Source organism: Microtus oregoni, unplaced genomic scaffold, assembly GCF_018167655.1.
Source record: "Microtus oregoni isolate MIOR12 unplaced genomic scaffold, Mior012 000000F_ref0000247, whole genome shotgun sequence".
In the NCBI taxonomy this organism is placed as follows: domain Eukaryota; kingdom Metazoa; phylum Chordata; class Mammalia; order Rodentia; family Cricetidae; genus Microtus; species Microtus oregoni.
In genome coordinates this window covers 5,708,122-5,852,300 of record NW_024543059.1, presented here as the reverse complement: position 1 = coordinate 5,852,300, position 144,179 = coordinate 5,708,122, and the positions used below count along the sequence as shown (strand labels likewise).

The 144,179-nt window shown below is 37.0% G+C and overlaps 1 protein-coding gene and 1 pseudogene across 1 annotated transcript; one reads left to right on the top strand and one right to left on the bottom strand.

Annotated features, from left to right (window-relative positions):
• Positions 1-42,078: 42,078 nt before the first annotated feature.
• On the bottom strand, positions 42,079-88,226 carry LOC121453308 (annotated as a pseudogene).
• A 1,456-nt stretch (positions 88,227-89,682) lies between these two features.
• LOC121453294 (keratin, type I cytoskeletal 18-like) lies at positions 89,683-141,266 on the top strand. Its single transcript, XM_041659951.1, is given in 6 exon segments — positions 89,683-89,946; positions 103,975-104,113; positions 112,817-112,961; positions 122,079-122,229; positions 139,810-140,688; positions 140,780-141,266. Coding segments are annotated over 6 exon segments (2,049 nt in total). The 3' UTR covers positions 141,251-141,266.
• The last annotated feature ends 2,913 nt before the right edge of the window (positions 141,267-144,179 follow it).

The following is a 144,179-nucleotide window of genomic DNA, read 5'->3' as shown; positions in this document are numbered from 1 at the left end:
TGGATCCTGTTTTTGTATCCAATCTCTTAGCCTGTGCCTTTTTATAGGTGAGTTGAGTCCATTGACATTAAGTGATATTAATGACCAGTGGTTGTTAACTCCGGTCACTTTTTTAGTAGTAGAGTTTGTCTGTTTCCCTTCTTTGAGTTGTGCTGGTGAAGGGTCTCTAGATGTTTGAATTCTTGTGGTCATTGTTGGACTCCTTGGTTTGTGATTTTCCTTCTATTACTTTCTGTAAGGCTGGATTTGTGGCTACGTATTGTTTAATATAGAAGTACATACCTTTGGGTGAACATAGGTTGTCACGGGAGGACAAACAGGGCCCAGACCTTTTCTAGGTATGCTGGGGAGATGGAGGAGGAGTGTGTAAAAATATATTCTCACTCACTCTTTCTCCTTTTCTCTTTAATCAGAACTAAATGTAAATCTAACGTCAATCAATTTTTAGAAAACAACAGAGAGCAGAAACTCAAATGTTCTCTGTGGATGGGTACAAAACTAATGTTTACACATGTTCAGTCTAAAAAAAAGAAACTAAGTCCAGTGTTCAATGTGCCTAGTTAGAACGTATCTGTCTACCCTTTATGAAGGGAGGTTTTGCCACTTGGTCTCTTTTAATTAAATGCTAAGAAAAAAAATACTTTAAGTATTTTATTTTTGGAGAATTTCATGCACGTGTTCTGTATTTACATCTTTCTGCCTATTCAGATTACATACTAAAATACAAAACCATAATTAAAAGGACTTCTGTCCTTCTTATCTTCTGAGGCCTGGGTTACCTCATTTAGTATAATGTTTTCCATTTCCATCATACTCCTGAAAATGTCACGTCATTTTTTTTTTTTTGGTAATAGTAATAGCAATGATTGTGGTCTACCTTTTCTACCACACCTCATGCCTCATGCTATCATGTTATTTTTTTCTGTTTACCTGTACCACACAAACTTCCTTTACTCTCAGGTATGTTCAGTTTGTGGGTCATTGACTGTATGTATCCTCGACTAACTAGGAGTCAGGGATCAATACATTTGTAGAAAAGTTGCATCTCAACATCGAAAAGGTCAGACACCCCCTTCTTAGTGATAAGAGACACGTTTGCTCAGTCTTAGCTGAAGGGTGAGAAGTAGCCAGCCAGAATATGGGCAGATAAAAAGACACTTGTGGCAGTGTTAATGAGTGCAAAGGCACAACAGTAAACACTAATTTGGCGCGTCCGGAGCTGGAACGCATTGCTGGAGCTGTACAGGGCAGCGAGATGAAGTCGGGCACGAGAGGAAGCTGCAGATGGAGGCATCATCTAAATTGAAAACATTTAGCATGTCATAAGCAGATTTTTAAACTTCGACCTATAGATTTCATCTTAGTGTATTGAAAATGAGTCTGACAGCCTCATGCATGAGAATTGGCTTTCAACTCTATCCTTTTTTTTTATTTAAATTTATTTATTTATTAAGGATTTCTGCCTCGTCCCCGCAACCACTTCCCATTTCCCTCCCCCTCCCCCATCAAGTCCCCCTCCCTCATCTGCTCGAAGAGCAATCAGGGTTCCCTGACCTGTGGGAAGCCCAAGGACTGCCCACCTCTATCCTTTAGTGTATAGGTAGGAAGATCTCAGGGAAGGACAGCTTAGCCAATCCCTCTGAGTCTGAGAGTTTCATGGACGATAGCAATTTCAATCTCTTTCAAAACCTTTCTTCTGAAAGGAGAAATATACAAGGATTTCAGAAAGGTCTATTTTGGTATTGCAGAGGCAATTCCAGGTTATTTTACTTATATGTTAAGTTGTGCGTGAATCCCAATAAAACTTCTTTGCATTCTTATCTGAATCAACGTGAAAGCAGTTGGTGCCTGATGACGAGCTGTCGGTGAACATCCTTTCTAAATGGTTTCAGTTAATTTTGGATTACATGCTTTTCAAAATGCTTCCACTTTATGTAATTTCTTTAATTTACGGACTCACCACTGCATGCTTATTTTATCAAAACGAAAAAAAATTCTCATTACATCAAAGTAGAAAAAAGACTCAGATTGGATATTTATGTGATCTAAATATAACATATAATCTAATATATATGTATATGTATATACATTTTAGTAATAAATACTCATAAAATTCTATCAATAATACATCATGTGCAAATTAGTGTCTGAATTAATGTAGTGTGGTTGCTCCTAGAAAAAAGAAACATACTTTATTGGACAATAAAATGTTTTTAATTGTTGGAGTGGAACAGCTTTATTACATTCCATTCCTTTGGGAAATAGAAAACTTTTCATTGATCAAACAATGTTAGCAGTCATACAAGACTGAAAAGAAAATAAAGAGTAGGACCCTTGAAAGGGAGAGAGAAAGCAAAATAAAGAAACAGTATAGCTTTAAAAGCAAAATGGAATATCATTAAGAAACAGGTTTAAAGAAGAGCTTAAATAAACTCAGCTTTTTGAAGTCAGTTGTTTGAAGAGCTTTGAAGTCTTAGCTTGCACTTATATCTGAACTCAAAAAATTAAAAAACTGTTAAATTAAATATTAATGAAGTCTGTTTTCTTGGTGTTTTAATTAAAGACACTTTTGATGGTTTGTATATCATGTTTTCAATTTATCAAAAGCAATGCTACATTTATTAGTAGAAAGAAAAGCATTACTGTTAATGTATCAGTCATTTTGAAATTATACATATACCAATTGTAAATTAATATACTTTTCTATGAAGCATAAGTGCTGCTATTTATATGGAATGAATAATAATAATTATTGTTACTATAGTACTTTCTAATAATAATTATTACTCAAATAATTGTTTACATGGAACTTTGTAGGTATAAAATTGAGAATTAGATGAGAAGATGGCTTGGCTAACATAATCTATACTTAGCAAACAGAAGGAGCTGAGTTTGGGTCTCCGGCACCTACATAAAAGTCCACTTACTCCAGCGCTGGCATAGGAAGATGGAGGTAGGAACAGGTAGATAACAGGGGCTTAAAAGACAGCCAGCCTGACACACAACAAACTCTAGGTTCAATGAGAAACCTTGTTTCAATAATTAATGCGTAGGAAAGATATCTGAAGTCTAGTTCTAGCCCTCACATGAACACTTGCTCTCACACAAAATGATTTTCCAAAAATCATGTCATCTGTGGGGGTTGAATGAGAATGGACCCCATAGGCTCTTATTGTTGAATGCTTGCTCCCCATTTGATGGAACTGTTTGAGAAGGATTGGGAGGTGTGTCACTGGGGATGATATTTGATATTTGAAAAGCCCAGGCCAGACCCTCATACTTATGTCTCTCTGCCTCATACCTATATCTCAAGATGTGAAATTTCAGCTTCTGCTCTATTCTGGTGCCTATCTGTCAGGATTGGCAAGGACTCTAACCCTCTGAAATGATAAGCCAATTAAGTGCTTTCTTTCATGAGTTACCTTGGTCATGGTGTGTTAGCAGAGCAATAGAAAATAACTAAGACACTATTTTTAAATTCTGTGATTAATTAAGCTGAGTGTAAGCATTCATTATCTTTTTTAAAATGTCATGCTTTATTCATTGAATGTCTAATACTTGTCAGGTGCCAGGCTCATAAAAGACTTAATCTTTGTTGTTGTGGGATAAATACTCTGATAAGAATCTTGCTGCGAGTAGCCAAATACATGCTTTATTGAATTCAATTTTTCTCTCTCTCTTTTACATTTATAAAATGAGATATCTTTGTTTTTTTTCTCCATGTTTTATTTTAAAACAATCTCTTCTCATTTTACACATCAATCCCAGTTTCCTCTCCCAATCCCCTCATCTTTCCTCCATACCACCCCCATTTTCTCCTCAGAGAGGGTAAGGCTTCCCATTGGGAGTCAACAAAATCTCACATATCACTTTGGCACAGGACCACGGCCCTCCTGTCTATCTCTAGGCTGAACAGGTATCTCTCCAAGAAGAACGGGTTCCAAAATATCAATTCAAGTACTAGGGATAAGTCCTGGTCCCACTGCTAGTGTCTCCACAGACTGCACCAGCCACACAAATATCACCCCCATTCAGAACGCCTACTTTAGTTTTATGCCAGTTCCTCAGCTGTCACTTTGGAGTTCAGTGAGCCCCCACTAGGTCGGGTCAGGGTTTCCTGTGGGTATCCCCATTATGCTCTTAACCCCTTCACTCATATTATTGCTCCTACCTCTTTTTGACTGGACTCTGGGAGCTTGTCCCAATGCTTAGCTGTGGATCTCTGCATCTGCTTCCAACAGTTGCTGGATGAAAATTCTGTGATGACAATTAAGGTGGCCATCAATCTGATTACAGGAGAAGGCCAGTTCAGGTACCTTCTCCAGGACTGCTGAAAGTCTTAGCTGGGGTCATTCTTGTGGATTCCTGCAATTTTCCTAGCATCAGGGTTCTTGACAGTCCCAGAATGGCTCCCTCAATCAAGGTATCTCTTTCCTTGCTCTCCCTCTGTGTCCTTCCCCAATTTTGGCCCTCCTGTTCCCTCATATTTTCCTTTCCCTCTCCTCCTCCCCTCCCCCTTTTCCCTATTTTTTCCACACATATGCTCACAATTTTTCTCAGGAGATCTTGTCTATTTCCCCTTCCCAGGAGAATCCATGTATGTCTCTCTTATAAATTTCAAGATCCTGTTTTCCTTTTTATCACTAAGTAGTACTCAATTTTGTAAATGCACCACATTTTCTTTATCCATTCTTCAGGTGAAGGGCATCTGGGTTGTTTCCAGGTTCTGGCTATTGGGAATAATGCTTCTATGGGCATAGTCCTTGTACTATGGTTGAACATCCTTTGTGTATATGCCTAAGAGTGGTATTGCTGGGTCTTGAGGTAGATTGATTCCCAGTTTTCTAAGAAACTGCCATACTGATTTCAAAAGTGCCCATATGAGTTTGTAATCCAACCAGCAATGGAAGAATGTTCCCCCTACTCCACATTCTCTTCAGCATAAACTATCATTGGTTTCTTTGATCTTAGCCATTGTGACTGGTATAAGATGGTATCTCAGAGTTGTTTTGACTTGCATTTACCTGATGGCTACGGATGTTGAACATATCCTTAAGTGTCTTTCAGGCATTTGAGATTCTCCTGCTGAGAATTCTCTGCTTAGATCTGTACTACGTTTTTTACGAATTGTGCTACACTTTATGAAATGTGCCACAGTTTATAAATTTTTATGAAATTTTATTAATTTTTATGAAATTTCATAAAATGAAATGTACTACAATTTATGAATTTTAAGAATTTTTATGAATTATTTGATATTTTGATTTCTAGTTTCTTGAGTTCTTCATTTATTTTGGAGATCAGCCCTCTGTCTTCTGTGGGGTTGGTGAAGCTGGAGAGTGAGGAGGAACAAAACCAACCTAGTCAGTTGTTGACAAATGGGTAGTAAGTGTATGAGACAGGTCAGAAACGAAACAATATTCTGAGGTCAGAAAGATGAATAAAATCTATTTTGTTACTTACGTTTTAGCAAGAAATAAAGTGAAATATCTAAAGAGTTTATAAATAAGAAAATTAGTTTAACCTTACTATCAGAAACATAAAGGTAATTTATATAATATTTCCAGTCATGTGAATCATGCAGAGGTAGTAGAAGACACATCAACAGGAGACAGCCCTTCCTTTGAGACATGGTTGTTGTTGTTCCTAATTTCTGTTTGGCTTTCTTGTCCACGGGTTAGAGGGTAAAGACGTTACATGGGGAAGAAAACACAGACATGCGGAGGTCCCACATGGGTGCACTTTTAATGGGGGAGGGGTAATAGCGGGCAGGTACAGGTGTGCGAACACAACAGGAGAGGCGGGAAAAGGGGGGAAAAGGGGGGAGGGTTGTAGCGACCCTCGCCTTTTAACGAGGAATGCAAAGGCTTCTGGGAAATGTGTCTGTAATCCAGGGGAACGCTGGGAGGTGTAGCTCCACAAAGGAACAACAGTTGTGTTTTCTCGTTCAGATTCCTTATACTTTTCAGAAGCTTTCGAATGGTGTATTATTACAGTAAAGTAGCCTTTTAATTTATTCACATTGTAGATGTATATTTGATCATAATTTTGTTTTTATTTCAGTTACATTTATAGAATTATTTGATTTTGTTAAGTGACTTATCAAACCTCATATTTTCCTAGTGATATCTTAGCTTCACTGCTTACCTTTGTGTTTAGCCTGATTCCCACCATGTCTCTCTGTCTCAGCTTTCTCCCATTAACATGGATTTTATGCTCTTATCTTTGTCTTTCATATAGATTGTTTTGATGACCAAGTGTGACACAAATAGAATAAAAAGTTTTGAATTTATTTAAAAAGCTAGAGTACCACAAAATTTTATTTTTCTTCCACTAGTTGGAAAGCTGCATTCCGTGGCTCAGTAGTCACTCACTATCCTACGAAAGTTAAGATTTTGCTCACTAAAACTAAAATTAAAAGAACAACAACAACAGCAGCAAAAACAAATAATTCTGCCCTTACTGGAGATGAAGAGATAGCAGGAGATGTCTAAATATGTCATTTTGTAAAGCAAAAGGCACATGGTGGTACTGGACAGTGTCTGCTCATTTCAAAATGCCAAGTTAAATCCTTTTCTTGGCAGTGATCAGAATGACGTGTTACTCTGATGGTGACAGAACCCAGAGAATTTTTCCAATGGTGGATCACGTCTTAGAATAATCACATGCAGCCATTAATGGGGTGCTGTGCCCCCACTCTGCCTGAGACAGAAGCTGCACACCAGCTGGAATTCAGAGCAAGGCAGAGCATCCAGCAGGTGTTTCCACCGTATCACATAGCCATAGAACAGCATGTCTCTTCTCGATAGCAGATGATACAAAAGCATTCTTCCTCCTGGGGGAAGAGCTAGATAGAAATCAACTCTGACAAAGAAAGGCAGATCCCTTCAAAGATAGCTCATCCAAGCCTAAATGTGCCTGGATTGCTTCCACCACAAATAAAAATGTTTATCTTCGTGATGCTCAAATCACCAGAGATTTACCTTTGTTTCCTTAGACAAAATCTGTTTTGTGTAACTTCAGTCTTTGGCAACAGTGGCTGTGGGGATTCGGTGGCAATGTCAGTATTTTTTAAACTTCTGTTTGAAGAAGAGATACGCATGACTGTGGCTTTTATTTGCTATATACAATGCTACATGATCAGACATTTGAGACTCAGTCAAAACACATAAGAATCTATTGTTAGTTTTTTTCTTCAGCTAAAGGGCTAGCTATCTGCATCATTCACCTGTTTCTTTTTGCTCTCAGATCTCTCATTCAAAAGAATGCTATGAGTCCCTCCAGCCTGTCTGGCCTTTTTTAAAGGTTACAAATAATTCTGTTAGTCTAAAATAAAAATACTTTAAATATATGTTTTTAAGTACAGAAACCATAGAAAACTAGATTTAAGTCAAAGGTTAGGTAAATATATGTTTTACTTTTGGTCTTTATAACTCTATGTATCATCTGGATTACTCTCCTTAATTCTCTTTAGGTTCCATTTCCTCATTGGTTAATTGAGATGATGATGATGATGCATTTATAAAGGATGGTGAGATGAAATTTAATTTGGTATGTGTGGTGGTTTGAATAAGAAGGCTTCCGTAGGCCATTTCAGTGCTTAGTCATCTGGGAGTGGCTCTACTTGAGAAGAATTAAGCATTGTGACTTTGAAGGAGTAGGTGTGGCCTCGTTGGAGGAAGTGTGTCTCTGCAGGTGGGCTTTGAGATTTCAAAAGCCAAAGTCAGGCCCAGTGTCACTCTCTTCCAGCTGCCGGTGGCTTTGCCTGTAGAATTCTCAGCTACTTCTACAGCATGGATGCGAGGGGCTGACATGATGCTTCCACCCAAACAAATATATTTATACATTACCCCTTACCATTTTTCCCTTCCAAACCTATATACACATCCCTGCTTTCCTCTTTTTCACTAATTGTTATTGGATGTATATATGTATATGCATACATATTCCTAAATTTAGTGTGTTCAGTATGTATGATGTTACTTATGTGTATATTCTCAGGGTTGGCTGTCTGGAGCTGACAGTTCAGTGAATATTGCAGATGATGGGTAGAAAGGAGTTCAAGAACTGGATGATCATGGGATTTTCTGTGAGATTGTCTCCTAGCAATATTGGAAACATGCATAGCCTTTTGTTTCTTCTTGGAATCTCTGACCATTTATCTCGACTTCATTATCAAAATAAAAAGTTGACTTCTTTCCTTTATTTTTTTCTGGAGCATGTCTTCACTGCTGATCTTTACATGGGAAGTGCATGTTAACTGGACATAGTTCACATTACATTGTCACTAGTTTTGCAGTTTTCAACACACATCTATTTCCTCAAGGAAAATTTCATAACCTGTGTCAGAATTTTTTCAATATCTACCATAACACATGCCTAGTAAATGTTTATTGAAACAGAGCATTCTCAAGCTTGGTTCTGCCAATGGTAAAAAAGATTATTGAGGCAAAAGTTCTTTAAGTAATGTTCAGCGGAAGAGCAGGATTGCTGTAGAATCTAATGAATTATTTGACACTAAGACAATTCTCTCCTTGAGAATAAAATTATCTTAGATGTCTAGAATTTGATTAACAATCAGGAATCAGTTGTAGAGAATTGAAATTAAAAAGTGGGGCATAAACCATCTGCGCATTTATCCTGGGAGTATAAATGAAATGATTTTAAGGTGTTTTGGGGACTTACACTCAGTTTCAGGATGCAGTTTAGACAACTACAGTAAGATATAGGTATGAGTGAGTATGTATAAGAGCCAAGGGAACTATGCTGCAGGGACCCGTGAGAGGACATGACTTGGAGGTAGAAATACGAGGCGGTGTGCCTTGTGTTTGTGGAGGCAGTTTGTCACACCAGGAATCCACATGGCCAACCTAAGCCCTTGGCAGGGAAGAAGGGGCAGTGGTCCATCTCTGTTGACAGCACTTTCTTTCCAAGCCTGTTCAGTCACACATTTGAGAGCTACTGGTCACTTCCACAGTATCAGAGTTTCACAAGCCAAACCTGGACCAAGTCTGTCATTATTCTTCTTCTCCTGGGAAAATTTAATTAGGAAAATTAAAACAGGCCAGTTCTTGACTGTGACATATCCCTATAATTCATTCAGGGATCTCCAGTTTTTTACTTGTACTTCCACTTTGCTAAATAGCTCAGAAAAACTGTATGGTTTTCCACAAGTATTCCTTGAATATAAATAACAAATCTACACACATTTTACAATAGTTTTTACAATAACATTTCTAAAATTGTGTATATTTTATTTATTCATCCACAAAACATTCATTAAGAACTCAATAAATTTTATGGCTAGGAAGTTAAGAACTTGAAGGTAATTCTAAGTTTTATAGTCTCTTCCCTTTTCAACATCCAAGTGTCCAAAAGTAATATCAGTTCTCTCTTGTAAAGGTCTGTTCCACTGTTTTTCTGCCATAAAGTCTAATTTATAAAGTTTTTAAAAATTATATTCTGTTTGAGAGAAGCAGTGTCTTAAAGGCTCTGATAGTTACTTTCTGGTCCCTAAAGAACATGCCTCAAAACCTCCAGGCGTCTCATACTGGTATATGACAACACAACTCCCCTGACCATGCACTTTACTGATTCTTTAAACTTTCCTTCTTTGGGCATTGTTCCTATCCCTTCCTTCCTAGATTTTTCTTTATTTCTATGCTCCACAATATTGCCAATAGAGCAGGGGCTCTCAGCCTTCCTAATGCCACTATCCATTCATATAGATCCTCCTGTTGTAGTGACCACAGCCATAGGATTATTTCATTGCTACTTCAGTACTGTAATTTTGCTACTGTTATGAACCCTCACATAAATATCTGAGATGCAGCATGTCTGATACATGACCCCCAAAGAGGCTTCGACCCACAGGTTTGGAATCACTGCCACAGAGTCAAACCCAGATCCTTCTTTTCCCCATTCTCTTTTTTTTTTTTTTTTTTTTTTTTTTTTTTTTTTTTTTTTTTGGTTTTTCGAGACAGGGTTTCTCTGTGGCTTTGGAGCCTGTCCTGGAACTAGCTCTGTAGACCAGGCTGGTCTCGAACTCACAGAGATCCGCCTACCTCTGCCTCCCCATTCTCAAGAACTCCAACTACTTAGCTTATTGCCAATTCTACACCACATTATTTTACTATTTTATAGATGAGATACTTACATTTTCTAGTGAATGAATTCTTTAATTTAGTCACAAAACCCCTATTTAGGATGTTCTGTCCACTTTGATCAGTGATAGGAACACAGTGTTGACAAACAGATTTGTCCCAGCTATTGAGAGCTTGTGTCCTATTTCCTGGAAAGACAGTTGCTTTCCTATTCTAGGTAGGATCTCAGGAGTTCAGGAAACAAGAGCATTTGCATGTGTTCCTGCTACTCTCTGTTTCTTTATGTGTTTCCAGAGACATCTAACGTGTTCCATGAAAGGAATAAGAATACTATGTATTTGCCTGAATTCACCTCTCTAATAAGGTTCGGGCATTTCAGCTGTAACCTGTTAGCCTTGTCCTTGCTTGTTCTAAGCGAATTTCATTTTTTGTCCTTGTTTGATAAGCTGGTTCTAGTCTTCTCATAATCGTGCATTGTAGTTAGAGACTTAAAATTGATGCTTGGGCAGAAGTGTACAAGTCAGAGGGTCTTTCACTCACTTTTAAAAAAGATGTTTTGCACTGTAGTTCAGTATTTCCTTAAAACTGAGTTGTCTTCAGATTCTTGGGGCAAATAGTTTACCACTATGGCACAGTCTGGGATTCTGTGCAGACTTATGGACTATGTACAACCTTACTTGTGAGAGAGACCCTATTTTGCTTAACTCTCGCTTCTTGCGCAGGTAGAAAGCATTCAGAATGCAGACATTTCCAATATTTCATTGCTATGGGCAGTGTAATGTATTAGAAGTATGGAGGACAGACATTCTACCCTTCTCACTGCCCTTTCTGTTATTAATAATCACCATGACTTTTCAAAGTCTCCCCCTTCTCTCTCCGTCCGCCTCTCCCTGGAAGTGTCCTGTCTCCTGTCTAATTAATGACCATAGTTTACAGATGGTGCAGCTGTCTACACATACGGTTCATTACCCTTAAGACAGAAAACGATGTAAGAGTTGAAGGTTTCTTTCTCAGGGTTCTTCGGGCAGCTATGAAGGATGAAATCATTACTGTGACTTTTAACTGAAAATGGGCTTTGTGGTCTTGCATCATCTTGCAGTTCTAGCACACACATGTGAGGCCGTTTGGCTTTTTAATCAGGGTTTATTAGCTCATGCTTATAGACAAATGCTGGCGCCACAGAGAACTCCAACAACAACACTAAAACACTTCACATTTTACTTGAGTTTTTTCAATGTCTCACATTTGGGGTGAACTAGCAACAATAAAATGGATTAATTGCAAAGGAAATTGCAATTCTTTTCTAGGAAGACTGTTGGTCAGTGATTACAGCAGTTGGTTAGAAGGCAGTCTGTTTTAGAAAGGTGTGTTATTTAAAGGCATATATAGGGCATTATCCAAGGCTTCCTGGAGTTTCTTTTAATGATTCATGTGACACATATTCATTGACACTCTGTCAGACTCTCTTCTAGGTAGCAGGCACTGGTTCTAGTGAGGGAGAAATATCCCTTGCCCTGAAGACGAAATTTCTTTTCTGTTTGAGTTCTAAAGTAAGAAGATTATTCGGCGCCTGAGGAGGTGGCTCTGTGGGTAAAGCACCCGCTACAGATGCACAAGGATCTGGGTTTTGATCTGTAACACACATACACATATACACACACATACACACACACACACACACACACACACACACACACACACACACACAAATTGGGAGTGGCCACATGCTTCCATCCCTCCAGAAAAGTGGGACAAGTACACATGAATTCATGGAGCACATTGTCTAGCCAGACTAGCTGAAATGGTAGCAGGTATCTTGAATTTACTTCTTCCCTCTCTGTATACCAGTTTATGAATATTGCATATTATACTAATTAGTTTTCTATATACACCACCTGAATCTATTGATTTACTTTCATGCCTTCCACTGCTACTACTGCTTTATTTATAATATATCCCTTTGAGATTCTCAACTGTTTTATTTCTCAATAAATTTTTTCTTTATTTTTGAGAATGTATCCAATGAAATATGATCATAAACCCATGTTTCTTTCTCCAATTTTCTCGAGTTACTTTCAATATGTTTCACAGTGTTGTGTCTTTTTGTTGTTGTTGTTGTTGATAGCCCGCTGAGTCCAGTAACTGCTGCCCATGTGTGCCCATGTGTGGGGCCATTCATTTGAGTGTGGGTGGGCCTACCAGAGGCCACATCCTCCAAAAATGAATGATTCTCCTATGCCCAGAAACTATTCATTGCCAATAAATCCTTATTAAAGGGCTGGACCTGGAGAAAATATATCCTATTTATGTTGGGATTTTGGTGGTTTGGTTCATGCAGGGTCTTGTACAGGTAGCTGTAGCTGCTGTGAGTTCATTATTATCATAACCGTGTCCTATCCAGAATACAAAATTTCACAACACTATTCTTTGCTTTCTGGCTCTAACAATCTTTCTGCTTCCTCCTCAGTGGTGTACCCAGAAGCTTAGCTGGGCTGAGAAGTTAATGGAGATGCTTATTTAGGAGTGAACAGTGAGTGTCTTGTTCTTAGTGCTTTAACCAGTATGTGTCTCCAATAATTGTTGTCCACATAGAAAGAAGATTTTCTACCCAGGGTGGAAAACAACCCATGTCTATGGGTATAAGTACAAACATTTAGAATCTAATTTGACAGGATGGTTATTTAGCAAATTAGCAATAGTATATCCTACCCTAGGGTCTATGATCTTCCCAGCCTTAAGGCTTTTTTCAGAGTTACAGTACCAGGAATGAAATTCCCTCCTGTGAGACAGGCTTCACAATCAGAAAGACAATTAGTTATCACAGTCAAGATATTGTACCAGTAGGTACATCTTGCCTGGCAGTTCTACGTTGCAGCATGCAGGGTCCAGGACTGGATAATCGTGTTGATGTCTTTGCTTCCTCAAATCCTCCATTGTGCTGTTGTAGCACTATGGAAGAACATTCCTGGTAAGTTGTGTTAGCATGGCCAAGGGCAATGGCAGTAACCTCTGCTGTTTTGGAGACTTCTAGGGGTACGTCCATAAATAATAATAACTCATTGGCAGGTATCTCATGCTCATGCCTCATATAATAATTTCCATTTACTTACCCATGTCTTCTGCAAACAGCATTGTCCAGACATGTAGAATAATTCTATTTGAATTATTGTCTTTTAAGCTGTATTTTGAAGTCAACTTTATCACTGGTAAATTTCCTTAAAACTTTTTAAAAAAAATTCTTCGTTTTGGTGAACCCAATCCACCACTCCCCTTTCTTCCTCACTCGCCTGTCTCATTCTGCTTAGTTTTCTATCCTTTACAACTTACCCAACGTCTTCAATTTCATGTGTGTTCTACTTCTCTTCCTCCTACATTTTATTAAACTTGGTTATGAGATAGATTTCCATAAGGCTTTTAATACCCATTCCCCAGGTTTAGCCTTCCCATTCCCCCCCTGATTTTCACTATAATCCATACCCCTCCCTACTTAAGCACTTTATACACACCTCACTATTTTTATTTTACATATAATCAACTATCTCCCCTCCCTTAACACAGTCCCTCTCCAAAGGAAAGTTGACTGGCTTTCGCTTGTGTTCTAAGTTAAACACACAAAATAAAAGTTTTGGAGTTAGGCTAGGATCTGTATATGAGTGACAATGTACAATATTTGTCTTTCTGGGTATGAAAACACAACAGCGTCTAAGGGGCCCACTACAGATGGCCCTAAGAGGAAGGTTTATAGCACTATGTACCTACATGTAATATTTTGAAATATCTCAAATTAATAATTAATGATGTACTTGCAAGCCTTCGAAAGAGAAGAGAAAATAAGATCTCAATATAGTATACCAGGAGAAATAATCAAAATCAGGGCTAAAAATTAAAAAAACAGAAGCAAATTAAAATCAATTAAAAATCTGATTATTTGCAAAAATTAGTCAAGTTGTCAATCTTACTAAGGTCTTAGCCAAACTAGCAACAAGATAGAGAAGACTGAAATTACAGAGACATTACAGCAGATTTCAAAGAAATTCAGAAAATCAAAGGGCACACTTTATAAACCTTTATTCCATGACTTTGCCATGTCTTCAATTTCACTTGTGTTCCACTGCCTTTCCACCTACATTTTATTAAACTTGGTTATGAGATAGATTTCCATAACCTAAAAGAAATGGGTGAATGCTTAGTTGCATACAACGTCCCAAAGTTAAACTAAGATGAAATAATTAAATTTAACAGACTCATAATCAGCACCACTATTGAATAAATAGTTAAGTCTCCCAGTGAATAAACAGGACCAGATGGATTGCAGTATAATTCTAGCATAACCTTCAAGAAGAATATCCCAAACCATCCTAATCATATATAAAAGGAAAGAAAATGGAAGGAAAGTTCAGCACACTTTCATTTCTATCTGATAGTTTCCAATTTGTCTTCTATATAGGGATCAGATACATGGTCTAAAATGCAAGTGTAGAATAACAATCTTTATTTAAATTGTTTTTAAGCCCATGTGTCTTTCAGAACAAGAGAAAGTGAAAGTATCATTAGCCCAGTCAATACTGCATCACATAATCTGCTTCCTGCTTACCTTTCCCAGCAATCTCAGTTACTTTTCTTGTGCGCTGAGGACTTCAGGGTCCTAACACTTCCTCTGCCCTTGCAGCACAGTGCTGTCCCTTCTCCCTTGACTCTGTCTCAAGCCAAACCATGCGACATTCTTTAGATAGGAGCTCATGTGGCATAGGCAGTACTTTAAGAAGTAGTGCTTAGATTTTTGACCTGGCTTTTTAAGAATTCTTTTTATGTTTCTGACACCATGAGAAGGATGTGTCTAATTTTTCCTTCTGGTTTTGGAAGGAAGATGACCAAGTGATGAACAGTGCCTCCAGCCAAATGCTACTTAGAGCACAGCCCCAGCAAATGAGTAAACCAGTCTTGAGGCTATATCAGAGCACCACAGCCTGCTGATGTGTACCTCCGAGGGAGAGCATATTCTATCACATAGCAAAATCACACCAACATATGTCTGCAAAGCTTCTTGTCCTACCTATCTATACTAAACTGTTCAGAGCCTCTCGTGGTGAGAACTCTCAGCCTCTAGTCTTAACCTTCTTTGATTTTCTTCAATTATGCTTTGTAAATGTTTAAACATTGAGGACCATCAAAGCGTTTCTTGCTGAGGAAACTTTCTGTGGCTGTGTCAAGGCTACCATTTACTCCTGTGTGCCCTGTATAGCTCTTTCTACACAGACTCCAACTATGTCATATAATATCTTTTCCCCCATAGGTCTGAACATCAAAAGGGCCTGGTTGTCTACTAGTTAACTCTTAGAAAAGATCAAGAAAGTCTTCATGGAGGAAGAAGACAAGCTCTTAGTTTTGTCATAGAATAAATGATGAACAGGTAGTTAGGATGTAGATGGGTAACTTCTGAGTATCTAGGGGCCTGTGTAAATAGAAAGAGTAAGCGAATAATCAAATTTTTCCTCGATGGCCCCCTGATTTGCAGGTGTAATGAATCCTACTGATCGGCAGAACACACAAAACTCTTCCAAGCGCACAGTGCTGGATGTATCTCCATGCCCTGCAGTTTTCTTCCCTCTGGCAGTGAAAGCATGTGCTGCCTGGTTAACACCTGCTTGGCTCTGGGCACTCTGTCCAACTGTCTAGTCTGAGAGACAGTGACATTTACAACAGTTACAAGGCTATAGTTCTGGCTGCCTTCCACAGTACATCCCATGTCCAAGCGTCTACCATCTGGCAGGGCATCTGTTTGGCCAATAGGAAAGCTTTGGATGCAGCCACATGCTCATGGAGAGGACATTCCACTCTGCCCTTTTCGGGAGGAGAACTCAATGCACTTCTGTCCACACAAAGGAGTCCCAGTGAGAGTGGTACAGAGCGGGGCATTCCTTGATGGCAGGGATGTTTCATGGCTTTTCAGGTTTGTGGCTCCTGACAATATGTTCCAGTGTGCTTGTTGGGAACATAGCCTTTGAGCCCAGACCAACTGCTTTGCACTTCTGGCTGTATCCTTTTACTATTTGACTTTGAGGCAACTCACTTACTTTTCTAGCCCCCATGCCATAATCATTCAATGTTAGCTCCAACCTCACTCTGCATGGCATGTCTGTCTGTCTGTCTGTCTGTCTGTCTGTCTGTCTGTCTGTCTATCTATCTATCTATCTATCTATCTATCTATCTATCTATCTATCTATCTGTTTCTGTCTCTCACCCACCACCTGGGTCCCTGCTTAGGATCCTCTGGCCCTCATGGCCCACAAGCCACTCAGGGAACCACAGCGTTTTATTTTTACCATAACATTTGGTGCTTGTGACTCAGACAGGCTCTCTCCACATTCCCTCCAGTTTGCAGGTGGGCCAGCTGAGGACACGTGGAACTCTGAGCTCCAGAATCAGGTTTCTTTACAAGAGCTCTACGTTCTTTCTGCCTGAATGCCAGCCTCTATACACACCAGTGGCTTTGGTGATAAGTTTCCTTGTTCTAGCCCCCAACCACAGTCTTCACAGCTATGCTTGAGCCCTTCCCTGACATTCATCTCTGGTTGCTTCCCATAGCTAAAAACATGATTGGACTAACCAGGTTAGTCCTCCTGTGCTAGCACTGCACAGACTGTGTGGTGCATTAGATTTGGGGCCAGGGGGTCCCTCAGATTTTTATTTCTCCTGTTTTTTTTTCTTTTCTTTTGGACCACTCATAAATGGTTCCCACTGTGAGGGACTGCTTGGAATAGCCTCTAACCTCTGGTTTCCGAGTCATCTGGATGTGGATGTAGATGTGGATGTGGATGTACATCTGGATGTACATCCTTCTCTGCCTGTAGAGAGGAGATGATTTCCTATAGTCTTTATGGTGTCACTGTTTCATTAACACCCCATCTGTAGAGAGATGTCCTCCTATAGGTCCTGTGGTGTTTTCACATCTTCAGCTATGGTATAAACCGTCAAACTATCAGCCACCCACCTGCAAACACTCTGCCAATATCCTGCTGGCTCTGCTTTTCCTCAAACTACCCCTGCCACCACTACCACTGGTCCTGTGGAAACAGACAAGATTAGTCAGATCTGCAAGGCAGCTGTTATCAGTTTCTGCCTTTGCTCCCTGCTGTTGCTTATGGCACAGCAGCTCATCAACAGGGTAGATCATGCCTCTAGGGTTCTTGTTATTATGCTTAAAACTTCCGCAGCTCAAAAACCATGGCTTCTCCATGCAATATGGACTGCCACAATTTTGACTGAGGTCAGGTGACCTTACTGCCATCTTAACTGAGGTCAGGTGACTTCACTGCCATTTTAACTGAGAGCCAGGTCAGGTGACCATGTCCTGCCATCTTTATTGAGGTATTCCTAGTTCTCCCGTGCTGACTCTCTTGCATGTGTGTTTTGTGCACTGGCATGCCTTTGGGTAGGGCTCACCAAAGCATCCACTTTACTTAATTCCTGTTCACTGTGTGTGTGTGTGTGCATATATGTAACTTAAATACATATATATTTACCATTAAATGTTAAATTATAATTGTCTATTCATTTTATCTCATTCCAAACTACAAAGCAATAAATCTTACATTTTAAATTGGTATATACTTTTAAGTCTCTTAATCTGACACTGCTTTGCTGGTTAAGTTGACAGCCAATACAGTCAAGCTTGAACTCAGCTCTCCAGGCAGATTCTATAATATATAATTATAACTTACCTATACCCAGTAAACAGCCCTCAGCTGCTCAGAAATTTAAGGAATGTGTCATTTAAATATTTAATTATTAAAAAAACTTGTCATAACAAAAAAGATTGGCTCCTAGCAGCAGCACTCTATTTCCTCCATAGAAGAAAGAAGACAAATGGACACAGAACAACGTCCATCTACAATTTGTTTCAACTGCCAAGTATTGACCACTGGGAAAAAATATCTTTCATCTAAACTGAAACTCTCTAGTTAGTGGGTAGAATCGCTGGAATCGACAGCCTAGCTGCTCAGGTCAAGGTAGGTTTGTCTTTCTAAAGATTGCATAGCCCACAGGATCTTCTGGAACCTGGCAGGCCCTGTGCTAAACAGAAAAAAAAATGCAACCTTCAGTGACCATGGAGGACTCTGAGGAGTAGCTCAAACCAAGTAAGTTCTCTGTCACTTTTTAATCAATAACTCAAGTAAAATTTTATCCTTCTCATATCATATCATAGATCTCATATCATAGATCTCTGATACAATTTGACAACTGAGAGGTTTTGGCAGTTTAAAAGGACAACCTCACCAAACAAAATTTAGCAAAACACAAACACAAGTTATTAAGGTGTGTACCTGCAATTTATAAAGGTGTGAGGACAAATACAAGTTAATTAAATTTCTCTCTCATGCTGTCTTCCATAGTCTTAAAAATACTTTTCCTTATGCAAAAACATCTGTCACAGTCATTCTGACATAAATATGCTGTTTGTACAATACATATGTATAAAATTTATGTTTTCACAAACTCAAAGTATTCTTGTAGTAGGAGGCACGGGCCGCATCCCGCCACCCAGCTAACTTAGTCCCCTAAATAACCACACAGAAAACTGTATTAATTAAAACACTGCCTGGTCCATTATCTCCAGCCCCTTATTGGCTAACTCTCACATCTTGATTCAACCCCATAATAATCATGTGTTAGTTTATTTGACAAACATTTCTTTCCTGTATAATGTGTACCAAACTCTAATTTATTGAAATAGTTGATCAAAAACTGAATACTACATTCTAGGACTTCTCGATTTGTTAAAGAGATATATTAACTAGAAAATAAACACAAAAATGGGCACAACATACGGTATACACATGTGAAGAAAGAATGCCAGGCATGATACAGATCTCTTCTATGCACTGTACCACTTACTTTGTGGTAGATGGGCATATTATTTCTATTTCATATGTGAATGCAAAGAAGTTATTATTGGGCCAGGCTTAGTCTTAGGTTCTTCCTCATTTCTGCAATTATTTGAAGCCAAAATTTATACTAAGACATAACTTAAAACCTACAGCCAATCCTAGAAACACCAATTACATTGCTCCAGGAAAATATTCCTGGAATGAGTGTGAAATGTCCTTGGTCCTAGTCTGGCGCAGTGTTTTGTACTGGTTTTTAAGAGTGTGCATGTTTTACCCTTTAGGGAGAGCTCTAGTGTGTGGTTTGTGGATTAGTCCTAGTAACCTCCTTTTTGTTCTGTGGGGTGATAATAATCTTTCAAACAGGAGCGCTCTTGGTAAGCTTACTTGTTTGCATGCTGCGCTCCTGATCTAAAACTTAGAGAATCCTCCCTCTAGCCCTGACCTTAATGCCCAATACAGCCTGGAATGAAAACATAAAGATACCAGGATTGGAACAACCAGGATCCAAGTGAAAAATGTTATTTGAAATCCCAGCTTAGTTTGGAACTCAGAATCAGTACATAAAAGAGTCACAAGCAAATAGTCAGGTATTGTTAAATCAAAAGGAATAAACCCAGAGAAATCATAAAAACTATGTTTCAATCCAAAAATCATTTCTGGATTTATCATGTGGTTCTAATTAATTAATTAATTAATTAACTAATTAACCTATTTTCTTTTTTCCTTTATTTTACATTCTAACCACAGTTCTCCCTCCCACCTCTCCTCCTGCCCCCTCTCTCCTTCTTTTCCCCCATCCGTTCCTTCCAACAGGTAAGGACTCCTGTGGGGAGTCAACAGTCTGTCACATTAAGCTGGGGCAGGTCAAGCCCCTCCCCTTATGCATTAAGGCTGAGAATGGCATCCTACCATAGCGAATGGACTCCAACAATGTAGCTCATGCATCAGGGTTAGATCCTGGTCCTACTGGTCCGTTATTTAACCCATGTCAACGTGGGAAGACCTTTTTCATTTTTTTTTTTTTTAATTTTCTAGACAGGTTTTCTCCGTAGCTTTTTGGTTCCTGTCCTGGAACTAGCTTTGGTAGACCAGGCTGGCCTCGAACTCACAGAGATCCACCTGCCTCTGCCTCCTGAGTGCTGGGATTAAAGGCCTTGCACCACCACTGCCCGGCCCTTTTTCATTTTTAACACACATTATTAGTAGCAATACTGATAATACCACTAATTAATATTATGATTTTTGCATCATTTCTGTTGGGTACTTAATTATATACTGGTCATATATATTTAATCTTCTAAAAACATTTGAAACACTATGTGACTTCTAAGAGCTGTAATCTAGCAGAGAATAATTGTTTTTTTTTTTTTTTTTTTTTTTTTTACACTCATGGCTGCGAAGAAATGCAGAACTATGTCGTAGATGTGTCCCGAGTAGTTCTGTTACTTTACCAAGTTACACTGTAGTTATAAAACAGTGGATGACCTTATGGAGTTCAGATACATTATCCGAACAATCTGAAAGCAGTAAAACATTATATATAACAATAAACTAGTACTCTATGCAATATGTAGCTGAGATATTTGTGTGATTATTTTTCAAGTATGTTTGTCTGCCCTGCTGGGTCTAACCCATACTCTCTGGGTCTGGCCTTCAATGACTGGCAACACCACAGCTCCTTATGATCTAGGGCAAGTGAGGGGTTGGATAATGGGTGAAAAAAATCTGATTAATACAATCCCGTAACAGCTATGGCTAGCTACCAGAAAAGCCTAGCAATGCATTAGTATCTTGATGCTATTTATCAACAAATTTATTAAAGAATGCTATGAAATTGATGCTGTAAGTTGGTTTCCATATTGTTTCTATTCTTTGTTTTGTTGCTTTTGCAGACAGGACATTCATTTCATGATTACTTTGTTGGTATTTGTCGGTGATAAATAGAGCAGCCTCTAGATCTATGGATTTCAACCTTCCTAATGCAGAGACCATTTAATACAGTTAGTGGTGACTGCTAAACCGTAAAATTATTATCACTGCTTCCACATAATTGTAATTTTCTGCTGTTATGAATTGTAATGTAAATATCTGTGTTTTATTTTTCCAGTGGTCTTAGAGAACCCCAAAGGGGTTGTGACCTACTGGTTGAAAACTCCTGCTTTAGATACTGATCCATGAAACTGCAGTTTCTTATGTTCAGTTCATATATTCAGTTTGTAAGAATGGAAGCAAATTGTGTTTCCTTGTGTGGGGGGAATGCTAACCATAAGCAGCCTCTATTCTATCCCCGGACATCTTAGCAATCATAAAACTATTCTTTTCTCTGAGAATATAATAGAATTTCAACGCTTCTCCCTTCCCTCTCTTCTCCTGAAAGCATGTTACATACCTCTTCCCCCTTTGCTTCAAATTCATGGCTTCTTTATTCACTAACTGTTATAAATACATAATATTCCTAAATATAGCCTGTTTGGTCAGGACAATGTAACTGTATGCAAATATGAAACTTAAAAAATCCCTTTTGGGGTTAAAAGTATAGGTGAATGAGTGATTTGTATGTCTGAAAGGATATGTTGGACCTAATAAATATAATGCCTTTTCTCCATTTCTGAGAACTCAGGCTATCCTCTCTAGAAATAACAGAGTTGAGGTAAATGGGTGACTACCTATCCATCTACTCATTACATTGCTATCATTTTTCTACTTATCACATATTTCTGAGAGAACCATTGTCTTATATCAAGGATACTAACTAGCAAGAAAAGATATAATTAATTTCTTTGATTAAATTTTAGGATGTCTGTCTGCCTCATCTGCTTATAAGCCTAATTTTTTATAATTATTATCTTAAATATATATGTATATATATATATGGGATAAAAGAACTGATATGTAATGATCAAATCAATATAACCAGAATTTCCTTTTCTTTAAATATACAAACATTTGATTTATTTAATTTATAATAATTATGAGTATTATGAGGTACAGTGTAAATTTTTATAATACCTAGAAAAAAAGTACCTTCTTATATTATCAGTGGAAATCTCTTCAGAGCACTAAAGTTTCAAGGAACACAGTCAGTCAATATAGAAGCACATATACTTATCAGATATTAAATTCTCTGTTATCCTTTTTTTTAATTAATTAATTTATTAAAGATTTCTGCCTCCTCCCCGCCACCACTTCCCATTTCCCTCCCCCTCCCCCGATCAAGTCCCCCTTCCTTGTCAGCCCAAAGAGCAATCAGGGTTCCCTGACATGTGGGAAGTCCAAGGACCACCCACCTCCATCCAGGTCTAGTAAGGTGAGCATCCAAACTGCCTAGGCTCCCACAAAGCCAGTACGTGCAATAGGATCAAAAACCCATTGCCATTGTTCTTGCGTTCTCAGTAGTCCTCATTGTCCGCATATTGGATCTTTAACCAGGTTTAAGAAAGACCATAAAACACAGTAAAACAGACACACATTTGTGCTTCAGGGTAGGAATTGGAAGCAGCTTCTTGTTTCGTTGTTAGTTACTCAGGGAAGACAGAGCTTTTCCTCATAGTATCAGAAAGTACAGCATGAAGCTTTATTACTGTAAGATTCAGAAACTCAAATGTACCCAACTTCAATTCAGGCAAGTGCAGCCCATAGCATGTTGGGCAGTTTGTCTGCTATGTATTGTTATAATAATCCCACATGGGAAAACTACCAAATTCAGCATCGCAACTACTTTTTGTATGCCCACAAGTCTGTAGAGCAACAATTCAGGGGATTAAATCTGGGAAGACCTAACTTTCCCTTAATACTCTCGGGTGCCTGGTGGCCACCTGGATGCTAACTTGGGAAAGTGCAGAAATTAACCACAGTGCTGTCTCTACTACAGTCACCTATCCCAGATACATATTACAAGTTCCAACATGCAAGCATTTTGCAAGACTAAAACTTAACGACTAAACCAGGTCTCAAAGCATATCAGACTGGTGAAGATTTATAAGCTTCTATGACAGAGTATTGTTACAGTGAAAAATCTGGGTAAATTTGTGTGTGTGTGTGTGTATACCTGTGTGTGTTGTCTGTGTTCATGTATATGAACTTGTGTGTATATGCCTGTGTAAGAGTGTGTGTACATGTGTATATGTTTGCCTGTGTGAGTTTATGTGAGTGTGTGTGCTTCTGTGATTGCACATGTGAGTGTTTCTGTCTGTGTGCATGTGTATGTGTCTATGTGTGTGGCTGTGTGAGTGTGCCTGTGTGTGTTTTTGTGTCTCTGTGTGTCTCTTTGATTGCATGTGTGACTGTGTTTGTGTGTCTCTGTGTATGTATATGTGTATGTGTTTGCGCGAGAGTGTTTGTGTGTGTGTGTGTGTCTGGGTATTTGCATGTGTATGTGTGGTGCCTGTGTGTATATGTGTGTACAAGTGTGTGTTTATGCCTGTGTGATGTTGTTTGTGCATGTGTATGCGTATCTATCTGCCCGTGTGAGTGCATATGTATGTGTCTATGTGTGTGTGTTTGTGTGAGTGTATATGTCCAGGTGAGTGTGCATGTGTGTCTGTGTGTGCTGCTGTGATTACATGTGTGAGTGTGTTTGTGTACCTATATGTATGTACATGTGTATGTGCTTATGTGTATGCTTGTGTGAGTGTGTGTGTTTATGTGTATGTGTTTATGTGTGTGCTTAGTGTGTGAGTATGAGTATGTGTGTGTGTGCATGTGGACCATGGTGTACATCTGGAGTTTTCAAGACAGTCTGAGAGAGCTGTGGTTCTTCTTCTCTAGGTCTATTCTGGGGATCCACGGTATAGGTGGGCTCTGGTCCCATAGTTGGTGACAAGTGCTTCAGTCATGAGCTGTCCTGCTGGAACCTGTCCCCCTCACTTTTCCTTTCATATGTATCACGGAAGTGTGTTCAGTTGCTTTCATTGTTGTGTCAAAAAGATCTGCAGAACAATATAATCAAGTCCCCCTTTTTATTTGTTTGTTTGCTTTAATTTAGCTCATGTACCTAGTGGAATTTTTCCATATGGTTGTGAGGGCCGAATGGAAGAGAGCTATTTAAGTTATGATGTCTAGGAAAAGCAAAGCAGATGAAACCTGAATAAGGGGTGGCTTTTAAAAAATGCCCTCAGTGACCTGCTTCCTCCAACTGTGTCTCATCCCCCACAGTTCCAGCTCCAATAAAGAGTCTACTAGAATTCTGAACCCATCAGTTAATTAAATTGTTACTAAGGCCTGGGACTTCTTGACCTAATGATTTCTGGAAAGGACTTAAAGAGACTCCCACAAGGGTTATTACTGGTCTCTTGGATATTTCTCAAGCAAATGAAATGTTAAAATAAAGGATCATCCAGTACATGTAAATAATAGCTCTAAGTAGGTGGTTTATTGGATATGTGCTTTACCATATTTTGCCTGCATCAATTAAGTATGGCTTTCTTTTTCTTATTGAGAGCTTCTGATAAAAACAAAATTTAATAAGTCCAAATTAGTACTAATTTTCTTTTGTGGACAGTATTGTTTAATCTAAGAAATTTAGCCTACTTCCAAATCAGAATGCTTTCCACCTTTGGTTCCCTGCATCACTTTAAAATCTTGTATATGTACATACAATTTGAAACAACTCAACTAGGTCTGTGTGGCAATGTGATACCCGTTACAGGAAAAAGAGATAGAAACATGACTTGCTGTGTTCCAAGTCCTTGTTTTCAGCAGAGGTTTGGGGACACACTATCAGTTGCCAGGTTTTATTAACTCTCTTCTCTAAGCTTCCAAACTCCCTTCTCTAATCACCCTCTGTTTACACATCGTATAATGATGCTGATAGTTTATTTGGAATTTAGTTGGTAATATTGTTTCCGTCAGATTCAACACAGAATATCTTATCTAGTCTAAGATACCCCAAATTTTGCAAACTCTCATTTTGAGATGTTTTCTTAGGAATTTAACTTTGATATTTCTTTTTATAATTAAAAATTTATGCATAAGGGTGCTTTGTCTGCAAGTATGTCTTTATACCACATGTATGCCTGGTGCTCTTAGAGGCTCAAAGACTTTTAGATCTCTTGTAACGGTAGTTACAGGCAGTTGTTAGCTGCTCTCTTATGGGTGTGTCGTATGGGAATTGAACCTGTATCCTCCGGAAGAGCAACCAGTGCACTTAACTATTGAGCCATTTTTCCATTCTCTGATTTCTTTTATATCTTTAGATGGCATGTTTAATCCCATTCACATAGCATAGACTTCTTACTTCAAGACTGTCAGAAGATATTCATGTTGTTTTTATATCTGAGTACTTAATTTTCTCAATACATTTTAATTCTCAGGGCATAGACACAGTGGCCTATTACTGCCTGTGAACATGGGGTTAAATATGAAAGAGAAAGTGATTTGACTGGGTGGGAGAAGAGGGTTACTTTTCTCTTGATGTGGCCAAACATCCCCAAAGAAGTAAATTAAGGAGAAAGGGTTTATTTATGCTTTTAATTTGAGGGGACAGCATTCTTTCTGGCAGAGAAGGGGTGACATCAAAAGAATGAGGAGATATGAGTAGCCACATTGTGTCTGTAGTCAGGAAACAGAGAGGACTGATGTCACTGGGCTCACAAATTTATTTCCTTTGATCTGGTCTCAGGATCTCAACCCATGGAATAGCATGATCCACACTCAGTACCGTTTTTCTCTTTTCAATGAAACATTTCGGAAAATTTTCCCGTTTTCATGCCTTCAGGTATCTTTCCATGATGATCCTCAATCCATTGAAGTCAGAAATAAAGATTAGTATTTAAAAACACTATTGTGAGAGCGGATCCAGACTCAGGGATTCCATTTGGTGCAAACTATGAAAGTATGGAAATTCTAATTCAGTGGCCATGGCACAGGTGTGGGCCAGCTCATCACTAGATCATGATTAGATAGAGGTGAAACCCATGCGGGGCCATAGGCATTGATAGTTGGAATGATAAACAGTGTATGAAAGGGAATACATAGAATTCAGACACTTCACAGACCTTAATTTTATTCTATATAGCATTGAATGTATACTGGCAGAACTATGGAAGTTTAAAATTCACACACACACACACACACCCCACATTACAGACAGTCACTTTACTTCCAAGATGAACAGATTCAAGAAAAAAAAAACTTTTCATTGTATCTGGTCCTAGCTGATGGAGGAAAAGATTAACCGACTTTGAGGATAAACAAACATTACCTCTTATCTTACAAATGACCTTCTCTTGTAGAGCTTAAGTAGTGTGGTTATTTTTTCCATTTTCTATTGTTGAGTGATAAGATGATACCAAAGGCAAAACATGAAATGGATCCAATCATCTGGTGTGTGATGTTAATATTGGCCTCGGGACAGGAGATATATATGGGAATCAATGGCTTCGTCCAACTTACGTGGAAATTGAATTGGTGTTTGAAGTCCCAGCTCTAGAAAGATATGAAAGAGCATGAAATGAAAAACCATCCATCTATACAGGAATGTTTGCCTCTGATAGCTTACACAGAAACTATCCAAGGGCTCAGAAGAATGAACCTTAACACCTGGTGACCTGGTCTCTCTGTCTCTCTCCCTCCTCTCATTCTATTTCTCACTCCTCTCTCTTCCTTTCTCTCACTCTCTCCCTTCATTCTCTATCCTCCTCCTCTCTCATTTTCTAGCAGTAGTAAATTAAATCTACAACATATATTTGATTTTGAAAAAAAATATATTTTCCTATATGTGACTGCCTTCTGCTGTTACTTGACTCGTGGGGTCTTACACAATCAAGCTCATCTAAGTTTGGCAAATAGATTCTAGAACTTGAGCCTAAAGGCAATATATGTTAAAATTGTTATAAATATGTAGTTGAAGTTATGTCCCAAAGCTTCTTAAGCTCTAATAGTTTATTTAGAATAATAAAGAAGAGTTAAAAGTAAAACACGTATTCTTGCAATATTCAGTGTGCTCTTGGTTTCAAGTGTGGTGCTCACTGCTTTCCCACTGATGAGTGAGATTATGCTTGGTCAGGAAGTCACAACTCTTGTAAAACTTTATTAGTGTTCAAGATCATTAACAGGAAGCAGAGGTGAAAAAGAATAAATATTAAGTGTCAGTTTCAGACAGTCAGAGACAAGTTCATTGAGCTGTAAATTAAGTCAAATGTCAGAAAATGCACAGGTTGTTAACGTGTCCATTCCCTGCAAAAGTGTTAAATTTTAAAAGTCTTTTCAATTAAAGTGAGTTAGATGAGCACTATGTCATGTTGTCACAGACGGTGTTTGCAATAGTTGAGAGTGTTGGACTTAGGGAAGTGGTGGAATATTCTCGCAAACACAAAAAGATCAAGAGTTAAGAATTGTTTCTTTTACCTTCTCCTTACTACCTTATTAAATATTCTGTACATTCTATTAAAGTTTTCAGAATTTTTGTCAAGCTTATTTTTATGTGTATTCTATTTTTTCTATCTCCTTTCCATTATTTTTGCCTTTTAATCCAGCCTGACTTTTTGTGTCATTGCTGAATTCAAGGGCTTAGCAGAAACCATCTTGATTACAAGTGGATGAAGGGTCTATATAACACAGACAACTAGCAAGGCAACACATTGCCTTGTACCATTCTAAAAGGGACATGTCTAATTTAAAAAAAAAATAAACCTAATCCTACAAAGTTCTAGTCAATAAATTTTCAGCATGGTTTGAAGAAGGACTCTCAAAGGCCACTTCCCAAGCAGAGGAACTATAGAGTTGATAGCTATAGCACTATCTATCTGTCTTTCTGTGTATCTGTCTATCTGCCTATCTGTTTGTCTATGTGTCTGTCTGTCTATCTATCCATCCAAGTCAATGTTTTGGAAACTTTGCAGCTATTCTGTAAAGTAGATATGTTTTATAGCTGCATATAGACATCCCTTAAAGGTGGAATCCCCATGATAGGACATAATACTTCTTAAAAGACCTTCTTAACGATGTCCCAACAGCTATTAAGTTTTGTGGTGATTTTGAGGGGACAAATGCCTCAAATACAGAAGGAATGAACGCACATATTAGGTCTGACATGTTAGTGGAAATGACAGACTGATGTGGTCCTTGCTTTCTTGTGTCTAGTGTGAGCCTATTGTGATATTTTTAAAGATAATCCTTGCTAGGAGGAAAACTTTTTCTTCTTTACTCACCAACTTTTCACTCCATGTATTTATTTTAAGAATCAAGATCAATAGGAAAATAAGGGAATTAAAGGTAACTTTGTAGGGGGTAGAGATGGAGTCGGTTTGGTTCCTGTTTGAACTGCAGAGTGACTTCATTAGCACTGGTTTGCCTACTAATTTCTTGTTTCATAATACAAGTGTCTCTTTTCTTAAGCTTTGCTTTGCCTTTTATTTTTCAACCGTTCACTATTTCTTATATAAATAGTGTGCCAAGTAAAAGAAATTTAACGTGCTGCAAATGATGTCAGGAAAGTTTAGATTTCAGAAGCCCTAAACATAGAAACAGACTAAGTGACATGCTAGTTTAAGGTGCTCTGGCTTTGAAAACATTCATATGTAACTCAAAATAATCACAGCTGAGTTTGTTCTGAGAGGCTTTCTATTGGGGCCTGAACATGAAATTTCCCCCACAAACTCATATGTAGAACATTTGGCCCCAGTTGATAGTTCCAGTTTGCAAAATTCTAGAAACATACTTGGCGGCCCTTATTGCAAGAAGTTGTTCACACAGTACAAATCTTAAAGGTTGTATCTTGACTTTAGTCCCCATATCATATTCTGCTTTTTGTATGTAGAAGGTGAATAGCATGCCCCTGTACTTTCTTTCCATGTAATTGATGACCTGTCTCAGCATGGACCAATTCCAGAATCAATGGAGCCAAGGGTTATGCACTGACATCTTGGAAACCATGAGCCTAAATGAAATTTCCTCACTAAGGTAATTTCTAACACATATTTTTGTCAGAGTGGTAATATTTGTCATCATAACAATGCCTTGTGATGTATAAAAGCAAAGCAGCACTGAAGAAAATAATATACAAACCTTATTGCTACTTTACTTTGCCTTCCAAAGGATTGCTTTACAATTAGGAGAAATATGAATGGATATTTCACATCTTATCTAATGGTATCTATCATATGACATTTTGATCCTGCACTCCTCAAACATCCTTGTCTGTATTGGTGTATTAAGGGATCTAGAAACAGTGAAGATAATTGACAATTTATTGAATCAGTGGAAGAAGATTTAAAACATTTGAGACTGCTTGACAGGAAGACATTGATTTTCAGTAATAGGCTCTAAAACTTTGGTTGCTCTTGTTTTGCACTATTTTAAACTCAGGAAACATTTATTGACCATTTATTATTGAACCACTGTAGGGTTGCTACCCCTTGTGGCTGCAATATACAAAATCAATGGCATTATTGGATACTATTTTAGTAATGAAATTTTAAGAATTTTTCGCTCAGAATGAGTTACCAGAGACAGCGAGAATGCTTTAAGATGTGCTTAGCTCTTCACCAGTTCTTACTTGAGAGTTTCATTGGATCTGAACTCCTAAGAAGAACGGACACAATCCTATACTTAAAATGGTACACTTGCATTTTGAAGGACTTTAGAAAAGTAATAGAAAGAAGACTTGTGGAGAAGTATTTCTGTAAGTACAGAACATCCTTGAAGAGTCCATTTAAAGCATTTTTTTGCTAATTATTGCTATATTGTCAATTATCTGAAATTAGTAAAGCATGGGTTCTAAATATAGAATAAGTATGGATGCAGAAAAAGTTCTTAACTCTGCTTTGGTTTGAATACTCATAATCTCACGAGATTGAAAATTTAGCAAGAGATTGAAAATTTAACTTTCCACTTTATAAATGAAGGTGAGCATCTGTTGCAGGGAGGACCTGCTTGTTCGTCTTGCCCGCCGGGCTAGCTTAGTCCCCAAATAACCACACAGAAACTGTATTAATTAAATCACTGCTTGGCCCATTAGCTCTAGTTTCTTATTGGATAATTCTTACATCTTAATTTAACCCATTTCTATTATTCTGTGTATTGCCACGTGGCAGTGGCTTTCTGGGTAAAATTCCCAGTGTCTGTCTCTGGCGGATCCATGGCCTCTCTCTGACTCTGCTTTCTTCCTCCCAGAATTCAGTTCTGTCTTCTCTGCCTACCTAAGTTCTGCCCTATCAGACCAAGGCAGTTTCTTTATTCATTAACCAATACAAGCAACTCACAGAGGGGACTCCCACATCAGGTACCTTTGTAAGGAAGGATACATTTGTTAGCCAGTGCAGAATGTAGGCTTCTCACTATATATCTTTACCCATTGATAGATACTCAGCTCTATCCTGATGGTGGAGACCTTTTGACCTAGAGGATTTTGATTAACCTGTCCAGTGATTGAGATTGCTAAACATTACTCCGGTCTACCACTTTAAGCAGCATATCTGTCATTTCAGTAACATTTTCAGTGTTACATACAAAGGCATGGAAGTGCCGTTGCCTCCACGAAAAGAGCACACAAGAGCACAGCGGTGTACTGGTGGCCTTCAGGGGAAACCATTAAGTGACATTAAGGAGTGGCCCAGTCATTCATCTATGGAGGAAAAACTGTTCCAAGCATATTTAGCCTCAGAAATGTCTCCTCAGCCCATCTTCTTGGTCAACAACTAAATTGTATTTTTGCCATTTGACCCCAGCCTCCCTGTTTTCAGTTACTTTCTCACCTAAGCTGCAAATTGTCTCTAGCCTGCTTTTAAATCTCCAAATCAAATCTTCGCTTTATCGCTAGTTCAGGAGATTAAAAAGTGTACCTCCGGGCGGCAGTTAATAAGTAATTGTTTATTTAGCCATCATGTCAAGAGCGAAGTTCACAATCAATTCTCCGGAGGTCGAGTTTAGAATTCACTTAAATACTGCTTGCCCTTTCCCCGGTGAACGGCTGCTCAGTTGTTTCCTGAGTTTGATTAAGGTTGCAGTAATGATCGTCTTCTACTTCTAAATAAGTTGAAACTACACTTAAGAGTGTGTCTTAGGAAGTTCTATCTTGCTTTTCTTTTAGTAGGTAGAGAATTACTAATATTTATGGCACATCTTATATGTGAATTATTTTAAATAAGTTTAATGCATTATAGTGACAATTTCTTTTATCATTATTGTTAAGATGTTATTATAATTTTAATATGGGTAGTGAAAATAATATTTTACAGACATTTTGAAAAAAATCACATATCCACAGAGATAAATGTCAGATAAATGATAATGCACACGACTTTGCAACCGTGAACCTCTTGTTCTCTATTAATGCCCTTGAGAGCGTAAAGCTAGTGATATTTATGCACACTGATAAATACTTTGTATAAATTCTTAAATTCAACGTAACATGCAATTATTTTGTATGTATTCATAATATATATTTATTCATTTCAACTTAACATTCAGTAACATTTCTGAGGAGTCAATACTGGTATAGAGATGGAAGATACAAGGATAACTCATCATTTCTTTTATCTTTGAGAGCATGATTTAGTTGCAGAAGGGAGTATAAAAATAAGGAAACAAACCTTAATAAAAATAGCATTTGATTTCTCTGTGACTGAGTTACGTGGTCTTATTTTTCTCTTCAATCTTTTTATTATTTATTTTATTTATTTTTAAAAGTTTTTTTTTTATTGTATATACCAACCCAAGTTCCCCTTCCCTCCCTTTCTCCTGCTCCCTTGGGAAGTCAACAATGTCTGGCCCACCAAGCTGAGGCAGGATAAAGTACAATTATGTAAGATGTAATATTTAGGGGAAATTGAATAAAGGATGGATACTATCTATTTATAATACTTTAAAACATGCCTATTAGTGTGTAATTATTCAAAATGAAAAGATAGAATAGAAAACAATTTGAAATTTTGCCCTGTTAAGGAAATTGGAATAGGGAAGAAAATTTGAATAATATAGAGAGAAAAATATCACCTAGCTAGAACAACCTTCTTAACAGGTATTGAGTATATAAAAAAGAAACAATGGTAAAACTAAACAATGAGAATGCAGATTTTCAATCAATTATGTTTGTTGCTTTTTAATCTATAGAACGTCTTCTAAGCTAAGTTTTCATACCAATAAAAACAGAATAATATTCACTTCCCTGTGAGAATAAAAAAAAGATGTATGGGTGTCTGGAGGCCTCATTGTTTCTGTGAATATAATCTGAGGTTTAAGGTTTTAGTATCTTCAGAGTCTGTGGAACTACACCTCATCATCCTGAATTATATCCTGTTTGATTACTTATTAAATTGTGTACTTTCTTGATGCCATGGTAACTGTCCCTGTAAATCTTTTGAAATTGGATCAGAGCCTTTCTTTTAACTACAACATCATTAGCTTATTTCTGATGGGTAGAATTAATGTGTGTTGCAAGCGTCTAGACAGGTCATTAACTCCTGTCTCAACTTGAGTATTTTCAGATCATCTATTTGAATCCAGCCAGTCTGGCCCATTGGTGACGTTTGTGCGAAGTTTATTGACACTGATGGGGATAGTGAAACCCACATGTATACCTAGGATCACAGCCGAAGAATACACGTGAGAGAGATCACATCTCCTCCCAGCAGCAACAGAAGATTAGGGTTGACTGACAATGACAGAAACATTTTAACAACCACTTAATTGAAGAAGAATTACATGAAATAGATGGGACATCATATTTTCAACACAAAGTCAAAGAATTGATTGCTTTAGAATATTAACCTTCATCAGGCGATGAAAGGAGACAAAGACAGAGACCCACATTGGAGCACCAGACAGAAATCTCAAGGTCCAAATCAGGAGCAGAAGTAGAGAGAACACGAGCAAGGAACTCAGGACCACGAGGGGTGCACCCACACACTGAGACAATGGGGATGTTCTATCGGGAATTCACCAAGGCCAGCTGGCCTGGATCTGAAAAAGCATGGGATAAATCCGGACTTGAAGAACATAGCGGACAATGAGGAATACTGAGAACTCAAGAACAATCGCAGTGGGTTTTTGATCCTACTGCACATACTGGCTTTGGGGGAGCCTAGGCAGTTTGGATGCTCACCTTGCTAGACCTGGATAGAGGTGGGTGGTCCTTGGGCTTCTCACAGGTCAGGGAACCCTGATTGCTCTTTGAGCAGATGAGGGAGGGGGACTTGATTGGGAGAGGGGGAGGGAAATGGGAGGTGGTGGCGGGGAGAAGGCAGAAATCCTTAATAAATAAATAAATTAAAAAAAAAAGAAAAAAAAAGAAGATGAACCAGAGTTTCTAATTTTTCTCCCTGTGTAACAGGGAAAATAAGAACTGAAGTACCTTGCCAATTGAATGCTGAGAGGTTTTTTTTTTTTTTTTTTACTTTTAACTAAAAAAGAAGGAAAAAAATACATTTCTTTAGTATTATGATGGGTGTTCACTATTTTCGATCTTAATTCCCTTTTTCAAAAACATATATAATAAGGCTTTACATTATAAAAATGATACTTAGTTTTATCATTAACTACAACAGAAAAAGTAGAAAATAACTGTGCTATGATGAAGTAAAATAGTCTCCATTCTACTGCTGTAGTTGTAGGACTCACACGGCTACCTCCTGTACAGAATGTGCACAAAGTTTCATAAAGTGAATGAGTGAGTGATCAAATGTTTAAGCAAAGTGCCTAGTCTAGGGGAATCTTAAGCAGTTAATGAAATGGCTATGCTAATCATAATATTAAATATGAATATGATAATGTTGAGCAAAGAAATCAGAATGTAAAATAGTGAGTGCACAAATTGTTCTTAAACTTCAGCATCCATTATATTACCTAGAGGGCTTGTTAGCGCACAAATTGCTGAATCTCAGCACTGCTTTCTGCTTCAGTAGGTCTGCCAGGAGTTCCAATAATTTGCATTTCTATCAAGTTCTCAAGGTCCCATGCTGCTGACCTTAAGACCACATTTGTGAATTGGGCGCCTATAGGGTGTTTGCAAGTACGGGGAAGAAGAAAATAAAATTATACTTGGACAAATAGTCAAACGGTGATTAACTTTAGCAAATGGGATCATGACTTAATTTTATCTTTTCATTTCAACTACTATTTTCTTTTAAAAGCATGATCTTTTTTTGCTCAGAAAATGGAAAATAAGAATGTTCAGGGAGCTTGCTGTAGATTTTGGGAAGGAGGGATTAAACCCGTACCATGGGGTTCTTAGAACACCTGCAGAGATCTACAACAACAACAAAAAAAAAAATAAATAAATTGTCTTTTCTTGTTGACAGGCCTTCTGCCAGGCCATGGAAAGACAGGGTAGCTGAATTTTGAAATACATGTGCTAGGTGCTGCAAGCTTGACATGTTTAACTTAAGACTCACAACAACTAAATAAACGAGAAATGGTAAGAAAACAAATAAAAGCAAACTACAGCACATATACCATAAAAGGAGATATCAATTGTTGTGGAGATAAGGTGATAAAACAGGTTGAGGAGCTCACATAAGTGACTATATGTGCTCATTTCACTGCATTAGGCTCCCTGGTGGGTGCTGCACTTGACACCTAAAGCCCTTGTCTTCTAGAAACGTATTTTCACTCTTTCACAGGAGACCCCACAGATTTGATCATGAGAATTTCCCCAAGAACAGGGCTCAGTTTGCTGGATGCTCAGTGTGCACTGGGCTGGCAAAGCAGAGGACTTCAGATTTCCCGCGCTAACCTTGAGTCATGTTAACACAGTTGCTTGCTTATTTTCCAATTATGTATCTGAGCCTTTCTTTTGCTCTCCCTTCTGGGATGTAGATAATTCTGGACCATGTCAAAGGGCTTCTTTGAGCTCTACTCACAGAAGGTTGACTACGGAGAAGCAGTAGAGGAAAGCAAAGTAAGTATGGTCTGTGCTCTTCAAACTTTTCACTGTTAGGCTATGTCACCACTGGACACATGTAGCCACCACAGCCTTTACCCACTGGAATTCTCACTTTGGGATGATCTACAGGTTCTGCATTTGCTTTCTTATTTTCCCATCTGGTGTAGAACTGTTCGTTGCTCTCCTTCCTCTGTCCTTGGTGTTATAGTATGTCCTCTGCATTCTCTTTTGGTTTTCATTAGTTGTACCCATACCTGTGCCCCCAGTTCCACCAGTAAGTTCTCCTCCTCTCCTTCTGGGATCTTTGCCAGTATATTTGCAATTCATTTCCACTTCTCTGCCTAGCGAAATATTTTCTGCTCTCAGAACACAAGAAACAAAAGCTTCCTAGCATGAACTGTAAGATTATGGGCTATTGCCGGGAGGTGGTAGCGCACGCCTTTAGTCCCAGCACTTGGGAGGCAGAGGCAGGCAGATCTCTGGGAGTTCGAGGCCAGCCTGGTCTACAAGAGCTAGTTCCAGGACAGGCTCCAAAGCTACAGAGAAACCCTGTCTTGAAAAACCAAAAAAAAAAAAAAAAAAGATTATGGGCTATCGGAAAAACCATATTTGGTGAGATAGTCATACTTACAATTTCTTTACCACATGACACAGGGAAAGTTACTTGAGATGATGCAAATTTCCTGCAAAATTTGGTTTTTATCATTTTTCATTTATTAAGTTTTTATGAGTTTTAAGTAAAATATTTCAAGTATGTATCACCTAACATGTACATTCCAAAACTCTACTTCCCTATGTCTCCTTATGCATGATGATAAAACAGAGCATGATGATAAAAGAAAACAGCAAGCTTATTCTCTCATAGATACCTGTGGTTCTTTTTTTTCCTCTTTTTTTAAATTTATTTATTTATTAAAGATTTCTGCCTCCTCCCCGCCACCGTCTCCCATTTCCCTCCCCTTTCCCCGACGTCCCCCTCCTTCATCAGCTCGAAGAGCCTCATTGTCCAGAATTCTGCTGTGAATTTGGGGTAGGAAGGACTGAATGTGTTTCATGGTGCGAATTCAGTCCTTCCTACCCCAAATCCACAGCAGAATTCTGGACAATGTGCATCCATCTTCTGTAGTAGAGACATATCCATAAAAGAAGAGCCCTATAAACAGGCACACTAAATTACTAACTTCTCTACAGATATGTATCTTCTATTGAGAAAGCCAAAGATTGTTCTCCTTGTCAACTAAAGTATGTTGTTTCATAAGAGGACTCACAGTAGCTAATAGCCCAAATGGTTTTTATGTGAAGATACAGTTTCACAATATCTGGTAAGATTTGAGATCATAGTTTTGTGTAAGACATATTATCAGATAATTTATATGAGCATATAATCTTTCTTAGGTCTTAAAATAAGTCTGTAAATATTATGGTAATTTAATTTTTCTTGCTACTTAGGATGACACTTTTGAGACTTTAGGTAAATTGACATATAAATACTAATGTTAAAACACAGGTCTCTTCAATGTCAATGCATGATCTCAGTATGCCAGTATAGTATTTTTCTGTTTGTGTGTTTGGAAAAACAGTATATTTCTGGAATAAGTATGTTTTGTGGTTCTATTGAATGAATTGGGCATCTCACCATCCATGACGTAGTACAGCATTAAATAAAAGATATGTGGGCATGACTCTATACTTCATGGAAACTGTGTGATGATAGAGGAAAAGCATGCATGACTGCCTCATACTTTCTTCAACTATTAGACATTATTCCTAGTACTTGCCTCATAGAATACTGTTACAGTAGCAATGCCAATAAATTTCAATTTCTTACATGTCAATAGTCAGTTTTTTAAGTAGGTCACAACTTTACTTCTTTTCTGTGCTGTTCTTTGTTCAAATATCCACTAACTCCTGACAAGATGATTTTTGTAAACCTAAGTAAGCATTGTATCAATTTAAATCCCTAATAGAGTCACTTGGCACAAAAATTCAGCTGCTCCCCTCCTGGAGCATTTACGTCATGTTAGTATCTTCCCATATTTTTGGACACATGAACCAGCAGCGGTCCAGCTACCTCTGCAAAGCAGAGCTACTTTTCACTGTGTGGTCTGAATTCTCCTCAAAGACATGGCTGAATAACCATTAACAAATGCAGTTCATACCTTCACCAACTGAGATCTTGAGTCAGCCCCCTAGATGTCATTGTGTGTCACGTGTTTGAAATTATACCTTAGTGAACACTATAAATGCAGGAGGAGAACCTCCTTTCAACGTCAAGTTATAGACATGATAGAATATTTAGAGGCTAACTTGTATGCAGGCTTCAGATGTAGCTGTCAAGGACATGGGTGCATGAGAGATAAACTGAGACTCCAGCTATGATGAAAACAGAGACTCCTTTCTCTGTCTATAGTTTCGAACTAAAAAATATCTATTTGGAAATACTCCTGAAATAGTTTTCACATGAGACTGAACAGATGTTGACTGGGATCTGAGAGGGAAGGCTTGATGTTCAAGCAACCTCTAGGCAATCAACATAGGGAGATGGTCACTTCTGGTGGGCTGCTTATAAAAGAAAAGGAATCTGAGCCTTCCTAGTATATACAGTTGTGGCAGCTAAAACTCTGATTTTGATCCTACCAATTTATAATGATTCCTGATGTTCTGATATCCTTCCAAACTGGAAGCTAGAAGGAGGAAAATTTAACACTCAAACTACTCCAACTATCTACATATTGCACCAAACATTATATTCATCTCCTTACTTCTCTCTTCAATCACAGAGCTACATATGGAGACATACTTACCTCAGATAAATAAATTGAGAATGAACTAGTGCATATCCATATTGGAAATAATAAACCAGGTTCTAAGGTCTGTACTTAAAAGTATATGTTTGTCTCTTTAGCTACCATTGTGAACACCCCAAAAGAGAAATTTTGTGTGGTTGCTTTTATAATTAGCTGTATTTCACACACATTAATTATAGAAATGTCTAAATATTCGTTAATGAAGACTTATTGATAGCACTTGAAGATCTAAGAAGGGCAGAAGCTGTGTAAATTTCATTAAGTCAGGGAAGGGTTAAGCTTACCAGTGCCCTGAAAGTGCAGTTCCGTTCTTTTAGTTAAAATCTTACATATGATACCACTCATATGTTAGTGGCAAATTATTCTGAAATCAGCCCTATTATAGTCGAAATGTTTCTCCAGTCGTGATTTGATGAGAATAAGAATACAAAATTTTAATCATTGATGATGATGTAGGCAGATTACGGTATCAATTGCGGAAGATTACACCACTTGATGACACACAGGAGAAGTTTTCAAAGAATATGAGATTCTTAAAATTCAGATTTGTCCAAGAAGTTTTTCTTGCTGGGCTCTCCTCTAAAGTCCCTTGTCATATATGTATATATGGGATCCGGAGTGAATTCAGTACAGCCTTTCTATGTCCCTACAATGAACCAGTGGTCTATGCCAGTTTCTGAAACTGGAGGGGCATAAACCAATTGCTCCTGAACTGGAAATAGTTGTAGTTTTTGTGGGATAGAAGATATTTTAAAACTTTGGAAAGCATAATAGCAGAGATACTCTTTTTTATACCAGAATGCATTTTGTCTATATCTTGAGAAACAGTCATCAAAAAACCCAGCAGAAATAACATGAACTATTATGCTTAATACCACACCACCAGATCCACATCATATGATAGAATTTGCTGATCACACAGTATAAACTGTGCAGTTTTCTATACACAGTAGTTTCTCTTTCCTTTCTTCCTATTAGTATCTTATTTATCACCCAACCTTCAATGAGGCCTCATCTTACCCATAAACCACACTGCTCATGTCTTTCGCTTCTTGAGTCTCAGCAATAGTATTCATTTGCTTGTCTACAGTGCAAATATAAACTTCTGTTATAAAATCAAATTTATTAGTTAAGCTCTATAGTTCCTCTACTCAAGAATGCTAAGCTCACTGAGAATAAAGCTCATGTCTGATTTCTCACTGTATTCCAGTGTTTGGATAAGATTTTGTATGGAAATTTAATGAATAATCATAAGGGACAATGCTTGGTTGACTTGCCAACTCACCTCCCTGCTTCTGTTTTGTGTTATCACTGAAAGCCCTGCCAATATCAAACTTCTCTAATCTATACCATTCTGGTGATAGGTTATTTTCATGATTCCCCTTCTGTTTCTTTCGTCTCTGCTAAGGTAATAGTGAACAGTTTACTAAATTTACTGGCATCTGGTCCTCCTCATTCCTTTTTATCTTATATTCCTGTAAATTGAACTTACAATAATTAATTTTTTACCTTCTTTTCCTCTCTTGAATTTAACGACTTTTAGTTTTTTTATGGTGTGGGGGAGGGAGAGAATAATCACAGCAATTGACATATGTGGTTATCATGTTGTCTTAATAAAATAAGGAAGCCTAATAGATAAGACCATTTGAGGCCCTAATGAGGTAATTTGGGGTTTAAGACTCACATGGGAAATCAATTGACAAAGAGGAGCCAAAAGAACATTTTTCTGATGAACACTGTCCTCAGAGTTAAATATCAGAAGGCAGAGGCATAAGTATGCATCTTTTAATCAATAATGTACTTTATAGGAAATCGGAGTTTAAATCTCAACTAGATATGGCTTATCCTTTGGTTCGGATGTTTTTGGTAACTTAAAAATTCATTGGTTTTCACTACAGAAAGCAGGAAAATACCATGTGCTAGACAGTTTATTTGGTTTATGATACATAAAGCATATACTATAGAATGAACATTGAATGTTGATAAATTATAAGAAATGGATTAGATTTTTAGATAAACTTATGTTTATCATAAGTCAGCAAGACTAGTATTTATATCTTATTGGTTTTATGACTCATATTTTTATTGGTTTTTAGAAAATATAACCTAAATCAGTTGTCAAAGGCTCTGGAATTCGGTAACAAGAACTAAAAGAAATCTAAACTTAATGTTTGATAAGATTGTGGAAATCCTAATTATATTGACCTGTTCTACAAATTCTATAGTTTTATATATTTCAGGAAGTTGATTATTCATCTTGAGTTAATTTTTGTGTACAGTTTCTGGTAGAATCTGCATGTAGACTTGCATGCAGAAAGCAGATTGCTTGTGTCTTATACAACTTAATTTTGTTCCTCTTCATTTTCAGTTTGAAATGGAATACCAAGCTATTACTTCATTTGTACTTGGATGTAAAAATCAAGTTTATTGTATAAGCGTTGTAAAACCACTAGAGATAGTTTATCACCCAGTAAAGGAGGCATTATCAAACAGGGTTGGAAGACTAAAATAAACACATATGGAAGGCCGAGAGAGTGGATAGTAGATTATTTTAATTTCCAAAGCAGAGTTGTTGATATAATCAATGAAAGCTTAATAAGAATTGGGTAGAAAAATGAAACTCAGGAGATACAGCCAAAGGTAAACCAAATTAAACATGTTAATATCCCCATGAGGAAGGATAATGATCGGCTTCCAACTGGGAGCATTGACCTACAGTGACTTTCTTAATGAAGATGCGGAGTTGGGTGTTTCTCAGCTATTTGCTCTTTAAGCAAATTGCTGGTCTCTTTCTCTTCTACTAATTATATAGTAATATGAGTCAGATTTCCTTTCATACTTTAAATGGATGTTTTAAACCATCAGAAAGTTGTCCTAAAATTGAGTACTTGACAAGAAACCATAGACATGAAATAAATCCCAGACACCTTTGCTGGCGAGAAAATTCGTAAGGAGAGAATTTCTATAATTTACTCCTGTAAAACCTATCCAGAGACTCTTTGTGCCAATACATGGGAGAGTATTAATCTTGAGCAAAAATGTTGGGTTTTTAAATCATAATGTATTGTGGAGATTCCAAAAGTGAGTTTGAACCACATGGAATATTTTATTAATTCTTTAATAAGATTTTAAAGAGATGAAACCTTCCACAATGGTATCTTAATAGAAGAAGTCCCCAAAATGGACATAATTAACTTGTAACCGACCTTAGATTTTATACTGATAGTGTTCTACCTTGTTTGGTACATTTTAAATTTATTTTTACAATTTTGTAAATGTTTTCTATTCATGCTGTCAGTCTTCCTCTTCCCCATTCACATTTATTTGTTTTATTTTGTGCCACACCGAGATTAATGAAGGCTGTCTATGTGACCATGAGTTTGAAACTATCTCTTGGTGCATAGTAATAAGCAAGCTCCAAAAGTAATACAAAAGTTTGAAAATGAATTTAAACTAAAGGCATGGATGTAACATCTTGATTTCTGCAACATGCACATTTATGTGTATACTTATTTTTGAATTATGTACTTACATGTATTTGTGTGTGGATACTTGCTTACTTATGTGGTTGACTACAGAAGACTGAATAGGTTGTCTGATCTTCTAGATTTGGAATTACAGTTGGTTTACAAGCCACCTGTGGCCATAACTCACATCTCTGTACATGTGTATACAAATGCATGTGAACACAAATATACATGTAAAAAATACAAACAGTATTTATGTGCATGAACAGTTCAAAAGTTTTAAAAGTGTTTGTTTAATTATGTGTGTGTATGTGTCTGTGTGTGGCTTTATGAATGTGTGTGTGAATGCCATTGAGGGACACAAGAGGGTATTGGATTATCTGAGATGGGGTGACAGGAAGTTCTGAGATGTCTGACATGGATGCTGGGTACTGAACTTAGAACAGCAAGCTCTCTTAACGACTGAGCTATCTCTATCATCTTTATGAATATATTTATGTTATTTTTCTAACAAAGGTTTATAAAGTGAAGATACCTAAACAGTGATCATTTGTTACTCCAGTCACTTCCACTTAGTCTACAAGATGGCTCAGTGACTCTTACCACTAAGCCTGAACAGAGTTCAACCCCAAGAACACATAGAGTTCAGGGAGAGAGCTGCCTACTGGACATTGACCTCTGACCTCCATACACACACCTGTGACATACACACCACCTTTTCCATGCACAAAGAGCAAATAATCATATAAATAAAATAATTTCTAAAAAATACTTTCCATGCCAGTTTTCAACCACCGCACTGTACCAGGCAAGGTCAGTGGCTATTAAAAATATCACCAGTATCTGACACATTCGGTAGTGTGGTGACTATACAGGAAAAACACTGTACAGTTTAAGAACAAATCTTCCTCAGCTTATATTTCAATGTTTTTTATTTAAAAGGAGTGATTTTTGTATGGGGTGCATCCTTTACAGACAAGGATAAAAACTAAGCTAGGACCCACAAATCATCACTATCTTCATGCCTGCCTTCCGCTTATCCTCATCCTCTGCATCCTCATCCTCCTCTTCCTTCTTTTTCTTGCTGTTTTCAGCCTTGTCCAACCCCCTTTCCACTGCATTGGGTTTTCCTTTAGCTCTGTAGGCAGCAATGTCCTTTTGGTATTTTCCCTTCAGCTTGGCGGTTTTCTTTTCACCGGGCTGTCTGTCATCTGCAGGAATATTGTTCCACATCACTCCCGGTTTCTTTGCAGCATCACCAATGGATAAGTCGGGGTGTCCTCCTTTGATTCCTAAGGGGCAATACATAGAACAGGACAAGAGGAAGGCTGAAGAAAGCCTCTTGGGCACATTTGGGGGTCTTTGAACTTCTTTTTGGTCTCCCCTCTCAGGGGATGTAGAGTTTTCACTTCTCTTCTTTAACAGCGAGATTTGTCAACCTTTTCTATGTCTTCAAATTCCCTCTTTTCTTTGGCAGACAGAATTTCACCTCCCTGAGTACTTCTAAGAAGCCCTAGGAGCTGACAGAAGCATCCTCTTGATTCTTCTTGCGTTCCTCCCAGCAAGGCTACCCGAAGAATGCACGCAAGGACAATTTGCTTCTCAGTGTCTTAGGTTCTTTCTTTGCCCGTGTTTAGTTAACTTTCCTCCATGAGGCACAGACTCTCCCGCTGTCTGTCTGCCTATTGCTTGCCCTGGCACTGTCTTTAAGCAGCTCATTGTACTATAATGGTTGTGAGAGCAGGAGACAGACACAGCCTCAAATAGAATAATTTTTAAAAATTCTGATGTTTATTATGTGTATGTTTTTTTGACCGTATGAGTTTATATGCACCATATGTATACAAGTGCTCACCAGGGCCTGAGTGCATTGCCCTGGGACTAGAGTTACAGGTAGTTTCACATAACTGAAGTTGTTCCTGGGAACCAAAGCTGTAAGAGCATTAATTAAGTGCGCTTAACCTCTAGCAATCTCTTCATTCCATAATATTTTTCCCCCAAAACCCAGATTCTTTGTGTAAAACAAATGCTTCCTAGATAAATGGCTGATTTCAGGGCAAAGGAAGAGAAAGTACTCAGTAGGCCTGGGAAATGTTCTTTCTGAGTTAAATAAAGTGCTTAAATAAACAGCTACAAAGAAAAAAAGCAATAGAAAGAAATTAGCAGTGTGCAGAGGTAGCCTATTACTTGGTAGGAAATGCAAACCATCTATTTGGTAAGGGATTAACATCTTAAATCGAAAAAAACCCTTAAAATGCCAAGAGTAAGAAATAAGGGAAACTAATTAAAGCGAGCAAGACACCTAAATATACATTTCTAAAAGTAACACACACACTATTAGCATATACACACACTCTATATAAATATTCTTTTCAATCATTTAGAGACATTCAATCTAGAATCATAATGAGATAATATATTCCTGTCAGAATAGATATTATCAAAAATATAAAGTATAAACATAGAGAGAAAAGATAAACCTTGTGCACTTCGAGTGGGGTTGTAAATTAGCATAGTAATTATGAGAAACTAGATATCCATGAAAAAATAAAATTTCAACTGCCATATAATCCAGAAATCCCACCTCTAGGCTCCATTGAACTTGATGAAGTTACTTACCAAAGGGACTTCATTACATTTCTCAGTGTTACACTGTTCCCAGTAGCTAATTCACGGAAATGACCTGTGAGTCTATCAGAAAATGGGTGGAGAAAGAAAGTAGTATCTATGGTAATGGAACATGGTGTCTCTCCTACATGTAGCTTGAGAAACTGTTCTGAATTTTCCAAAATTATTCCAAGCCAGAGCTGTATTTGAGGATACTCAACAGCAAGTTGGTATGCATAATCTATGTTGTCTATAATGGTAATGTTTCTAGAATTGCAACTTATTATTACATTGTCTCATATCAGTACATTATTAAGGGGAAGAAGAGTAGAATGGTAATTTAGAACAGTAGGGTCATCTTACTACTCCCCTGATTTATGCTTTGAGGTGTAGGATGTATATTACACCAATACAGGGGATAGATGTAGGGATTTCTCTTCTTGACAGTTAATAAATTTTTATATGTTTTATCTCAAATACTGAAACTCTGAAAGGGTTCATTCTTGAGGTAATAAAGAAATAGCACAAAAAAGTGAACCTTCACGTTTTCATGAGTGTATTCAAAGATCAGGAATGTGTATAGCTCTGGTGTGTGCAATCAAAGGGTAAGAAGGCACAGCTGTTTAGTGAAAGAAAGACTCATTGGACACCAGAAAGATAAATGAAGAACAGTTGGCTTTCCATCAGAACCACACCTCCCATAATGCCCTTGTCTCTACTTTTCTGTGACATGAATATTCTTCTGGGTAAAGGGGGAAGACATATTTATAGATCATAGAGACAGCTGTTGTTCTTCGAGAGGATAATTTGTCCCAGCTTCAGAGATTGTTCTCATTGGTCATCATGGGAGTGAGGCCAGATGTTTCATGTTATCAAATTCAATGTCAAACCAATTATGGGTGTAGTGATGCCTCATAACATCTTGGATGAAGAAATTGTAAATTAGACTACTTCGTCTTTGGAAATTTAAATTTCGACATTTTATCCTGTGATGATTTATGTCTGCTCTCAGTAGAAATGATCTTGATTGACAGGCAGGCAAGACCAATCTGTGCCCAACTGGCCACATGTGGTTACACTTATCCTAAAATGATTATGAATGAGGACCATCAGACATCTTAGACTTAAAGTGTTATGAGATTTTTTCTGGGTGTGTTTTGTAACTCCAGTGTGTGGTTCTTAAGCATAAACTATGTGCTTGGCCACATCATATCACAATGTTAAAACCTAGGATACACTTGATTTTAGAAGTAGATGTATGGTGCCCAAGGAGCCTAAATTATGGAAATAATGTTTGAAAATTGTATAGTCTTATGTCTGGTATAGTATAACTATGTCTTATCTACATAATCACGTCTATCATGAGTAGGACTCACTTGTACTCTAGTTGACTATTTCCAGAATCTATCACCTAGATATAATGGGTTGAAGATAATGTTGAAAATTTAAAGACTTCCAAATCTTGTCATGTGTTCTTCTTTATTATAGTATTGATGTTTTTAGAATGAATTAAGAAATGTATTCCACTCTGTGGACACATCTGAGGAAGCATCCTTGGAATCTCTTCCTCCCATTGTAATGATAATTAAGAGTGTTCTGATGAGTCTAAACTTCTATATCTTCTCTCTGAAGGTCAATCTCTGAAACAATGATCAAAGTCTGCAGGCCATTGTGGTCACCAGAGGGGCATTTGCAGTGGTAATAGGCATGCAGGGGCTTTGGGTTTCTCGCTGAAGCCACAATGAAAGATACCAATGCATTCTGGATGCCAGGTACAAACACTGTCCAGGAAATTTGCAAAATCAAAGAGCTGTGTCCAGAGCAAATTCTGAAAGGCCAGATTCTCACTGCAGTGAGAAACACACCTTGGGTGATAGTGTTCAAGAAGACAGTGAAGAACTTCACTGAGGAGATAATTTTGGGAATCACATGAAATTTAAAGAGATGGAATCATGATAGTACAAGCAGTGGAGAAGAAACTGGTTTTGTGATCCATTACTGATTCATTGATAAGATTGTTATGGAGAAATGCTATCGAGTGACCATCACTGTGAATTGAGTTGCCAGACATTTCTTCCTGACAAAGACACTGAAGAGCATCTGAAAACTCTAGTAGTGGTTTTAAAAGTGGTTTTAGTGGCAATGATAATTGTTAAAAATTATTCATTTTATTTTTGAGATTATTATATACTTCCATTATTCTCCCCTTTTCCTTTTTTTCCTCCAGACTCTCCCATATAATATTTTTTGCTGTTTTCAAATGTGTGGCCCCTTTATCCATTAATGGTTTACATACATATGTGCATATGCATATGTTTATGCATATATATTAATAAATATAAGAATACTCCTTGCTCAGTCTGTATAATGTTACCTATATGTATCTATATGTTCCTAAATATGGGAATCCATCTGTTTAAGTGTGTGTAATTTTATCTGTATGTATCTATAAGCTCCTAAATATATGATCTCATTTGTTAGACTTCTCTGTCACTCTTTGTTGCCTGTCACAGATTGAAGGCAAATCCATTATGCTGACCAGACTGTGTACCTTAACCACAGGACACAGAAAATTCTAGCTTGATAGGACCTCTGAGGACCAGCTTCCATAGTACCAGAATGGGTTATGCATGTTTCCAGGGTTTCCAATAGTCCTATCCAGGTTTGGTGCCTATGCACCACATCAATGGCCAGCATGGCAATATAGGCCTAAAGGTGCTATAGAGGCACTCTTATTTCATTTAACTATGGATGCTATAGTCACTGTGCCTCATCTTTAAGTGTGGAGGCATGTAGTAGAGATGTCTCATTTAGAGCTGAATTTTCCACATCATTTCTTCTCTGCACTTTGTCCAGTTATGAGTTTCTGTGTTAACCATCATTTACTACGGAAAGAGATTTCTTTAAAGAGGTCAGAGAGTTGCACTGTTCTATGGGTAAAAATATACTGATTTGGCTAATGTTTTGTAATAGTACGTGCATTCAATAAAATAATAATAGTAGATTCAGGCTTGGGATCTACGAGTTCCCCCACCAGGCTTTTGGCCATGTTTACAAGAGCAGGTATATGTTTTCTTCTATGAATCAGGCTCTGAATTCAGTAGGACAGTTGTTACTACCCCAATAATATTCATGTTGTTATGCTACCAAGGTCCATATTTTGCTACACTGGTCATTACTGAAGTTCTAAGGGTTCATGTTGATGATGTTTTGTGCTGAGGGATGTAACCCATGCCAAGAAGTGTCTTGTCTCATGTGTCACTCATGGGTGGATCTTAATGTCAAATCTCTTTATTTTCATCTTTAATTTGGAGTACCTATAGATACCAGAAAACTTGAAAGGATCCACTGGTGAGGAGGAAGAAGATAAAGTGTAACAGAATGGAATAGTAGAATACAGGCGATATAAAGGAGAAAGGGGGATTAATGACCAGGGAGGTTTAAATGGCAGAAGGTGAGATTAGAGGAGAGATAATTGACACCAAGGCTCTTTTAAAAAGCCATATATAACCCCTTTATTTCATAAGTTTGACACACACACACACACATACACACACATACAATTTTTTCATGTCCCAATGTTTGTTGAATATCAAACATGACTAAAATGAATTATAGTCTCTCAAGATACTACTGAATCCTAGTTGTTTCTATTTGTCAATTTCTCTTTCTTTTCTTTTTAGAAAGTTTAACTTTTCTGGGTTAAGTGAGTAAGTGGATAATTTGTTGTTGTATATTTATTATTATCATTTTTTCACTTTTTAACCTGACCTCTTGTGATTTACTCATGAGTGAATGTGTAATCTTAAGACAAATTCTAGAGTAAAGAATGTACCTTCAAACATAGCAAGATTTTAAAGTAAAGGTTTTACTCTTTGAAAAATGATTCCTGAAAGCTGGATAACCCATTGGAAGTTTCTTCCTGCTCTAGGGTGGTCCCTGACTTTCACTTCCCAGTGCCCCTGTCGGGATGTTGAGGTGTGTTTTGTTTCCCAATTAGCTAACTAAATGAGTTAGCAAAACCAGTGATTTCAGCCCTTTTCTGAGTCTTTTATTTCCCGAATCTCTGTTAAATTCTACACGGTCCATTGTTTGTTTCAACAAAAATGAAAATGTGTTTTTTTCCTATTAAATTAATCAGCGATAATTGACAAAATAATGGACTTTCGTAATGTTATTCTGTCCGTAGTAAATGTTTCCCAGTGGCAAAGTGGTTTGGTTTGGTGTCTAGACTCATGTATTAAGATGCATTCACATTTCCTGGGTACAGTGGGAGTTCAGGGGTTATTGACAGAGAGAAATAGGAGGGTCAGGAAGAACCTCAGACAGAGGCTAAAACAGATTCCCACTTATGTGAGAAGTAGTTTATTAAGACAAAATGCTTCCCAATTCTTTCCTGTTGTTACCTAATTTTTGATTTTCTATTAAATTTATAAATTGATTAATAATTTAACATTGTAAAACTGGTCATCAAGGTTCCCAACTTCCGAATAAATGCTGCTGTCTCACATCTAATTTTTAATTTCATCTCCCTGAGTCTTCTGCTGCTGCTTCTGTCTCCATGTTTATGGTTGCTGACCGATTGTGGACCCCTATCTCCTCTCCTTGATTGCCACAATGGTTTTCCAGTTCATCTTTATACTTATGCATTTTGTAATCGTTACCTGAGAACTAAGGACCAAATTTCTCCGTATAAGCTTTACTAATTGCCCAATTTGACCAAACAGCTTGGCATTGCTGTTGCTTATTTCCTGCTGCGCTGACCTGTTCAGCTGTCAGACTGCTATTTCCTCTTTAAGGGAGTGAATTCTGCTCTCACCTTTAACTTCAATGACAGGGACAGTAGTGAAGGATCGCTGTCTTCCTGGACATGGTACAAGACAACTATATACCTGCACTTTCAATTTTTCTTATTTTACTTGAGTTTTCTGGTTTCCATATTGTGTGATTTGACAGTGGCAGTCTTCACTCCATTTACCTACAAAAATCTTACTTCTGAACCGCATGTGGCATAGGTACTTAGATGTACAGATTTGTTCAGTGAACATGCATAGGGTTTCAGAAAAATGGAAAGCTACATTCACTACTGAAAGAGAAAAGAAGTGGGTTTATTATTACAAAGTAGCTATTTTTAATTCTTCAAAGAATAAACCAATTTATCAGTTTTTCTCCTCACTTTATTAATAATGCCTTACTATATCAAATCAATGTCCCTTAATCCTAATCTCTAAACTCATATATTCAATCATAAATATTCTTTGTTATAGACCATGCTGACTTTCAAAAAATTAATTATACTCATGGGAATATATATATGTAAATATATTCATTTATATATGTATATATTTAGTCATCTTGTAATTTATTTAGAGAACTAGAAATCTGCCTAATAAAGGCCTATTATTTTATGTTTTGAAAGAAAGACTTTTGAAAGATGAAATATTTTCATCAGATGACTATTATTTATTGAATTAACCTATTAGTATTCTAAAATTGTACAACTGAACATCTTAATCCAAGGTTTAATGATTACATGTTCTATTTTAAATTCACGGGAAATTGGCTGGCATTTAGAATAGTTTTGAAAATAGTTTACGGAGATTGGTCCCGACTGCAACAAGCATGCCATTTTAACCATATTTATTACAAGAACTAGTACCCTTCTGAGAAGATGGTGTTGAATCACATTTACTAATTTAATAAAAATACCCATTTCCAGTAAAATATCCTGATTTATAAATATAAAATGATGTAATTCATCTTCTTATGTGTTATTTCGTAGACATCTCTGAGGAATATAAAATTTTGTTTCAATTTATTTTGTCTTCATCATTAGTTTTCAAATTTTTCTTTTAAGCCCTTTTCTAGCTGAAAACCACTGCCAAGAACCACGAAGAAATTTTATACATACATTGTAGCAAAAATCAGGGGATAACCTTAAGATTTGCAACTTGCCATGTTTCTTAATTAGACATGATGGATTATCACAAACAACTGTAAGTGTGGAAATATACTAGGTCCAATCATTATGCTTATTTGGCTTTGAAGGTGTGCTTTCAGATTAATATTGATAGGGAGACCAACCAAGCAGAGTCAGCTTCTTTATTGAGGTTTTCAAGAATTATTGCTACTATTTGAAGAAAATCATTATTTAGTCCTTCTTGTCTAAAAGCATCCATGAGAAGAAGGGGATTATGCATTTCTTAATGTTCTTTCTCTAATGAACTCTTTGATATCAATTTTCTGGAGCAGCCCCTAATGTTACTCCTTCCAAGGATAATTCCCTATTAACTTAGCTATACTCTAGATGTAGTTATCGTAAAGTGCAGAGATGTTTTAAGGTTTGTTTGTAGTGCTTACCAAAGTATGTTTATTATAAACCTACACTATAGAAGCATTTCTACAGATGAAGAAATGTGGAGGTTATTTCAATTAGTGGTCATCCTACAGCATATCTTTTTTTAATGTCTTTCATTACTTAAAATTTCCACTTATAATGGATTTTTTGAGACAAAGTTTCTCTGTAGCTTTGGTGCCTGTCCTGGAATAAGCCCTTGTAGGCCGGGCTGGTCTTGAACTCACAGAGATCTGCCTGCCTCAGTCTCCAGAGTGCTGGAATTAAAGGCATGCACCACCACTGCCTGGATTTCTAATAGATATGTGGTTGTATCTTTTCATCCCATTCTCACAATCCCAGTCTTTAAAATTGGTATACCTTATATTACTCACTTTAAAACCAGTTGTAATTGAACTTACACATGGTGTATTTGAGATGTGTTTTACCTACTATAATTTTTCTGGACTATTTGTTGAAGTGGGACCTTCTTGAGTTGACTAATTCTCTTGAGTGTGAACAGTTGAATTGAAAGGAGACCTTAGAGAGCTCTTTCATTCATTCCATCGTGTGAGGACACAGGAAGAGAAGGCTGCTTATAGACCAGGATGAATATCTTCTTTAGATGTGAGATCTGCTGCTTAGGAATCTGCCTCCAGCCTCCAAGACTGTTAGAAACACATGCATCTTAAAGTTCTCTTTGTTTTGGTATTATAACATCCCCCAAATATAATCAATATAAAACATTCCAACATAATCAATCACTTTCTCACATGGTGATCTGAGCATTGTATGTGTTACAGGTCTTCACACTGTAATAGACTGTGATTAGAACCTATGCTTTACGGGCTGGAGAGATGGTTCAGTGGTTAAGAGCACTGCCTGCTCTTCCAGAGGTCCTGAGTTCAATTCTCAGCAACCACATGGTGGCTCCAAACCATCTGTAAAGAGATCTGGCGCCCTCCTCTGGTGTGTGGAGGCAGAAAGTTGTATACATAATAAATAAACTTAAAAAAAAAAGAATCTATGCTTTACATGTTTATAGGGTGTCTGGGATAGAGAGAACCTTCTATGAGATTTGTATTGATTCTTTAGACCTATAACTTTGGGTCTTGGCCTTAGTTTCTATTTCCTTCCATAAGTGGAACAGACTTCTTTCTACCTCTTCGCTACCATCACCTCTTCTGGTTGAAAATTTCTTCTTTCTTTGAATTTCCTTCTGTTTTTACTTTATTTTACACATATATGACATAAGGGGGTGACAGGGCCTAGGTATGAGTTGGTTTCTTTCCCTGAGGCAGAGAAAGCATCAGAATTATATCTCTGTAATGTCCTTCTGACTGAAGACCATGCCTTTGTTATGGACAAAGTTCTGAGTGTTTTTCACAGTAGTGCTTCTTTTTCCCTTTCGGTTTGGGACTCTTGGGTAAGACGAATTCAGGAACTGTATCTCTCTCTCTCTTTCAGGTAATCTTTCTAGCTATAACATAATGGTTTGCCTAAAAAATTCAGTACTAAGATCAGGACTGTATTTTTATTATTGAAACAATGACATTATCTCTTAGCAATAATGTAGTGACATAACCTGGACATTGCTAATTAGAATTAATTTGGCACATGCTAGCTATGAATGAGTTTTTATTCTCATAAAAGCTCAGAAAGCATATTTGACTGGCCCAGAGATACATTTCAAAAGATCTTTGGTATCCTAACAGCCAACTTAGATAATGCTAAAGGACCTTGGCTAACTAAATGAGATTTGTTACTATTAAAGTTCTTAGAAAAATCATTGTATTGAGCGTCTACCTTAACCTTGCAGAGATTTTATTTAAATGATTCCAAGAGAATAGAACTCCTTGAAATATATTTTGTTTACAAATGCAGATATGAGATGAGAAGGAGATGATATAATTCATGGATCTCAAAGACAAGTTTTGAAATAACTCATCAAATTCATTTCAAATAATTCCTTTTGTATCTATCCAATCGATAATTCTAGTTGTAGTACACTATCGAATTTGGTTTTCTAATTGAGTAAAACTATATGTAAGTACATACATAATTTACAGTTTGTTTTTGTGTGGAATTTGGCTTTCCTTTCTTACTCTTTTTAAGACTTTTAGTTCCCTAACTTATAAAATGGTTTTCCAGAAGTTGTACAGGAGTTCGGAACCATAATCTTGATTGGATGCAAGTCTCTGCTTTCCTGTAGTTATACAGCCCTTCCATGAATCCTGGAAACATGACTTGCTGAGCTCTGCTGACTAAACTGGAGGGATGTTATCTGCACTGAGGGTAGTAAAACTGCTATTAGGCCTCCCAGATAGAAAGGAAATATGTGGTGTGTGAGCTGGTAAGAGTCTCAGATACTGTGCTATCTCAATGCTGCATTTTATAAGGAAACAAATTCATAGAGTCTTAGTAACTAGATGAACAAACAGATGTGAGCTACAGAGGCAGCTAAATTCTCAAAATAAATCACTGGATGCTTAACGCACGCCATGTTTTGCATTAGGCACAAAGGGTTCTGAGCTGAATAATAAATTCACTTTTTCTCTTGACACTCAAGTCAGGGAGTGAATCATGGCAGTCCACGGGGTTCTCTAAGAGCGTGGATCTTTCTGAACATAAACTCAGCTCCTGCTCCTGCACACGTACTCTTTCAGCCATCTCTGGAGCTACCGCCAGTCTATGGACAAGTCTTGGCATGTCAAAAGAAAAGCAAGGAGTCTAGAGCCAGAAGACATGACTGTTAGGCTCACTCCAATCATTCTTATGTAGAGAGTGAATGAAGGAAGTTCTGAGTCAGTGAAGTTCTGAGTGAAGATGCATTGTTTGACATGACCTCGTCATGTCAAGGACCAAGGTCTCAGACCCATGAGAAGTTACTAAGGCCTTTCCCTTTGGTCAGTCAAAGCCTTCTTATGGTTCAAATGCAAATGTCAATAGTGTGAGCAAGTTTGAATATTTATGAACAATTGGCCAGTCTGTGAAGAAACTAACAATTGTGGCTTCCTTCTCTGGGATATTTGCAGTTGGAGAATGCCTACCTACAGGGACTTTCTATGAAGACTAGTTAAGTCCTCCCCTGTGGTGCTCCTAATAAACACTTTGGTTCCAGGTTGTTGGGTAGTTGGTCTCACCCCATTAGATGCAGAGAAACCACCCGACTCTAAGTTTTGTACATGTGTCTGTGTTTCAGTTCTTTTTTCAATTCACTCATCAAACCCAGCTCTGATTTCTGGGACTGAGTCATAGTGGGCAGGGGAGATTTGATGTATTTCATTTGAAATTATTTTCATCTGGGTTATTGTGTACCCCAGTCTTCAGTTAAAACTTTAGTAGGAGAAGATTTCATTCTTTATGCAGTGTGTTGGTTCTGAAGAGAATATTGATCTAAGAATAAGTTGTGTCTGTAGAGGAAAAAACAAAGTGTTTATGTAGTATGCTTAGGTATATATATTAATTCTTTTATTTTTGGAGTTTATAATATAATTGCACCAGTTCCTCTTCTCTTTCCTCGCAGCAAACCCTCCCATATTTTCTTCCTTACTGTCTTTTAATTTCATGGCTTATTTTTATTAATCTTTGTTACCTATATACATGTATATGCTTATATATATACATGTATATTGTATTAATACATAAATATAAACATATATAATAGAGAGATGTATATTCCTTTCTCAGTCTTTATAGTTTTACTTGAATATATGATCTAAGGGATGACTATTTAATATTGGATAACCAGCTGATGTGCTTTTCCCTGGAGAAGACTTCTTTTCCCATTCTCAGTGTTTCTATCTCCTTTTGCTATGATAAAATATTCAATACTTGGAAGTTTATAAAGAAAATACTTTTTACCTCCAAACTGTGGAGTACAAGAAGTTCAAAGATCACCAGCAACTATCAGGAAGCCTTCTTGCTAACTAATAACACAGTAGAGGAAATCACACAGTAAGACTGAAAAACCAAGCATTCAAATTCTGCTCTTTCTTCCACTTCTTGTAAAACTGCAGGTGCTCTCTTCTTGATGGTCTTTTAGAACCATAAGCACAGTTCAGAAGGCTCACTTCCAATCAACAAAAAATTGGGGGATTATCTTTCTAATTTCTGACATTTTGTGAACATGTTCAAATCATAGCATCTAGTATGCATATCCCATTTCTGTGATGATATAAGAATTTCCTGAGAATTCTTCACCATAGCAAGGCAAGTGAACTTGAAGATCACTGTGGCTGAGCTAGGGGAGCCCATCTCTGCATATCCTAGCCCGCTCCTTTCCACTGGGCAGACACAGTTTCAAGGGCATGAAGTTTGAGTCTTCGGTTTTACTTGTCTGTAATGCTCTATCACTCTGTTTCTAACGATCTTATATTCATCATGGTTTCATCAGGAAGCAATTCTAGTTGCTTAAAGGAGGAAGATGTCTAATAAAAGAAAATACAGCCTTACTTAACCAATCGAGGATGGATAAAGGTCAAAGAGCATAAAGGCTATTCTCAGGAAATCTATAAATTCAGGAACCAGAGGTCTCAGCTGCAGCACCAAGTGAGTCTCAGTAATATGCTTTTAAACAAACAGGAAAGACTTTGTTTCTCTCTGTCAGTGCCAAGATAACAGCAGATAGGTCCCACAGGAGAAGGGCTTCTTTTGCATTTGACCTTCTAAGCCATCCAAAGCCACTGATTACTGGTGAGCTTGAATTGGACTCAAACGATCAAGAAAGTACAGAGCATGCAGTTCAGTTTATGTTCCTCTCCCTGCAGATGAGAGCTTAGAAATATTAAAGATAGTACTGCCCACCAAAAATTGCCAGCATGATTCTGTTGTAAGAGCAATCATACTTCCCTTTTACTGCTCCAATTTATTTGCCTTTTAAAATGATTTAAGAGTAGCATATACCTGGAGAAATTCTCACAGACAGAGAAAAAAAAGGCTAAAATAGCAATTTTTCAGAACTTGTATAAAAGCTTTGTCTTTCTCTGAGATTTGTTGATTCCTAAGTGAGGGGTCTGGCTGCAAGACCTCTTAGGTATGGTTAGTGCTATTATTGTTTTTGTTATTGTTGCTGTTGTAAAACAATATTTGGGAAAACTATGTTTCTAACCTTCACTGTAGTGTCTGGCTTTGGTCAGAATTTCATATATGAAAATGAATAGTAAAGGTTTACCTGGGTAACCACCTAGTTTACAGATATTAAATTATTAAAGGAACCTCTAGGCATATAAATGACACTATAGTGCGGTAGAACTTCTTCCATCATTTTTATGTTTCATTGCTATTAGAGTCTGTACAGTAGCTACATTTCAAATTAATTAGTAATTAGAAAAGACTAAGATAGATATAGCTATCTCTAATTTGGCATAATTGTGTTTCAATCAAATTTAATTGAGCACTCAAAGTTTACTAGTCTAATTACTTTAACTGTTTTTGAATATCTTCTACATTGAATGCTTTCACTTTAACAAATCAATGTAGTTAGGCACACCCAGACATATCTTTTATATTCTGGTTTTCATAGATTTTAAATTTCAAGAAACCCACTCCAATATGTTTGAAAGTTAAGCTTTGTATGCATTATTTAGTTTCGAAGGGGGGAAAAACTGACTATATTTTAGATTAGCTGACTATGTTAATTGATAACTTAATTACTATTAATGCATGCATATACACACATAGAGAGAGACAAACAGGCACACATTTATATAAATACACAAACATACACATAAACACAGAGATACATAACAAACATACACACATACACATGTTTCTAAATCCAATGCTATAAAGTCTTCTTCAACAGCAATTTCAGTCTCCCTGATTAGGCAGATATGTAAGTGGGTTATGTCTAATATTAACTGCTTTTCATTCTGGTTATCTGTATAAATAGCAAAATTATGAAGAAAGTTAAAATAAAAATTAATGGGTAGAGTGTTAAAGAAACCCAAAATGCATGTGTTTCTTTATCTTATTTTACTATTTAAAAAAAATTGTATGATTGCTTTGCCTGCATCTATATCTGTGCACCATTTGTATGTAACCTTTGAAGGCCAGAAAGGGTGTTAGAAGCCCTGGAACTGGAGGTACAGAGAGTTGTGAGCACTGGCAAAGAACTCAGAACCTGGGTCCTCTGGAAGAGCAAGATATCCCTTCATCTTTGACAGATAGATATCTGAGTGTGGAATCATGTGGCATTTGAAGGTCAGAAAATGTTCTTCCTGGCATCTGACTTTCTAGGCTACTCACTAAGAAAAAGCTACCCAGAAGCCAGAGTTTAAAGTGTTCTCTCCTCTATCCACTTTGGTGTGTGTGTGTGGGGGGGGTCTCTTTCCCTGTAGTCCATTATAGGAAATAAAATAAAGAAACCCTGGGCTTCAGACAACACCAGGAATTGTATTAGTGATTCTCTTCAATGTTGTAACAAACTTCCTATCCACAACAGAAACCTAAGGAAAAAAGGCATGAAGGGAGGGAAAGTTTTACAGTACATAGGAGAGTTTGGATGCATGAAACAGAAGGAAGAATTGATGCTATTGCTGATCATAGCGGACAGTGAGGACTACTGAGAACTCAAGAACAATGTCAATGGGTATTTGATCCTACTGTACGTACTGGTTTTGTGGGAGCCTAGGCAGTTTGGATGCTCACCTTACTAGACCTGGATGGAGGTGGGTGGTCCTTGGACTTCCCACGGGGCAGGGAACCCTGATTGCTCTTTGGGCAGACGAGGGAGGGGGACTTGGTCAAGGGAGGGGGGAAGGAAATGGGAGGTGGTGGCGGGGAGGAGGCAGAAATCTTTACTAAATAAATAAATAAATAAAATAAAAAGTGATGCTATCACATTATAATCTCAAAAACTAAAGTTATAAAAATAAAGTAAAGGACAGTCTGATCAAAAATGGCTTATGGAAGAAATAATTACTTTTGCTTACAGTTCAAAAGATAATGTCCTTAAAGAGGGAGGCAACATGCAGCAGGAGGCAGGAACAGGAGGCTGAGAAATCAAATCTTCAACTGCAAGCAGAAGAGAGAGAGTGTGACCTAGAAGTGGGCCAAAACTACAGACCCTCAAATCCTTGGTGACATAATTCCTGTAGCAGGGGTCCATATTGTAAATCTTCCGTAAACTCCCAAACCAGCATCACTAAGCTATTGTTCACAAACGTGTGCTTATGCGGGACATCTTTTTCACTCAAACCATCCCAGAGTTGCTTAGATATTGGGAGTTGTTGTCCACTGCTAACATAAACAGAAGAACTCATAGATGTTGGAGACTAAAGCACATTTAATTCCACATATAAAGTTCCTCCTTAAGAACAATACCTAAACTGGCTTGGGGGTTGAAATAATTATATTTCATTCTTCGGAGAACATTAATTTGCTTTGCCTGGAATTGGGAGTTTAAAGCTATTTATTTCTACATACTAGCATTTATTCTACTTACTAGCAACTGGGTGAAATTCTCTGTAATTTTCCCTTGGTTTTGGACAAATTGTGTCTTGGGTTGTAACAATGGCATATGGAAAGCTAAAGGCAGATCTCAAAACTGGAAGGTCACATTCTTTTATGACCATGTTTCAAAGATGTGAATATTTCCTGTTACTTAAGATTTGTCCAAAATGACATCACCCACTAGCTTGTTGCTTCCCTTTTATCCTACTCAGGTATTATTTTAATATGTATTAGATGTCGATTAGATGTAATAACTGCTAATAATCTTATTTACCAAGTAGATGCGGATGTTAAGGGATTTCTTCCAAAGTATACCTCCTGTAATCAACCCCAGGGGAAGCTAGTGAGACAAGGCCAGAACTTTCTGCACTCACCGTGATAATGAAATAGCTGTGACCCAAAAAGGAAACTGATGCCGAGAGCGTCTGCTTTGGCTCCCACCGAGGCTAGAAACAGCAGATGTTAAGAGTTTCAATGCTTAATGCAAAGTGTTTTTAGAAGTGTCATGAAATTGGAAGAGATAAGAATTTTCAAAGAAGGGCAGTCAGTGGTCCAGGATACTCATACACTTGTTCTAGAGCTCAGGTCCTCTCATAGACGGATTAATCTATGTGAGGTTATGGATCCATCCAAAGTCAAGCAAGGTGTGTAGAAACTCAACAACCCCAGGTTGATGTTTTCACTTTATGCATGGACTTCTAGAGTTAGGATAAATTGCTTATACATATTTAATTCAACAAGTCCCATTTAATTCTGCTTATGTTTTGAGTATTTATGGGAAAGTACAGTACTAAGCATTGAGTTACAATCCAGAGAAGAATCTTGCCATTTTTGCTATTGTAGTAACTCAAGTGGACAGCAAAACAGGAATAAACTAAGCAAAAAAGAGCACAATTCAACATGAGGCAGCAGCATATGGCTATTCCATAACTTTTGATGATAGCGTAACTATTGTTGTAAAATTAAGATGCAGATTAAAATGTCTCATGCATTTCAGCAAGTCTTTCCTCCTGTCTTAGGTAGTGACCAAGACATATGCTATCAGTTTACATTCTCTGGTTTGGACTTGTGACTCAGAGACTAAGGTCACTTGTGTGTGTGTATTTCTTTTCTTTTTTAGAAATAGAAAACAAACTATGTTTTTCAATTTACATACCAATCCCAGTTCCCACTCCCTCTGCTTCCCCGATTCTCTCTACCTATCCTCCCACCACACTCCCCATCCACTCCTCAGAGAGGGTAAGGCACATTGCTTTGAGGAAGGACCAAGGCCCTCTTTGCTATATCTAGGCTGAGTAAGCTATTCATTCAAAGAGAATGGGTTTTAAAAACCCAGTACAAACAGTAGGGATAAATCCTGGTGCCACTGACAGTGACCCCACAGTCTTCCCCAGCCATACAACTGTCACCCCACATTCAGAGGGTCTAGTTTGGTTCCTTCCCTGTCTGACCAGAGTTGGTGAGCTCCCGTTAGCTCAAGTAAGGTGTCCCAGAACTAGATACCCCTCAATTAAAGAATGAATAAAGAAAATGTGGTAATTTACACAATGGAATTCTACTCAGTGTTTAAAAAACAATTGTATCTTGAAATTTTTCTGCAAATGGAAGAGACTAGAAAAAAATCCTGAGGTAACCGAGACCCAAAAGATGAAAGTGGTATGTACTCATTCACAAGTGGATACTAGCTGTAAAGCAAAAGATAACCAGCCTGTAGTCCATGACTCTAGAGAAGCTAAGTAACAAGGTCAAGCCTAAGAAAAACATAGTTGAGCTGGGGGAAGGACAGAGACAGAGAATAAGGAAAGAGATACCATGACTGAAGAAGCCATTATAGGGCTGACAAGAAACCTGACTCTAGAGAAATTTCCCAGAATCTACAAAGATGGTCCCCACTAAGACCCTAAGCAATAGTGGAAAGAGTGCCCAAACTTGCCTTGCCCTGTAGTCAGAATGATGAATACATGTCACCATAAAACCTTCATCCAGCAACTGATGGAAACAGGTCGAGACCCTCAACAGACCACTGGGCTGAGCTCCTAAAGTCCTGTCGAAGAGTTGGAGCACTGAGAATATGAGCAAAGAGGTCAAAACCGTGGTGGGGACTAGGATCCCTTATACAGTGCCTGATTCAGTACTGATTAGAGCCTACATTTTCAGCCTCCCGATCTTAGGCTATTTGGTCTATCTTTGCTTTACAATTATTGAAATGGTGTAAAAAACTGTTAATTGCATTCTTATATCTGCAAGATCAGAGCCAAAAGTCTTCTGCAACTGAAATAGTTTATGTCCTATTTTGTACATATTCTTAAAAACAAGCATTTCAACTTTTTCTGTAAAATTACCCACTAAGAAAAAGTGTATGAAACATTTAGGAAATCATATTCCTAGATCTCTCAGTGCTACAGATTCTGTTGCAACAACGTTGGATTGGTGCCTGGAAGTTTGCATTTTTAACTAAGAGGCACTTGCAAAAGAGGAGCACACAGACAACAGTTTCAGAAGTGTTTTTATTTCATGCTTCATGTACTACAATTTATTAACTTGAATCAATAACTTCCTTTCACCTGAATTTCTTCCTTGATGAATCACCACATATTAAATGTGCTGTTTAATAATGATGTGCATTGAGACTGAGGAAATATGCCTGTTGCATTCATGTTATTCCAAAGTTAGTGACATTTTCACTTATTTTTCAATACTGTCATTTTGGCTTCAGCCCCAGACAGAGAGCTGCAGGACCAGAACTTGGGTTCATTGTGCGGGCTTTTGAGCATGCGGCTGAATCTACTTTTTGTTGTTAAGCAGTGTATATCAAATTATTCCATACTTACATATATCAAATTATTCCATGTCTAACCAGTGATTTATTCTCATTCAAATGTATTTTTTAGAAGTCTTCATTATTGCAGCCTGCTCTTTGGCACAGAATTTAATTTAGTCGCTAGACCTATACATACTCATTTAATTGAAAATTAACTTAGAGGTTTTTAAACACACCATGGAACATAAATCTGCTTGGTTTCATCCTGACCTAAAGGGAAGAGCTTGTCTTGGGAATAGTTTAGCTTTGTAACTATACACAAATAATGCACAAGCCATAGTTGATTTCATTGAATTTTGTTGTTAATACCTATAAGGCTTTAAGGATTTCAATAATTCAAATCCTTCTTCCTTCATACATTTGCCTAATGAATATTCTTTCCTACTTCACAGTGTTAGGCATTTGGTTATTAAAACACACAGAACGGCCTTTTTCTTTGTAGTGTTCATAGCGGAATAAATAAGGTTGAGCATAAATAAGTACGTAAATGCTGTGATAAAAATGTATCATTTCTTAGAGTAATGGCCACCTTGTGCACAGCACTAAGTAGTGGAAAAGGTCCCTTAAAATGAAATAATGAATTAGCAGCTAAAGAATTGGGGCATGGGATAAATCACTAGGCAAGGAGTGGGATGGCATGACTGGTTTGGGAACACTTAACTCGTCACCAAGGGAGAATTCATTGTCTAAAGGAATGAAAGAACTGCTAGTGTGAAAGAACCTGACCGGGATAACAATAAAAACTGGTAAATTCTGGTGAGGAAAGTCAAGGTTAAGAGGGTTGAGCTTCCTCTGAAAGATGACCCAAAGGATTTTCAGTGAGACTATCAACATACAAAAGGTCACATTTTGTATAAATTCCCTTCATTGTCTTGTCCCTGAGAAGAGCAGCCATGTGTATGTGTGTGTGTGTGTGTGGTGGGGGGGGGGGTATGGATCCAGTTTGATGTATGGTAACAGTCACCCAAGCAGCCTGACAGTGGATACTGGAGTTGATTGAAAGTAGAGAGAAATGGAAGAAGATAGCAGAATGCACAAAATTTAGTAACTGAAAGACATTTGGAAACATAAAGATGGAGGCGAAATTCATATACAGTCTGTAGTTCTTTTAAAATAGGCAGCAATTTATTATTTCCTGCATCAGAAGCATAGTATAATTTTTCTCTGTTCCTTCACCTTACTCCATTGCAGACAACACATTAAGTCCTTTATACCCTTTTGTGGAATATCAGAAAGGGAGCCAAATGTTACTGAGGAAGAAATCACTTTTTCAACAAGGAAAAAGTGTCTAAAGTTTACCTAAAGTGCCCTGTTCTCATAGGAACACAAATGGGGTGAGCTGTAGACAACCAGGAAGTCCCTATAATTGATTCAAACTGCATCTACTTGAAGTTGTCATAAAACCACGGGAAGATAATAATGGGATAGAAAATAAATATGTCAGAAATGATTTTAATAAATTTTGTGTCCTGCTTTGATGTGACAGGCCATGACTCTAGGATTCTAGGGTGAGGGAAAAAGTACAAAATAATCTATACAAGTAACATTTTATCAAAGTTTTTATATTTACATAATAGAGTACTTAGAAATTATGCTTATCTAGATTTAAAAATGTTAAGTGATTGATTAAATTAGATCATGGGTGTTAAAATTATAGAGCCTACATTGTCATTTTACTTTTAGGAAGCTACATTTAATATTTAATATTAGAAAATGAATTCACCTAAAATATGAAGGAGGTATTTTTATGTTTATTTTTTCCTTATTTTATTCTCTTTTCCCATTGGTTTACTTGTCTTATAGCCTTTCCTTATTCTTTTCAAATTGTGTTTAGTGTGTGTGTATGTGTGTGTGTGAGTATATGTCTGTGCAGAGAAAAAAATGAATAGTTAAGTAGTGTGATGCTCTGGTTTTACATTTCCTATGCTAGAAATTTCTTTATTGTCTTAAACTTTTGTTGAGCAATTCTTTGCCTGTTACTATGGTATCAAGTGATAACTGACCTGGCTTAGTTATGCAAAGTAGATCATTTATTTTCTGCTTTCACAAAACAAGTATACTTGATGCTGTGCTGTCCTTATCCTGAGAGTTTTGTTGTTTTTAAATTAATAATCTGTTTTTCAATTTGTGGACTCAAGGTTGATGCTAACAGGTGAGCCAAGTAATTATATTTCCTGTGCTCAATAACTTTATGAAACAAACAAGGACTAAAAGAATAAAGAAGGCAGAAATAAATTATATACCAGGTACTAAGCAGGAAATGTATTAATTGAAATATGATAAAAAGGAAAAACAAATTAGGACAATTAGGTCAATTAGAAAGAGACTTTCTGGTAATGTGAGCTAATATTTGAAGAGCGAATAGAACTTTTGTTGTCTTAGGAACTAAGAGAGGAATTTCTCATGTTATCTCATTCAGGAAGAACAAAGACATGTGTTTATATACTGTGTGAAAGGAAATTCAGAAAACCAAAATAAAGTTAATTAGAAAAGACAGATACTTCTAGTTTGAAATAAAAGTTTAACTTGAAATTTCTGACACTTGAGTGTTTCAATTTCTTCTTGAGAATTTTAAACATTGCTTCATTAAATAGATCTTCTGAGGAAGTAGTGTCCCCAAACTCCCAATCTAACCCTTAAAATCATGTCCTGGTCCTGTATTTATTTCTTAAACTTCTTATGCAATGTGTAGAGGAATGCTGCAGAACTGTGGTGAAAATGTGTAAAAGGAATATTGAGAGATGTTCTTAAGAACTAAGTAGTTATAAAAGCTATAGATGCAGAACACCTTCGTTCTGACCAATGACAGTGAAACAACCTTTGGTATAGTGTCTAGATCTATAGAAGATACTGGAAGTTAACATACTTAAAGGGCTATTCAATCTGAGCTTCAATTTTCATACAAAAAGTGAATGAGTATAAAATTGTTCACAGATTTCTTGAGTTTTCTAAACTTGCAACTGTTCTCAGATGCTCCCTTTCCACAGACTGAATACTGAAGTACTTACTATGTCTGCTAGCTAAAACTTTGTTGGCAGACCTTGAATTAAAGCATAGTCCTATGTGTCAAGACAGAATCCTGACTTTCGTACTGGATAATCCCATTTTCTGTTTTTTATGTTTTTTCTTTCAGAAAACAATTTATCTGGAACTAAGAGTCCTTAATCCCAGAATACAGATTACGCTGGACAGTGCCTTTAATAGTGTTGTTAAATAATTCAATGATGAGTTACTTTGTCCTACGTAGATGTGTGTTAGGCTTGTGCAAGTTTAAAATATTACTGTATCTGAAAACATTGCTAAAATGAATGCGGACAACAAAGAAGAGCTGATGTTTATGCAGTATGTAAATTCTTAAAAAAATCTTTAAGGCTTTGATTTCATGTGAGGAAACTCAGTTGCAAACAAAAAGACGTGTACAAATTCATAAAACTAAAGTTAGCCAGGAGAACACTGTTTAAAGGAAGTGAAATTATGAGCACTGTGAAATCCTTTTTAAATATTTATTTCATTTATTTTTATCCCTCTTCTGAGATTACTATAAATGAAGTCATCAAAGTTTCTCAGACTTCCTGGAAACAGATACAGTCTGTGTCTGTTTCACTGATCCTTTTATTTTTTTAGAAATTGAGCAAAAGAGTTATTTGTAATTCTACTCAAAGCTATTATTTAGAAATGCTCTCTTGGCCACAGATTGGACTGCACGGAGTGACTAGTCCCATGTGTGGAGAGCCCAGTCTCTAGGCCCTAGGACCCAGTGACTCCTTTCCCACCCCCTCAGCAGCTCTAGACAGTCAGCAAACAAGCTTTCTGCTTCTTCTCCAACACCCTACATTGGACCCTGTAATCTTCCCCAAACTCTACCCCAAACCCACCCATCGGTGGAGACCTTAGTGGCTTCCTGAGACAAAGACAGTGGCTCCACAGAGCGGACCAAGAACAACTTAATGAGGCACAGCCACTGCAACAGTTCCAGAGAGGATCCCTGAGACACAGATACCAACTACAAGGATTGGACCAAGAAGAAAAGACACTGCCTGTAACTACTGGAGAAAGAGATGGGTAGGCATCAATGCAAGAATACCTTCAACAACCTAAAGAGCAATATGGCCACACTAGAACCTAGAGGTCCTACGAAAGAAAATCCCGAACATTCCAACCAGAAGAAGCAGAAGAAAGCAACCTTAAATGTAACTTTATGAAGATGATAGAGACCCCTAAAGATGAAAGGAAAAATTGTCTTAAACAAGTGGAGGAAAAGACAAATAAAAATAGGAAGAAATCAATAAATCTTTCAAAGAAAGCCAAAAAAGAACAATCAAACAAGTGAGGCAAAGAGTTCAAACTGTTCAAGACTTGAAAATTGAAATAGAGGCAATAAAGAAAACACAAACTGAAGGAATTATGAAAATGGAAAAGCTGGGTAAATGAGCAGAAACAACAAATGCAAACATAACCAACAGAATAAAAGAGATGGAAGAGAGAATCTCAGGAATTGAAGACACTAGAGATGAAATAGATTCATTGGTCAAAGAAAATGTTAAATCCAACAAATTCTTAACACCAAACATTCAGGAAATCTGGGACATCATGAAGAAAAAGCTTAACATGGCTTCAAAATCAGAATTAAACACAACTCTCAGTTCGGTTCATCCAAATACTCTGTGAATATTGTTCACGGAGATCTCAGAATTGCACAGTCACTACAGATCTGAATTTGTCTTTTGGTTTTGGATAGGTGCTAGCAACTCCTTTATTCTCTCTGTTAGCCTCAATTATACAGTTCAGGCAGTGTATTAGTGTGTTATAGCGTGAGCCTGAAAGTAAGCAGTCTTTTCCTGCACCGTGCTAAATTTTTATTTCCTTCGAAAACAACCATTGGGTATGGTCTTAATCATTCTTTGAAGTTTTACATTAATTGATTAAGTAATTAATCAATTATTTTTTTTTAATTTTCCATCCAGATCAGTTCCCCTTCCTAACTCCTTTCTTCCTAATCCTTCCTCCAGCCTCCCGTCTTCCCCTGACTTCATCGTTCTTTGGCTTTTATATTTGACCTATTATACAAAACCTGATAACAGTGATTCTCCAACTACTTATCCTTCTTAGTCATGATAACTTTAATTTTGAGTGTCTGCACAGTAACCAGTCAGTTATTAAGGGAAAATGTTATGCAAATCTTTTCAGTTAATGTGCAAGTGTGAACCTATAACTCATGTGAACTTCATTAGGAGAAGGAAATGAAAAGGATGGCAGCAAAAGGCAAGATTATTCACTTAAAAAATACTGCCAAGTGAGAAAAAATTACGTTCTCAATCAAGTTTTGTGCTGCTGCTGGGTCACCAGGGACAAGTCTCAATCATTCTTTTAGTAAGATCTTCCATCTCCATAACCAGTACAATCACTTCTACTTTTCCTTCCCCTCATTGGTTCTGTACATTTCAAACAAAGTAATTATGCCAATGTATTAAGTTTTTCACTTGTTCATTCATTTATTACTAAATTCTTTTGTAAGTACATTCATAAAACCACAAGAATTCAAGGCGGGGCATATAAAGTTGCCATAAGGAAAGGACCAGAGTTATAAAGCTAATTGTTTATTGTTTATTGGTTTTTTAGTTTTGATTCTGTCATGGGTGATTTGTCCTTTGTGTTAGATAACATAATCTGTATCTGTTAATACAGTGTAATTCTTTCTTTTTTTGAGATTATAGTATAATTAAATCACTTCTTTCATTTTTTCCTTTCAAATACTTCTACATACCCCTCCTGGCTCTATTTCAAAATCATGGCCAAATATTTTGTTCTTTAATTATTGTTACGGGCAAATATGCAGATTTATATACGCCAAAATGTAACGGCGTAAACGAATGCAGACAGATTGTAAAAATATATATAGTTTTAATGTAGAAATAGACTTACAGAACCACCGTTCCCGCGGAGACCAGGAAAGCAGAAGTGAGAGCTCGGAGCATGCTCGCCAAATTTATAGGCAGACATTAACCCGAGGCGAACACGCCCCCTAAGGGGCGGGACTTATCCCTACATCTCCCCTTTTTGTCTAAATAAGACAGAACTAAACCAAATACAACTACATACAATAACAACAAATAATAAATATGACAAACAATATTGAGAACAAAAGCTTTGCTAAACATTCTATCTCAAGGAGTCCAAATAATGTAAAGAGTAACTACAATTATATAATCTTTAACTCAGTCAAAGATCTGAGAAGGGAATAAACACTACTCAACAAACGACATATATCCAAAATGTGCAACAATTGACAGAGACAACTGACTACCTGGGCAATCACCCAAAGTCTCGTTTGCAATGTTGAGTCAACCAATTTTGGCGAAGGCCTAACATAACTGACATACCATTATTAAAGGCAAGGAACTTTTTAAAACTATCTTACCCTGTCTTGGCAGGATATGACAGTCCTGTCTTATCCATTGATGCACGCTCTGTATCTGTGTCAGTGGTTGAGGTATGGGCATTTCTTTGCCCAAAGGCCAGTTCTGCCAAATAGAAAGGCTCCAGGTGGAGTGTCTTTGGTGCTCAACATTCTCTCGGGAATAGAGCGGTGTTGCCAGGAGGAATTGTGTCTCACTATCACGAAACTCTGAGTTAGATTAAAGGCCATTTTCTACAGCTCTTTGAAGAGGTTGAAGATTATCTATCTATACTGAGTATAATCTCTATATATCTAAAGAACCTGATTAGTCTGATTATAAATGACAAACTTAGATGACTATTTATCTATATAATTCTCAATATCTATCTAACTTAAAGACTAAGACAATAAACAACTGTGTAACAAATGAGGATAATGACCTCCAAATATAAACACTATACAAATATACATTGCAATATGGCAAATATATATCAATACACAAACATTATATAAGTATCTTAATCAGAGGTAGAAATGTACATTGCAATATGGTAAATATATACAATATATATATCAATACAATATATGTCAATACATAAAAATGTTTTAAACAGACATAGAAACATGCATGCATACAATAGTCAACATAATTTAACTTTGTTTCAATATACAAGAATTGATACCAATACATTTGTCTAAATGCAGTAACTCACAATTATAAATCTATTATCCCATCATTCCCTCTTTTTTTTTTTTCAAAATGATCCCTGAGCTTATAAAATTCCTCCCCCAACCCTCAATCATATACTAATTATAATCAACCCCTAAATGATGTCCCTAAACACAAGGGCAAACTTTACTGGGAGAGGGGACGTTGTTCTCTAGAATTACTTCCAGCTGTCATAGGGGCGACGTTCTTTCTGGGGGATCCTGTGAAAGTAAAATGATGGTTAAATTTCAAGATAATGTCTTTTAAAATTGCAAATAGTCTCTGAGTATTTTGTGCAGGTCTGGCCAAAATGTTGTATAAGATGTGCACCATTTCAGCTAACCAAGTTGGAACTGTCTTGTGCAGCTGGTACCCAAAGCAGGTCTTGTAGTAACGCTATTAGTATCATGATGTCATATCAACCAGGTGGAGTTGTTGTTATGGGGCCCCATCTTCTTCCTGGAAACTTCAAATGTCACTTCAGGAAAAACTCATTGTTCATTATGAAAAACTTAAACATTAATCATATAGACATATATATATATATTCAATGAAAGACATGATAGATATATTCAATGAAAAGTATGATAGATATGAAGAAAAGCAAAGATGTTTTCTAAACTCATATTTCTTTCTGTCCCATATCATGGCTCTTGACATGAGACAGAAACTCCAGAAACTCTGGGTTTTTCTCTTACTAACAGGCTTGGAATTGGAGAGGGACTGAGCCAGAGTCCAACTTCAAAACCAGTTCTATATATTTATAAAGAAATGTTTAATAAGACATATAGATAAAAATTTATATACATATATAGCGCTGAATACATTCAAACAACCAGCTCCCTCTGTATAATGTCACTTGTATGTTTGTTTTTAGCTCTTACCGTTTCGTCCTGGTTGTCTAGTTTGTGTGCCCTTCCATGTGGAAGACTTATTTCTCCTGCTCTCAGCACTTCTTAGTTGTCTTTAGTTCTCTGTTTAGGGTGAAAGCCTCATGGGCTTTCTCCCATCCACTTGGGCTTGTCCTTTTTTGGTGCCCTTGTTCGGCCCATGTTTGGGCAGTCATACTGTTGAGACTGTTTGGGGGGTTAGCTTCTGAAATTCCTAGGAGAGACAGTCTCACAGAAAACCCTGATACTCTGGCTCTTACAATCTATCCATCCACTTCTCGGATTTTCTGTGAACATTAGTTGTGGGGATTATTTTGCAGGTGTATCCCCTGCGAATGGGCTGCAGAACTTTGCATTTTGATTGGGCTTTTTATTCTGTATTGGTTTACACTTGTTACAAAGAGAAGTTTCCTTGCTGGAGGGTGAAGACTAGAGTTACCTCTCAGTAGAAGAATACCTCTCAACACAAGAATAAATATATACAATGCATTTAGATATGATGCTGGTTCAATAGAATGGTACTGTAGGTTCTTCCCCAGGATCCACAGATTCACAAGACTAGATAGTAGGCTAGTTTTCCAGTACCAGGCATGATTTGCCCTCCAGTTTAGTGGGTCCTAAGTTCAGTTAGAGGGATGTTGATTACCACTAGGGTGTGTGTACATTACTGTTCCCTTAGGGTTATCATGTTATAGTGGACATTGCTGTGGTTCATAGGTGCTATTGCTAGCTATGATGGGAAGTATAAAAGCCTTTCTTTAGAATGCCAAGTATAACTGTGTTGGGAGCAGTGAGACCCCAGATCCTGAATTTCTTGTAATCCTCTGATCTGGGTGCCTACAGCTGCTCTGAGCACGAGACCTTCAGGAGTTCCTGATGGTAGGAGAGTGGTTTCTGGTGGGTTTGGCTGGGGCGTGGCTATCTCTATATAATCTGCCCCTGAACACAGTAAAGGGGCATTCTTGGGGAATTCAAGGATGACCCGTGTCGCTGTGTGTGTGTCTGTGTATTTTAACTTCCTGCCCCTTGTCCGAAGCTCGCGAACTGGGTGCCAGCACACAGAGCATAGATACAGGGGCACGGTGCGCGGCATAACTGTATAGAATTTCATTAAGCTGTACAGACTGTGTATTTGTTTAATTTATGTGTGTGATGTTTTATTGATCTGCAAATTTATAATGAAGTTTATTATAATAAAAAATTTAAAATGACAGTTTTAAATGACAAATCTATGTGTGAAATCACTCCTTAAATTCAATAACAGTGATACATACATTGTTCCCATTTATTTAAGAAGAAAGATCAGTTTTTAGTCACCTGTTTAAACTGGAAGCCTGAGGGCCTTGTTAACTACCTCATCCTCACTTTCTTCTTCTTTTTTTCTGTTTTGATTTTCGAGACAGGGTTTCTCCGTAGCTTTTGGTTCCTGTCCTGGAACTAGCTCTTGTAGACCAGGCTGGCGTCGAACTCACAGAGATCCGCCTGCCTCTGCCTCCTGAGTGTTGGGATTAAAGGCGTGCGCCACCACCGCTAGGCTCCCCATTCTCACTTTTGTCTTTGAATTATGTCAAATAAGAAAGACCTGTTGAATTTTTCCTCCTGCGTATTTAAATACCGTATCTGTCCCTGGGACAGAGAAACTAATTTTTCTCCAATGGAATGACATTGGGTGTATCGAACCTGCTCAGAGCAGGCCTCATGCTTAGGGGTAATCAACAAAAACAGACTCCATGTTGTTTTTTGTTTGTGTTTTGTTTTAGTATTGTGTTATTGTTGTTTAATAGTTAGAATGTAGGCGGAAGTCCCTTTCCTGTCTATCAGTTCCCAAATAACTGGTGCAGAGGCTTAATATATATTATAAATGCTTGGCTAATAACTCAGGCTTATTACTAACTAGCTCTTACATTATAAGTTAGCCCATATTTCTTATTTATGCTTTTCCACGTGGCAGTATCTTTATTAGCATGGAATGTTCGTCTGCTGCTTCCTCTGCATCTGGTGTGTGACTCCAGACTCCACCATTCTTCTTCCCATAATTCCCTCTGGGTATAGTTGTCCCACCTATACTTCCTGCATTGTTACTGGCCAATCAGCTTTTTATTAAACCAATCTGAGTTACAAATATTCAGAGTGTGGAACATTAGGAAGAACCTGAAGATGGATTGAGGGGTGGGGAGGAGGATCTGGGGGAGTTTAAGTAATGGAAAAAACATGACCAAATTATATTTTATAAAATTTTCAAAAGTGATTCTATCTTAACTTTATAATTATTTTTCTTTACAAACTAATCATGATAACAGGGTAAAAGCTGCTTTCTGGTTGATTTTGTCTTTCTCAATAAAGTGCAATCCTTTTAACAGGGAATCAAATATTTTTCATGATCTATTTTTTCTATACATATAAAATACCTGTTATTTCTCTATGAATTTTCATTGTCATAGTCCACATTATATCATGCAAACATTTTGGAGGGTTGTGCTTATAATCATACATTCTAAGAAGCCTCTATTTTATTGTAGGTATTCAATAAATCTGGGTGACATTTTGATTGTTATTGTTGTTTCCTTAACTGTTCCTGCAGCATTCTGAATTCAGTGATTTCTAGACTACTGTCACACTTCATCTTGATGGGTGGCTAAGATTCAAAATTAGACAAAAAAAAAAACATGAGTAAATAGTCTTACTTTAAGTGACCTGAATTTTAAGAAAATAACCCATATGTTGTTATCACACCAACATGATAGCATATAATTGGTCTATTCTATATATCTCATATTGCAGAGAACTTTGTGAAACAGTAGGAGAGTACATTGAATTGAAAGTTCACTAAAATGTCAAGGCATTCTTAAAACTATTGTAAGTCTTTATTTTGTACTTTTTTTCATGAGATATATGTTAGTTATATGTGTGATACACAGAATTTGTTCACCTAATTTGCTCACCTAATTATCACAGTTGGTTTTAAATATCTACTTGTCAGCTCTGTCTCTTCATGCTGATGATTTTACGTTTACTGCTACTCTTCAAATTTATGTAAAAATATTCATTGCTAATCTAAACAAGAACCTGATGAGTCAGGACGTACAATAACTTTATTGATTCTTTTAAGCTGCTGCTGTGTAATGTATTTTATAAATTAATAGCACTCACCACCACGTGCTAAGCCAGCTGCCCTCCACCAATAAAGGTCAAGTTAAGAAAATTGAACAAACTGATTAAACCGCAGAAATACACAAGGACAATGTTGCTAAACTGTTATATTGTTGGCACTGAGAGAGATGCTGCTGTTTTCATTGTTCACAACTGTGGCTCTGTGAAATCACTGCTCAAACATTCATAGAGCTAATGGCTGAATAAATATATTGTTATATGTTTTCCTTTTTATTTGTTTTCTATTTATTAAAGTCCTTACCTGTTTTTAGGATATTTTCCTGGTAGTTCATCTTACTTTTTTAAATCGTGTTTTGTAAGATTGCTCATCAGCTCATCACAGCCTTTTGCTTACATAGTGGATTTTGTTTCCCACAGGACTCATTAGTTGCTTTTCATGCAATGAGTTCTCTGAGAAGAACAAAACAATGCATCATTTTTTTTTTGCAATTTTGATTATTAATGAATAATAAATTTGACTCTTGCTCAATGACTCACAGGGAGATTTAGAGGATGGGAATTGATAATTGACTGTAAGAAGAGATTCAATTGAAGCTAATTATATTTGCAAATTGATGTCAGTGCTTTGAAGACAATATTTGCATTTCTATACATTCCTTGTCTATCAATAACATAAATAGACAAACACAAAATGTCTTACTCGTCTAAGCTCCCAATGATACTATTGACTTTATTTGTAAGTTGAATTAAAGACCAGAGATACAGCTGGAAACTGTGAATATGTGGCTATTTAGGCAAAACTTTGATGTCAGCATTAAGGAGAAAGACCATTGGTTATAGATTCTCAGAGATCTAGAGGTCATAATGTCAACTAATACATCATCTGAGTCAATAAACCAGGCATCTTAAGAAGATGATGATAAAAACAATGTGAAGATATGAGTAAAAAGGAAATAAGGAAAATATTTCATTTGTACTTGTGGTCCTATAATGATAACCTGAGCAAAGTTTTTAAAATACATACAATTTAATGTTCATAATGGCCTCTTACATTTACTGTTTTTTGTATTTTAATGATTGAAAAATAGAGATACAGTCTGTGAGTTGGCAAGATTTGCAAAGGGAAGTGGAAGAATCAAGATAAGATCCAAAGGATGTGTTTTGAGCACCATGTCTTTGGGTAGCACTGTAAACTCTTATGGTCATGGCCATGCCTACATATTCACAACTGCTGCGTGAGAAATATTCAGCCTGATTTCTCTATCTTCCCAAAGTCACTTTTTGGTTAAGACACTTGAATAAAAAAATATGCTATCATTTGTGAAATTTTACCACTGGCAAGTGATATTTAGGAAAAATACACTCATTATGAAGAATTCAAATGAATTCAGAGGTCATAAATTTCTTGTTCCTGCCTAAAGTACATGAACTCTTAGTAACTGGAAACCCCTAATCCCATTGAAAATGACCAATTTTGACATTTCCAGCTCATTCCCACATGAGTATTGTGGGAATACTCATGTTTGAGTGTGTTGAGGCATAAAAGTGTTTGCCCTGACTTTGACTATGCGTTACATGTTTAAACATAGACCACTGTTTTTTACAGCATTCAAAAATCTAATGGGAGGACCCACCAGATTGTTTAAGGTGGATGACCCTGAAATTGATCAAAAGTCCAATAAGTTATTAAAAATTGAGCAATGACTAGTGGCAGCAAGAGCAAACATAATTTATACTCCAGATACCTGAATTATGAATGTAATGGTATTGACTCAGTGTAATTCCCTTAGTCCCTGGAAAGACTGTTAAAAGATATAATTTAGAATAAGAGAGTAAGCCCATGGGAAAAAAATGCTAGCAAAGGGGTTTTATGACTTTCAAAGACATTCTGTAGAGCGTTAAGCACGTTGATTATTTTCACTGTAGTAATATAGATTCCTTAAAATCAACAGTGTCACTCAGAAGGAGAAGGACTTCTAAAAATGTCTGACCTGGCACGGGACTTCCTTGCTGTGCTCTGGCAGCAGAGATATACACAATGATGGAGGAGAAAGGAGACAAGAATTTGATTTCTTTATCTACAAATAGTGCATTACACTGGATATGTCATTTAGCTTATGTTCACACTATTGTCACTTTTGACAAAAAACATCCGATCTTCCAAAGCCTGTTTTAGCTATAAATTGCTGAAATTCTCTTTAAGTCTAGTAGAAGTGTTAGAAAGTCCTACTTCTTTTGTCAAAAAATATGCATTTTAATGGACTCTTGAAAGGCCCAGTTTATTGAAGTACACTAATAAAGTATTGATTAAAAATATCTTATAATCCAAAAGGAATTTTAGTGTTTCTCATAACTAGTTTTCTGTATGTTTTTCAGTGAGGAGATGATAATCAAGGAAATATTTTTTTGCGACAGATGGCACAAATACAGATAACCACAACCAATCAAAATGCAGAGTCTATCACAATAATACCCATTTCCTGATACCAACTTTTGTCTAGTTATGGTTTTTAGTGCTGTAAGGAGGCTCCATGACCACAATAACTTTTACAAAGTAAAACATTTAATTGGGGTCACTCACTTATGGTTCCAGATGTTCTGCCCATTATCATCATGGTGGAGAGCATGGTGCTTTACAGGCAGATGTGGTGCCGGGGAAATAGCTGAGAGTCCTGCATCTTGCAGGCAACAGGAAGTCAGTTAATGTCACACTGAGGGAAGCTTGATCCAAAGAGACTTCAAAGCTCAACCTCACAATGACACACTTCCTGCAGCAAGGCCACACCCCCTAATAGTGTCACTCTCTTTGGGGTGCATTTTCTTTCAAACCACCACAGTACTTTTAACCAAATTATGATACCAATTATTTTTTCAGCTTTGAAAAATTTGTATAGAGATAAATGTGGAGAAAAGGAGCACCAAAAAGTGGAACAGAGCCAAATCCTGTGATCAAAGAGATAAACAGATTAAGAAATGGAATAAAGTGAGTTGTGACTTCATGGCAAGACCCCATCCAGCTAAATTTCCAACTTGTGAAAAGGTACTAAACAAAAGCATAGAGCTGGGTTTGGTGGTGCATACCTTTAATCTCAGCACTCAGAAGGCAGAAGATGGAAGTTCTCTGAGTCTATACTTCCTGCCTGGCTACTGGTCAATCAGCATTTTATTAAACAAGTACAAGAAACAAAACTTTGCATGGTAAAACCATTGTCCAACAGCACCATTTAATGTTTAAGTTGTCTTTTCTTTTGGAGTCACTATATATATATATGTATATATATAATTATAATGTATATATATACATATATATATACATTATAATTATATCGTAGCTATAATTAGTGCATCATGAACTATAATGTCTATTTCCTGAAAACTACAAGAGAGATGCATGGCCAGATGCAGAAACACCAAGTAGTAGGGTAGGAGTTTGGAAGAAGGGAGCAGAGGAGGCAGATTAACAAAAACAAAGCATATATGAGGGTCCTATGGTAAAGTCCATTACTTTGTATATATATAAAAGCACTATTACAATTTTATTACATCCCACCATTTCATTTTTTAATTCCCTCATGTAAGAGAAGATGCAAAAACAAGATTTTCCTGAATATTTCCAAGCCGATGTTTCAATAAGCTTAATAGAATATGTTTCAGTTTTGAAATCAAATCAGTTTTTTGAGAATTTCAGACAACACATTTTCATTATATTTATCCTCTTCCTGCTTTCCACCTAGATCTATCCCGACTTCCCAACCTACCCCAAAGTGCCCCCCTTTTTTAACCCATTAACTATAATGTGTAATGGCCATATACTTTCCAGGTATGGCTTACACTGAAACACAGTCAACACACCAGCCACTGAATTATTAATAAAAATGTAATATCCCTATACTGGCAGGTATCAACAGCCAGCAGTTCCTTAGTTAGTGGTGAGTCTTCATGTCTACTTCACTCTGTCTATAATTTTGTTTATATGAGCTTGCACAGGCCTTCACTATGCTGTCTCAATTGCTGTAATACATACATTCAACTGACTTGCTATGTTGAGAAAATTCTGTTTCTTTATAGTCAGCCATCACCCCTGATTCTTACAATCCTTCCAACACATCTTCCAAGAAAATCCCTGAGACTTACAAGGATGAGTTATGATATAAATGTGTCATTTAAAGCTGAGCATGTCTTACTCTTTGCACCCTGAATAGCTGTCTAAAACGTAATGATGATGATGATGATAATAATAATATTTCAGTTAGAACTTGATCATTGTTGAGAAAGTTGCTTAGTTTACCTGATCACGATACAATGAACTCTGTGAGAGACAGGAGATTCAAAGAACTTCAAATCCAACTTGCCTGTGTGGAATTACTTGACAGTAGTGCTGTTGGTATTCAATACAATTTGTAGCCTGTGTCAAACTCTGCAACAGTAATAGACTTATACATGAAGAAAGAGCAGAAGGCAAATGAGTAAAAAAGTAAACAAGAGAAAGTGGGAAGAAAAAAATGATTGAAGAAAAAATTAAGTCAGATTTTAGGTCAATATTTTGTAAGAATACCATGTGTAAAATTTTGGCACATAATTTTTTGGTGTCTCTGTTCAGGTTTTTTCACATGTGGTACAAATACCTGCATGAGTGTGTGTGTGTGTGTGTGTGTGTGTGTGTGTGTGTGTGTGTGTATGTGTGTGTGTGCATGCGTGTGTATGTGTGTGTATGTGTGTGTGTGTGCATGTGTGTTTTTTGTATGTGTGTGGACCAGATATGGATGTCATGTGTCTTCCATGCTCACTCTCCATTTATTTTGTGAGGCAGGTCTCTCCCTAATCTTGGTATTTATTAATTTGGCTAGAGGCTAGACCAGTTGTTCCGTGAGCTCCTTCCAGCTCTGGAACTGTAGATCCCGTGATTTCCTGTTTCTTCCATGGGTGTTGGTTTCAAACTCAGGTCTCCATGGTTTGCGATAAGCGCTTCATTGAATGAAACCACCTTTACAACTGCAGGCTCTTACTTCTTCAAAGCACTTCTTAGTTTCCTTTGAGTAGCCCACCCCCAAATCATCTTTTTCTGTGATTTCCAAGAAGTAAATTACAGTAATTTAGAACATCTTATTTGAAACACGTCTGTCTTAACAGCTGCTTTATCTTCGTCAAGACACTCAATTTTTTCTTGTCTCAGATTTTTCATTGACCTCGATGTCATTAAACACTGTCACGGTGGCACGTGTTCTTCTCCTCTAGAACAGAATGATCTGAGTTGAAGACGAGCCTAGGCAATCAAGCAAATTCCTGTCTCAAACAGGAAAAGCAAAGAAACAAATGTAAAGAGTCTATCCATACAAGACCTATGAAAAGGGTCAGGAAGATGACTGGATCTTCATTCTGCAGGGCTTATACTTCCATTGGGAAGTATTCAGGTCTTCAAGTATTAGTAGAAACTATTAAAAACCATTCCCCTTGGTGGGAAGCACTCTGAGCGCTGTTTCTAATCTATCGCGTATAAGCAATACAACATTGAACAGTCCACTTAACCTAAGACTTAGTCTCCTTGTCTCCAGACATTGCCTTAATGATGCCATCCGCTCTATAGATTACTTTTCAACAGAGTCAATGGGGTGTGAGCAGTGCTGACTCCATGAAACTTGTAAAAACAATGTGAATAATAGACACATCAAGGGTGAGAATAAGAGAAGAAAATAAAACGGATTGTTATTGCTATTTTATAGTTTTAGTAGTAACGTTATATATTAGGTCTAACTTTTTTCCATCATTTTCTAGCTGAGGTGCACTGAAGTGTAGCAACAATATTAGATATCAAAGGAATAGATTATAGTAGAAATGGAGTCCCTCAACTCCTCCTTATCACTTAAGTAGTACTTTCATTTTTTTCAGATCTATTAAAATGGCGTGTGATGTGGTATTGTGAACTGAAAAAAGAATATTTTGCAAAGCCTTTGAGTAGAAAGAAGCAAGAAGACTATTGTCTTGGCCCACATTCTTACGTATTTTGAAATAAAATTCGTCTTTGTTAGAAATTTTTTAACAGGTTATACTGAAAATTTTCCTTTTATTTTCTAAATATTAATCAAAAGTTGGTATATATACCTTCATTTACCATGGTTCCATATTATAACAACGAATACATAGTCTCAGAGAGGTTCAATATTTGGCCCTTACTCAGATAGCTATGAGCTAGGTCAGATCAACTGGCCTCCGTACTGAATACGGCTAACCCCCTCAGATGCTGATGCAAGTGCAAAAACACATCCAGTTTTCTCCCAATCTGGGTCTCCTTAAAAATCACTTGCCAGGTACTGCTCCTTTCTCCCCCCCACCCACCAAAAAATCATTCTGAGGGATATAATTGTTTAAAACTCTTTTGTCATTTAACATTTCAAATATACTAACAGATGGCTTCTCCCAACTCCAGGCAGATGACGGTTCAGAAATAAGTGGTGTTGCGAGATTTCTTGGGAACACTTGGGGACAGCAAAGACAGCTGTCACTGAATATCTTAATTACAGCATTTACAAAGCTCTAATTAATGTAATGGTACTTTTATGATTATATTAATGTTATGACCATTGGGGCGTTGGTTGCTGAACTCATTTGGCAAGATAATTTGGAAGTCATTGTGGATTTTAAGGCTAACAACTGTTATGTAAGCTTGAAAATTTCTGGCCTTATCCTGGAAAATGAAAAATAAAAATGATCTCATGCCTAATAATTTAGCTGAAAATGCATCTTTAGAAGTTCATGTTAACCAAACTGAGGAACTGAAGGGAAACTTACATTACACAATGAACTAACAGGTGTAACAGAACTAACTCTAGAAAGATAAGTGGCCTTACAACACAGGTGCTCATGCTGATGGTCCCAGAAATTGAATGGGTGACCCTGGGAAAGTCATTGTGTCTTTTTTGAGCTTAATTTGATTTTAATTAAATGAAGATGATAGAAATATTTTTCTTTTTTAGCAATGTCTTTCATGACAGGAATTAGGTTACAACTAAATAATTCTCAGGTTCTCTCTTTTTTTGTTTCTTTGTTTGTTTACTTGAGCCAGATCTTGTAGAGTGCAAGCTGACCTGGAACTTATTGAGTAACCAGTGATGCTGTTGACGTTCTTATGCTTTTGTCTCCGGGACTCAAGTGATGGGGCCACAGGCTTGAGCCTGCACGGCTACTTTTATGCAGCCTTAGGGACAGACTCCATGGCTTCATGAGTGACTGGCAAGCTTTCTACAGCCTCGCTCTCAGCCCACACACTCTCTTTTGTGTGTGTGTGTGGTTTTCTTCTTATGTGCATAATTACCAGTTCTAAAATATCTGAATTACTCAGTTTGTTTTGGGTTTTTGTTAATATTCATGTTTCTTTTTTATTTATTTTTTCTCTCATATAATAAATCCAATCACAATTGCCCCTAACTCCCCTCCTCCCAACCCATCTTCTGACCCTCTCCCCTAGATCCATACCTCTTCCATTTCCCTTCAAAAAAGAGAAGGCCTCCTAGGGATGTCAACCAAACACAGCATAACAAGATGCAATGAGACTAGGCACAAACCCTCATCCCAAGGCTGGACAAGACAACCATGCAGGAAAAAAAGGGAGCAGACGAAAGAATCCCAGACAACCCCGTGATGCACACTCCCACTATGAGGGGTACCACAGGAGCTCCTAGCTAAACAACTTCAACATATGTAGAGACCCTAACTCAGATCCATGCAGGCTCGGTGACTGACACTTCAGTCTCTGAGTTCCAATCAACCCTGGTGAGTTGATATAACTCTGGTTAGTAGAAGTGCTAACTGATGCAACCACTATAGAAATCATTGTGGAGGTTCATACAAAAAACGTAGAAATAGATCTACCATAGGTTCCAGTTATACTATTCTTGATTATATACTGAAAGAAATCTGTATAGTATTAGAGCTCATGCATGCTCATTGCTGTTCTAGTCACAATAGTCAGGAAATGGAAATAGTCTACATTTCCATCAGCTAATGCATGGATAAAGGGAAAGTGGTACATTTACACAATGGAAATTACTCTACTGTTAAATAAATGAAATTATAAAAATTACAAGTAAATGTAATTACAAGATGAAGGTAAATTCCAGTTGCAGAAATTGGAAATGATCATTGAGTGGGGTAAGCGGGATCCTAAAAGACAAACAGTGAGCCTTCTCTCCCACTGTAGACGGTAACATTAAGTTGTCGGGTATGTGCTGTTACACCGTAGTAAGATGACTTCAGTGTTTACTGATGTCTAATGTGATCTCATGCAGATCAGATATCATCCGGTTGAAGAGCTATAGAAGGTAGGCAATTGGTAAGACACAACCTTTTAAAATATTTTCATTGAAATATTTCTAAGTTGATAGTACTTCTAGGATACCATAGTTTTTTTAACTTGCAATTTCATGTTGCATTGTATGTTCAGAAAACTAAAATTTTCAGAGTTCCTCTTTTCAAGATTTTGATTTATTTTTATTTGTGTGTATCCCTGAATGTATGTAAGAACACCATGTATGTTTAGCTACTATAGAGAGCAGAAGTGAGTGTTGGATCCTCTAGAATTTAAGTTACAGGCAGTTGTCATTCTCTCATGATATGGGTGACAGAAACAAAAACTTGACCTCTGCAAGAGAAGGAAGCGTTTTAGACACTTGTGCAATACAAAATTGTAGAATTTAAATGACATCTAAAACAAATTTTAAAAATTTTCATGAATTTTAGCTATGGCTAAGCTTAAACACAAATTTAACTAGAAATGGTAAGTTCCAACACCAGTGAAGAATCAAAATTTTTACAAAAATTTCAAATAGAATGTCAACCAAATTTGTACATTCGGTAAGCATTTACATAAACAGTAAAAAAAATAAAGATTTATGTGACTGATTGGAGATCTTGTCCTTATACATGTCTACAAAGTCATCCTTTTCGTAATAATATATATAAATATATATTGATGTTTCTAAGGTTCAAAGAGCAGGCACTGTAAGGTGACTCTACCTACTTGCAAAGTCAATCCAAATAAAAAAAAAAGAAAAGATAATGACAGCAATAGGAGAATCATGAGTGAGGACCATTAACAGTCAATAATTTCTGTTCAGTACCAGAAAAACATAACTTCAAACCATAAGTCTGTGTTCCTCTACACCTGCCAGGAATGCTAATATTAAAAAGATGGAAACTATTGAGGGCTGGTGAAAATAAAGGTGAACAACACTAATCAATTCTTAGGGAGTGGACCAACTTGTAGAAACTGATGACAAAATTTACTACAAACAAGCCCACATACATACACACAGAGGAGCTCAGCATTGAAACTGTAGGTACCATATACATATGGAATGCTCATGATGGCATTGATTATCATAGAAAATCTAACACGGACACATCTACTGACCTTAATATTCAATCAAGTTTTGGTATATTTATAAAACAAACTAATAAGGAGTAATGACAAGAAATAAAATAAATGCCTAGTTTGATCTCTCAAATATGATATTAATGATAAGACACCAGAAGCAAAAACAAGCAAAAATTCAACTTTTGTAAATGGGAACATGTACTTGAATAAGACAGCAGCTTTCTGGGAGCTGACACTTCTCAGTTGCTCTCAGCCTTCTTCTTTTCATCTGTATAAAATGTACACGGGTACAACTGCTTTTTAAAAGGTCACTAAGCTATATATATTACACACACACGCACACATACAAGTCTTATTTCTTAGAAAAGGAAGAGAAGATAACGTCTTAGGTCAGAAGCTAACTGGAGCTATCTTCACAAATTTTATAATCAAACTTCCTTTAAAATCTAAATCCTTCTTATAAGTCTTCGTGTTTTGGGTAGATCAACACAAACAGATTTGACTCAGTAATTCTTGTTTTACAAAACAAAATGCTGGGGAACACAACAGCAACAATGACAAACAATAGGACACAGGCAAAAGCTTGAGGATTGAAGTGGAAGGAAGAGAGGTTGAGGACAAGATTAAGGACGTCAGGGGTGCATGGTCAGGTTCTTGAGTCTCTGTTCAGCCCAGGTTCTGTCTTTGGTGGTGTCAGATTGTTTGAGTGGCCTAACTGCAGTTATGCTGATAGGGATGAAAGCATATTTCGAGTTGGAACGCAATGTCCAGAACGTTCCTTTGTCATTATGCAAGTCCCAGACTTTCATCCCCGCTCTTTGAGCACCAGATCTGGGTACAGAATGAAACTTTTTATGATATTAACAAAATAATTTCAAAGATAACAGAAGAATGAGTTTTGAAAAGTAAAAACTGATTTCTGTTTGTATAGTATTGTGCTGTTGTTTCTGATATCAAGCGTGGCTTTGGGGAATATATAAGTGTCTTGATTTCCAACTAGTAAGATGTATTTCCCAAGCAGTATCTTCCTTGGAGGGATGTGCCATTGAGTGAAAATGACATCTTTTGACAATCCTCATTTCCCTCACCACTACCTTTGTCTAGCTGCAGTATTTCCAAGCATATAGATTTATTTGCCTTCCTACCTAGGTGGGAGATTCATGATAATGAGGGACTTTATACTTTTCATTTTCTGCCAATCTGATACTGCAAGCTATTCTCATATAGGAGGCTCTCAATAAAATACACATATTTTTAAAGAATAGAAAATATATGGACACTAGAGACAGAAGAAACCAAATTATCCAAATCAGGGAAAAAATCAAACATACAGAATTTTAACCTTTGCTGACTTCTAATGTTAAAGTTTTTCTTTTTTAAATTAAAGCATTAAATAGGCATGAATGCTCAAGGCATTTGTCAGTTCCTGAAAAATTGAAAATGGAATCCTCCCCTGTCTCTAATACTTTCCCCTCATCTTCCATCCACTTTTGGATTTGCACTGGGCTTTCAGGTGCCAGTCAAGGTTCCCGCTGCCCAGGAAATAATGCACATGAGCAAATGCCAGTTTCATATAATTTAGAAGAAAGAGCTGCATTTCAGGTGATTTACATAAAAATAAAATTTATACCCTTCCCTACAGAATAGGCTCTGGTCAGCAGAGCACAAATCAATCTGTTTGCTCCCAACTTTAAATTTCCATAAGTCATTACATAGTTCATAATCACATTGATATAACTGAATTGAATTCTCAGAGATTATTCTATGTGAGAAAGGACTTTCAGCTATTTAAACTGCTGCTTTTCAAGAGATAAGGTCTGCCGAGTCTGACCTCTGTTTTACATTAAATTTCTGACCTAATTTCCATCTCTCTCTGGGTTCTTGGTGCCTCCAATGGAAAGGTCTTGAAAGTTTTCTCCGTGGGCATTTTCATATTTGCAGTCCCAAAAGAGCAGTGTACAGGAAGATAAGCTTGCAGATGGGACTGGAGGGGAGGGATGTGGTAGGTGATTAGTGAGCAGACAGGCGTGAGGGTCAGCCGTTCTCTCTTTTGCACATGAACTCTTTCCCATCATGTTGCTTCGCACTCTTTGCTGTGTCTCTCTAAGCTTCAACTGCCTCATCTGCAAAAGGCGGATAGTATTAGCATCTACCCCAAATTTTTCCACGAGAAACCACTGTAAGAAGGCAAATTGAAGTTTGTTCGTTGAACAGTACTTTATTAACCATTGTCATTATTTTTTATATAATTTGGATTAATTCCAAACAGAACACTAAAACAAACAGCAAGAGCATGGGTTAAATGGAAAAAGCCCCCTCCCGGCAACCGCCCCCCCAGAAAAATAACAACAAAACTGTTGGGCTTCAACTTTTTGTCTTCTTAAAGGTATTTATTTATTTTTCATCTGGGTCTTGGAAATGTGTTCATATGTCTTACTCTTTGCCTCCAAAGCTTAGTATTTACTTCTGAATGAAGCAATGTAAAGACTTCCTTGTTAGTCCACACTTTATAGAGCAAGACAAAAATATGCAAGCATTGTCCCTTGAATTTAGGAGTTTCTTTACTATTCTGATATATGAGTTTGATAGTGAATTTTTGAGCTCTAGCATAGTATTTAATACACATATCCATACACATTCACTTTATTAATTACTATATCAATGTGATTAAAAAGGGGATCCCTGATCTTGGTCAGCCTGTGTTTTACATAAGACTCTCTTCCTAGCCAGTTGAGGGAATTTTGGAAAAGTGTTTAATGTTTCTGTGATTCATATCCTAATTTTTTTTTTTTTTGGATTTTCGAGACAGGGTTTCTCTGTAGCTTTTTGGTTCCTGTCCTGGAACTAGTTCTTGTAGACCAGGCTGGCCTCGAACTCACAGAGATCCGCCTGCCTCTGCCTCCCGAGTGCTGGGATTAAAGGCGTGCGCCACCACCGCCCGGCTCATATCCTAATTTATAAAACAAAGATTATGAGAATAAATACAGAGTTTCATGAGCATCAAATAGTCAATAGAATACTTAGAAAAGTTTCTTTTAGCAAACTAATTCCTCACTGTTATGCCATAGCGTAATTCAATAGTCTGGTAGTCATGAAAGTGTATGATATTACTTTCTTTACTGACATACTATCTCAAGGATGGCACAACTCACAGAGCCTTGCATAAGGGCAGTAATTTCAGGATTGAAATACTTAGAGTCTATGAAATCAATTGTTCAAACTCTCCTATCAGTTGAAAGAAAGTTTTAAAATGTCGGGGTGAAGTATTAAAAGGTACAACAGAACATAACATAAGAGGGGAGAATGATATCTGTTTTCAGACATAAACTGTGTCTTTCCTTGATGCTCTAATTAAATATGAATACGCCGTGTGGCTTATGCATAGGAAACATTTATTTCTCACCATGTAGCAACAAAGAAGTCATCAAGGTACCATCAGATTGGATATCTGATATAGCCCCGCTTCCGTCTCCTGGTTCATTGATAGGTTTCTACATATGAAGGAAGAATGGCGGGGCATTTCTCAAGTACCTCTCTTCTATATGATAAGTTCCTTTCCTCCTTGCAGGTTATCAGCTGCTTGTATGGTCACACAATGGAGATATCAGTTGTCTTTGTTTCAGTCAGTCGCTTTGATAAAACACTGACTAAAAGCAAGTTGTGGAAGGAAGGCTCACACCTGCGTATCACAGTCCATTAGGTTAGGGACTCAGGGGAGGAACCTGGGCTTAGGAATATGGAGAAATGCTGCTTGTTGGACTATTCGAGAGCATTTTCCCAGGTTTATTTTCAGTCAGTTTACCCTTTCAGACCAGAACCACTTGCCTAGGAACTACAGTAGATAGTACTCTTCTGCTTTAACCTCGAATAAAAACAATCTCATAAGTCAATCTGCTCTCTGAGTCTCCTATCAGATAGATATAGGATGGGTCAAGTTGGAAATTAAAGGTAATTAGGACAGTAAGATAGCTCAGTAGGTAGAAGTACTTTCTGGTAAGCCCAATGACAGAAGCTTGATCCCTAAAATCCATGTACGGCAGAAGGACAGAACCAACTCCTGAAATTTATCTTCTGACCAAACAATGTGCTGTTTTTTTTTTTTTTTTGCACACTACACTCTCTCACACAGAGACAATAATAATACATGATATAAAATTACAAAAGAAAGATCACTAGCTAGCATGTGGTTACTTCTTATATGGACACTAATCTAGTAAGTGCGATCTATATTCTGATTACATAATTGTCACCTCTTAAAGATTCCATCTACAAATGTCATCATGATAGATTTAGAGTTTGGATATGGAATTTGGAAGTAAACAAAAATTCAGAGTATAGCAACCCTTTTTTTCTTCTAAGTTTCTCATAACTACACACACATACAACATATAAATATACAAATATCACCTACCTGCATACATGTACATAAATCTATCACCTATGTACATTCTATCTAGAAACAAAATGTAAATGTAAAAACATGAATATTAACTCAAAAATGTCTACATTTAACTTTGAGAGAAACAGAGTCCTAAGAGACTGGGAGAAAATTTAGGTATACATTTTCTTAGCATGACTTAAATACTACAAACACTTTGACCTAGGCCCTCATTTTTCTCTTATTTAGCTGACTATTTTTCAGGGTGTATTTCATATCACATTATGCATATAGAATTGCCTATAATCAGACAAGTTTGGCAAATGCTGCAAATTCCACCTCCTTATTGAAGACTCCCCTCGCACATTAGCATAATGAAGTGTTTGCATGTTTCTCCAGCTAAGCATTTTACCCTTGCTGAGCCTGAGTTCCCAAAGTGCACTTGACAAAGAAGACATCTTTATTTTAATATGAATGCCTGTACTCTTCACTTCCCTTTACCAAGCACAGACATTTATCAGAGGCGTGAGGTGCAGAATTAACTGAAGTCAACTTGCATATCCCAACCATGAAGATGGAAAGATAATGGTGAGGTAGGCCTGCTGCCTATATCACTGCTCATGGAGTGTAGCTCCTTTTAGATACCAGAGCTCTCTTCTTTTTGGGCCACACTTAATTTTAAGGACCAGTGTTACTGTTCTTGAAGAACTTGACTCATTTGTTTATAAATTTCAGTTATGGGAATGTTTGCAAGCTTTGTGGCTATCTAGGATAAAAGCAACATGAAACTGGCAAGATTACTTTATCCCAAGATTAAAACAGAATTTAAGACAGGAACTTTTGAATAGCATCTCTGATGTTAGCTTGCAATCATTCATTCATTGAGGAGCTTCTACACTGTAAAGCTCATATGGTATGTAAATAAATAAAAGGAAATAGTTATTACCTTCTTTTTTCTCTTCCTATTCTAAAACATTTTTCATGGACCCAATATTTAAGAAGAAAGAAACTTTAGATGTAGACAGAAAACAAACAGTTTATCAAATATCACCCAGTTGGAATATGGGAAGACAGAACATCTTTCTCATTTATTAAGGATTGATTGGAAACTGGACATGCACAAGGTTCTGCAGAGTTATTTGAACATACACTGTCATTATACCTCTCACCACAGTACAGATGATTTATTTTTCCATGATAATACAATAGTTTGCATCCCATGGAAGAAGCAGATCTCACTACCTGTGCATGAAATTTCTGTTTTGTTACATGTTACTGTTCCATATGTTAATTAGACTGTTCCTGATCTTGAAGTGCATTTATTCTAATGGAGGAAAAGGACATGAATGGGTCTTCTCCACAGTCTGTGGAAATGAGAACATGGAACAGGTTTTGAGTGTTGGCTTTTCTCATTTTGCTTAGCTTATTCAATCTGCGTAGCAAAGTTTAGGATAAACACTGCTTTTCTCTGTAGTAACCACATGTTATTGGAGGAGCCAGGAATCTCTAGACTCTTTTGACCAATATTACCCAGGAAGAAGGTAATGGAAGCTGGCATTTAGATTCAAAATGTCTGACTCCATAGTCCACAAAATTAGTTATGATCTATTAGGGAAAATTAAGCTGTGGTTCCTAGGAGTTTAACACAAATAAAAGCACTGTGAAAGATAGAATAATAACATTTAGGGTGGGTGATAAGTTGTAGCTTCCTGGGGAGTTCCATGCATGCACCTTACTCTTGTCATGTTCACATAAAATCTCCCTTACATGCTTTATTAATTTTAGAGAAACATCACATTGAGGATTGCATTATAAGAACCCAGGATAGACTTAGTCTTGAACTCTAAAACAGATTTCTACCGTATTTTCACAAACAGTATATTAGGTTAATGGTAGAAAACCAGTGCTGTCAATGCAGCAATAAATTGAAATGATAACCAAAAAGCTTGTATTTTTTTTCTACCTTTTTCATTATAGGGTATGATATGCCTGTCAAAAAATGCATTTTACTAGAAGTGAGACATCAGAAAAGCAAGCTTCCTAGGATCTCAGCAGTTAGCAGTGTTTGTGGTGCTGCATGTGAGGGCCACACGGCTGACATAGTCATGGTGTTTGAGTCATATAACTGCCAGGTTGGCAGTTGTCTGTTTCCATAAGCAATGTGGGAAAATGTCAGTGGATATTACATTGTGACATGTGGAAGCAGCTGGAGCTGTGTGGTCCTTCCCTGCAGGGAGCAGAGATCTGTATAAATATTATTACATTTTAAAAAACATTTAGTAATGATATGTTTCACTAACTATTTTGTTATCAGATTGTGCTCCCTATACTGTAAAACACAGCATTTAAACAGCCATTAGTTAGCAAAAGGTCAAAATAATTTGTGTGAGGATTTATGGGTGTCTTACTTTCTCAGGAAAGTTGGTAATGAAGTATGTGCACAAAATATTTTTGGATCTATTAAAATATGCCATGGAGGATAAAATAGCATCAGTGATGATGTGAGACCTAGAGGACATTTTGCTGCTGAAGAAATAATAGCATTTACTTCGTTAGTTTATTTTTTATCTTGGAAGCATAAGCTTAAAGTCATCATTACATACATGCTGTGGCAAAAGATGATCTGTGTCTATCTCTGGGGAGCTGGATTTTGATTACCTCCAGCTAAGACTCCTAGATACAGTAGAGATGGTGCCTGATCTGGCTTTCTTCCGTAATCAGATTGGTGACTACCCTAATTGTCATCATAGAACATTCATCCAGTGACTGATGGAAGCAGGCAGGTACAGAGATCCACAGCCAAGCACTGGACTGAGCTCCAGGAGTCCAGTCAAAGAGAAAGAGGAGGGATCTTATGAGCTGAGCAAGGTGGATCAGGATCATGATGGGAAAATCAACAGAGACAGCTGACCTGAGTTCTTGGGAACTAAGGGACTCTAGACCAACCGATAGGGAGCCTGCGTGGGATCTAACTAGGTCTTCTGCACGTAGGCGACACTTGTGTGGCTTGGTCTTTGTGGGGCCGCTGACAGTAGGACCAGGATCTACTCCTGGTGTATGAGTTGACATTTGAAACCCTTATCCTAAGTGGGTGCTTTGCTCAGCCTTGATGCAGGGACAAGGGGCTTGGTCCTGTCTCAACTAGATGGGCCAGGCTTTGTTGACTCCCCATGGGAGGCCTTGCTCTTTCTGAAGAGCAGAGAGGGGGAGGGTGGAGGAGATGGGGATTAGGGGGAGGATGAAAGGAAAGGGAAACTGTGCTTGGTACTTAAAATAAATACAAAATTTAAAATAAAAAAATAAATTTTTGGCAATAAAAGCCAACAACAATAAAATACAGATTTTTATATCATAAAGAGAACAGAAATTAGAAAGCAATATAAACATGTAAACAGGAAACTTTCCCTTTAATTTTTAACCACTTACCTTTCAGCAATAAAGACTCTTGCATTTTCCAAAATAATAAATGCAATCAGTACCTTTAAAAAAAACTTCGACTCAAACCTAATATGCAATAATAGTATTTTTCAGTAACTTATTTGATATTGGGATTAAAAGATTTATATTTATGTTTTCAGAAAAGACATTCATTTATTAGGTTTCATCTGAACTCAAATGGTTAACTATAATTAGGATTCTTCCTATAAACATAAATTTTCTTTCATGTGAAAATGAGAATATTTATATATTTTTATAAAAACATGACTGCTTTTAGTTCTTGCGAATTAGGCCAATTAAAATCTCTCCAGTTTTTGTTTGTTTTCCTTCAGAATTCCACACAACCATTGTGACTGTCCCAATCCCGGATGTGAGAAAATTAAAGTTAAATACATTTCAATAAATTTGGATAATTTTAATGTTATCAACACATGCCACTTTTTGAAAAAGAAATTCAGATACTATTGGCCATACAGACTGAGTTCATACAAAAAGGGAACTGCTTCATATGTAAAATGGAATTCTATGATTTGAAAGAATGCTTGTATATTTACTGCATTATTTACATAGCGGAATATTTTTAACCTCAAGAGTGTGAGTAATGGTGTGTCATTGGTTTGGCTCCTGTTGACGTAATTAGATTACAGTGACGAAATTTCACGTGTGTCTATCTGGGAATTAATTTTAGCAATTGACTTTATGATAGATAATAACAGCATTTTAGTTTGGGTTTTGCTTTTAAAAGTGAGTGGAAACATGCATTGAGATCTGTTGATAAATGCTCACATTAGTATTGCTTGTGATATAATGTCCTGCTGAAAAACCAGTCCATTCTGAAGCCTTTAAATTACCTCAGTCCCAAAATGCCCTCTTCTTAGGGCCACTTAATGAACTTAAAAACATACACTGGTTAGAAAACATATTTCCTACCATTTCACCAATGGCCTATGGAGTCCTGCCTAAATCATGAGTGGGAGTTAAATAGCTGATAATTATCATTAATTAAATATGGATTAGTACTACTATTATATATTATCATTAAATCTTATATGTTATTAAAATCAAAGCATTATCTAGTAGTATCAAAATGCTCACTGGATGTGGTATTAAAGACTTGGATCAATTTACCAATTTTTTTATGACTGACATTTCACGACTTCAGAGATGTGTGTCTGATGTGGAAAACCAAAGAGGAGAGAGCCTCATCTCTCTGTGGAAATCTACTGCTTTAGCAACTGCTGCGTTCGGAAATCCTGACAGCCAGCTCCCTCATTCCAGAGCCTATATTCCTACATGTTTTGTGGTCCCAGAGTATAAAAATTACCTATTGGAAGAGTTATTGCTTCAGGCGGTAATGAGAACATAAATCTGTTAGCCTCTCTTAAGGTCTCTGGAAACACACAAAAGCTGTTGGGTTTTTTCTTGAAAAGTGTAAAGTCATCATTTTTGGTGATATTCATTTAAATCAGGCATGTTTTACCATTTGGGGCAGAATTTCCTTGATAGAAACTAAATTATGAGGTCTCCAACCATCACGCTTTACTTGAAGTATACAATTATGTTCCCAAAAACAAGGTCGGTGGACAAAGGCCATCAAATGTGCCATTATGTGGCATTTGAATCTGGAGAGGACGTGGATTCTAGACGGACAAGAAGAATCCTCTGGCATATAGATCAGTGACTTACAGACTTCTGGCAGAGAAGGCAGACCAAATGCACAGGGCTAGTGTTCGTTTATCCTTACTGCTCCTCTCTTCCTATGTGAAAGGACTCATAATTCGTCATTAAGATGGGGAAATTTCCAGCTTCATCAGCAAAATTAGAAAGAAGGAGGAAGCAGCTTGATGCATAGAGTTAAATCACACTGGAAATTCTATTTACCTTAGAATCAGAAAATCGAGCTTCTATGCTTTCTGGCCTTTGGTAACTGTGAGAAACAGCCCTATCTGAGCCTGTATTCTCACGGGTGAAAAAGGAGTAATAGATACTGTGTGATTAGCCGACAGGCTGCCATGCTCAGCTCATTGGCTGCTGTATTGAAAGTCGGAACCTTCTCTTAGGATGGAGGGTGCCTAAGAACACGATTTTACATTGGCAGAGGGCTTTGTACTTATTTATTCACTACTTTTTGAATAAGCCTCCAACATCCTGTCCAGTTGGGAGTTTCTTCACTCTAGTAGTTCAGAAAATGTCTCAAATTTTGCTCAAAATCCCTCTTTTAGGCCTTATTTTAGGTAGGGGCACAGGTAATGTAATCTTAAACACTTTTTTTTGGGCCCTGGGAATATACTCAGTGGTAGAGTACATGCTTGGCTCTCCTGAAAATCCTAAGTAGCTCCTATGTTATAACAACCCTGTTGTTAGTCACTAAAACGGTAATAAATTTATAGTCTACAATAAGAGATTACAGATTCAGGAGAAGCTTAATATTTATTGAGAATCACAATTAATTTCTTAATACCATCATAAGATATGTCACAAGAAAGACAGTGGCTTACAGGTCATTGGATTTTCACAAGCCATGACATGTATGGTGGTCTTAAGAAGGAATTTGAATTTTGCTTGTTCTGAAGCAGAAAGTCATGCATGCTAATTGTATCACACCATGTTTCCCACTGGGAGTCACAATTTCTGGGTGTTATATGCAGTTTCAGGATTGTTGAAATTATATTAATTTTCACAGCTCCTTTTCTAGATGGGGTATTTTCCCCCTGCCCCTCAGGACAGACTTCCAAGAGAATACGCATGGTCTAGACAATTTGCAAGATCATTTTATTATTATAATTCTTCAGTGTTTTTAAAGACTATTTTATGATAAAAGCTGCAAATAAAAATTATAGCGTGCATGACCCTATTCAAATGAATGTATATAATTGATTTATATGATCTATATTAACCCATCAGCTTTTTAAAGAATAAAAATTACAAAAACACTTCTAATGAATAACAGATCAAACACCATGTTTTTGGAAGGTAGTTGTGGCAGGAAACAAACAATTCATACTTAACGAATTTCAAGTTTTTCTTTACTACTTATTATTTGATTAATATCCTATTTAGGTTACTTAGTGTAGAATATAGTTTTATAATTGGCAATCTCCCATTTATTAAGAAATAGATAACTTCTCACTTTAATTGTATAAAAATCCAATTAAAGCTCCCCGATACCCCACCTCTCTAGCACCAACTCTTCATACAGCAAATCTTTGCAGTCCCAGGACACTTGTGACCTTCAGCAGCTTTTTGGCCTCCTATCCTTCCCACAAATGTATCCAATCAATTACAGCTAGACCCTCTGTATCTGGGTGACAGTTGTGTAGCTTGTTCTGTCTCTGGGACCCCTGACAGTGGTACCAAGACCTGTCCCTGATGCATGAGCTGGCTCTTTGAAACCTATTCCTTATGGTGGGATGCCTGGCCCAGCCATGGAGCAAGGAGGAAGAGCTTGGTCCTGCCTCATCTTGATATACCATGACATGGAAGGTCTTAGACCTTCTGAATGGAGACATAGGAGGAGTGGATGCGGGAAGGGGTAGAAGGGAGGTTGGGGAAGGAAACAGGAGGAGAAGAGAGAGGGGAAACTGTGGTTGCTATGTTATATAACTAATTAACTAACTAACTAACTAACTAACTAACTAACTAAATTTAACAAAAAGTACCCAAGAACCCAGTGACTGGTGAATTCACTGTTGAGCCTCTGACTTAACAAGTGCTACCTATTTTTGAACAGAATCAAGTGTAGTGAATTGGGAAAGATATTGTGAAAATTTATATTGTCTGTGCTGCGGAAATACAATGTTTTTGATCTGGATCTTTAGAAAACAGGAGAAATTTTTGTGTAAGACAAGAAGTTATCATCAAGCGACAATGTCCGTTGGTTGTCTGTCTATACTCTACTATATATCTCTAGTCTTCAGGTCATTATTGTTATTGGGAAAGACAAAATATTCTAATTCAATGTTTTCTGTAGCTCTTTTTTTTTCTGTTACATCCCAAGGTTCATTGGCTATAAAGGTGAACTGTACTTTGCTGAAATTGTCATAAATAGAACAACCCAACATTGGGGCGCCAGTGAAATCTGTATTTCAAAATTAAAGAATGAATAGTTTTTAACAGACTTCTATCACATGGAATTTAAAACACATGGATATGGTCAATAATCATTAATACTTCAAGCAAAACTTGCCAGCATTTTCCATGCATGTGTGTATATAAATAAACTCATTTTAAACTGTGTTTAATTTCTTATTCAATGCCCCATTTATCAATATTATATAAGAGAAAAAAATGACAATTTCTAAGCAACTTAGAGTGATGTATTTCTGTACTTCTTCTTAAATGCTCTCTCCATAGCTTTTGTACAATAGATTTCATATTATTGTTTACTCTTCAGTTGAAAAATTCAAGATGAATTTTGTGAAACTTACAGTTTGATTATTTTGACTAGAAAATTCCAGACATATAATCTAAAAAAAAACTTGGATGAGAAAGCATATTACATTTATTATTTCATTCTATATCTATAACATAATGATATTTTGCCCCCTTTTGTTGTGGTATCTAACTGAAAAAATACAGTATAAAATTGTGGTTGAAAGCAACATGTATGTTGTTGTGCCTTCTACGCTAGCCAGGAAAGAAAATTTAGGCTCAGTAATGGCATTGTCAATTCATATAAATAATCGTTGGCTTCTAATTAAAAAAATCCCTTAAAGGATGGAGTGAGGAAAATTCTTATTTTCACAAATCTGATTTCTTATCTCTAAGCTGCATTATACTTTGTCATTCTAGCTGTCTCAATAGCCAGAGATGAAATGGATCAGAAAAGGCAATCTGTGTCAGAATACTTCTTATACATGAGTTTATTATGGATATAACTAACAAGAGTAGAAACATAGATATTTAAGGAGCTGTGAAATTAGGTAGGATATTCTCCTGTATAGATTAGTTATGTAACAATTCTTTTTGGTAAGATTTTTCATGAAGTGAACAATGTGAGCATAGAATTAGAATAAATAGTTAGACAAATCAAAACGTTTATACCTTGGACCCCAAATTCATAAAATCTGAAAAAATATCAATGAAATTATATCAAATTTATCAAAGTATTTTGAATACTAAAATACTTAAAAATGCAACATATTGTAATTACTCAAAAACTAATTAAAATCCTTTAAATTACTGATTTTTGGTGTTTATTTTTATTATCTCTAATCTAATAGAACAAAATCTCAAGAGCTATGGTTTTATTCAGTTATGTAAGTTCATCCCCAAGCTAAACCGAAAATGATGCAAATTAGCTGATTTTGCAGATTCAGTCTCATTGAACTACTGATGTTCTGCTGTACCAAGGGATCCATTAACACACTCTAAGTGGATCTAAACCTGAGTCAGTGTTTATTAACACACCCTAAGTGGATCTAAACCTGAGTCAGTGTTTATTAACACACCCTAAGTGGATCTAAACCTGAGTCAGTGTTTATTAACACACTCTAAGTGGGTATAAACCTGAGTCAGTGTTTATTAAGCATTGACCTCTTGTCAAGTGAAAGTTGGCTTACTAAATCACTGGTACTTTTAAGAACTATGTCTTATCTTTGAACCTTATGCTTCCCCATCCTTGCCTCCATAATTAAGACATTTGTTACAGAGGATGGCACCCCAGTTTGGAATGCTTTTGACTATACCCTATTATCACTCATTTTTAGGGCTATCTAGAATTTAGTATCCTAGGATATTATAAATTAAGTAGTAAATGCTTCTAGGAAGAGAATGTCATTGGATTGGATATTGATACATGGTTTATTTTGTAGAATCATTCTTTGTTGTTTGAAATACAACAAATATATATATATATATATATATATATATATATATATATATATATATATATATTTGTATACTGTGTGAAGATGCCTCCGTGTCTCCTTTTATTTCACCTGCCTAAGACACCTTCCGATTGATTTATTAGAGGTTTGGGCAGCCAATAGGTAGGCAGAAAGAGGATAAGCCTTCTGCATAGAGGTAGGAACTCTGGGAAAGAATATGAAGTAGGGATTTGTTAGTCAGTTATGGAGGAAGTCATGAGATGAGATAATGAGCCACGTGGCAGAACATAGATTATTAATATAACTGGGTTAATTTAAATTTTAAGAGCTAGTAAGGATGAAGCTTAAGCTAAGGTCAAGCTTTCATAATTAATAAAAAGTCTCCATGTCATTATTTGGGAACTGGCAGTCTAAAGAAAGACTTGTTACATTTAGTGACCAACATTCAATGCATATATTCAAACATAGGGCCTGAGTAATCTGAGAAAGGTTCTAGGCATGGGGCCAGACATAGTTTCTGAGCATTCATTTATGTCAGGCAGATCCCATGTAGCTGCCAAAGGAGAAAGAAGCCTGCTGTGGGAGCTCCTTATGCTCCTTCAGCAAATAGCCTTGATATCAGCCCACTTGGACATGGTCCTTTATACTATAAATGCAGCTGTAAAACCTGCATTCACTCTCTTGCTTCCAGCTGCTGGACCCTGTTCCTGTTCCCTATTCATGCAGAGGACTATGATCTAGAACTGTGATCTGTAAGTCTCCCCTAAACAAATAATCCTTTATTATATATAATTATGAACTAGTGTGGGATTATTTTGTAACTTCCACCAGCAGATACTGGAACATCAGAAAATTACCTGTAGGCCTCAGTCTTCTGGTGATACACTGATTAGTCAAAATAGGTTAATTTAAGCTGTAAGAGTTAGGTAATAAGAAGCCTGAGTGAATAAACCAAGCAGTGTTATAATTAATATATTCATGTCTGGGCAGCTTGGAACAACATGCACTGAGACAGGATTAAACTCTGGTTTTATTACTGAATATTTTATTTTCTTTTTATTTAAACTGCATAAAATCTGACTTTATTTTTCTTCATAAAATTATCATAGTCCTTCTTCAAAAGGCCTTATGGTAATTAAAAGTGAGCTGTTGAACATATTGGAAATACACAGTTTCACCCCAAAGCACATGGTTCTGCTGCCGAGTTTTCACAGCCCTCCTTGGAACCAATGATTGGGAGCCTGCATGGATCTGACCTTGGGCCTCTGAATATATATTATGGTTGTTCATCTTTGTCTTCTTCTGGGAACTCCTAACAGGGGGAGTGGGGACTGTCTCTGACTATTTTGCTTCCTTCTGAGAGTCTTTTACTTCTACTGTGTTGCCTTGTCTAGCCTTGATATAAGGGAAGTTGTATATGCCATGTTTGGTTGATATCCCCTGGAGGTCTGCTCTTTTCTGAAGGGAAAAGGAAGAGGAGTGGATGTGGGAAGGGAGGAGAAAGGTTGAGGAGAAATTGGCAGGAGAGGAGGGAGGGGAAAATTCAGTTGAGATGTAATATATGAGAGAAGAGTAAATAGCAAAAGATTAAAAAAAAGAAAAAGATGTAGCTTACCTTGTGAAAGGTAAATGCAAAGGAGGAAATGGAAAAACCATGGTCTCAGTCTATACTTCAAAGTCAGGTTCCCAATAATTTAACTTCCTCACTAGGTCTCAATTCCTAATTGTTCTACTGCCCAATAATACCATGATCTAAGGACTCAGCATTTAACACACCAGCCTTTGTAGGGCATTTCCAATGTAGAGGGTACAAGGGAACAAAGGCAATGAGAGCCTATACTTAGTCTTTTGGATATATGAACAAATATGCTTTTCAGTATTCAGTGGATTTTGTATTTTTGATAGGAGCATTTTATTATATTTAAATGACACTTAATTTTAACAAAGTATGTGGATCAGACAAAAAGTACCAAATCAGGAAATCCAAAACAAATTAGAAGTTTACTCTGTCAACTGCCACAGTTTCTAGATCTTCCTGAATGTTCTGTATCTCATTTTAGGGTTTTAACCATTGATTTGTAAGAACTTTATAGTTGTAGCCTATATGAATGAAGTAACTGCTCACTGTTATAGCCTGAATAGTTTTTACAATACTTAGCATACGACTGTAATAGTTTTCTAGTGAATTGAATCTGATTAAAATTTCATGTCTATTTAATTAGACAATTAACTGAATGGTGATTCAGACCTCTCTTTCATCTCTTACTAAAGTTACTGTGATTTAAGATTAAAAAGTACTAGGGACTAGAGAAATGGATCAGTGGTAAAATCATGTAAGACTTTTTAAGAGGGTCCCAATTTAGTTCCAGCACATACAAATGGACAGCTCACAACTACCCTTAAGTGTAGCTCCGGGACTCTCCCTCATTCAGATAATCACAAGCACCTACACTCATGTACAAAAACCTTCACACAGACACACAGATCATTAAAAATCTACTAAATATTTGTTTCTTATTGTTTCTTGTAAGTTATGTCTTTCTTTTCACAAACACCTGGAAAATTGAAGTTATAGTTTGTATAAAGTGAACTCTCCAAGTTCCTTATAGTTTTCAAATGTGTGCTTATTTCTATCCTTATGCTTAGCAGAGTTCTAACCTAGCAAGGCTATGAATGGGAGCATAATTATGAATCTTAGATAGTCCTTCATGTGCTACAATACAAAGAGGTGAGGTAATTTCAATTTAGGATGATTTTGATCTATTTCGAGAATTTTTAGGAAGTTAACAGTATGGCATTTAGGAAGAAAAGTAAATGATCATCAATATATCTTGCCACTGAGTGAAAGGATTAGGATAAAACATTAAATTTGGATTAAAAATAAAAGACACTTTAAGGATCAGTGTTTGTAACAGCTCACTTCACAGCCTTAAAATAAAAAGGTAAGGGAATGAACAGAAATTGGTATTATCAAGGAGTCCAGTGAAGAGTTTACCCCCACTAATTCTTTACTGGTTATCTAACTTGAGGGTCTCACTACACAACAGATTGTTTCATTATTCTAGTTAATGACATAAATAGTTGGCTTTTTGATCTCTATTTTCATACCAAATCTTTTTTATTTATTTATTTATTTAAAATTTCTGCCTCCTCCCCTCCACTGCCTCCCATATCCCTCCCCCTCCCCCAATCAAGTCCCCCTCCCTCATCAGCCCAAAGAGCAGTCCGGGTTCCCTGCCTTGTGGGAAGTCCAACGACCTCCCACCTCCTTCCAGGTCTAGTAAGGTGAGCATCCAAACTGCCTAGGCTCCTACAAAGCCAAAACTGGTAGCAGACATCACTAATCAATCATGAGTCTCCTGTTCACCAAACCTGGACTTAACTAAGCAAAAGAAACTGAAATATTAGGACATTTCCAATACAAACAAGAAGCAGATAATTTTTCAAAGTAGCTAATATATATGATTATGTTCATATATGATATATATATATAATAAGGGCTTTGAATATAATAACAGAAGAACCTGAAAGTGTTGTGTTTTGAACACCCTTGTGCTATTCCCTGAGAAACTATTTTTTGTGCATAAAAGAGCTTTAAATTAGAGATGAACATCTAGAAAAAGATTAGGAGATGCTTCACAAAGGCAGATATTTGAAGAATAAATGAGTAGAATTAGTACATCTAGCCATATAGAAAAAGATTAGAAGATGATTCACAAAGAGAGAATATTTGAAAAAAATAAATAAACAGAATTAGTACAGCTAGCCATCTCATCACCTAAAGGGCAAAGCCTGGGATAAACTCATGAGAATGGGTGCCACAATTATGCACTGGTGATAAATCAGTGAATGATCGTGCCTGCCTATGGCATCAATTAGAGAAAAGTCTAAAATTATATCAGCACTGTAGAGGATGGCCAATATTAAGGATGGCTCTGAGAAGAGGAAGCCTGTCTAGAACTTCTTAGGGAATCCCTGACATAGTTTAAACACGTATGAAATTTCTACTGGAGAAGAAAAGAACTATCTGGGATTTATGTGTGGAGTTCTGTATTGTGCTGCCTATAACTCTTCAGAAGCCCTTGTTTAGATCAATAGCAACTTTCTCATTGTCAGTGGAGAGTGGATTTTTTTTTCTGAGTCAGAAACTGTGCTGGAGGCAAGGTATGAAGAAAGGCATGGCTGTTATAGGAGGCCGCTTCTATGTTCCTGGCCGCTTAGACCCGAAATAATCACACAAAACTATATTAATTACAACACTGCTTGATCATTAGCTTATATATATTTCTAGCTCACTCTTAACTCTAGAATGAACACATTTCCATTATTTTATACTTTACCATGAAGCTTGTGACCTACCAGCAAGGTTCAGGCTGATGGCTTGCATCTGTCTCTGGTGCTGGCTCCATAGCTTCACTTGACCCCACCTTCCTTCTCCCAGCATTCAGTTTAGTTTTCCCACCTAGCTCTATTCTACCCTATCACAGGCCCAAGACAGTTCCTTTATTAACCAATGGTATTCATAGCATACAGAGGGGAATCCCACATCTCATTGCTGTGACCATTTTTATATTAGTTAACTGAATACTCTTACCTGGTTGTCATGGTCCTAGTTCCAAATTTCTGTTATATCATTGTTACTTCCTACTAGGTACTTATTATTCGCCTAGATCTTTACAATTATTTTTTAATTTATTAACACAGGCTCAGCTTTCCTCAAAGCCTGCCCTTCAGTTAGATCAGTCAATAACACCACTAATATCAGTAAATTGGCTGTAGCTTTGAAACCTGTATACACTTACTTAGATTACTACAAGAAAGCATTCCAAGCTCAGGTCTGAGGTAAAGAGAGAGAGAAAAAAAATTGAGGAAACCTCAGTACTACTGTGTCCTATGTCAAAACATAATAAGTAATAAAAACATTCATGTAGCTTGCATTTTATAATGCGCTGCACAGTTTGACATGAAGCCCAGAATAATCTTCCCAAATGCTGGCTACTGGTGCAGAGGATATTTTCCAGATGCATGCACATTACAGAAAGCAAATTAGAGCGGGGACAGACACTAGCTTATCTAAAGCCTGACTCTGCCTTTTATTCTCTCTATGAACGTTCCCATCCAGCTACCTCTGTACTCTTAGCAAACATGCTTCTGAATTATGAAAATCCGTATTAGTTGAATTAATCACCTAAATCAGCTGCAGGGTGGTAGAATGAATCCTAGCATTTATAATTCTGTTATTCTAAAGTAACAATCCTGCCATTCATGTAATTTTTCATCTTAGTCACTTTTCAATGCTTCAGAATCAGTCCCACCATATTTAGTTGGGTCCCTCAAAGGCCCACAGTTATCTGCCACGAGCTCCTTTTAGTGACAGTTACTCTATTCCTGCAGGGAGTTTCTTAAACTTGGAAGTCAGGGGCCAAGGAACTGTTGTTCTTGTTTTGGTTCTAAATTTATCTATATTTCCTGACTGGTCTCACCCTTTTGTGCTGAGTCTTTCTACCTTGAGGTTACATTCAGAAAACCCCTTCTTCATATCTGAGACCTTTTTATAACATGCCTTTTATCCACTTGCTTTGTGCTATTTCACAGACTTCTGTTTAATGACCTTCGTGTGATTTTATCAGACAAAATGGTCAGTGGGAGCAGCGTTTGATAGTGCTTAGCATTTGAAGATATTCTCTCTCTCTCTCTCTCTCTCTCTCTCTCTCTCTCTCTCTGTCTCTCTCTCTCCCTCTCCCTCCCTCCCTCCCTCCCTCTCTGTCTATCAAAATAGTGTTGCATTATATTTCAATGCAAATACAATGTAAACCCTCACAATAGCTCTAGGAGGAAAGCAGTTTAGGATTTTACATTCTTCTGACAAATAAAACGATGTATTATGAGATTTAAAATAATTCCAGAGATTTTAAATAATAGTATAAATCACACATGATTTTGAAATTCAAGCCGATCTGTATCTCAGATTCCGTGTTAAGGTATTACATGCATGTATATTAATGTGCTTTGATTATATTCATTTCTCAGTTACTCTTACTCAGTCCTTATAAGCACCCCTTCATCTTCCCTTTTAGCTATTTGTTGATTATTTATTTGTCTTGTGTGTGTGTGTTATTTTCCATGTATATGCAGCCGCACATGTGAACTTTGAATTTTAATATTTTCTCTATTTTTCTCTTCATAGCCAGTTGATAGCAATTTACAATTATTGGTTGAAAAAAAATACACAGACATACATTCAATTTTCTTTTCTCAGGTATGCTGTGCATGTATCCTGTATTTATGTACCACAATATGAACATATGTGAATAGCAGTATTCCCATTTTTCTCCAGTTCTTATAGTTATAAGTTAATAAATGCTGTTAAAGCATTTGCCATAGATAATAAACATTATTTGGTGCTTCATTCCTTCGAAACATGACTGACGCTATAAAGGCAGTAAAACCTGAGGCGACCAGGGATATTTCCAATCTTCTTTCCCATGTCTTTTTTTTTCTCAATTCTGTTGTAGAGAATTACATAATTCCCTCTTGTTTTAGGGCTTCATGTTCTGCTAAGGCCATATTTGTTATTTTATTCTTATTTATCTTATCAAATATTATTTCTGAGGAACAGATGTTTAATAAATAATTTCCAAAGGAGAAAGCATTTCAGTCATGTTGGCACATAGCTTCTTGAATCCACAGCGGGCCATACCTTTAGTTACTTCTCAGTATGTCTTGGGGGTATTTTAAGACTCCACCACATTAATAAATTATTCATATGGTACTTGGAGGTTTAGCTTGAAAAGCTTTTATGCACTGAGTTTAGACTTATGCTGTGCAATGAACATTACTGTATAGGTATTATCCACATTGATAAATACTAAATGATTAAAATATTGAGATTACAATAGTTCATTCAAGCAAAGCATTCCTTAGGAACTGAACAGGGGTGGGTTTTGTACTTTTCTTTCCAAATATATGTCTCTATCTCTTAGCTATTAACCTTTAAAGTGACTTTTGTGGATATCAGAGAAAAGATGGATCTAAAGTGGGCATGGTTTCTCCGAGCACATCACAGGTAGAGTGGAATCATTTTCTGAGTTTCTGAATCAGCAAAAAGAGAGCGAATTTGGCAGCATTAATGCAGTGTGTGAAGTTCCTTATCACGACCAAGTGAAGAGGCAGGAAATTGCAGGCCAGATAAAATGATGGGCTACCGGGAATTTTATCAGGTCCAGATCATCACTTCAATGACGGTTGTAATGTCCGCTTGGTGTCACTGTGCCCATTACTTGCATGTTCTCAACTGAGTACTCTACCAGCAGATCTGTCCTTACATAATTACAGGGAGACGGAAATGTACCAGGCACTTATTTTGAGTCTCCAATCTGCTCCCTCCCTGCCCATCTGAAGGCCCCACTCAATTTTCAGTACAGTCTTAGTGATAGTATCATTCCTAACATGACCACTTCTTAACTCTCACTTGGAATTCTATCAGTGTTATTACCCAGTTGTCACCACAGAGTATTGTATATAACATCTATCATTCAGTCCTTATCCTCATTGGGACTGAATAATGGGGTGTCCCTCACAAAACAATGAATAAATACAATCATAAGCCAGTATAAAATTTGGATTTACCAGAAACAATTGTGTGTGCCACTCAGTCAGAAATGCCTTGGGTTCATGTGTTCCCACTGATTGATAGCCTGTTGCTAACAGTATAGATTACTATGATGTCAACTTGACAGAATCTGTAATCAACTAGGAGAGAAGCCTCTGGCCATGTCTGTGAGAGATTTTGGAGACTGAGCTATTTGAGGTAGGTGGATCCATCCTAACGGTGGGCAGTCATTGCTATTACAAAGACTAGGGACCTGGACTGAACAAAAAGGTGAGAGCAATAGTCTCTGTCTGTCTCTCTAACTCTCTCTCTCTCTCTCTCTCTCTCTCTCTCCCTCTTATCTATCTATCTATCTATCTATCATCTATCTATCTGTCTATCTAATCTAACTATCTTCTATAATTTAAATTTTATCATAAGTATATCTATCATCTCTATTTCTAGCTGTCTCTATCTTTATGAATCTCTATCTGTCTTTCCTGACTGTATATACAAGATAACCAGTAACCTCAAGCCCCTACCGGTGACTTCCAAACTATGACATAGTACCATGAATTGTAAGCAAAATAAACCCTCTCTTCTTTAATTTGCTTTTGTGGGTTTTCCATTTATTTTTATTTATGTTGATTTATTGTTAGTCTTCTTGTTTGTATTTTACATTATACATGGTACAAATGCCTGCAGAGGACTGAAGGCAGTTGCCTAGTAACTGCGGTGTTGGGAACTGAAACTAGGTCTTCTTAAGAGCATCTTAAGCTCTGAGGCATCTTTCCAGCTCCTGTTTCTCAGGTGTTTGTCATAGCTGTGATAAAAGTAACTAATACAATTGACCTAGTTTCTGCTCCTTTATTGGTTTGGAAGTTGATTTTAATCTCACCATTCATTACTTAGATAACAGTTTGTGATACCACAAGGCAATCTTTGTTATTATTATTGTCACTATAATTTTCTCTATGTATTGACCACGTATGGGTCTAGTTCATAAAGTATTTTCTAACAAGTCACATTTATTCTGGTTGCTTCTGTGTTTCATGTATGGTCCTTCCTGTACCAACTTCAACTCATTAAGCCTTGTACTTTCTTCAAATTGGATGCTTTTTCCATGGAATCCATCTGTCTAAGAAAGGGTTCCAACACTAAGCAGATGGCACACTAGAAACTGGATTGGCACACTAGAAACTGGATTGTTCTTTGGAGGGTTTATTTAAAAGATGGCCATTTAGAGAAGATGAGTTTGGGGCAAGCTCAAAGATGATATATTTACAAGGGATTTACTATCTATAAGCTGAAAGGAATATGTGGGAAATATTAATTGCAATACTCATAAATAATCATGGGTATCCAAATACATTGCTTTCCATAGGCCTAGGAAATCCAGCTGAGAGCATATGTAATTGGAGTAGCAACAATAAAAAGAAGCAACAGAAAATAATGGAAATTCCAGTGAGAGTTTTTTGTGGGAGAAGTACCATCCTTTCCCCTCTCTTTGAAATTATGAAAATACTGAATTAAATCTTATTGACAGTTTGACTCCTATTTCTGATGATGAGACAGATGCTAAGAACTTAGTCACATCCTTTGTTTTCCTCAGTCTTCCCATTTGCTCCTGGTGTATACATTAAGAGGTGGTCTAAGTTTGGTCTACAGCTGGTCTTCCTCTTATTTTAACGTAATTCTAATAATGAAAGTCCTTTATACTTAGTAAGAGTCTTTACATTGTTTTATCAATATTTATGGCTCTTAACATGTCTTGTTGTTAGACGATAAAATCAAGGTTGAAAGACTTTTAGTAATTTATGCAAACCATTCACAATTACATAAATTTGCTAAACTCTTTTAAGAAGTAGTTTTGTTGTTGTTTGCCTATATAATAGGTATAACTGGTACCTAATGAGAATTCAGGTATTTATCAAAGCTAAATTGTTGTGTCTGCATCAAGGGAGCCCCAAACAAGACTGCCAAAAAGCCGGCATCCTATGAAAACATGCTGAGGCTTATTGATTACAAGTTAGCTAACTCTGACCACAATCAAACACGCCATCGCAGCGGGTTGGGGATGGTGGCCAAGAGGCTTCAGGGTAAGGGAATTTTAAAGGGGGAAAACCACAAGGCAGGGTGGCACAAACCTTGGTGTTTCAGAATTGGGTAAAAGTATATATCTTTTGAATTCATTAGTTGGGGTATAGGGAATTCAAAACAGTCAAATGAACGGTTAATTGGGTACCTACAAAGACATTTGAAGCAAGCAGATGTTGTTTGGACACCCTAGTGGGTCACTTTGACCAGGGCTGGTACTTCTTGGGAGTGTTTATGACTTTGCTGGCCTGCATCACCCTCCTTAGTTAGGTTCTGTCTAAAATGGAGTTCTTTTTGAAGATAGAGCTTGTTCTGCTCCTTCACAATCTTATTTATTTTTGGTTTATGAAATTCCTTAAAGGGCTTCTATTTTTAACAGAATTCTCAGTATTCTTCTCTAGGCCTAACACACACTAAACATTATTCCCTCTGTTGTGTGGTGATATTGTGTTTGTGTTTCAACAAATAAAGCTTCCCTGGAGATCAGAGTGCACAGTTAAGCCACTAACAGCCAGGGAGTGGTGGCTCACACCATTACTCCCAGGACTCAGGAGACAAAGGCAGAGGGATCTCTGTGAGTTTATGGACACATAAGAGAGCTTAGGATGTCTTATGTCTTATGTGTATGTACATTAGAAGTCCAATTCAGAAAAATGTACAAACATTTATATTTAGATTATAAACTTACTGTAAGGACATGCATATCCATAAAGATGAAAGAAATTCTAATCTATATTTGAATTTATTGCCTAAACAAAATACAAAAGGAAAAGAGCAAAGCAAGGGTTTTCTAATATAAATGTATTAGATTTACCTTAACTGGAGAAGGAATCTTTATGAAAAAATTACACTGTACAACTCACCTGAGCCTTAGCCTTCTACATAATAGATTGCATCCAGTTGTTATTTTTCTGTGTCTCTTTAAAATTTGAAAAATTCTTGTGTTTCTTGATATGGAGAAATTTGAATAGAAAAAAAAAAGCTGCAGAGTTCTCAGCTTGGTTGAATCTCCTGTTGCTCCCTGTCACTTCTGTGTAGTTCTTGGGGATAGCATTACAGAATTAATCCTCGGGTCTCTGAGTCCATCACAGCAGGAGGCAAATGACAGAACCACAATAGGGTCCACAACTATTGATGCCATATTTGGTCCCTTGCTTAAAGGAATGCATTTCACAGTAATCTTGCTCTGCTTTGAGGGAAACAGTTGTCCTGTGGGAGTGCACTGCAGCCAATGTAGAACTATCCTTTCCCAAACATTTATCCCTTAGAGTTGACATAGCACCTAGTGGTTGCTTTTGCTTGAGTTAAATGTTTTCTTCTACAAGCAGAAATCCAATGCACAGAAAGGTCTGTTTATGACAAGAGGCTGACAGATGAAAATGTGGGCACACACCTTTAATCCCAGCATTTGGAGGCATAGTTAGGTGAATCTCTGTGATTTATATGCCAGCCTTGTATATATAGGAAATTCCAGGACTGTTTCAAAAACTAAGAAAGAAAGAAAGAAAGAAAGAAAGAAAGAAAGAAGAAAGAAAGAGAAAAAAAGAAAGAAAGAAATTGGCAATGTACAGCTTCTGTGTTTGCACATGCAGGGTTATAGATTTCTCCCTACATTCTGCAATTCATCTGAGATGGGTAAGAACACATTTGCACTAATATTATTTTATTTAATTTTATATATTAAAGTAGGTTCTTAGAAATAAGATTGCTAAGCTACAATTAAAACGTAGATCTTAGTTTCAACACATAAATACATTAAAATGTCTGATACTCATTTTTATATGAAAGAGTTGAGAAAAAAAAACCCTGAAATCACAATTTCTATGGATCCTTGGAAAACTGAATCACAGGACTAACTGCCAACTGAAAGATTCATAAAGGTTCACAGATAGCATCGATAAATTCAACCAGAGTTGAACCTATTGGGACCAGAAGCAGTCAATCAGTATTAAAGGGAAATGTTGACAGGTGATTGGCATTTTCATAACTACTAGAATTAAAAGACTCAGGACCTACAACTTCAGAAGGCTGCTGTGCCTGCCAATGCAGCTGGCATCTGAAAAAGGCAATGGTTTCTTCTGGAGCCATGGCCTGGGAATGCAAACTTAGTTTGCCCCAGTGAATGAGGTAGCAACTTCATAATGTTTTTTTTTAATAGTAATGGTGTAAAGAAAGTCAGAAACCAATAATACACCTTTCAAATGCATTGTAGACCTCAGGAAGGCTCAGTGGAGCAAATTGGGAACATACCTTTCAAAGGCCTTGTATGTTATTTGAGGATAGTCTTAGATTTGATGGAATCTAGGAATCAGTATGTATTACAAGCAATTTATCTAATAGTCATATGGATATTAAGTCACATACAGGAGCAAGCAGTTAAGGGCTGTTGAGGAGCTAAAGATAGCTACAGATAATTTGGCTCTGGACCTAGACTATTCAACCCCTTTACATCATTAAAGTGCTAATGAATCAATCAATCAATCAACCCACATAGCGAGTCCTTTGCACAATATTCTTCATTTATTTTTAAAGCCAGGTCTTCATTTTGGTCCTTCTTTGAAGAACCCTACTAAATTTAAAACAAAAAATATCAAAAAGTTCCTTTAATTTCTGGGAGAGAAAAATGCAAAGTCGTTCTACATGGACAGGATGTAAGCCAGCGCTATGTCCTGCTCCCAGAGAAAATGGCTTCCACAGATTTCTCTGAAGTTGTGAGAGGCGGTATGTCTTACCCCAAGCCTTTCCAGCTATGCATTCCTTTGCCAAAGAATGGAAACATTGAAATAATGTGGATGAGATATTCTGATCAGTAGAGCCAGCACACCTCAGCCTCCAGAACTGTGGGAAATTAATCTCTGTTTCGTCGTGCAGGCATTGATAGTAACAAGACCCAATTCAGTACTGTTTGCAAAAAATTCACTTCACATATGATGATTTAAGAATGTAAGAAGTAAAGGAGTGTTTTCATTATTAAATTTCATACAGAGCAGATTTAAACAAGGGATATCACCAGGAATGAAAGCTATGATGAAGGAAAGCTAATTAAAAGGGTACAATTCTTCAAAATAGTTAATTATGCTTTTTCATAAAGCCATTAATTAGATTTCAACACACAAAGCAAACACTGACGGAACTTAAAGGACAATAGACAAAGTCACTATGGCAATATGAAAATTAAGATGCCCTGTTAGTTGCCAATAAATGAAGCAGGCAGAAAATCAATTAGAATATAGTTTATCTAAACAGCCCAATCAATCATGTTGATTTAATTGACATATGAATATCACATCCAAAAATTCAGAACACACATTTTCCTCAAACTTTCAGCAACATAAATGGCATTTTATATAAGAAAAATGCACTAAATTTAAAGATAAAAATCATACAAATATGATCTCAGACAAAAATGAAAGTCAAATCTATAATATAAATTTCAAAAATTTCCTTATATCAATGGGAAATCTATAATACTTACTAAAATTTAACTCAGAGAATAAATTTTAAAACCTTTCTTTAAACACTCTTTATAAATGAAAGTGAAATTTACCTTTTCAAAACTCATAGAATGTAGCAAAAAAATTCAAAGAAAATTTGTAGATGTAAATAAATTAGAATTAATTAATAATTAGTAAATAGATTTGAAAAGAAAAAAGGGTTGTCATAACTTTGATTCCCTTAAAAGCTCAGAGACAAGATATATTTTTATTCCTACAGCAAACAACCAAAACAATAAAAATCCTTGCTTAAATCAATGCAGGTTAAAATACTGGAGAAAATCAGAAACACCATAGCAATTCATTTGCTATTTGATGTACAAAATCATTAAAACCCTGATAAGCCGAGGGATAAGTGTGGAGTAGACACAGATGAGCCATGTAAACGTGATAGTGGAGAATTCTTTATTGATTTCCTGCACATGAACAGGAGAGCGAAGGAATCAAGTTCTATAACAGAATAAATGTCCTCAACCTCTGGAGGAGGCAGGCGACCCCTGGTGACTGCAATGGGGGAGTAGACAATGTGCAGACTCCATCACTATTAAAGTAGACGAGGGAGATCTAAAGCGTTCAAAAGAAAAAGGATAAGAAAACAGAACAGTTCCTCAGTAAACGCGGATACATAGTTAAAGAAGATATAGGAAATTTACTGAACCTCAAGAAAGCAGAGTGTCCTTCCCAGTTCAGTCACTAGCTAATACCCAACCATTTATTACATCACAAGCCCAATGATATCAATCTCCCTCATTAATAAATTTGCAGAATTTAGTACTACAGGATTAAGTAAAACAATATGCAAATCTGGCAAGATATAATATCTTAATAAAATTCTACTTACCTTGAAATAATCATCAGATTCAAATGTAAAATTTCAAAACTACATTTATAATTCCTTTGATTATATCATTTTGACTTTTCTTTTATGATTTTGTTAATTTGTATATTAATGATGCTAGCATTTCATGCATAATTTATATGAATAATGTTTCTTCAGTCTGTCGGTTTACTTAATTTTACATTTTCATATTTAACCACAATCCATTTCATCTTTTATTTTTTAAATAAAGTAAAAGGTCTCTCTTTTAATAACCACCACAGTTTTCTCTCTAGTTCTCCAAGAGGAAGAATCAACTGGCATGCCTGATCTCCCTGCATAAATGGTTTTCAGGTTACCTGGATCGCTATGGCCTTAAATTGATTTTGTAGATTATCTGATTTTTTCTCATTGTTAGCTGTTAAGTGGAAGAACTGATAGTAGTCATTGATTACATATTATATATGTATATAAATCTTCAACCACGTGCTGATTGCTGTTCTCAGTGGGATATTTTGGTCGGAATAGAATTAAGTCTCTGTCAAGTTGAAGCTTGGTATTCACTCCTTACGTGATGGCTGTGTATTGAATGAGACCTAGTGTATCCGGTGTTTCTTTCTTCTCTTCTCAACAGTAATGACTTTGTGATGACCATCTAAATGACACATGCACATGTAAAACAGTTTATCATTTTTTTTTAATTTGGAAGGATAATAAAACAATATCGCAGCACACTGTCAATATCATTTAACTCTCTACATTCTGACAAAGTGTCCACAATGTTTTGACTAAAATTAGAACATTAATGGCCGTGGATATTTTTAAATTATTTGGAAATATCTGTACTTGGATACAGGGTTCAGATTCTATTTTAAAATAATTTATTTTTATTGTATGTGTTTTGCCTGTATGATGGTATCAGAATCTCTGGAACTGGAGTTATAGACAGTTGTGATCTGCCATGTGGGGGCTGGGAATTGAACCCAGGTCCTCGGGAGAAGCACTTAGTGCTCTTAATCACAGAACCATCTCTCCAGCTCCAGGTTTCATATTCTAATGAATACTTTCAGAACAGCAACCTTAGAATGAAATTCCCCTATCATTTTATATTATTATACATTGAGTACAAATAGAAAAAGGGACTCCACCCATCAGACAAAGCTAATAAATTTTTCTTCCCAGCAAAGCAAGAATTATGAAGTGCAAAGGCTAAAGATGTACTGAACTGAGATTTTAGATTTGGAGTGTAATTTCAAAACAAGAGAAGACCTTTCTCTTACAAAGCATATTTTTACAGATGGGAATGCAAGAGCTCAGAGAGTTCAAGTGATGTGTTCAAGGTTTCAGAGAGAAACTGATGCAACGTAGTGATCTCTGAGATCAGACTTTACATTTCTGTGGTCAGATGTTCCTTGTCTCATTATTTTAAAGAAATCGCAGATTTTGTTTGACTGCTTTCCAAAGTGGTTGCACAAGTTTGCATTCCCACCAGCAATGGATGAGTGTACCCCTTTCTCCACAACCTCTCCAACAAAGGCTATCATTGGTGGACATTGAGCCTATAATTAGTGATCCCAGAGAAGCTAAATAAGGAGAACCCAAAGAAAAACATATAGGCATCCTCCTGAATATTAACCTTCAGCAAGCGATGAAAGGAGACAGAGACAGAGACCCACATTGGAGCACAGGACTGAATTCTCAAGGTCCAAATCAGGAGCAGAAGGAGAGAGAGCACGAGCAAGGAACTCAGGACCATGAGGGGTGCACCCACACACTGAGACAATGGGGATGTTCTACTGGGAACTCACCAAGACCAGCTGGCCTGGGTCTGGAAAAGCCTGGGATAAAACCGGACTCTCTGAACATAACGGACAATGAGGACTACTGAGAACTCAAGAACAATGGCACTGGGTTTCTCATCCTATTGCACGTACTGGCTTTGTGGGAGCCTAGGCAGTTTGGATGCTCAACTTACTAGACCTGGATGGAGGTGGGGGGTTCCTTGGACTTCCCACAGGACAGGGAACCCTGATTGCTTTTCGGGCTGAGCGGGGGGACTTAATTAGGGGAGGGGGAGGGAAATGGGAGGAGGTGGCTGGGAAGAGACAGAAATCTTTAATAAATAAATAAATTAAAAAAAATGAAACTATTCATTTGTTTTTGAGATTTTCGTTACACCATCTATCATCCTTTTCTTCCCTCCATACTCTCCTATACGCCCTTCCTGCTCTCCTTCAAATTCATGCCCCCTTTTCACTAATTGTTATCATATGCAAATATGCATATGTGTATATATGCAGTTCAAATAGTAAATGTCTGTCAAAGAATTTCAAAGATGAAAAAAATTGTTTAATAACTGATATAGAAGGTACAGGCCATGAAAGTAAGTAGAAAGGTAAGCTACCCACTTGCCTGTAAAATTCTCACACTGCATCTGTTCAGGTCCTAAAGATCCAGCAGTCTGATGCCCCTTCCTAGGCCACCCTCACAAGTGTGTCCCTGCCCCTGCCTCCAGAGGACTTCCACCATTCACATTCTGATCAAGCCAGTCTGAAGAACAGCCTCCAACTCAGGTGGAAACCCTCTGCTGTAGCAGAGATTTCTCTGACTGCTAGAACTCCAGGCCAAAAAGAGCAGAAGACCAAAGTGGAAACAGAAACCAAAGACATAACACCCATTTAACAAAGCCCAACTCAGAAATTTGCACCTGGAACTATAATCACTCCAAACCAATATGACTAGACACCAGTGTAAGATTATAATCAAAAAGTAAAACCAAAAGAAGGGAAACCCATGCACACATGCACACACACACACATGCACACACACACATGCACACACACACATGCACACACACACATGCATACACACACACCACCGCCACCACAAATAACAATAATGAAGTAGCAGGAATTAACAATCATTAATATCTTTCAACGTCAATGGATTCATTCCTTCAATCAGAAGACACAGACTAATAGAATAAAATGAAAACAAGATCTATCCTTCTGCTGTGTTTAAGAAACACACATCAACATCAAAGATAGACATTATTATCTCCGAGTAAAGGGTTGGAGAAAGATTTTTTCAGAGAAATATACCTAAGAAACTGATGGGTAGCTATTCTAATATCTAACAAAATAGACTCTAAGTCAAAGCCAAAATTAACCAAAAGAGATGGGAAAACACTTCATACTTACCAAAGGAAAAATCTACCAAGATGAGTCTCAATATTTCTAAAGCTTAAATCACATATCAAAACTCACAAATTAATAGTGGGAGACTTCAATGCCACTCTCTGACCAATTAACAGGTCATTAAAACAAAAGCTAAACAGAAAAATCCTGGAGCTGACAGACATAATCAACCATATTTACCTACAAGTATCTACAGAACATTTCACCCAAGCACAAAAGAAAGTAGATTTTTCTCAGTACCTCCTGAAACTTTCTCCAAAATTGACCAGATACGTAGTCTCAAAAGATAAATGAAAAGTGAAATAACCCCTTGCCTGCCATCAACCCAAATTAAAATGGATTTCAACAACAGAAACAGCAGAAAGCCTACAAAGTCAAGGAAACTGAACAATTCTCTGCTGAGTGACTACTGGGTCACAGCAGAAGTAAAGAAAGCAATTAAAGAGTTTTTAGAATTCACTGGAAATGAGTGCCCCACATACTCAAACTAATGAAACACCATGAAAGCTGTGCTGAGAGGAAAGATAGTTCATAGCACCAAGAGCCGACATCAAGAAATTGGAGCAATCTTACACTAGCAACTTAGCAGCCCACCTGAAAACTCTAGAACAACAAAAAACAAAACAAATCAAATAAGCCAGCATACCCAAGAGCAGTTAGATGTCAGGAAATAATCAAACTGAAGGGTAAAATCAATAAAATAGAAACAAAGAGAACAATACAAGGAATAAATGAAACAAAGACTAGGTTCTTTCAGAAAACCCTCACACAAACTAAAGGACAGCGAAAGGATATTCAAATTAGCAAAATAAAAGAAAAGAGGGACAGAATAACAGATATCTAGGAGGTCCAAAGAATCATGAGGTCATCCTTTACAAACAAACGCTCCACAAAAATGGAAAATGTAAAAGAAATAAACAGTTTTCTCAGTAGATAATACTTACTAAATTTAAACCAAGATCACATTTGTTGGGATTAATGAGTTCTGGCCTTCCGCTGCTTTTCCCTCCTAGAACCTAGAGGGAAATATAAGTTACTAGAAGCTGTGTTTAGCTTAGGGGATCAGAGGATGGAATTATCACCTGTTGGACATTGACTGCAGTGTATTTAAGTCTACATGGTGTTAATAAAGAGGGGCTTTGGTATCAGTGTTTAAAGGTCTGTGTGTCGGTCTGTCTCTGCTTGTGTATTCTCAAGCTCCAGCCCCTTCCCTGAAGCTCGCGAAGTGGGATCTAGCGCACAGAGCACAGACCGTGGCCTCGGTACGCGACAATTGGAGGTCCCTCGTGATATTGGGAAAGGGAACACTGAGAGGTCGCCCTTGGAAGCCTTGTCGAGAGAGGTAAGCAGATAGCTTCGTTCCTGGCCAACGGAGACACACAGAGGAGTAAAGATGGGAGGTATCTTTCCTTGGTTCAGAAAAGAGTTGGACGATAGGGAGGAGTTTGATGATTTAGAGCTAGTGGAGGATAGTGAGGGGGATTCATCAGAAGAAGGGGAGGAGATTATACGTGAGGAATTAAAAAATCTCTTTAGAAAGCTGAGAAAACGTAGAGCAAAAAAAAAAAAAAAACAAAAACAAAAAAAAAAACAAACTCACATCCAACTCCCTCGGCCCCACCGGCTCATGGTGATGAAGGTTGGTGGTCTCAGTTAGGTAGGAGCTCTGGCATTGAACAAAACAAGGGAGTTTATTTCCATCCTGTACACATGGTTGCACCGGTGATGGAGGTGCCAGACACCAACAACCCAGGGGAAATAATTCACATTTTGCAATAAAATTTAAAATGAAACAATTAAAGGAAACTGTAGCTGTATATGGGGCTCAAGCACCTTTCACGTTGGCCATGGTAGAATCTTTCTCTGCTATGAATTTAACACCAAGTGATTGGCAGCAATTATGTTGTGCTGTCTTATCTGGGTGAGATTATCTCCTATGGCGAGGGGAATATCAGGAAAATTGTAAGCAAACGGCCCAGTTAAATGCTCTAGCGGGTCAAGCTCAACGTAATTTAGATATGTTAAGTGGGGCTCGGGCTTATGCTGATTTACAGCAACAAATTCTTTGTGATCCTGGAGTATTCGTCCAAATAGCTGTAGCTGCCACTAAAGCGTGGAAGGCCCTACCTAACAAAGCAGCTGGGGATCAATTATCAAAAGTTCTACAAGGACCATCTGAACCATTCCAAGATTATGTAGATAGACTGTTACAAATAGCAGGTAGATTGTTTGGAGATGAGACAACAGCCATGCCTACAATAGAGGAACTTGCATTTGAAAATTCCAATAGATATTGTAAGGAAGCATTATGCCCACACAAAACAAAAAGTTTAAATGATTATATCAGGATATGCAGAGATACAGATGGGAATTTCCTTTAAGGCCAGGTTATAGCGGCAGCTATTCAATCTCGGAGAAACATGAGAGGACTGAGAGAGAAGGCCGGAGGACATAATTGTTTTAATTGCGGAACTCGTGGTCATTTTCGAAAGGAATGCCCACAGCTGATGATGAAGGGAAGGAGGAAACTTTGCAATATTAAACAATTTGAATAGACCTACTACCCCTAAGGAAATAGGAAAGCTCCCCTTCCAAAAACCCCAAAGACCAAAAACCAAAAACCAAAGAACCACCAACAACAGTAAAAACAGGGCCAAATGGTTTCAGCACAAAATTTCCCCAGCTTTTCAAGAAGTGCTAATGCCAATATGCCTCAAATTATTCTACAAAATAGAAACAGAAACAACATTGCCAATTTCTTTTAATGAGGTTGTAGTCACCCAAATACCCAAACCATACAAAAATACAACAAAAAAGTGAATCGCAGATCAGTTTCTCTCATGAACTTTGATGTGAAAATATTCAATAAAATACTTGCAAATCAAAACAAAAAAAATCCAAGAACAAATCAAAGAGCTCACTTACCGTGATCACGTGAGCTTCATCTGAGAGACACAGGGACGGTTCAGCATAAGTAGATCTGTCAGTGTAATTCATTATATAAACAAACTGAAAGAAAAAACATAATCATCCCACTGAATGTTGAAAAAGTCTTTGACAAAATCTAACACCTTTTCATGATAACAGTTTTGAAGAGATCAGGGGTACAAGGGACATTCTTAAATATAATAAAGGCAACTAACAGAAAGCCTACAGCCAACATCGAATTAAATGGAGAGAATCTCAAAGCAATTCCACTAAAATCAGGAATAAGTTAAAGCTGTCCACTCTTTCCATATCTTTTCAATATAAAACTTGAAGTCCTAGCTATAATAATAAGACATCTGAAGTAAATCAAGAAGATACAAATGGGAAATGAGGAAATCAAGGTATCAGTATTTGCAGATGACGAAAGTATTTGTAACTAATCTAAATATTCTACCAAGAAACTCCTACAGGTGATAAACAGCCACCTATAGGTGGTTAGATATAGGATTAACTAAAAAAAATTCCTATATACAAATGACAATTACTGAGAAAGAAATCAGAGAAACAATACCCTTCACAATAGCTGCTAATCATATGTTATCTTGGAGTAACTCGAACCAAGCAAGTGAAAGTCTTAAATGATAACTTCAAGTCTTTGAAGAAAGAAATTGGGGAACACATTGGAAGATGAAAAGAACACCAATACTCACAGATCTGTAGGAATAACATAGTAAAAATTAGCCATCCTAACAAAATATATCTACATGTTCAATGCAATCCGCATCAAGAAAAAAATATTTCAAAACAATTTTTTACGGACTTTTAAAGAACAATACTCAACTTCATATGGAAAAACAAAAAACCCAGGATAGTTAAAACATTCCAGTACAATGAAAGGACATCTGGAAGTATCACCATCCTTGATTTCAGCTGTGCCACAGAGCTTTGGTTTTTTTTAAAAAAAAAAAAAACTTCCATGTTGTATTGGCATAAAAATATACAGGATAATCCATGGAATGGAATTAAATACCCATACATAAACATAAGTCCACAAACGTATAGATACTTGATTTTTTAATCAGAAATATACAATGGAAAGAATAAAGAAGCCAGGAGCGTACACAGTATGTGTGTGTGTGTGTGTGTGTGTGTGTGTGTGTGTGTGTGTGTGTGTATATATATATATATATATATATGGATGTATATATACATAAATAAATAACTACATAGAATAACTTAATTTTCAGAGTGATAAAATAAAATGTGGCCCTTTACTAAGCATTCATGTAATCATATGATAGACTAAATATAAAAATAAACAAACAAAATAATGAAGTCACCTGAAGAAAGCTTAAGAAGCTCTATCATTAAATTGGAATAGGGAGAAATTTACCAGGACAAAATAAACAATATAGAACAAAAGAAAATTTAATACATTACACTTTATAATATTTAATAATCACATACTGAAGAAACATCCAAAATAGCTTATTATTTCTTACCCTACATTTCTCCTTGTCCAAATTTGTTTACTTTTCTTTCCCTGGATGTCCCTGGGTTCTATTTGCCCTTTGCCAAAGAAAACACTGGGAAGAGCTGAGTGGACATGGAAACACGCGCTGTCAGATGCTGTGGGTCAATTTCCTTCATTTGACCATGCTGTCCTCACTGCTGGGCACTTCCTATAAAGACAATGCCCTTAGCTGTTGGATGGAAACTCTCGCAAGTACTTGAGATCTGTGTTTTCCCTACGGCAACAGTCTCTCATCTGAATAACATTTCCCTCCTTCTAAAACTGCTTGTTTTTATTTGATGCTACTCTCTTAAAAGTACCTATATGAAACTAAAAAATAATTCATAACCCTGGAAAATATTTCCAGAGCACGCACGTGATAGGTAAAATCAGGAAAATTGATAGCTGCTGCATAACCCAGTAAAAAAGAAAAATAGTGTAATAGACATGAAGAAAACCTCAGCCAGATAGCTTACAAAAAAAGAGAGAGAAAGAGAAAAAAAGATACATGACAAATGAGTATATAAAAGTAGTGTAAATGTTCCATAGTCAAATTACGTTTATGTCCTCTGAACATAACACAACAGGCATTAAACTTTCTGACAAAGTGAATTAGGGCAGGGAGATTTTATTGTGGCTCACAGTTTGTGGGTAAGGTACGTTATTACGAGAAGCAATCATAGCAGGGGCACAGGGGTCATGTTGCATCTGAAGCCAGTAAGCAAAGGGAGATAAATGGTGCTGCTCACTGGGGCCCCATCTGATGGACAGATGGGGCCGTTCATATTCGCCATCTTCAGGTAATCTTTTCTAGAGGTATGTTTCCATGGTGATTCTAAATTCAGCCATGTAGGGAATTCAGATTAGCAATCACAAGGACTTAGTGCAGTTATTATTCTATATTTCTGTAGCTAGAGACCCTGATACTACGTCACAGGTGTAAAAATTGACTTTTAGGCGAATTGTGCTGCTTTCATTAGGACACATGGAAGATACATGAGTATATTTTATTATTTTCATTTTCTGCCCCTTTAATTTCTCTCTCTCTCTCTCTCTCTCTCTCTCTCTCTCTCTCTCTCTCTCTCTCTCTCTGTGTGTGTGTGTGTGTGTGTGCATGGAAATTGAACCTATGGCCTTGTGCATGACAGGCAAGCACTCCACCACTGAGCTACAGCACCATCCTTCTATTAATTTATTAGACTGCTGGACATAGTTCTTCATGGTTTAGGAAAAGGCACACCACCCCTTTGCTGGATACAGAATGAGAGCTTTCCTCGGCTTCTAGAAGGTGCTCACAGGGCTTTTCCCTCCCCCTATCTTCAGTTTAGAAACTCTGTGCCATTTGTCTCTCTGGCTTTCACATTCCCTTCCTCTCCAGGCATTGTCTTGTCTTTTATTCCTCGGAAGAAGTTGGTGAGTTTGAAGGACATCTTGATGCATTTTGTATTTCATTGTTGATTTTAAAAAATAAACACATTTAGGTAAGATATGTTAAAGTAAAACAAACTCTGATTATCAATCATGCTAACTGGAATGTCTGGACAGTGTCATGAATACAGACTTGGTGAAAAATCATAATGAATGCATACTTAAGCATCATAAAACATCAATTAAAATAACAAGTTATAGCTCTGTAATAATATTAAGAAACAAATATAGTAAACATAACTACAAATAAGCATTATAAAAACCACATTGAATATAAGTTTAAGCATCATAAAATACCAATTAAAATAATAAGCGATATCTTTGTAAGAATATTAAGAAACAAACATATTAAGAATAAATACAAATAACTATTATTACTGCTGATATTTTCATGTGATTATTAATATGAAAAATAGTATAAAATAAAAGAATATATACATATATATTAATTTTAGTGACAATGAAGTTTGAGCTGTTAACAAAAATATGAAACATTTTATTTGGTTTCTATAAAATGTGTCAAATGCTACTTTGAAAACTACAAATTCAGTAGTGTATTAAAAAGGGTGATGAACTTTTACATTACTTTGTAAGACACAAAGCAAACACATTTATCCTGTATTGTAAACAACAGGAAACAAAGTATCAAGAAAGAAATATAAAAATGCACTGAGAATGTAAAACAAGGTGACAGAGTTAAGACACAGACCATAACACTAGCGTGAGTAAAGGAAATTGCTTTGAACTCTTTGTGATTCAGAAGGAAGTGTTCCTAATGAATTATAAAAACTCTACCAAGTTTTAAAACATCTAAAATCGCAGAGCCACCTTTCATGTAAATTCATAAGTGAAGATTTATTATGCATAGGCACACAGAAAGCAAGTGAGCATGAGACTGTTCATGGAAAACAGTGAGCATGTTAAGGCAAAAATAGAGAGGCTTCTGCTTTTACTTTGACTGTGACAGTGTCAATCAAAAATTATTAAAACCCCATGCTTTCTTTAATGTGATATTAAATCACAGAATATTAGGTAAGGCATAGAATATTACATAAGTTATAGATCACACAAATAAACATACACGTATTTAGAAAGGTAGGAACGTTAAAATTTAAATTCATATTTATAAATCAAAGCTTTTTGTAGAAGTTATTACTTATTAATATTCATGAGATATTTGGGGAAAATATGTTCTTACTTGGTGAAAAAGACCCAGTATTTCTGAAATGGAAGAATTATATGTTCACTTTCTTTAAAACAAAAAAAATGGAGAGATATTTATTATGCTTATTTTGAAATATCTTAACAAATAAATTTAAACCTAAAATATAAATATAAAATTTAGTCACTGAATTCAACTCAACAAAATTGAGATCGTATCAGTGCCTTTGCTTTGCTCTCACCCTAATTTCCAGGCTTTTCTTTCTATGATCAAAAGTCTTTTGGTAAACACAGAGAAGAGTATATTTATATGAGGTGTTCATGTGAGGTGTTGTGCGGTTGTTGATCAAAGTTAATCCAAGCAAATGACATTACAGTAGCAACTCAGGAAATGGAAATCAGCTCCAAACATCTGCGAGCTGCTGTTAGATCTGTATGTGTTTCCAAATGGTGTAGGAGAAGAAGTAAATGAAGAGTTGGTCCTGAGGAAAAAGAATACAGGACACTGGAGGGCAGAGGTGAGAAGAGAGCATCTAGATAAAATGGGCAACGTTGCTGCTTTTCCTGCTGAGAACTGCCTGCATACACCTTGTGACCAGCAGTCCATCAGTGCCCAAAAGATCTTCCGTTGATTGACTCTTGCCACTTGTTCCCAGTTGACCATGTGCCAGTGGAAGATCACACACTCAGCAATATTTGGCAAAACCAATTGGTCTTTATTGGCTGGGAAATTAAGACATTACATGACCTGGCTAGGGAAGGGGGTGGGTCTGGGAAGAGTTGAGGAAGAAAAGTGAATATTACCAAAACAGGCTTTATGAAATTATCAGAGAACTAATGAATATATTTTTAACAATAAAATGTAAAAAGATTCCTATTGTGTACAGGGAACATAATATAATAATCAGAATAAAGGCTAAATAGTGTGGAAAAGCTGAAGAAGATAACACAAAAATATTCAGCAGATGAAAGTGTTTATTCAAAAGTAGGACTTCGCTTCTCATCCACATATATGCAAATATGCCCCACCTAGACACACAGCCTTCTGAAATAGAAATCAAAGACATGATTTGTATTAGAAAGTGGTGAGCTGAAATTTACAAAGGATTTGGCTCAGAGTAACTCAACAAAAATGTTTCATATTTCTCATTGAAAATTTAGGTTTTGGGGCTGGGATGGCTCAGCAGAAAAAGGTGCTTGCCACCATGACTGAAGGGAGTTTACATGCACACAAACACATAGAGAGAAAATAAATAGGAAAAAAAGCCACATTTTTTATTTTTTTTTTTTTTTTATTTTAATTTATTTATTTATTAAGAATTTCTGCCTCGTCCCCACAACCGCTTCCCATTTCCCTCCCCCTCCCCCGATCAAGTCCCCCCCCCCTCATCTGCTCGAAGAGCAATCAGGGTTCCCTGACCTGTGGGAAGCCCAAGGACTGCCCACCTCTATCCAGGTCTCCTAAGGTGAGCATTCAAACTGCCTAGGCTCCCATAAAGCCAGTACGTGCAGTTGGATCAAAAACCCACTGCAATTGTTCTTGAGTTCTCAGTATTCCTCATTGTCCGCTATGTTCAGCTAGTCTGGATTTATCCCATGCTTTTAAAAAGGCTATTAAGTACATAATGACTGATGAAGTGGTTACTGCTATCAAAAATGTCTGGAGCCTGTTCCTCATCATGAGCATTATGGATACTAAAGTGGACTGGGTATGGTAACACACATCTGTACCCCCAAGTATTTAGGGAGCTGTGACAGGCCACCACGAGCACCTCAATGAAATGCTATCTCAAAATAAGGAAGGTTCGGGGATGTAGCTCAGTCGTAGAGTGCTTGTCTAGCATATACAAGGTCCTGGTTTCAACGTTCTACATCAGAAACAAACAATTGCAGAACAAAATCAAAGAGCACGATTTAATATAAAGATAAAAATTATGAGGTGATTTGACATGTCAGTCAAGGAATACAATTGGTGGACTCACGGTGAACTCTTAGAAGAATGACAATAACCATACTGATAAGAAAGAAATATTTTCACAAGTTAAAGAAATTCATCACTTGGTGGAATCAAAACACTCACATACTTCTAGAAAGAAGAGAGGAACAAAGGATACTTTCAGGCATCTCAGAAATTATCACTGAGTGACTGCAATGGAAACATGTTTATCTGCGAACCAAGGACTAGGAAAAGTACTAGAGTATGCAAGCCTTGGGAAAAATGAGAAGATAATATAATAAAAGAGTGCCCATTACCATAAGATATTCAGAACTCTTACCTGTACCACGAAGCTCCATGTATTTTCCCAATGGAAACTTGAAATCCTTTAGCGTTCTTTCTTAAGGAATATATAGTGATGGGGTAAGATATTTCTAAGTCTTTTCTATGGATTTCCCAAAGCTGTCTGGAATCAGTCTATTAACTACTTCTTCCAAGTCATTTGTCTGTATGTCATGGATATGATTTCCAACATTTTTCATGTCTCGTAGGCCTGTTGGTGGTGCCCTGTATCTCAGTGTTAGAAGTTCAATAAAATCAACAGAAAACAGATAAAGCAAAGAGCCACTGGTTGTCTTGACATCAGTAGGAGCCTCAATCATATTCCAACATGTTTTGACCATGGAACACACTTTGTTCTCAGATATATTCATGCCATGGAAGTTAGTCAGGCAGTTTTTGTACTGATATCCTGTGCATTTAAGTTATATTTAGAAAATCAGATCCTTGCCATTCTTTACATCTGCAAATAGGTTTTGACAAGCCTTTCTATTCATTGTATTTTATTTTTCTTACTTTAATTAAAATCCATATGTGCATATAAAGTGTTTGGATACAATACAGCTCCCATTCCTTCTCCTACAAATTTCTTCTATATCACTTCTAATTCCCCCATCTTCAAGAGAATCCAGTATACCTTGAATACAAAGTAAATTCAATTCATCTGAATATATATTTTATACTAATTAAATAAGTTATAATTAAAGCAACTACTTAGAGTTTTGAGAAAATATGATAGAATTTCTTTTGATATGTGATCAATGCTCAGAAATATTAGTTGTTTATATACTGTTAAAAATTTTTAATTTTTTTATGAACATGCTTAGGAATTCTCCATGATAAAGCCATCGATTCACTGAGAAAACAAATATTTAAGTTTTCATGAGAAATGATGGTATGATAACCTGCTTTCATTTTATTATAATAAAATTTCTTAGATTTTGCATTTGAAATCGTTCCCACAGCTCTGGTGGCAGGAAGTCCTAGATCAAGGATATGACTGCTCTGTCTGGTTAAGTGTTTATGGATAGCATCTCCTCCTGTGACCTACTATGATAGGAAAAGAGACTCTCTTAGCCAGCTTTTAATTCTCTTGCTTCAGGGCCTAAGAAGAAGCAATCTAATAAATAACATCTTTATATTTCTGATTTCAGTCCGGCTTTAAAAGCTGTTCAGATGCATGAAGTAAATCATTCATGGTTCTCCAAGAATGGTGTTTCAGAAGTCTTCCCCATCTCCTTGCTCTGTTTTAGCATGTCTAGTCCTTCAGATTATCCCAGCCTGAGGAATTTTGTCTCAGCCAAAGTAATACATAGGAACTATGAACACTAGCTGAAAAGTACCCATTCTGACCAAACGGTGATGGGAGGAATCCGAGTAGCAGTAGTCAGTCTTACAGAAAGTGAAGCGCTGGTTTCAGACAACACATTCATACATTGTGAGAGTAATTGAGATCTGCCAGATATAGATGAGGACAATTCATAAGCCAGCAGTCTGGTAGATCTGTCTGGTAGTACTCAGTGTTTTGCTACCGTTTATTAAAGTGAAACTCACCAACTTTCTCAGAAGAATTCTGCAATCTGAAATGCTAATTTTGTAAAGTTGGAAGCATTCTGGGGTCACTGAGGTTGCCCTATGTCTCTCAATGTGCAGGTCCTATCACATATATTTGTTTATTAGGAAGACAAACATAAGAATTGATTTCACATTAGAAGGTAAATGATACATACCTATTATTTGACATTTATTTATGCAAATATAAAATGAGGGATCTGTCAAGTTATTTTCCAGACTGATATACTTTCTTTTCTACTTATCATCCTAGAGTTGAGAAACCCCAAGACTGACTGCAGGAAATTTCTGCTTTTTGTTTTTTCCTTTTTTTCTAATATTTTATACAAATGTTTCCTTAAATTTGAAAATACATTTTGAAATTTCAGTATATACTTGCATGCGTTTGCCTCTGGGAATTTTAGACAGATTGATGTATAATGTATATAGAAGCCCAGGGAGGTATTATTGTGGCACTCTTTCTGTCATATTAGCTGTCATAGGCATTGATTTCCATGAAAATATGGTTATTGTCTAGTATGGGAAATAGTTTTAATACTGTTGTTCCTCATGTGAAGAAAGTCATCATTTTATTCCCATAGACTTATAACATGCAGATCATGGGTAGAGAAATAGAGATTTTCATCACAGTGTGCAGGAAGAATTAGTTCAGATGTCCTCAGGTCCAATTCCACTATATTCTTAAATCTCTTTTGCATAGAGAGCAGGTTCTTCTTACAGAGGTCAGAGATGGAGGTATAAATCCCACATAGTGTTTAAGTAATGCCTTGGAGGGAACTGTATTGAAATAGAAGCAGTTGTGCAGAAATAACACTCTCAGCTATGTGTGAAAGAGTGAATTTATTCCCTCTCTAAAGCTTTAATTTTTAAAAAATGAGATAAAAGAAAGAGCAGGATACTTGTCAAAAATGATGAATTGGAGGACTCGAAAATAAGAGTGTAAGAAAAGAAACTTGTCAATTTCAAGCAAAATTTAGCACTCTATTGAGTCCTTTAGAGTATCCTCACAAAGGCTGTACCTAGTTTGTCTGGATTCTAGTGACGTGGAAACAATAGAGATTTCTTGCTACTAGACTGGAAGAGCTATCTGCATGGGACTTCCTATTTCGGAATGATTTTTGGTGATGTGCTTTGAACATATGAATCCCTAAGATCAATATGCTGCCTAAAGGAGCAAAGACAGTCTCCCATTTCATTCTCAGGTTTCATTTTCGCTTCCATATATGATTTTTTTCTGGCATCCAGATGGGAGACTTTCCCACAAATGCAGAGTACAGGCATTCTGTTCACTGAACAGAAGCCAGAAGCAGTCTCAGAGCATTCCAGATGCTGTATCTTAAGGACAATTTGTTTTTGAACAAAAATCCATAATTTCCTCTCTACCTAATTAAACCTAGCAAGAGACAACCCAAACCATAACCATATATCTACAGTGCACTGATATCTATAGGTCCCCATGAGAACTCAATTTATACATATTATTCATCATTAAAATCTTGGTTTTCTTTTTCTTGGTCTCTCTCTCTCTCTCTCTCTCTCTCTCTCTCTCTCTCTCTCTGTATCTGTGTATGTACATATGCATGTGTTCATGTATGTGCACACCCATACTGTCCAATGTCCAGGCAACACTTCAAGTCATGTTCATCTAGTCTGAGTCTTATGAACTTCCTCCTTTCTAGCCCTCCATTTACTTACTCTGGTCATGTGATGTAGAGATTTCCCTATTCATTCCTCTATAGAGGAGTCCCTCCGTATATAAACAAATCCAGAAATTGTTACAGCAATCTCTGTAATCTAATGGGAACCAGATAATCTGACATAAATTTTAACATTTTTCTTTTATAATTTTCAAATATGCTTTATTGCAGTTTTATGTTTCCTGTACAATGACAGTAAAACATTTTCTCTACATCATCCTTTTCTAGAATATTCTCCAGCTTTATCTTTAGTCTTTAATATATACTTCATGATGCCTTGATAAATTTAAATTCTGTTTCATCTGAGTTTCTACCAGACTTTCTCTCAACCACTATGAGTGCTAAAATCTCCCATTTTCTGATTTTATGAAAAAATACTTAGATTGAGGACTCGTTACTTTATTGCCATGTATATGCTCAGTTTATAGTCTATGTAGATGCATGTTAGATATTTAGTAGTTATTCATACAATTTAATAAGTATTCCTACTGTGTTTGTTTTAGAGGAAAATTGTATAACTTTATTAACTGCTTGAGCCTGCTATTCTGGAAGGATGAAATGGAGGACTTGTGTTTGAAATTATGACATGAATATATAATTATTCCACTTACATAAAATACATCCTATGTAGTAACATTATTGAAAGTATCAATAAGGGACTGAATAATTGGTAAGGCACACAACTTGGAAAGAGAAAGATTATCTCCCTAAAGACTTCACCTCCATAGACAATAAGAGTTGCAGCTATAATTCCTGTCAAGTAACAGAAACTACATGTGAAAAGTTCTTACATACATTTTAAAAAAGTTATTTCACGAGTCTACAAAAATACCAATAAAATAGTAGAGCCTGCACCTCGTGGTCAATGTCTTACTCGGCAGTTAAAGGGTGCTGAGCCACAAACTCAATTCATCTAAATCCAGAAATCGTGATTCTTCCTTTAAACCATGTTCTAAGAATCCACATATTGAGTTATGTGTTTCCTGAAACGTTACATATTCCTCACACGTGAGTTACGAGAGAAAAGTATTGATGAGTACCTGGATGTGAGCAAGTGGTGGGAGGAAGAGGGTGAACATATCAGCATGACACTCCAGTAAGGAGGTAAAATAGATGTCTAACTGGCAGAGTGAACTTCAATTAAAAACATCATAAAGAAAGTAGATGATTTTATTAAGATTATTTTGTAAGAGCTTGGATGAATTTTGACTGCCCCATTTTTTTAATCCTATATGTAATCTGTTTAAGTTTTTTTTAATTCACATATCATTGAGTGTTTATCAAAAAACACTTCAGATTCAAAATATTCCATTTAAGTTAGTTTTTTGAAATAATTTAATGCAATTTCTTGTCAGCCAAATGGACAATACAATCTTGATACATCTGAAGGAATAGCTTTATATATCTAAAATCATCTACAAGAGCATAATCAGGGGGAAGAATCAGTTTTTAAACCCTGCAGATTGTATTCATCAATGCATATGCCAGAAATATATTAAGTTGATATTAAGATCACTGAATAAGGCAGTTTCATTATGCTGGAACATTTAAAGCAATAAGATGTCTCTAACTATGCAAATCTAGGGAGTAGCTAATAAGTGCAGTAAGCTTATAGAGAAGAGTCCTTAGTGAGTTGTATAACATAGTAAAGCTATTCAGAAATGTCCTCAGTTGAATTTGGGGCAAAAATAAATTATTTGATGAGGAATTCCCTAGACTTCTTCTACTAACACTTGCTTTATCCTGGAGAAATTCTGTGTGTGTGTGTGTGTGTGTGTGTGTGTGTGTGTGTGTGTACATATATACATATGTGTGTGTGTATCTTTATTCACACACAAATACATAGAATGAGAATAGAGACCTTTGGTATATAAAATTTTAATTTAAATATATTGCTTCTCTCCTTTCAAATAAACATGTTTTATATTTATCATCCTAAACATCTATCACATATATTTATCTATATGTGTTCATGTTTGTGTCTGTGGATAGCAAAAGATAGCTTGAAATGTTAGTTCTTACCTTTTACCATGCTGGTTCTGTGGATTGAATTCAGGTTCTAATACTTTGTGGCATGAGCCCTTACCTAAAAAGCTGTCTCATTGACCCTTGTTAAGAATTTTCAAATCTTAAGTATGTGTCCTTTTTAACTTGTCATGAAATTTTGTTTTTCCTGTTGCTTTTGAAACAAAATGATGTGTTTTAATAACTACTATTATTGAGTATTAAGAATAGTATATTGTATTACTTGCTTTGTTCATGGTCTCAACAAATCATTTATGAAGAAATACACTGTAACTATAAAAAAAACTTTCATATGGCAGACAGTTTGGGGCCAAGACATTATATTACAAATGAATAAAAGAAAAAATTAAATTTTCAGTTATGCAAGTTTTCCTCTGATCCAACAACACACCAGAGGCTAAGAGACAAGTCCAGCCTTAGGAATATATTATTTCTTTTGCAAGTGTTGACCAGTGAGGTTTTCAAGATCCTTGAACATGACACACTATGTCTTTGCAGTTGGTTAGCCTCTAGAACAGTGCTTATTAACCTGATGGTCACAACTCCAATGGAGGTCACGTATAGAACTACATTAAAGTGTCACAGCATTAGAAGGGTTAAGAACCACTGCTCTAGAACTTGATAGTAAGACGCTATTGCTGAAAGTACCACACTAATGAATCATTAAACTTGAAGAAAGCAAGCTGGTGTTTACTGGAAGCTTCATCTTTTCTAGCTAACTCTCATAGAGGTTATGCAAATTGCCAGAAGAGAGCAGTGTGCTACAATAACAAACAGCTTGACAAGACATGCCCACTAGAGCAACAATGATACAGATGTCCTGGAAGTACCTATCAACTTTCTGATTAAATTTGAGTCTTATTTCAGTATTGTGACCCACCAGAGATGACTGCTGATGAACTGAAGTTAAATTTGAGATTCAACAGAACCACGGAACTCTAGGTAATGATGCTCTAGTAGATTTATTGGCAATCTGTGCAAAGTTTATTCTAGATAGCTCAGAGGAGTTCAAAACAGAGACGGAGAAACAGTGAAAGCCATACACTCAGAGCATTTCTCGTCACTATCACTAGATGTGCTCAGGATACAGAAAATCTCATGTCTGAATGAGGGCTGTTTCCATAATGCCATTGAGAAAGCTGCAGTGCTGATATGTAGCAGGAAGAAACATATGGTCTAAGGTATTCCTTGGGCGAGTGGAAGCATCCCTCCCAGAGGAGTAAACAAAGTTTTATGGAAGCATAGTTCACCCAGCAGGAGAGAGTATGAAAGTTTCATATGTAGGCTATAAAAGCACTTGACGCCATTATTGGTCCAAGGACATATGACTAGAGACACCATAGACTCTAAGAAAGAACTGCTACTATTATTTTGCTATCTGGACAGAATATTAAACCACATTTTAATGATGTGTCATTATACCCATAGATTAGGACTTGTCTGAGTCCCCATCAGAGAAACTTCTCTTTTCAGTAGTCATAGATCAAGACAAAGAGTCACAATTCGCTAAGGTGCCGAAAATAAGGTATTGTAGAATGCACATCCTCAAATGAAATATGTATTCCAACCCCTTCCTCCAATGCTCAAGGAGAGGGGCAGAAAGATTATAACAGCCAAATTGGATAGTTAATGGCAAGACCCTACAGTATCTTCTGCAGATAGCCGGGAAGTTGCATATACATACTCATAGCAGCAACTACAGCATGTAAAAGAACTGTACAAGCCCAAGCCAGACCAAATAGGAGTACTAAGAGGGGAGTTTAGGGTGAAGATCCCTCCCTATCCAAGGACCATTGATAATTCTCTGCCACCATGCAGACCCTAATAAGTCCACTGTATTCCAGTAGAAGGCCACGTATCTGAGGACATTCGGGCAGCACACATGGCCTTGATGGGGAAAAAGTTTGGGGTGGGATGGAAAGGAAGTTGCTTCTGGGAAGAATTGAGTGAAGGAGGATTAATTATAATCAGAAATGTATGAAATTCTTAAAGATCCAATATAAGACAACATGAAGAACCTAAGACGATGTGGAATCTTGCCTTATAGTTCATTTTCTGAGACTGAGCATATATCTTATGTAAACTTTAAAAATATAAATAAGGAACATAGGTCAATTTTCTCTACTTAGATAATATAAATAACAATAACCTCATAACAACTTAATATCATACTTAGCAGTGATTTTTAAATGCTTTCCTTCAACACCGGGGAAAAGGTTTCTTTTGCTCTTTCTAGTCCAGCATCATTCTGGACATCCTGTGAGCAAGAAGCTTAAGACAAGAAAAGAATGAAATAGAATGCTTATTGAGGGAAGTGAAGAAACTCTTATTGTTTACCAAAGACATGATTGCATAAATATGAGATTACAATACCTAATGGTGGCCCCTGAAAATGCATAGGAGTAAAATTATTCAGACTAAGCAGGTTATATTTAGAAATATATATGAATATACATATATGCATGCAACTACAAAATTAAAGGCTAGAAAAGCTGCTTATTTCACTCTATTCAACTTGATAAAGATATCTTTATGGGGTTATGGATTAACTGTTTTAATAACACTCACCATTTATGCTAGAATTGAGCAGATGTGCAAAACCAATAATAGTACTCATAATTAGGACAACTGGCATGAGGGAATCCCTAACAAGCAAACGAACAGGGCATAGTGACGCCATAGGAATGGGCTGCAGTTAGATACACCACTATGAACTCTTGCTTACTTTGATGTAGTAGAAATAGAAGTTGCATAAAGAAATATATATTCATTACTTAAAACATGTGTATATTTTCCTGATGTTCGGAAGACCCAGAAGCAATGGCAATCTGAGAATCTTATATAACAAACAATGAATAGGACATGAAGATAATTTCAGTATAATTAAGTTAGAAAGAAGAATTGCTTGGATTAGTATCTGAGTCTATGCCTGGGGCAGGGCATTATGAGATGAGCCTAAACATCCTGCAATGCAATAACTCAGAAAAATGTTGAAATGTGGATCTGAGGAGATAGCTTTCCTAGCACCAGCTAGTCACACAAGCACAGAACCCACTTAAAATCTATGATAGATGACTGGGGTTTACTAGCCAGCTTGTCTAACAGAATTGATGAGATGCAGGTTTACTGAGAGACCTTGTGTTTTAAAATAAGGTGGAAAATGATTAGGAAAGACAGTATGTTTCCACCTGTGGAATCTATGTATCTGCATGCACACATAACTATACTCATAAACACATGAGTACACAAATTATATATATATATATGCATGCCTATTAAAAAGAAAATTAATCAAATAAAAATATTCACAAAAATGGACATTAAAGATAGTAATAAAAAGAGGAACCCAGGAGTCAACTTAATTCCCTAAGGTCCAAGCTAGAAAAATTTCAACAAGTTATTAAATGAAGTAGTACTCAATTATAAATCAATGTCTGAAGGAAATATATAGAGTATACAGAAATATTTTCAGAGAGGAGGGGTTTGATGAAGACATCCTAAATAGGACTGTTTCAAGGTCTCTTATGCTCTGCCCTGTTTCCGGTCTTTCTATTTGTTCTATTCTGCTGCAGGAAGATTCTCTCCTGATGTTCGCTCAGCAAGACTCTGATCTATGGGTCGAACAGAATGTCAACTGGAGTCATTTTATTGCTATGCTCCTTTTACTTCCTCACTTATTATGAATGTGTGGTTTGTAGAAACTGCTTTGGACTTAAGGGGAATCTTGCGAGAAGTATAGGTTAATTCAGAGGTCAAATCTGTGCCTCAGAGAAAATTCACACCAAGTTGTTAAAAGTAATAATTAGGTAAACATTACAGAAATAGATTGTTACCAGATCATATAAATTCCTTGTAGAAAACAAGAAAAATGACTCTGTAAAATTAAAACTATGAAGCTGGACAAGCAAAAAGGCTCAGGCAATAAAGACACTGCTGCCAAGCCTAAAAATCTGAGTTCAGTCCTTGAATATCACTTGGTGGGAGACGAGAGGTGAGCCCTGACTTCCACAAGTTTTCCGTCACCTCACAGTTGTGACAAGTGACATGTGCATGCCCTATAAACCAATAAATAACAAAGAAAAAATTAAATGAATCATTAAACTAAAATAGTCTTAATAAGTAACATCATCTCATCCAGGGTACTATAAAGGAGGGAAGTGAGAGGAATATGCCCTTCATAAATAAGTTTCTATACACCCCAAGACATATAATATCCAGCTAAACCCAGTGATGTATAAAATAGGCGACAACCCAGGAACTAGATGAGCTTACTGTGGCCATCACAGTGACTTTAATTTTAGAATATGTAGTGATTAGATCCACCCACATCAATCAACTTTAAAAGTCATGATGTTCATCGATTCTGATAAAAGCATTTTCAGATAGCAAAAGTTCATTTAAGCTTTCTTCTAGAACAAGTAGAAAGGGCTTCCTCGTTCTCATAAAACTTGAATACTATGCACCTACAGCAAAGATGGCTTCTGAGCCTGAGAGAAGACGGAGCTGCTCCTGAACACTGTTTCTGCTTACCAATGCATCTGAGATTCTCTCCATTGGAGCCATTGCGGGGGACCAAATGTACAAATTAAATGTACACAGGATGTGGAGCAAGAAACAATTCACTTAGCAAATGTATGTAAAAACCAGTGACTATTATATATGGTAGCTATGTGCACTAAATGTATGTGGTGTTGATGCAGTTCGTACAGGAACACCAAAATGTGATATGCGGAAATATAGCTCATTTAAGAAGAACAGGATCATTTGAAGTTCTTCTGTTGAGAATTCTCTGTTCAGATCAGTGCCCCATTTTATAATTGGGTTGATTAGCCTTTTACGGTCTAGTTTCTTGAGTTCTTTATATATTTTGGAGATCAAACCTTTGTCAGTTGCAGGGTTGGTGAAGATCTTCTCCCAGTCAGTGGGTTGTCTTTTTGTCTTAGTGACAGTGTCCTTTGCTTTACAGAAGCTTCTCAGCCTCAGGAAGTCCCATTTATTCAATGATGCCCTTAGTGTCTGTGCCGCTGGGGTTATACATAGGAAGTGGTCTCCTGTGCCCATGTGCTGTAGAGTACTTCCCACTTTCTCTTCTATCAGGTTCAGTGTGTTCGGACTGATATTGAGGTCTTTAATCCATTTGGATTTGAGTTTTGTGCATGGTGATAGATATGGATCTATTTTCATTCTTCTACAGATTGACATCCAGTTTTGCCAGCACCATTTGTTGAAGATGCTCTCTTTTTTCCATTGTATACTTTTAGCTCCTTTATCGAAGATCAGGTGTTCATAGGTTTGTGGGTTAATGTCAGGGTCTTCTATTCGATTCCATTGGTCGACTTCTCTGTTTTTATGCCAATACCAAGCTGTTTTCAATACTGTAGCTCTGTAATAGAGTTTGAAGTCAGGGATGGTAATGCCTCCAGACAAACCTTTATTGTATAAGATTGTTTTGGCTATCCTGGGTTTTTTGTTTTTCCATATAAAGTTGATTATTGTATTCTCCAGATCTGTGAAGAATTTTGTTGGGATTTTGATGGGGATTGCATTGAATCTATAGATTGCTTTTGGTAGAATTGCCATTTTTACTATGTTGGTCCTCCCAATCCAAGAGCAAGGGAGGTCTTTCCATTTTCTGGTGTCTTCTTCAATTTCTTTCTTCAAAGACTTACACTTAAGGTCATGCTCAACTTCCTTAGCGATCAGGGAAATGCAAATCAAGACAACTTTAAGATACCACCTTACACGTGTCAGAATGGCTAAAATAAAAACACCAATGATAGCCTTTGCTGGAGAGGTTGTGGAGAAAGGGGTACACTCACCCATTGCTGGTGGGAATGCAAACTTGTGCAACCACTCTGGAAAGCAGTGTTTCGGTTTCTCAGGAAATTTGGGATCAACCTACCCCTGGATCCAGCAATACCACTCTTGGGAATATACCCAAGAGAGGCCCTATAATACAACAAAAGTATATGCTCAACTATGTTCATGGCAGCATTGTTTGTAATAGCCAGAACCTGGAAACAACCTAGATGCCCTTCAACGGAAGAATGGATGAAGAAAGTATGGAATATATACATATTAGAGTATTACTCAGCAGTACAAAACAAGGACTTCTTGAATTTTGCATACAAATGGATGGAAATAGAAAACACTATCCTGAGTGAGGTAAGCCAGACCCAAAAAGAGGAACATGGGATGTACTCACTCATATTTGGTTTCTAGCCATAAATAAAGGACATTGAGCCTATAATTCATGTTCCTAGAGAAGCTAAATAAGGTGAATCCAAAGACAAACACATAGGCATCCTCAGGAATATTAACCTTCATCAGGCAATGAAAGGAGACAGAGACAGAGACCCACATGGGAGCACCGGACAGAAATCTCAAGGTCCAAATCAGGAGCAGAAGGAGACGGAGCACGAGCAAGGAACTCAGGACCACGAGGGGTGCACCCACACACTAAGACAATGGGGATGTTCTATTGGGATCTCACCAAGGCCAGCTGGCCTACGTCTGAAAAAGCATGGGATAAATCCGGACTAGCTGAACATAGCGGACAATGAGGAATACTGAGAATTCAAGAACAATTGCAGTGGGTTTTTGATCCTACTGCACGTACTGGCTTTGTGGGAGCCTAGGCAGTTTGAATGCTCACCTTAGGAGACCTGGATAGAGGTGGGCAGTCCTTGGACTTCCCACAGGTCAGGGAACCCTGATTGCTCTTCGAGCAGATGAGGGGGGGGGGACTTGATCGGGGGAGGGGGAGGGAAATGGGAAGCGGTTGTGGGGACGAGGCAGAAATCCTTAATAAATAAATAAATTTAAAAAAAAAAAGAAGAACAGGATCTTACTGCAAACTTAAATAACAGATAATGTAGGTCACTATAAAAACCAAAATAAGTGAAGATAAACACTTGTTTTTATTTATTAAAATAAATTATTTCGGCCTGCCTTTTTCTTCAGATTTGGGATTTTTACAACCCATGAAATGCCTAAAACGTCATAGTGTCTATGTATAAAATTAATAAATTAATGTGGGAAGAAGGGATAAACCACTTCTTAAGAAACAAAGAACAGAGAAAGGACACAATCCATATGGGTCCTTCTAAAACAATAGCAGCTAAAACACTGAAGAATTCAGAAATAATTAGTTTAGGGTGCAAAATATACACAACAATTAACGAGAAAGCACAGGAATGGCTTCACATGAATTTGATATGTAAAAGAGGAGTCTTTCAAACACACTGGGAAAATACACCCTTGCGATCTGTTAAGCCCACAAGTGAATCACTTTTTTACATGGTACACAGTATTCAATTATTTTTTGTGACAATTTCTTGCTTGCTTATAACTCCCCTCCCCTATCCCTTTCTTCTGTTTAGCTGCCTTTTCTTCTTAAGTAGTTTAGTTCCTACTCCAGGTTTCTTTTCTTGTGGAAGTAATGATCAGGTTGTCTTCACTGCTGTGTGTTCACGCGTGCATTGGTCTCGCCTTATCCAGGAGGCCTTGTTTTCTAGTAACTCTCAAAGGTGAATACTCGTGGGCAGAAGTGAATATTTAAGGAGATAAAATAACACACTTTCTTTTTCTGTTTCTGTTTTTTTTGTTTGTTGGTTTTCCTTTTTTTCTTTTGTATCATTTGTTTTTGTTTTTTGTCTTTGGAGACAAGAGTTTCTCTGTATAGTACTGGCTGTCCTGGAACTCACTCTGTAGGCTAGACTGGCCTTGAACTCAAAGTTCTCTTGTCTCCTCTCTCACAGTTTTGGGATTAGAACTCAGAGTTCTCCTGCCTCTATCTCCAGAGTGCAACTACTGCCCTATATAAAACAAGTAGATATTCTTACAATGTCTAAATACTGAAGATTTCTCATGAATGTTCTCAAATATGGTAAGCCAGAAAAAAGATGCAGCAATATAAAAATATGCATATTATTTAAACAATGTTCCTTGAAATACTTTGTCTCTTGGGCTTTGTTCTACAGGCAGGGGACAAATCAGTGAAGACAACATAAAATATTTGAGCCTTTGTATAATATATCATATTCAGATATTTCACTATCATAATCATAAAATAATATTTATATGTATGCCTACCTCGTCCTCCTTAAATATTTATCTGTTTCTGTTTTGGCTACTTGTATGTAAGCGCAATGCATAGCAAGTATACCCAGTGCCCAAGGAAGCCATCTTTGTAGTCACCATGTGGATGCTAGGACTGAACCTGGGACTTCTGTAAATTCTCAGAGGACTCTTAATGTCAAGTGAGCTCTCAAACTCTGTATGTCTACCTTCTATATGTATGACATATAGTATTGTAAAATATCACTAAGCATGAATAGTTTTTGTTTTCTGTTTGTTTTTTAATCCGAACAAAGAAATCAGGATATTCAGTAAATATAGAAATGAATTAAAAATTAAGTTACTTGGTTAAGTGCAATCAAAGACGTAACAATTTAAAATGCATTATACCATGAAAGTAACTTGATGAACCAAGGCTGAGGATCAAAGGAAAAACAATGTCTAAGAAAATATCAGATAAAAACTTTTCACTGTGATGTGTAACCAGAGACTATTCTTTCATTTCCTGGCTTCCCTGAATAAAATAATGACACAGAAACTATATTAATTACAACACTGTTTGGCCAATTCACTCAGGCTTCTTGTTAGGTAACTCATATATTAAATCAACCCATTTCTATCAATCTGTGTATCTCCACAAGGCTGTGGCCTACTGGTAAGATTATGGCATGTCCTTCTGCTTTGGCAGCTACATGGCATTTCCTTCACTCTACCTACTCTCTCTATATATCTCTTCCAGCCTGGCTATACTCTGCCTTGTTTTTTGTCTCCCTCTATTCCTTTCAATGAACCTCTCTTTCTCTCTCTCAAATACACGATCTCTTATGAATATATATCATACACACATACATATACATACATATACAAAAATACATACATATATATATGTATATATATATATATATATATTCTTAGAGTAAACAAAATGGTTTTCTCCAGGGAGGATCCTTCTTAACTGATTGTCCAGTATGGAGTGGTAAATCCAATTTTCATATATGTATGGGTATAATTATGCATACAGAGAAGGTTGTATTTATGTATTATCCTCATTTTATGACTAGCCAGGTCCTCTCTTGCCAAAACCTGGGATCAGATCACTTCACTTTGGAATTGATCCTATCAAACATTTGAAAAATAGTTACAACTTTCTTTCATTCTTCTGGAAGCATTTAGGAACAAACTCATCTGTATTCTTTTACAGTGAGCATAACACTAACTCCAATAGGCAAAAATAAAAGACATGACAGGCCAATAATTATAATATATATTGATATAACAATCCTTCCATGGCTAATATATGGAATTCAAGAGGACATTGAAATACATTGTATATGGAAATAACATATTCCTATCCACAACAGAGAATTAAGCAAAAAATCACACAAACACACACACGTACACGCACTCACACACACATTCACACACAATGGAAAATTACTCAGTTTTTACACCAAAGGAAATAGTATTATATTTGATATCACTCCTGAACCATGAGGACATTGTGAAACATGAAGCAATCCAGCTACAGAAGGAAAATATTACATTTTTGTTGAATAATGAATGTGTAAATACAAGTAAACTGCTAGAACATTACAGAATGCTGATTGCTTGTGAGAGTATAGAAACTTCACGTTGTATATGCAAGAGGTATAAAGTTTGCTATCCAATGCAGATAAGTTGTGTGAGACTTCTTTGCAACGATATGCCTATTGTGTTTTTAAAAACTAGAAACAACAGATCTCATGTCAAGAGTTTGAATTACAGTAACAGTGTGAATACAATTTGAGGTGTGAGATTTCTCCTTCAGAAATATTTTATATTTTTGTGTGTGTTGTTTTGACTTACATGTCAACACAAACAGGTGTCCAATATCACTTGATGGGTTGGAGAGCTCAGGTGATGGCTAGTATTTGGCAATAGATCAGTTTGCTGTCATAGAGAATTGCTTAATTTTTACTATATCATGTGGATGGCAAAATTACGATGACCTAGCACACTGTAACAATTGACTTTAAATCAAAGTGCAAAATGACAAACACCTCTGGCTGTGAATGTCTCTACTACCAATCTTGAGAAGATTCCGGCATCTGGGAAAAGACACACATTTACTGCTGTCATAAAGAACCATTTGTAATGCATATTCTCATGTCATGGGGCCAATAAAAGCATATCTGATAGGGGATGATTTGTCCCAGAATTGACACAGCATCTAAATGATTGTGTATGTTACACAAACAGTGTTAGGACCTGTGAACCTCCAGATCCTGGATTTATTGTAAACAGCTTGTTTTCTCCTGATCTGACTGCCTACAGCTGGTCTGAGCACGAGACCCTCAGGAGTTCCTGATGGCAGGGGAATGGTTTCTGGTGTGTTTGGCTGGGGTGTGGCTATCCCTATATAAGCTGCCTCTGAATACAATAAAGGGAGAAATCTTGGGGCATTCCTGTTTCAAGGATGACGTCTGTCTCTGTCTGTGTGTCTTTGTGTGTTTAAATCTCCAGGCCCTTGCCCGGCTCACGAATGGTCCTGTAGTGTAGGCACCGCAATACAGGAGAAGTACTGTGTTGTCACGTAGTACAGGCGGGCAGTACAAACAGTGCAAAGTCTCAGCACTTCAGTTTGACAGTCACAAGAAAATTCCGTGTTTTCGGAGACAGTGTAAACACTACAGGAAGCAGAACTGAGGAAGTTGGGGAGATCATTATTTGCATACCCCCTATAGTCTCCCCTGCATAGTCAACTAAAACAATGTCAGAACATCTGACTCCCAGCTAGCATCAAGGAAAACAGAGAGAAAGATTACCTTTCATAATCAGAAATCTTGTGGCACAGAAAGAGATGGCAAGAATTAGAATATAGCTACATGTGTGGATACACACATATGTAGAAATAAACATATATTTATGTTTCATTTATTCTTGGAAAAATAACAATGTTAGATATTATCTGAATTGGGAAAAGATGAAAGAAAATTGAAATAAAACAAAGTATGTAAGAATATTTAGAAAACAAAGAAATATGAAACTGTGCTAGGATTTCCAGAATGTACTGGTGCGCCTCAGCTTTATAACATGATATTTAGATACATATTTCTTAGTACTATGCTTTTCTCTGAATTATATTCTGTCTGGCACAAGGTCATAACACATTTGTGCATGTGTATAAAGGTGATAAAATGAGAGAAAGGTTAAGGAAGTTTTATTATTATTGAAGAAAATGAATGTAGGACACAACATCTGGTTGTTGACAGCCTCTTTGATGTTAAATAGTTGTTTTGCAGGTGACTGATCAATCATAACTTTCCAGTATTTTTGCCTTTCAGAATTTATCTAATGTTCATGGGTAGGTTTAATACCCTTACACTCTACCCTGCACTGAAATTCTTTTTATTTTCATGTTTTTTCATGATAATATATTTAACCTTCTCAATTTTCATTTCATAAAATAACCTGCACTATTTACAGATGTATGCACTATTTGCTAGTCCTTCAAACTTCAAACTTGAGGATGATTGCAAACTATTTGCCTTTTCTTATCTTTTCTAAACATACTGTATTTCTTATGCTCATACAGAACTATATATATTTCTCATTTCTTCAACTTCATTATCTTGATGTAGCTTGTACGTGTTACAAAGGGTGAGAAGGTGTCAGTTAATAAAATTATGCTGTGGCTCAAGCATTGTATGAACTCCGCTTGAACTTGGCATGCCACTGTGGTCATTGGTTTCACCATTAAGTAGATCTATGTATTACTTGTCATTTACAAAGACTAACTCTTACCCAGTTATCTATCTATCTATCTATCTATCTATCTATCTATCTATCTATCTGCCCAGCCACCCACCCAGCCGTCCACCCACCCATCCACCCACCCATCCATCCATCCATTAATTAATTTTAAAACCCAACCACACCCCTTTCTCCTCTCCTCCCAGACACTCTACCTTTCTTCTGCCCCACCCCCACGAATGCCTCTTTTATTTCTATTCAAAAAGTGCAGACCTCCCATGAATATCCACAAAACATAGCTGATCAAGTTGCATTACAATTAATTACCTCTCCTCATATTAAAGCTGGACAAGGCAACCCAATATGAGGAGTATGGTCCCCAAATTCAGCAAAAGAGTCAGAGACAGCCCCTGCTCCCACTGTTAGGCGTCTCACAAGAAGAATAAGCAATACAACAGTTTCATATATGCAGAGGTCCTAGGTCAATCTCACGCAGGCTCCCTGGTTGTTGGTTGATTCTCTGTGAGCTCCTATAAGCCAGGTTAGTTAGTTCTGAGGGTTTTCTTCTCTGGCTCCTTCAATCCTTCAACCCTTCCGCAGGATTCCCTGAGCTCTGCTAATGTTTGACAGCCACAATCTTTATTCCATCCCAGATTCTTGAACTTTTTCCCTGTGACTATAAGTTGTATGAAACTCAATCCTTCACCATCTTGGTTCCCTTTATCTGCTTTATTCTTCCGTTTAAGTTGAGTTTTATCCTGGGCCAATGTGAAAATGTGCCAATGTGCATCTGAATCCATATGTGTGTGGAGCCAGGAGCAGCAGATCTCCCTGGAGCTGGACTTCACTGGTAGTTGTGAACCACCCCATATCGGGGCTGGGAGCCAAACACAGGGCCAGTGGAAGACCAGTAAGCACTCTTTACCACCAAACTATTTCTGTAGCCCTTCAAATGCTTTGTTGTTGTTGTTTGCTAGTATTTTTCTTTGATTTTTGAGATAGCAGTATAATTTGAAGAAGAAATTATAGACAACTGGGAAGATGAGAGAAAATTTCTATGAAAGAAGTACTCTCATATATATCATCACTTTAAAAAAAAGAAAAAGGGGAAAGAGAAAAAAAAAAGCCTGGCATGGTGGCACCTGCCTTTAATCACAGTATTTGAGAGGCAGAGGCAAGCAGATCTATCTCTGAGTTCAAGGCCAGGCTAGTCTACACAATGAGTTCTATAGTGGCCAAGGAAATACAGAGAAACTCTGACTAAAACACAAAATAAATTAGACATACACACACATGCAGACTATATCTATCTATATCTATCTATCTATCTATCTATCTATCTATCTATCTATCTATCTATCTGAAAGGAAGAATAAGATGAGATAGACTATCATTCAACTGTGAGACATTCCCAAAAGAAAGCTAAACGCTCGCTTGTGTTAATCACTCAAGCTAGTGTGTGAGGACACAGGTCTTGCTCTATTGGGCACAAAGACTACACATGGTTTTGCCAAGCTCTCTAATACCAGGCATTGTTTGATACAACCCTATAAAATGGGAATTTGTCTCATATTTTTATAAGAAAGACTGCAGGAACTAAGGAAAACAGGGAAACGCCTTGTAGTGGAGGCAAAGAGAAGCTGTGAGGAGGGCGATTAAGCAGCAAGTCCACACTGGGGCAGGGTGAAGGAGTTTGGTCTGTGTTGCTGCTGGCCATAATAAAACAGTCAAACCGATCAAACAAAAAAAGCGAGAAAATCATTGGCAGCCGATATAACAGGTCGAGGGCAGCCACTCTCTACGGCTGTCGGAACCCCTGTCCCGGTCTCTCGCTTCGCTCTCCTCTCCAGACAAGAGGAGCTTCACCACCCGCTCCACCACGTTTTCCACCAACTACAGGTCCCTGGGATCTGTGTGGATGCCCAGCCAGAGGGTCCGGCCTGCCAGCAGCGCGGCCAGCGTCTATGCAGGTGCTGGGGGCTCCCATTCCCGGATCTCCGTGGCCCGCTCCTCAAGCGTCTGGGGTGGCTCCATGGGGTCTGCAGGTCTAGTTGGGATGGGTGGCATCCAAACCGAGAAGGAGACCATGCAAGACCTGAATGACCGCCTGGCCAGCTACCTGGACAGGGTGAAGAGCCTGGAGACTGAGAACAGGAGATTGGAGAGCAAAATCCGGGAACATCTGGAGAAGGGGTCCCAGGGCGTCAAGGATTGGGGCCACTATTTCAAGACCATCGAGGACCTGAGGGCTCAGATCTTTGCGAATTCTGTGGACAATGCCCGCATCGTCCTGCAGATTGACAATGCTCGTCTTGCTGCTGATGACTTCAGAGTCAAATATGAGACAGAACTGACCATGCGCCAGTGTGTGGAGAGTGACACCCATGGACTCCGAAAGGTTGTGGATGACACCAACATCACGAGGCTGCATCTGGAGACAGATATCGAAGCCCTCAAGGAGGAACTGCTGTTCATGAAGAAGAACCATGAGGAGGAAGTCAAAGGACCGGAAGCCCATATTGCCAGTTCTGGATTGACCGTGGAAGTGGATGCCCCCAAATCCCAGGACCTCAGCAAGATCATGGCTGATATCCGGGCCCAGTATGAGGAGCTGGCTCAGAAGAACCGTGAGGAACTAGACAAGTACTGGTCCCAGCAGGTATGCAAGAGGAAAGGCTGGTTGCCAGGGTGTGAGGGGGAGGCTGCCAAGGAAGGCAGGTCTTGACTGACCCTCTCTGGGGACCCTGAAGATTGAGGAGAGCACCACAGTGGTCACTACCCAGTCTACGTAAATCAGAGATGCTCAGACCACACTCACAGACCTGAGGCGCACCTTCCAGGCCTTGGAGATTGACCTAGATGCCATGAAAAATCAGAAAATCAGCTTGGAGAACAGCCTTAGGAATGTGGAGGCCTGATACAACATGCAGATGGAGCAGCTCAACGGGATCCTTCTGCACCTGGAGTCAGAGCTGGCACAAACCCCAGCAGAGGGGCAGCGCCAGACCCAGGAATACGAAGACCTGCTGAACATCAAGGTCAAGCTTGAGTCTGAGATTGCCACCAACCGTCGCTTGCTGGAGGATGGCGAAGACTTCAGTCTCAGCGATGCCCTGGACTCCAGTAACTCCATGCAAACCATCCAGAGGACAACCACCCGCAAGGTCGTGGATGGCAAAGTGGTGTCCGAGACCAATGACACCAGGGTTCTGAGGTACTAAGGCTGAGAAGGAGGCTACTACCTCTGGGGACCAAGGAACCAAAAAAGTTGTGCCTTCCTTGGCAAAAAAAAAAAAAAAAAAACAAAAAAAAACAAAAAAAACAAAAACAAAACATAAAATCATTGGCAGCCATGTTACGAACTCAAACCTTCAGGAAATGGCATTAATGGTGGTTTTGTGGTTCTTATGAGCTATTTCAAATAACTTAATAATGAATTAGATAATGTAAAAAATGACAAATATTAAAATATAGAATACTATTAGTTGAAAGAAAATCCAAAGGAAAAGGAAAAAAAAATCTAAGTATAGTTGTCAAATTGATTGACAAGTATAGTTCACGTATTACGTACTAGAAATGAAGATAACTGTACATTGAGAAAAGCAGATAGAAGAGGTGTGAGCTGAGAGAAAAGGTAAGGAAGCAGGGAAATAGTATTTCCAGATTTTAGAACCCAGAAGTTAGTGGCATGGTGAAAAGCTGAAAGGATCGAAAGCCTTTAGGAAACAACTTTGAAGCCAGAAGGCTGATTCAGAAGCTGTGCTGAAAACAGGAAACATTAAAATATCACCTCATCGCACAGCCTGACTCTTGCAAAGTCAGTTCCTCTGTGTGTCCACACAGTACTTGAAATGCATGCTGACTTTTGCAGTACTTACCACTTCAAATATTTCTTGGCGAGCCATGCACCCATTGCCCTCTCTACCTGTATACCCTAATCTGAACACAGCATATCACCGTACTGAGGGCAAAATGACCACAAGAACATTTTTCTTAAAGTAAGCTATGGTCTACACTTTCCACTCTAGACTCTCTTTGTAGCCACCCCCTTGTTTTATCCATCTTTGACATATTTTCATGATTTGTCCCTAATTTAATGTGCTTTGGAGAAGAGAACACAAACTATTTGAGGTAATTTGATCACATTACTAAGGACAGGAGTATATTCTGATTTGATACATCCTAACATTTTAGCCTAAAATTCCACTTGGCAAAATCATTTTGGCAAATGCTGTCATCACTCATTTGGATAGAATATTGATCATTTTTCTAACTGAATATATCGAGTATATTTCATATGCTAAATCCTAGTCAATAAAGGTTAGGTTTGTTTTTTGATTAATTGCATCCTTTAGAGAAAGCCATGAAAACTCCATTTCATTTTTATCCACACACAGAACAACTGGGTATCACCAGTTGTTATAGAATTCCCACTATAGTCACAGGATAGAAGAGCTTGAAAGCAGAGGGGTACATGGGAAGGGCTTGAGGTAATAAAGGAAGGAGTAAATTGTGAAAGTGCAATAACATATCAAAAAAACAAAAATGATTACAGAAGTAATTATAATGGGTTCATGGGGAAATGTACTATCCAAACCATCACACTGTCTCGTTTCAAACACTTTGTCAGGTGCATGAATTTAGTAAAGTTGTCTAACTTGTTAATTCTGTAGCTTGCCCTCACTAAATGATAATAATTCTAGAACCTAACATTCTATGAAAGTGTGGCTAAGAAGAACCCTCCATAGTACTGTAGGAAAGGATAAGACATTGATGGATGGTGTGAAGTGCTTGTCAGGGAGTTTTCTCAGATTGAAGGTACACATCAGTGACTCAGTGCCTGCCTATCATGCTCAAGGGCCTGATTTGATCATCTGTACCGCAAGAGGATGAAGAAGTTTCATATAAGCATATTGCTTTAAACATTTCAACTTAGGAAAACCCCTTGTGCTTTGTGCCATGGTTGGTATTAAACTTAGGATGCAATGCATGCTGGACAAGCACTATCAATAATCTACTTCTCAGGTAATTCCTTTTCTTGGCTACTGGATTATGTGATACATTGAAAAATGACAAAACAAAATTAAAAATAGAAGTTAGGGGGATTTTGTTAATTTGGGGGGGTTAATTGTTGTTTGTTTGTTTTATTCTTATTTAGTTGATTCTTACCTTCTTTTTGTTCTTGTTCTCATTCTTGTTCTTCATATTCTTGTTCTTCTTCATGTTCTTTTTGTTTTTGTTCTTCTTGTCCTCCTCCTCCTCCTCCTCCTCCTCCTCCTCCTCCTCCTCCTTCTCTTAACCAAACTCCGAGTAAATACTAGAAAAGCAATGATTGATGACTGAAAAAGTATGATTAACATCAATGTTTGTCCGATATTCGAATCTAACAAAGACTGACAAGGATTCTACACTGCAAAGCATTAAATTTGCATCTCTGTAAACTTTACATAGTAACATGTTCTTTATTTTTCTCCTTTGGCTGAAAAATTCTCATAGAATGTTCAATAACCTTCCATCTCCAATATTCTAGTACTTATCTTTCAGAAACTGTTACTTTTCTTTTGAAGTTTGTAGTCTTAATTAATATAGAATGTTCTGTAATTGATGGAAAGGGCTTCTGAGTAATATTCCATGTAAATACTGCAACAGTATGTTACCACAATGAAACAAGAGTGAACTGAACTGCTTAAACAGAACATATGAAGATGAGTAACAAGCATTCCTGTGCAATACCAGCCATTACTTTGAGCTGATTAGTAAATCAAAATCTTGAAATAACACAGGATAAAACTATAGACCTGGAGCATCAAGAGAACCAAAGATATTTACATCCCTTTTTCTTATTGCTAATTTATGGTTGCTATGACAGTAGTCATTCCCACTACCTCTCTGACACACACCACCAAGAAACCTTGTCTCAATGCTCTTAAAGAGCTTTATCGCTAAAATAAAGTTTTCATAGTGCTTTCTCAATATTCCTTCTGTTTGCTGGATTTTTACACAGACTTGAATAAATACTCAGTGCTTATGGCATTTGTTGAAAGTATCTAACTAGACATCTTAGATAGTCTTCCCTCTGATCTTTTATGAAAACCTTAGGACTTCAGTTTTATTATTCAGTTCTGAATTATTCAAGTTAGTACGAAGAGC